Source organism: Trifolium pratense, linkage group LG1, assembly GCF_020283565.1.
Source record: "Trifolium pratense cultivar HEN17-A07 linkage group LG1, ARS_RC_1.1, whole genome shotgun sequence".
In the NCBI taxonomy this organism is placed as follows: Eukaryota; Viridiplantae; Streptophyta; class Magnoliopsida; order Fabales; family Fabaceae; genus Trifolium; species Trifolium pratense.
Window position 1 is genome coordinate 21,814,126 of NC_060059.1, and position 144,179 is coordinate 21,958,304.

Below are 144,179 nucleotides of genomic sequence, written 5' to 3' on the forward strand. Positions count from 1 at the left end.
TGTTCTGGACTCTAGCGGGTACAAGTTCATTTTTTTCATTTTTCACCATAGTGAGTCCAGATTTCTTAGGCACAACCTGTACTGGACTTACCCAATTACTGTCAGAGATCGGATAAATGATACCTGATTGTAACAATTTAGTTACCTCCTTTTTCACAACATCAAGAATCAAAGGGTTGAGTCTCCTTTGGGGTTGTCGCACCACCTTAGCTCCCTCCTCAAGGTGAATCCGATGCATGCACATTATGGGGTTAATGCCTGGTATGTCAGCTAAGGTCCATCCGATTGCCTTCTTATGCTGCCTCAAAACCTCCAAAAGCTTTTCTTCCTGTTCACAATCAAGGTTAGAAGAAATAATCACAGGTAGTTTTTCATTTCCCTCTAAGTAAGCATATTTCAAATTTTCAGGAAGTGGTTTAAGCTCCAAGGATGGTGGTTGTTCTATGGATGGTTTTGTTGGAACAGTCGGGATGTCAAGAGTTTCAACTGCGTAAACAACTTCATTGGCAGCCTCATTGACAACTTCACCTTCACCCTGCAAATTAAACTCAGCACAACCAACACAAAGGTTAGTATCGGTACAAACATCACATGAGTAATCATCAGCTGAACACAAATCAGAATGAAATTCATCAACAATTTCATAAAGTAGTTCTAATTGAAAAACAGAGTGCTCTTCCAAAGGGTATTTCATAGCATCGAAAATATTAAACTTCGCAACAATGTCACCAAATTCCATGGACATGGTCCCATCATCAACGTCGATTTTTGTCCTTGCCGTCTTCATGAATGGTCTGCCCAAGATGATCGGCGATCTGCTTGACTCTGTTTCTCCAGCCATGTCAAGGATGTAAAAATCTGCAGGGAAAATCAAGTCATTAACTTGAACTAGCACATCTTCCACCACTCCAACAGGGCGAGCATTGCTCCTGTTTGCCAGCTGAATAGTAAGACCTGTATGCTGCAAAGGACCAAGATCAAGATTGTTAAAAATAGAAGTAGGCATGACATTAATAGAAGCTCCTAAATCTAACATGCAATTTTCGAATTTTCTATCCCCAATGGTACACGGAATAGAAAAAGTTCCTGGATCCTTGCATTTCTGTGGCATGGCCTGATTGAGGGCTGAAACATTAGCTTTTTCAGGCTCAGGTTCGAGTGCAGTGTAACGACCCAATTTTCATATTATTATTTTTATGTGTTAAAATATTTTATTTAACGTGGCATTTTAATTAAGTTAATAACTTGAGTTATTTATCGAGTACTTTAGTTATTAAGCGAGTAGAGAGAGTTAACGTGTTATTGGGCCAAGCCAATTGGGCTTGAGGCCCAATGGGCCTTGTGTGTGTGAGGGGGCGCCATATGGCCATGAAGGAAGGGAGAAACATTTCATTTCTCATGGTTCTTGTGTTCTTGAGAGGAGAAAGGGAGAGCTTGGGAGCTAGAGCAAGGGGAGAGCTAGGGATTCGAGATCTTCGTCGTGTTTTCTTCGAATCCAGGTAAGAGAGTAGATTTCATATTCGTGGGTGACTCGAGGAAGGGGAGAATGTCGATTTCTCCTTACCCGAACTTCCTCCACCCCATTTTCGTTTTAGCTTAGAACGGATTTTCTTGATGGAAATCGTTCCTAAGGTTCTTGATATGTTTAACATGCTTGTAACATGATTAATGAACGGAAATAATGGTTAAAACGAGCTTTCTAATGGATTAAACTCAAGAACTTTGTGTTCTTGAGAGTTTTGATGAAAAAGTGTCAATCTTTACTTTTTCGATGTTTATGGCGTAGATCTGAGAAATGAACTGTCCTTTTGTGTTTAGATATGCTTGTTGCACTTGAATATGAACTTATTTGGGGTTTATAACATGAAAAATGACTTATGTGAGAGTTTTGAGAGTTTAGAGTTTGAAATGAGAAATGTAGAAAATTGTTATCTATGAGGTCTGAACCTTTACGTGCAATTTTGACCTCTTTTCGTTGCGAACTGGTTTTAGTGGCCAACATAAAAGTTGTAGCCCTGTTTGTTAGCTTTCCAACGAGTATATGTGCGTCTCCATTGGACTTTCGTAGCCCAAGTTATGATCGTTGCAATGAGAGGCTGTCCAGTAATTTCCGCCTGAAACGGAAGAGCAGTGAGCAGCCATCCTTTCTGATGTTTTTCCGCCCCGGGCGTAAATATTTCCGCCCCAGGCGTAAATACTGCAGTTTTCACCAGTTTTTCATCTGCGATCTTCCTTTGCATGTAGTTTTGAATCAGTGTCTTATTCTTACATGATTGTTGATGATTGTTGATGATTGTTGATGCTTGTTGATGATTGTTGATGCATATATTGATTGTTAATCATGTATGAAGTATAAATGAAGAATATTAAGGTGTTAATCAACTTAATAAAGAAGGATATTAGAATTATGTTATTCTAATAAAGACGGATATTAAGGTATTGATTATCTTAATAAAGACGGACGTTGGATAGTGTTCCACGTTATTGTTGACGGGCTATATGCCAAAATTGTTGATGAATATATTCATGAGTTTTGAGTGCATGCATCATGAATATTTAGGGATATTGGCTTGTCCAATAAAGAAGGATATCGAACTATATTGTTTGATAAAGAAGGATATCGGAGGTGAAATACCCTGATAAAGAAGATGGTACCACATGCATTAGAGGTGTCTAGAGGACATAGCATGAATGTGAAGCATTAGATTGCATTAGGGATTATGTGTGCATTTATGATAAATGATGTTTGACACATACTTGGTAAATGTTGATTGTTAATCGGTACGTGAGGAGCAGAGTCCGTCATGACTATAAAATGAACAACGCAGAGTCCGTCATGACTATAAAATGAACAACGCAGAGTCCGTCATGACTATAAAATGAACAACGCAGAGTCCGTCATGACTATAAATTGAACAACGCAGGGTCCGTCATGACCATAATCTGAACAATGTATTTGTTGATGTTTTGGTATTGTCCGAGACGACGTGAAACTATATGTTTGGTATATAATTGTAGATGATTGATTATGTGATAAATGAAGTAATATGCATGATATATGAATATGCATGAATGATGGTGATGTATATGTATAATGTATGATTATGCATGTTTTTATGAAGAAGTGTTTAAGTACAATTTACTTACACTTGTATTATTTTGAGTATGTTATCTAACTCTCTTTTATGTGTTATGTGCTGGACCGTTGGGGGTCCAGATTTTACAGGATTTTGTGGTATTCGATGTTGAGTCGTCGGTGAAGCTCTGCTCTGATTGTGACACGGGAAAGGGTTTTATATTGTATATAAAGTCTATTGACTAGGTTGTTTTTGTATAATCAATAAATACATTAGTTGATTTAACATTTGTATAAACAAGTATTTTTACTAATTAACTACATTAGTATTATTTTGATAGAGGAGTGTAATACTCGAACCGATATTCAATAAATTAAATGTGATTTTCCGTTGCGTATTTTGAAAAAGATTTTACTAAAGGTAGAAATATATATAAATGATGGGTTTGGGTGTTACAATTGGTATCAGAGCAGGTCGTCTTCGGACTGTGTGGGTTATGTGTCGATCAGAGCAGGTCTGTGCAGTCAGACCAAGTGAGTATTGTGTGTCGTGTTTGTCTAACAATTTTGTTGTGTTTGTTTTGTGGAATCACTTATATTGTTCATTTAGGAACTATGAGTGATGTGAATTGAATTAAATTATTCGTTCTTTTTGTGAGTAATGGTGTGAGTGTTATACTTCTATGTTTATAATAGTTGTATATGCTTAGTGTTTAACCTTTGTGTAGTTTAAACTTGGTTGATTGATGCTTATTGCTAATTGTTGATGATCCGGCATGATGTAAAACTGCATGTGACGATCCGGCATGATATAAAACTGCATGTGGTAAAGATTTGAAATAATTTTAAAAACTAATATTATTTCTTGAAGATTTTGATGAAAATATAGAGTTATTTTCTTTTGAGTGAGTGAAAATTAATTTTTCAAAATGGTGAGAAGAGTAGGATATTAATGTGTCCTGGTATGTGTTTGTTATATGTTTGTTTATAACATGTGCTAGATGATTACTAGGCATTTGAATTGCTATGCGTTTTATGAGTAAAAACATGAAGATCTCATAATCCTATGTTGTAATTGTGATGCATGATTCTAATTGTGCTTTCAAGTCTATAATGATGTTATATGCTTGATGTTTTGGATTTTGTGGATTAGTGAGTCGAGAAAACGAGAGTTTAGTGAGCGTAAGTTCAAAACCGTAGCAGAGCACCCAGATTTTTGGGATGTGCTCGCTAGGCGAAGAATGAACCTCGCTGAGTCTCGCTAAGTCTTGCTAAGTCTTGTGAATGTTTTGACTTGTCTCGCCGGGAGCTCGCTAGCTTTTGCTAAGCGAGGGAGCCAGACAAGAAATTTATTTTTTTGTTGACGTCTTGTTCTGAGTTGACTGAATGTGAGTATGAATTATTGCCTTGCAATGTTTATTTTTCTTGTGTTGTTTTGATTTCCTAACTTTGAGAAGTGAGGGAAGTATAGGTTACTTGAATGCTTGCATGAATTTGTGTTAGTGTTTAGGCATCGTGGGTTAGGTTTTGTCCCCTGTATGCGACATGCGTGTAAACGATGTCGATACTAGTTTCTTCTTAGGAAGAATATGTTTAGAGACGATAGAACAGTTAGGTGTGAGCACTGGAAGTTCTAGTGGAAGAGTAGGAGTGAGTTTGAGATAAGTGGGGGAGAAGGTTATATCCCTCCGAGATGTTTCGAACGTGAGAAGATGAGATGAGTAGAGATGTTCTTGAAGCGGAATATTCAGGAATTGGCGACGTTGTTCGAAGTGGAATGAATGGGCGCAACAAGTTGTGAGAAACTATTAGAAGAGGAGTTGTCGGACCAAGTGTTTCGCCGTGAGGCGTTAGTGAGATTGGTTAAGTGAGATGAAGAGTATTCAGAACGGTTGGAGATCGTGTGTTGCACTAAAATTATGGAGGCGTGTTTTGTGGACCAAAGTTGAAGTACATGTTTGATCGAAAGGAGTCGAATATGAGGAAGAGGGAGTGATTAAGATTCTTGAAGAGGTGATGATTTTGAAGTAAGTTGTCATCCAAGTGGATCGGATGTTGTACCGGATTCTTGAGTAAGAAGCTTTATGTGAGTCGTGCATATGGTAGTAGGATGAATTGGTTGAACAAGTCAGAGTTCTAAGTCTAGTGTGCGAGGTGATTTCTAGAAGAGGTTTGAGAAGCTTAGAGAAAGAGATGTGAAGATTAGTGAACCGTTGGTGTTAATTAATCGATGAAGGGAGGTAGGTTTTAAAGTAAATGAGAATGGAATTGAGAAATATCATAATAGGATTGGTATGTTTGTTGAATCGTTGGAAGTGAGGATTGTATGAGTAGTCGAGTTTATTCGAAGATGGAAGTAGGATAACAATTCGAAAGATTTTGTGAGAGGCTTGCCGAAGAAAGGGTAATTGGATTTGGATAATGATAGGGCAATTTGTGTCGAAGTTGAATGAGAACGTAGAGTCTTGGAGGTTGAGATGAAGCTAAGTGAGTAGTAACGTCTTAGAATGATTTGAAATAAGAAAGTTAGCCGTTGGAGAACGTTCAGAGAATAAGTAATATGAGGTCATGTTGGAAGTGACTTGTGTTAGGTGAGAGTTTGCGAAAAGGATTACCGCACATATGAGTAGATGTTGTGTTTGAGCACATATAGTAAGGAGTTGAAGGTGATGCCTAAGGTAAGTTTCAGAGAGCATTTGGTAGTGCCCACAAGATAAGAGTGAGTAAGTATTTGCTAAGGAATTTGGATTCATGGAATGGAAGAGTCGGTATAGACTAGTTTTGTTAGATGTATCGTGGATGTTGATGAGGTATGGTCACAATCGGTGACAATGAAGTAAAGGATTTTAAATTGTTTCATCATGGATGATGAAACGGTAGTGACTTGGTGCATAACTTAAAATGTATTTGGACGAGAATTTTGGAAATTTTCTAGAGATGTCATATTGGGATTAGACAAGGAGTCATGAGTAAGAATACTAAGACAAAGGTTGATTAGAATTTAATGGATGGGATTAGATCGTATGGCGAATATTTGGAGCTTTGTGGATTTAATTCGATGAGTGAATAAACGGAGAAGAGTATGCTTGTTGCAATACAAGATGATGAGGAACATCGATAGATGAATTATGGGCAAATTGAAGATGTCGTTTGGAATCAACGAGATAGAGGTTATGATTGTTTGGAGAACCAATTTTAGGCGGTAGCCTAATTTTGAAGTAGCGAATTGCTAAGGGATTAAGGAGAAGTGGTATTGGAAAATGTTTACGTTAAGGAATGCAAAGGTTGGTTAAGAGATTACTTGGGAATAGAGTAGTCGTATTGGATTCGACTCAATGTGAGAAAAGGAATTTGACGGTTAGAGACGGTAGTTTTTAGCATGTATCAATGAAGTTTGAGAATGTGGTCGTCAAGTGATTGTTGGAATTGAATTATCGAGTGATATGTTTGGAATAAGATTCGAATATGAATAAGTGATGTAACACGGTTAAGTGATTCATGAGGGAATCAGAGAATTATGGAGTTGTGGAAGTATTCCACGGAAGTATCTTTCAGAGAGTTCGATTGGTTATACCTGTTTTGGGGTAGAGTTGTGAGTACCGTAGAATATGAATCTATGGATGTTTCGTGCGGAGTGGATGTTTTAGCGGTTTGATAAGAATGGTTTATGCCGATATCATGATTGTTGAATATTTATCGACAAATTGAGGAACTGGCCGTCCTTGATCTCTTGTTGATAAATGGACAAAAATTGTGTTGGATGGGATAAATTAATTTTGTCAAACTTGGTAATGTGCAGTGTTTTGAACGTTTCATTGGAGGGTCGGATACAGGAGTTATCCAGAGTTGTTTTAGTAGCGTAATTTTCGAGGGCGAAAATCTTTTAAGTGGGGGAGAGTTGTAACGACCCAATTTTCATATTATTATTTTTATGTGTTAAAATATTTTATTTAACGTGGCATTTTAATTAAGTTAATAACTTGAGTTATTTATCGAGTACTTTAGTTATTAAGCGAGTAGAGAGAGTTAACGTGTTATTGGGCCAAGCCAATTGGGCTTGAGGCCCAATGGGCCTTGTGTGTGTGAGGGGGCGCCATATGGCCATGAAGGAAGGGAGAAACATTTCATTTCTCATGGTTCTTGTGTTCTTGAGAGGAGAAAGGGAGAGCTTGGGAGCTAGAGCAAGGGGAGAGCTAGGGATTCGAGATCTTCGTCGTGTTTTCTTCGAATCCAGGTAAGAGAGTAGATTTCATATTCGTGGGTGACTCGAGGAAGGGGAGAATGTCGATTTCTCCTTACCCGAACTTCCTCCACCCCATTTTCGTTTTAGCTTAGAACGGATTTTCTTGATGGAAATCGTTCCTAAGGTTCTTGATATGTTTAACATGCTTGTAACATGATTAATGAACGGAAATAATGGTTAAAACGAGCTTTCTAATGGATTAAACTCAAGAACTTTGTGTTCTTGAGAGTTTTGATGAAAAAGTGTCAATCTTTACTTTTTCGATGTTTATGGCGTAGATCTGAGAAATGAACTGTCCTTTTGTGTTTAGATATGCTTGTTGCACTTGAATATGAACTTATTTGGGGTTTATAACATGAAAAATGACTTATGTGAGAGTTTTGAGAGTTTAGAGTTTGAAATGAGAAATGTAGAAAATTGTTATCTATGAGGTCTGAACCTTTACGTGCAATTTTGACCTCTTTTCGTTGCGAACTGGTTTTAGTGGCCAACATAAAAGTTGTAGCCCTGTTTGTTAGCTTTCCAACGAGTATATGTGCGTCTCCATTGGACTTTCGTAGCCCAAGTTATGATCGTTGCAATGAGAGGCTGTCCAGTAATTTCCGCCTGAAACGGAAGAGCAGTGAGCAGCCATCCTTTCTGATGTTTTTCCGCCCCGGGCGTAAATATTTCCGCCCCAGGCGTAAATACTGCAGTTTTCACCAGTTTTTCATCTGCGATCTTCCTTTGCATGTAGTTTTGAATCAGTGTCTTATTCTTACATGATTGTTGATGATTGTTGATGATTGTTGATGCTTGTTGATGATTGTTGATGCATATATTGATTGTTAATCATGTATGAAGTATAAATGAAGAATATTAAGGTGTTAATCAACTTAATAAAGAAGGATATTAGAATTATGTTATTCTAATAAAGACGGATATTAAGGTATTGATTATCTTAATAAAGACGGACGTTGGATAGTGTTCCACGTTATTGTTGACGGGCTATATGCCAAAATTGTTGATGAATATATTCATGAGTTTTGAGTGCATGCATCATGAATATTTAGGGATATTGGCTTGTCCAATAAAGAAGGATATCGAACTATATTGTTTGATAAAGAAGGATATCGGAGGTGAAATACCCTGATAAAGAAGATGGTACCACATGCATTAGAGGTGTCTAGAGGACATAGCATGAATGTGAAGCATTAGATTGCATTAGGGATTATGTGTGCATTTATGATAAATGATGTTTGACACATACTTGGTAAATGTTGATTGTTAATCGGTACGTGAGGAGCAGAGTCCGTCATGACTATAAAATGAACAACGCAGAGTCCGTCATGACTATAAAATGAACAACGCAGAGTCCGTCATGACTATAAAATGAACAACGCAGAGTCCGTCATGACTATAAATTGAACAACGCAGGGTCCGTCATGACCATAATCTGAACAATGTATTTGTTGATGTTTTGGTATTGTCCGAGACGACGTGAAACTATATGTTTGGTATATAATTGTAGATGATTGATTATGTGATAAATGAAGTAATATGCATGATATATGAATATGCATGAATGATGGTGATGTATATGTATAATGTATGATTATGCATGTTTTTATGAAGAAGTGTTTAAGTACAATTTACTTACACTTGTATTATTTTGAGTATGTTATCTAACTCTATTTTATGTGTTATGTGCTGGACCGTTGGGGGTCCAGATTTTACAGGATTTTGTGGTATTCGATGTTGAGTCGTCGGTGAAGCTCTGCTCTGATTGTGACACGGGAAAGGGTTTTATATTGTATATAAAGTCTATTGACTAGGTTGTTTTTGTATAATCAATAAATACATTAGTTGATTTAACATTTGTATAAACAAGTATTTTTACTAATTAACTACATTAGTATTATTTTGATAGAGGAGTGTAATACTCGAACCGATATTCAATAAATTAAATGTGATTTTCCGTTGCGTATTTTGAAAAAGATTTTACTAAAGGTAGAAATATATATAAATGATGGGTTTGGGTGTTACAATTGGTATCAGAGCAGGTCGTCTTCGGACTGTGTGGGTTATGTGTCGATCAGAGCAGGTCTGTGCAGTCAGACCAAGTGAGTATTGTGTGTCGTGTTTGTCTAACAATTTTGTTGTGTTTGTTTTGTGGAATCACTTATATTGTTCATTTAGGAACTATGAGTGATGTGAATTGAATTAAATTATTCGTTCTTTTTGTGAGTAATGGTGTGAGTGTTATACTTCTATGTTTATAATAGTTGTATATGCTTAGTGTTTAACCTTTGTGTAGTTTAAACTTGGTTGATTGATGCTTATTGCTAATTGTTGATGATCCGGCATGATGTAAAACTGCATGTGACGATCCGGCATGATATAAAACTGCATGTGGTAAAGATTTGAAATAATTTTAAAAACTAATATTATTTCTTGAAGATTTTGATGAAAATATAGAGTTATTTTCTTTTGAGTGAGTGAAAATTAATTTTTCAAAATGGTGAGAAGAGTAGGATATTAATGTGTCCTGGTATGTGTTTGTTATATGTTTGTTTATAACATGTGCTAGATGATTACTAGGCATTTGAATTGCTATGCGTTTTATGAGTAAAAACATGAAGATCTCATAATCCTATGTTGTAATTGTGATGCATGATTCTAATTGTGCTTTCAAGTCTATAATGATGTTATATGCTTGATGTTTTGGATTTTGTGGATTAGTGAGTCGAGAAAACGAGAGTTTAGTGAGCGTAAGTTCAAAACCGTAGCAGAGCACCCAGATTTTTGGGATGTGCTCGCTAGGCGAAGAATGAACCTCGCTGAGTCTCGCTAAGTCTTGCTAAGTCTTGTGAATGTTTTGACTTGTCTCGCCGGGAGCTCGCTAGCTTTTGCTAAGCGAGGGAGCCAGACAAGAAATTTATTTTTTTGTTGACGTCTTGTTCTGAGTTGACTGAATGTGAGTATGAATTATTGCCTTGCAATGTTTATTTTTCTTGTGTTGTTTTGATTTCCTAACTTTGAGAAGTGAGGGAAGTATAGGTTACTTGAATGCTTGCATGAATTTGTGTTAGTGTTTAGGCATCGTGGGTTAGGTTTTGTCCCCTGTATGCGACATGCGTGTAAACGATGTCGATACTAGTTTCTTCTTAGGAAGAATATGTTTAGAGACGATAGAACAGTTAGGTGTGAGCACTGGAAGTTTTTGTATAATCAATAAATACATTAGTTGATTTAACATTTGTATAAACAAGTATTTTTACTAATTAACTACATTAGTATTATTTTGATAGAGGAGTGTAATACTCGAACCGATATTCAATAAATTAAATGTGATTTTCCGTTGCGTATTTTGAAAAAGATTTTACTAAAGGTAGAAATATATATAAATGATGGGTTTGGGTGTTACATGCAGCATTAGACTCAATAAGGGCTGAAACATTTCGGCCCAGATTAACTCTCTCATTTCCCTTTACTTTCCTCTTGTTTGTGCACAAATCCTTCAAGAATTTTGCATATTTCGGAATCTGCTTGATCACATCAAGGAGAGGAATATTGACTGCTACTTTGCTGAATACATCAAGAATCTCTTTGTCTTCCTCAGCCTTGTTCTTTTTATTTTTCTGCACCCTTTGAGGAAAAGGGATTGGTGGCACATATGCTTTTTCAGTCTCAGCGGTCATAGAAGGTTCAGCAGGTTCAGGAGCAGATGATGCTGCAACGGCTTTCTTCTTTTTCTCTGGAGCTGGAGCTGGTTCGGTCACTCTCCCGGATCGCAAAGTAATTGCACTCACATTCACATTTGGGTTCGGAACTGATTGTGCAGGAAGGTTACCGGAGCCTTGAGCTTGTAGTTGGCCTATTGCATTGGCCATTTGTCCCATCTGCGTTGTCAGGTTCTGAATGCTAGCATCTGTTCGTTGTGCCAGTTGCTTGACAAGGTCTTCCAGTGAAGAAGTGGCTGGTGGGGCAGCAGGGGTTGTAGCTTGTGACTGATTCCCATATCGGAGGTTTGGATGATTCCTCCAACTAGGGTGATATTTGTTGGTGGAGAGGTCAGGATTGTTGTACCTATTTTGATTGTAAAGGGCTGCTGCTGCATATGCTTGAGGAAGCTCAGTTATTGTTTCATCTTGTAGAATGGGGCATGTATCAGTCGGGTGCTCAGAAGAAGTACAAATGCCACATACTTTTGCTGGTTGAGCTTTGCTAACTGCCAACTTTTTCACCAAGGTAGTGAGTTCATCAATTCTAGCATCAAACTTGGTTTCGAGCGCCTTGATGGAGGAAGAGGAAGACTGAATCTCATTCACACTTGCAGAATTATTTCTGGTTGTAAATTGTTGCGAGTTGAGTGACATGTTATCGATCAAGGCCTTTGCAGCAGCTGGAGTTTTGTCAACAAGTGCTCCACCACTTGCAGCATCCAAAATGTTCCGATCCATTGGTAGCAACCCTTCATAGAAATATTGGATGTGTAATTGCTCGGTGATCTGGTGTTGGGGACAACTTGAAACTAGATGTTTGAATCTTTCCCAGTACTCTGCCAATGATTCGTTTCCTTGCCTAATGCCGCATATTTCTTTTCTGATTGATGCTGCTCTAGAAGCGGGAAAGTATCTCTCTAGAAAGACCTTCTTCAGATCATTCCAAGTTGAAACAGAATTTGGCTCAAGGTAGTAGAGCCAGTCTTTAGCAGCACCTTGTAACGAGAATGGAAAGGCTCTCAACTTGATGTGGTCTTCCGTGATACCTTCGGGCCTCAATGGTGTGGAGCACACAACCTGAAATTCCTTTAAATGCTTGTGCGGGTCCTCACCTGCAAGACCATTAAACCTTGCCAACAAGTGTATTAAACCAGATTTTAGTTCAAAAGGTACATCAACTTCAGCATATTCAATACACAAACCATTGTAATTAACATCAGGAGCAGCAAGCTGCCTCAATGTTTGTTCAGCAGCCATGTTTTGATGTTCAAGTTCAGAATCAGAATTAAATAAAGTATGGAAATAGTCAGACTCAGAATCAGAGATAGTGTTAGAATCAATGTTACCGGAATGCACGCTATTAGCTCGGTTGAGCCTTTTGCGTGCGTGGAGTGTTCTTTCTATCTCAGGGTCAGGAAGCTCTAATTACTGTCCAGCAGACCTGGTAATGCAAGAGGTGATAAACAACAATTACGGTAATTCCAACTATGTCCCTACAACGAAAATAGGTGAGTAAAATAGAAAACAGGTCAAACTGAATGAGAAAAAATCTAAAAATACCACGAAAATTCTAATTAACTAAAATAAAGATGACACAAATTTTTTTGGATTTTTTCGAAAATACGAAATCAGTAAAAAATTAAAATAAAATAGAAAAACAAGGAATTTGGGGCTGAGAGGGTGGTGTCCCATATTTTGTCCCAATACAATTTTGTCCCAATACAAAATAGGGGATTTTGAACCCTGATTTTTTTCTGTGGGAATGGGATGGTCAAAAAGCAGAACAGACGCAAAATCAGCCCTAAATCGTCTCTTAATTTTTTATACGGCAGACACGCAATAACAAAAGAAACAAGTAATTCTAGCAATTCTAATACTGAATAACACAATTATGAGTCCCCGCAACGGCGCCAATTTGATCACGGTCGTTTCGTGGTCAAATAATAATTTAAATAAAAAGTAATACAAGGCAGTTAACCTTGGTTGTCTCCTAAGACTCACAATCGGCTTATCGATATTAGAAACAATTCAAAAACTGTAAATTATGGGGGGGGTTGGTTTGTTAACAGAACGTAAGAAAAATGTGAAATTTAATTGATTTAAAACGATCAATTCATTGGCTTTAGGTAACTCGTTCTTGATTCTATCATAGGGTTCACAAAGAATAAATTCGTTATATGCTTATGTTCTGGTTGATTCATAAAACCGAATTAAACAAGCGTTACCAATTTTATACGAATTCCATTCAAACAAGCGTCAAATGCGTTCAACTAATCATAGGCAATAGTAAACAAGCGTTACTAATGACAGAATAATATCCTTACTGAATTCGATCAACACTTTTTGCTAAGCGCTCAAAGTTTATGTCAATTCCTATTCAATGTAATCTATGCAAGCGATAAACTAATTGAATAACACGGTGCGAATCGAATTAAAGTGATTAAGCATCATTATAATTCAATTTCATACTGAAAGAAGGAACATGAAATTGACATAACAGAACATAAATATAAAACGGAAATTGCTATTGAAACAGACCTCAAGAATTTAAAACGAGTTCCTTGTACCAACGAATTGAAAGAAAGATTTAGTTCTCCATGTAAGTGGTGGCTGCTCTAGGGTTTTCTAATTTCCGTGAACAGTGAATGAATAACCCTAGCTGCCTTTTTTCGGTTTAAATAATACATGGAACGGGCCTTAAAACAATTGGGCCGAAAAATATAAAGTTGTGCTGAAATTAAATTCGTCTGGAACATAAACGCAATTATTTGACACACGTGCGCTCCGAACTTGGTTTTGGCCTCAACATGAAAGTCGTAGCTCTTGATCTCAGCTTTCCAACGCATCTTCCCGCGTCTCAATCCGATATTTGTAACTCCAGTTATGACCTGCGGACCGGAAGGGTGTCAAAGTGCTATTTATTCATAAATTAAGTGCGAAAATAAAATAGAGTTAGAAATAAACTTAAATATAAAAACACCTTAAAATAGTGAAAATAGTAAATTAAACCATAGGAATACACTAGTACAATAGTAGAAGAATGTGCATTAAAATGCACTGATCAACCATAAAGTGACATTTTTCGAAATTCAAGACAAGGTTAGTTTCAATGCATCTTGACAAAACCAAGTTCAAACTAGTTAAACATGCATCAAAAGAAGCACCATAAATAGTGAAATCATCCGTGAACACTTCCATGCAGTTTTCAATAAAATCAGAAAAAATACTAATCATGCATCGTTGGAATGTGCCAGGTGCATTGCAAAGACCAAAAGGCATCCTCCTGTAAGCAAATGTGCCGAAGGGGCACATAAAGGTGGTCTTTTCTTGATCTTCAGGTGCAATATGAATCTGAAAGTAACCTGAAAAACCATCAAGAAAGCAATAATGTGATTTACCTGCCAACCGTTCAAGCATCTGATCAATGAATGGCAAGGGAAAGTGATCTTTTCTAATTGCCTGGTTCAACCTCCTGTAATCGATACAAACTCTCCAGCTGTTCTGGACTCTAGTGGGTACAAGTTCATTTTTTTCATTTTTCACCACAGTGAGTCCAGATTTCTTAGGCACAACCTGTACTGGACTTACCCAATTACTGTCAGAGATCGGATAAATGATACCTGCTTGTAACAATTTAGTTACCTCCTTTTTCACAACATCAAGAATCAAAGGGTTGAGTCTCCTTTGGGGTTGTCGCACCACCTTAGCTCCCTCCTCAAGGTGAATCCGATGCATGCACATTGTGGGGCTAATGCCTGGTATGTCAGCTAAGGTCCATCCGATTGCCTTCTTATGCTGCCTCAAAACCTGCAAAAGCTTTTCTTCCTGTTCACAATCAAGGTTAGAAGAAATAATCACAGGTAGCTTTTCATTTTCCTCTAAGTAAGCATATTTCAAATTTTCAGGAAGTGGTTTAAGCTCCAAGGATGGTGGTTGTTCTATGGATGGTTTTGTTGGAACAGTCGGGATGTCAAGAGTTTCAACTGCGTAAACAACTTCATTGGCAGCCTCATTGACAACTTCACCTTCGCCCTGCAAATTAAACTCTGCACAACCAACACAAAGGTTAGTATCGGTACAAACATCACATGAGTAATCATCAGCTGAACACAAATCAGAATGAAATTCATCAACAATTTCATAAAGTAGTTCTAATTGAAAAACAGAGTGCTCTTCCAAAGGGTATTTCATAGCATCGAAAATATTAAACTTCGCAACAATGTCACCAAATTCCATGGACATGGTCCCATCATCAACGTCGATTTTTGTCCTTGCCGTCTTCATGAATGGTCTGCCCAAGATGATCGGCGATCTGCTTGACTCTGTTTCTCCAGCCATGTCAAGGATGTAAAAATCTGCAGGGAAAATCAAGTCATTAACTTGAACTAGCACATCTTCCACCACTCCAACAGGGCGAGCATTGCTCCTGTTTGCCAGCTGAATAGTAAGACCTGTATGCTGCAAAGGACCAAGATCAAGATTGTTAAAAATAGAAGTAGGCATGACATTAATAGAAGCTCCTAAATCTAACATGCAATTTTCGAATTTTCTATCCCCAATGGTACACGGAATAGAAAAAGTTCCTGGATCCTTGCATTTCTGTGGCATGGCCTGATTGAGGGCTGAAACATTAGCTTTTTCAGGCTCAGGTTCGAGTGCAGCATTAGACTCAATAAGGGCTGAAACATTTCGGCCCAGATTAACTCTCTCATTTCCCTTTACTTTCCTCTTGTTTGTGCACAAATCCTTCAAGAATTTTGCATATTTCGGAATCTGCTTGATCACATCAAGGAGAGGAATATTGACTGCTACTTTGCTGAATACATCAAGAATCTCTTTGTCTTCCTCAGCCTTGTTCTTTTTATTTTTCTGCACCCTTTGAGGAAAAGGGATTGGTGGCATATATGCTTTTTCAGTCTCAGCGGTCATAGAAGGTTCAGCAGGTTCAGGAGCAGATGATGCTGCAACGGCTTTCTTCTTTTTCTCTGGAGCTGGAGCTGGTTCGGTCACTCTCCCGGATCGCAAAGTAATTGCACTCACATTCACATTTGGGTTCGGAACTGATTGTGCAGGAAGGTTACCGGAGCCTTGAGCTTGTAGTTGGCCTATTGCATTGGCCATTTGTCCCATCTGCGTTGTCAGGTTCTGAATGCTAGCATCTGTTCGTTGTGCCAGTTGCTTGACAAGGTCTTCCAGTGAAGAAGTGGCTGGTGGGGCAGCAGGGGTTGTAGCTTGTGACTGATTCCCATATCGGAGGTTTGGATGATTCCTCCAACTAGGGTGATATTTGTTGGTGGAGAGGTCAGGATTGTTGTACCTATTTTGATTGTAAAGGGCTGCTGCTGCATATGCTTGAGGAAGCTCAGTTATTGTTTCATCTTGTAGAATGGGGCATGTATCAGTCGGGTGCTCAGAAGAAGTACAAATGCCACATACTTTTGCTGGTTGAGCTTTGCTAACTGCCAACTTTTTCACCAAGGTAGTGAGTTCATCAATTCTAGCATCAAACTTGGTTTCGAGTGCCTTGATGGAGGAAGAGGAAGACTGAATCTCATTCACACTTGCAGAATTATTTCTGGTTGTAAATTGTTGCGAGTTGAGTGACATGTTATCGATCAAGGCCTTTGCAGCAGCTGGAGTTTTGTCAACAAGTGCTCCACCACTTGCAGCATCCAAAATGTTCCGATCCATTGGTAGCAACCCTTCATAGAAATATTGGATGTGTAATTGCTCGGTGATCTGGTGTTGGGGACAACTTGAAACTAGATGTTTGAATCTTTCCCAGTACTCTGCCAATGATTCGTTTCCTTGCCTAATGCCGCATATTTCTTTTCTGATTGATGCTGCTCTAGAAGCGGGAAAGTATCTCTCTAGAAAGACCTTCTTCAGATCATTCCAAGTTGAAACAGAATTTGGCTCAAGGTAGTAGAGCCAGTCTTTAGCAGCACCTTGTAACGAGAATGGAAAGGCTCTCAACTTGATGTGGTCTTCCGTGATACCTTCGGGCCTCAATGGTGTGGAGCACACAACCTGAAATTCCTTTAAATGCTTGTGCGGGTCCTCACCTGCAAGACCATTAAACCTTGCCAACAAGTGTATTAAACCAGATTTTAGTTCAAAAGGTACATCAACTTCAGCATATTCAATACACAAACCATTGTAATTAACATCAGGAGCAGCAAGCTGCCTCAATGTTTGTTCAGCAGCCATGTTTTGATGTTCAAGTTCAGAATCAGAATTAAATAAAGTATGGAAATAGTCAGACTCAGAATCAGAGATAGTGTTAGAATCAATGTTACCGGAATGCACGCTATTAGCTCGGTTGAGCCTTTTGCGTGCGTGGAGTGTTCTTTCTATCTCAGGGTCAGGAAGCTCTAATTACTGTCCAGCAGACCTGGTAATGCAAGAGGTGATAAACAACAATTACGGTAATTCCAACTATGTCCCTACAACGAAAATAGGTGAGTAAAATAGAAAACAGGTCAAACTGAATGAGAAAAAATCTAAAAATACCACGAAAATTCTAATTAACTAAAATAAAGATGACACAAATTTTTTTGGATTTTTTCGAAAATACGAAATCAGTAAAAAATTAAAATAAAATAGAAAAACAAGGAATTTGGGGCTGAGAGGGTGGTGTCCCATATTTTGTCCCAATACAATTTTGTCCCAATACAAAATAGGGGATTTTGAACCCTGATTTTTTTCTGTGGGAATGGGATGGTCAAAAAGCAGAACAGACGCAAAATCAGCCCTAAATCGTCTCTTAATTTTTTATACGGCAGACACGCAATAACAAAAGAAACAAGTAATTCTAGCAATTCTAATACTGAATAACACAATTATGAGTCCCCGCAACGGCGCCAATTTGATCACGGTCGTTTCGTGGTCAAATAATAATTTAAATAAAAAGTAATACAAGGCAGTTAACCTTGGTTGTCTCCTAAGACTCACAATCGGCTTATCGATATTAGAAACAATTCAAAAACTGTAAATTATGGGGGGGGGTTGGTTTGTTAACAGAACGTAAGAAAAATGTGAAATTTAATTGATTTAAAACGATCAATTCATTGGCTTTAGGTAACTCGTTCTTGATTCTATCATAGGGTTCACAAAGAATAAATTCGTTATATGCTTATGTTCTGGTTGATTCATAAAACCGAATTAAACAAGCGTTACCAATTTTATACGAATTCCATTCAAACAAGCGTCAAATGCGTTCAACTAATCATAGGCAATAGTAAACAAGCGTTACTAATGACAGAATAATATCCTTACTGAATTCGATCAACACTTTTTGCTAAGCGCTCAAAGTTTATGTCAATTCCTATTCAATGTAATCTATGCAAGCGATAAACTAATTGAATAACACGGTGCGAATCGAATTAAAGTGATTAAGCATCATTATAATTCAATTTCATACTGAAAGAAGGAACATGAAATTGACATAACAGAACATAAATATAAAACGGAAATTGCTATTGAAACAGACCTCAAGAATTTAAAACGAGTTCCTTGTACCAACGAATTGAAAGAAAGATTTAGTTCTCCATGTAAGTGGTGGCTGCTCTAGGGTTTTCTAATTTCCGTGAACAGTGAATGAATAACCCTAGCTGCCTTTTTTCGGTTTAAATAATACATGGAACGGGCCTTAAAACAATTGGGCCGAAAAATATAAAGTTGTGCTGAAATTAAATTCGTCTGGAACATAAACGCAATTATTTGACACACGTGCGCTCCGAACTTGGTTTTGGCCTCAACATGAAAGTCGTAGCTCTTGATCTCAGCTTTCCAACGCATCTTCCCGCGTCTCAATCCGATATTTGTAACTCCAGTTATGACCTGCGGACCGGAAGGGTGTCAAAGTGCTATTTATTCATAAATTAAGTGCGAAAATAAAATAGAGTTAGAAATAAACTTAAATATAAAAACACCTTAAAATAGTGAAAATAGTAAATTAAACCATAGGAATACACTAGTACAATAGTAGAAGAATGTGCATTAAAATGCACTGATCAACCATAAAGTGACATTTTTCGAAATTCAAGACAAGGTTAGTTTCAATGCATCTTGACAAAACCAAGTTCAAACTAGTTAAACATGCATCAAAAGAAGCACCATAAATAGTGAAATCATCCATGAACACTTCCATGCAGTTTTCAATAAAATCAGAAAAAATACTAATCATGCATCGTTGGAATGTGCCAGGTGCATTGCAAAGACCAAAAGGCATCCTCCTGTAAGCAAATGTGCCGAAGGGGCACATAAAGGTGGTCTTTTCTTGATCTTCAGGTGCAATATGAATCTGAAAGTAACCTGAAAAACCATCAAGAAAGCAATAATGTGATTTACCTGCCAACCGTTCAAGCATCTGATCAATGAATGGCAAGGGAAAGTGATCTTTTCTAATTGCCTGGTTCAACCTCCTGTAATCGATACAAACTCTCCAGCTGTTCTGGACTCTAGTGGGTACAAGTTCATTTTTTTCATTTTTCACCACAGTGAGTCCAGATTTCTTAGGCACAACCTGTACTGGACTTACCCAATTACTGTCAGAGATCGGATAAATGATACCTGCTTGTAACAATTTAGTTACCTCCTTTTTCACAACATCAAGAATCAAAGGGTTGAGTCTCCTTTGGGGTTGTCGCACCACCTTAGCTCCCTCCTCAAGGTGAATCCGATGCATGCACATTGTGGGGCTAATGCCTGGTATGTCAGCTAAGGTCCATCCGATTGCCTTCTTATGCTGCCTCAAAACCTGCAAAAGCTTTTCTTCCTGTTCACAATCAAGGTTAGAAGAAATAATCACAGGTAGCTTTTCATTTTCCTCTAAGTAAGCATATTTCAAATTTTCAGGAAGTGGTTTAAGCTCCAAGGATGGTGGTTGTTCTATGGATGGTTTTGTTGGAACAGTCGGGATGTCAAGAGTTTCAACTGCGTAAACAACTTCATTGGCAGCCTCATTGACAACTTCACCTTCGCCCTGCAAATTAAACTCAGCACAACTAACACAAAGGTTAGTATCGGTACAAACATCACATGAGTAATCATCAGCTGAGCACAAATCAGAATGAAATTCATCAACAATTTCAGAAAGTAGTTCTAATTGAAAAACAGAGTGCTCCTCCAAAGGGTATTTCATAGCATCGAAAATATTAAACTTCGCAACAATGTCACCAAATTCCATGGACATGGTCCCATCATCAACGTCAATTGTTGTCTTTGCCGTCTTCATGAATGGTCTGCCCAAGATGATCGGCGATCTGCTTGACTCTGTTTCTCCAGCCATGTCAAGGATGTAAAAATCTGCAGGGAAAATCAAGTCATTAACTTGAACTAGCACATCTTCCACCACTCCAACAGGGCGAGCATTGCTCCTGTTTGCCAGCTGAATAGTAAGACCTGTATGCTGCAAAGGACCAAGATCAAGATTGTTAAAAATAGAAGTAGGCATGACATTAATAGAAGCTCCTAAATCTAACATGCAATTTTCGAATTTTCTATCCCCAATGGTACATGGAATAGAAAAAGTTCCCGGATCCTTGCATTTCTGTGGCATGGCCTGATTGAGGGCTGAAACATTAGCTTTTTCAGGCACATGTTCGAGTGCAGCATTAGACTCAATAAGGGCTGAAACATTTCGGCCCAGATTAACTCTCTCATTTCCCTTTACTTTCCTCTTGTTCGTGCACAAATCCTTCAAGAATTTTACATATTTCGGAATCTGCCTGATCACATCAAGGAGAGGAATGTTGACTGCTACTTTGCTGAATACATCAAGAATCTCCTTTTCTTCCTCAGCCTTGTTCTTTTTATCTTTCTGCACCCTTTGAGGAAAAGGGATTGGTGGCACATATGCTTTTTCAGTCTCAGCGGTCACAGAAGGTTCAGCAGGTTCAGGAGCAGATGATGTTGCAACGACTTTCTTCTTTTTCTCTGGAGCTGGAGCTGGTTCGGTCACTCTCCTGGATCGCAAAGTAATTGCACTCACATTCCCATTTGGGTTCGGAACTGATTGAGCAGGAAGGTTACCGGAGCCTTGAGCTTGTAGTTGGCCTATTGCATTTGCCATTTGTCCCATCTGCGTTGTCAGGTTCTGAATGCTAGCATCTGTTCGTTGTTGATGTTGTGTGCTATTTGCAACCAGTTGCTTGACAAGGTCTTCCAGTGAAGAAGTCGCTGGTGGGGCAGCAGGGGCTGCAGCTTGTGACTGATTCCCATATCAGAGGTTTGGATGATTCCTCCAACTAGGGTGATATTTGTTGGTGGAGAGGTCAGGATTGTTGTACCTGTTTTGATTGTAAAGGGCTGCTGCTGCTGCATATGCTTGAGGAAGCTCAGTTATTGTTTCATCTTGTAGAATGGGGCATGTATCAGTCGGGTGCTCAGAAGAAGTACAAATACCACATACGTTTGTTGGTTGAGCTTTGCTAACTGCCAACTTTTTCACCAAGGTAGTGAGTTCATCAATTCTAGCATCAAACTTGGTTTCGAGCGCCTTGATGGAGGAAGAGGAAGACTGAATCTCATTCACACTTGCAGAATTATTTCTAGTTGTAAACTGTTGCGAGTTGAGTGACATGTTCTCGATCAAGGCCTTTGCAGCAGCTGGAGTTTTATCAACAAGTGCTCCACCACTTGCAGCATCCAAAATGTTTCGATCCATTGGTAGCAACCCCTCATAGAAATATTGGATGAGTAATTGCTCGGTGATCTGGTGTTGGGGACAACTGGAAACTAGATGCTTGAATCTTTCCCAGTACTCTGCCAATGATTCGTTTCCCTGCCTAATGCTGCATATTTCTTTTCTGATTGATGCTGCTCTAGAAGCGGGAAAGTATCTCTCTAGAAAGACCTTCTTCAGATCATTCCAAGTTGAAACAGAATTTGGCTCAAGGTAGTAGAGCCAGTCTTTAGCAGCACCTTGTAACGAGAACGGAAAGGCTCTCAACTTGATGTGGTCTTCCGTGATACCTTCGGGCCTCAATGGTGTGGAGCACACAACCTGAAATTCCTTCAGCATATTCAATACACAAACCATTAAACCTTGGCAACAAGTGTATTAAACCAGATTTTAGTTCAAAAGGTACGTCAACTTCACCATATTCAATACACAAACCATTGTAATTAACATCAGGAGCAGCAAGCTGCCTTAATGTTTGTTCAGCAGCCATGCTTTGATGTTCAAGTTCAGAATCAGAATTAAATAAGTTATGGAAATAGTCAGACTCAGAATCAGATATAGTGTTAGAATCAATGTTACCGGAATGCACGCTATTAGCTCGGTTGAGCCTTTTGCGTGCGTGGAGTGTTCTTTCTATCTCAGGGTCAGGAAGCACTAATTGGAACTGTCCAGCAGACCTGGTCATGAAAGAGGTGATAAACAACAATTACGGTAATCCCAACTATGTCCCTACAACGAAAATAGGTGAGTAAAATAGAAAACAGGTCAAACTGAATGAGAAAAAATCTAAAAATACCACGAAAATTCTAATTAACTAAAATAAAGATGACACAAATTTTTTTGGATTTTTTTGAAAATACGAAATCAGTAAAAAATTAAAATAAAATAGAAAAACAAGGAATTTGGGGCTGAGAGGGTGGTGTCCCGTTATTTTGTTCCCGCCAAAATACGGGACTTTGAACCCTGATTTTTTTCTGAGGGAATGGGATGGTCAAAAAGCAGAACAGTCGCAAAATCAGCCCTAATTCGTCTCTTAATTTTTTGTACGGCAGACACACAATAACAAGCAATTCTAGCAATTCTAATACTGATTAACACAATCATGAGTCCCCGGTAACAGCGCCAATTTGATCACGGTCGTTTCGTGATCAAAATAATTCTAAAATAAAAGTAGTACAAGGCAGTTAATGTAACGACCCGATTTTTTAGTAAATCGATATTTTATATATTTGCATATATTTTGGGTTAGTGTTAAATATTTATTTACGCGACGTATAATTATTTATCGCGAACATAAGTTTGTGAGCGAAACCTTTGCCATGTTAGTGGGCTTGGGCGTGTGATAGAGCTTAGTGGGCTTAGGCAAGTTGGGCTTGAACCGAGAGAATTAGGGAGAGGTATATATAGAAAACCTTAGTGCAAATATTTTTCATTATGTCATTTTCTTCCTAAGAAGAACAAGAGCAAAAACCCTAGGAGAGCAAGAAGAAGAACACGAGCAAGGAGAAGAGATTTAGAGGCCAAGAATCATCATTCAATCCAAGGTGAGAGTGGTTAAGCATAAGCTTAGGTGATCCAAGAGAGGGGAGGTGTCTAGCCTCCATTCCCAAACTCTCTCACCCAATTTGATGTGTTTTGGTGTTTGTGAATGTTAATACATGTATATATGTATGGTATATACATGATTGATCACTTGTTATGCATTTATAACTTGTAAAAATGTATTTTTGATGGTTTTGGGTGTTAAACCGCCATTGAAAAACCTCAAGAACAGCATGATCGCTGTAGCGAGCCTTAGCGAACGTGCATGTTCTTGATGCGTCGCTGTAGCGAGACGTAGCGAGACGTAGCGACCAGTTCGCTGATCTTCGCTATTGTTCGCTAACTCTCGCCAGATGACAATTACATTCTGACTTCGTTCGCTGTTAGTCGCTGATGGTTCGCTGCAGCGAATGAAGGGAATTTCAAATATTTTTGTGGGGTTCTATAATTCAATTGGGCTTTTGGGATATGTTTCCTTAGTATTATAGTGTATTACCATGGTGTGAATTTAATGATTCGCACGCGTATGCAATTAGTTGTAGTGCAAAGTGAGTATATCCATGTATTTGGTTTTGTTTTGGTTTTGAATTATTATATGTTTAATAATTGTGTTGTGTGATGGCATTTATATAAAATGTCAAAGAAGTATATGTATTTTTGTATATCGGGTTGTCCGATAAAGAAGAATATCAGTTTGTCTGATAAAGAAGTTTAATGGATTATGTTATCCATGTAGTGAGCAGTAGCTTCGTGCTAAGTGATTATCATATGTTTGGTAAATGCATGACATTCATAAATTCATGCATTATTTAGGGATATCAGACTTGTCTGATAAAGAAGGATATTGGACTTGTCCAATAAGAAGAATATCAATGGTAAGTTCCTTGATAAAGAAGATGGTACCACATGCATTAGTCGTGTCTAGGTTGGCATGACATTGAATGTTTGGCATTAGTCGCATTTGAGTAAATGTGCAATTATGTGTTATGTGTTATGTGAGTTCTTTGTGTTGTCTGAAACGACGTGAAACTATCTGGTTGTGTATTTGTGAGTATGTGTTATCTGGTGTATTACTTATTGAGGCATGTGTGTGAGTTAGTAATACGTGATAGGTCGAATATAGGTGCGTTTCTATATTCGTATGTATGTGATTATGTTTACTAACTCTCTACCTATTTGTTATGTGCTGGACCTTTGGGGGTTCAGGTCGAGGTCTCGACGAGCTTTAGCTGCAGATCCTTTTGGTGTGGAGCACTTTTTGTGAGGAGCTAGTGTAGGCTACCTTTGTATAGTGTTGTTAAGTTTAGTTTGGTTGTGATGTATATTAGTGCTCTGGTATTTTGTAACATCGAGTCGGGGATCGTTTGTATTCCGTCGTATATCGATGCGAACATCTTAACTTATGTTTTATGTAAATGAATTATCTTTTGAACTATTTTGTTCATTGCTTTGAAAATCCTTTATTTATGTTTTCTGCTGCGACGTTTCGTGTCATGTGCACGATCGTTTTGAAAATGTTTTCCGTAGCGCTCCAGCTACTTATCTTTAAAAAGTTTTTAAGATCACGTTTTTAAGGGTAGTTAGTTCAGGGTGTTACAATAGTGGTATCATAGCAGGTCGGTTCATGTGAGCCATTAGGATTTTCTTTCTCTTGTATGAAGCATGTGTTGGGTACACTGTTAATACATTCTAACGTCGAGTTGTGATTCGTTCAGGAATCATGGCTGCTGCTAGGACCAACGCTCAGATTGCACAAGCTTTGGCTGCTTTGACTACATTGGTGGTAAGGGATAATGACCCGGGAAGGGATAGTGAGAAAAGATTGGAAAGGTTTATGTCGCATAAACCGACTCTGTTTACCGGGGGCTATAACCCGGAGGGGGCTATCAAGTGGTTAGATGAGGTTGAGATCATCTTTGAAGCAATGGGTTGTTCTGAGGAGAATAAGACTACTTTGGGAACTTATGCCCTTAGAGAGGAGGCAATCGTTTGGTGGAGGAATGTGAGACTCAGGATAGGAGTGGACGGTGTTGCCATCGTTTGGGAAACTTTCAAAAGGGAATTTTTAAGGAAGTACTTTCCGGCTGATTTGAAGAACAAGAAAGTGATCGAGTTCATGGAGCTCAAGCAAGGAAATTTATCGGTCGCCGAGTATTCGGCTAAGTTTGAAGCTTTGTGTGTGTTTAGTCCACACTACAACACGGTGGAAGCCGAAGAGGATAAGTGTGTCAAGTTCGAGAGTGGACTTCGTCCGGATATCAAGCTTTTGATTGGATTTTCTGAAATCAGGGATTTTCCGACCCTTATGACCAAGGCAAGGATTTGTGATGAAGATAGCAAAGCCAAGACCAACTACTATAAGGCTCTGAATGATAGGAAAGGAAAAGGTTTGGATCGTGGTAAGCCGTATGAGAACAAGGGCAATGGAAGAGGAAAGAAGAAGCAAGGAAGTGGAAGTTGTTACAAATGTGGAGAGCGGGGTCATATGTCATATGATTGCCCGAGGAAAAGCAACAAGTGTTTCAGTTGTGGACAATTTGGGCACAAGGGCGATGCTTGTCGGGTGAAAGTGTTTTGTTTCAATTGTGGCGAGGAAGGTCACAAGAGTCCGGCATGCAAGAAACCGAAGATGCCGCGTTGAGGGTTCGTTCTCCGCTTTATCTCTTAGGTAATTTCGAGGGCGAAATTCTTTTAAGGGGGGTAGAGTTGTAACGACCCGATTTTTTAGTAAATCGATATTTTATATATTTGCATATATTTTGGGTTAGTGTTAAATATTTATTTACGCGACGTATAATTATTTATCGCGAACATAAGTTTGTGAGCGAAACCTTTGCCATGTTAGTGGGCTTGGGCGTGTGATAGAGCTTAGTGGGCTTAGGCAAGTTGGGCTTGAACCAAGAGAATTAGGGAGAGGTATATATAAAAAACCTTAGTGCAAATATTTTTCATTATGTCATTTTCTTCCTAAGAAGAACAAGAGCAAAAACCCTAGGAGAGCAAGAAGAAGAACACGAGCAAGGAGAAGAGATTTAGAGGCCAAGAATCATCATTCAATCCAAGGTGAGAGTGGTTAAGCATAAGCTTGGGTGATCCAAGAGAGGGGAGGTGTCTAGCCTCCATTCCCAAACTCTCTCACCCAATTTCTTTGCGGTTTGGGTGAAATTTCTTTAACATAAACATGTTCTTTTCATCTTAGTATGCTTAATGAACAACTAGGAGGGAATATGTATATGTTTGATGATTGTTTTGCATGATTATGCAACTTTGCTTATTTTGCAAAATTGATGCATGATTTTTTGCATGTGTGATGTGTTTTGGTGTTTGTGAATGTTAATACATGTATATATGTATGGTATATACATGATTGATCACTTGTTATGCATTTATAACTTGTAAAAATGTATTTTTGATGGTTTTGGGTGTTAAACCGCCATTGAAAAACCTCAAGAACAGCATGATCGTTGTAGCGAGCCTTAGCGAACGTGCATGTTCTTGACGCGTCGCTGTAGCGAGACGTAGCGAGACGTAGCGACCAGTTCGCTGATCTTCGCTATTGTTCGCTAACTCTCGCCAGATGACAATTACATTCTGACTTCGTTCGCTGTTAGTCGCTGATGGTTCGCTGCAGCGAATGAAGGGAATTTCAAATATTTTTGTGGGGTTCTATAATTCAATTGGGCTTTTGGGATATGTTTCCTTAGTATTATAGTGTATTACCATGGTGTGAATTTAATGATTCGCACGCGTATGCAATTAGTTGTAGTGCAAAGTGAGTATATCCATGTATTTGGTTTTGTTTTGGTTTTGAATTATTATATGTTTAATAATTGTGTTGTGTGATGGCATTTATATAAAATTTCAAAGAAGTATATGTATTTTTGTATATCGGGTTGTCCGATAAAGAAGAATATCAGTTTGTCTGATAAAGAAGTTTAATGGATTATGTTATCCATGTAGTGAGCAGTAGCTTCGTGCTAAGTGATTATCATATGTTTGGTAAATGCATGACATTCATAAATTCATGCATTATTTAGGGATATCAGACTTGTCTGATAAAGAAGGATATTGGACTTGTCCAATAAAGAAGAATATCAATGGTAAGTTCCTTGATAAAGAAGATGGTACCACATGCATTAGTCGTGTCTAGGTTGGCATGACATTGAATGTTTGGCATTAGTCGCATTTGAGTAAATGTGCAATTATGTGTTATGTGTTATGTGAGTTCTTTGTGTTGTCCGAAACGACGTGAAACTATCTGGTTGTGTATTTGTGAGTATGTGTTATCTGGTGTATTACTTATTGAGGCATGTGTGTGAGTTAGTAATACGTGATAGGTCGAATATAGGTGCGTTTCTATATTCGTATGTATGTGATTATGTTTACTAACTCTCTACCTATTTGTTATGTGCTGGACCTTTGGGGGTTCAGGTCGAGGTCTCGACGAGCTTTAGCTGCAGATCCTTTTGGTGTGGAGCACTTTTTGTGAGGAGCTAGTGTAGGCTACCTTTGTATAGTGTTGTTAAGTTTAGTTTGGTTGTGATGTATATTAGTGCTCTGGTATTTTGTAACATCGAGTCGGGGATCGTTTGTATTCCGTCGTATATCGATGCGAACATCTTAACTTATGTTTTATGTAAATGAATTATCTTTTGAACTATTTTGTTCATTGCTTTGAAAATCCTTTATTTATGTTTTCCGCTGCGACGTTTCGTGTCATGTGCACGATCGTTTTGAAAATGTTTTCCGTAGCGCTCCAGCTACTTATCTTTAAAAAGTTTTTAAGATCACGTTTTTAAGGGTAGTTAGTTCGGGGTGTTACAGTTAACCTTGGTCGTCTCTTGAAGACTCACAATCAGTTTAATTATATTAGAAACAATTCAAAAGCTGTAAATTATGGGGGGTTTGTTTGTTAACAGAACGTAAGAAAAATGTGAAATTTGATTGATTTAAAACGATCAATTCATTGGCTTTAGGTAACTCGTTCTTGATTCTATCATATGGTTCACAAAGAATAAATTCGTTATATGCTTATGTTCTGATTGATTTATAAAACCGAAATAAACAAGCGTTACCAGTTTTACATGGATTCCATTCAAATAAGCATCAAATGCGTTCAACTAATCATAGGCAATAGTAAACAAGCGTTACTAATGACAGAATAATATCCTTACTGAATTCAATCAACCCTTTTTGCTAAGCGCTTAAAGTTTATGTCAATTCCTATTCAATATAATCTATACAAGCGATAAACTAATTGAATAACACGGCGCGAATCGAATTAGAGTGATTAAGCATCATTATAATTCAACTTCATACTGAAATAAAGAACATGAAATTGACATAACAGAACATGAATATAAAACGGAATTTGCTATTAAAACAGACCTCAAGAATCTAAAACGAGTTCCTTGCACCAACGAATTGAAAGAAGGATTTAGTTCTCCATGTAAATGGTGGCTGCTCTAGGGTTTTCTAATTTCCGTGAACAGTGAATAAATCTCTGACCTAGGTCAGGTTTTCGTTTTAATACAGCAAGCAAAATGGGCCATAAAACAATTGGGCCGAAAAAACATAAAGTTGTGCTGAAATTAAATTCGTCTGGAACAAAGATGCAGTTATTTGACACACTTGCGCTCCGAACTGGGTTTTGGCCTCAACATGAAAGTTGTAGCTCTTGATCTCATCTTTCCAACGCATCTTCCCGCGCCTCAATCCAATATTTTTAACTCCATTTATAACCTGCGGACCGGAAGGGTGTCAAAGTGCTATTTTTTCATAAATTAAGTGCGAAAATAAAATTTAGTCAAAAAAAAAAAAGTGCGAAAATAAAATAGAGTTAGAAATAAACTTAAATATAAAAACACCTTAAAATAGTGAAAATAGTAAATTAAACCATAGGAATACACTAGTACAATAGTAGAAGAATGTGCATTAAAATGCACTGATCATACCTACCGAAGAAGTTTGAGCTTGAGGATTGGACAGCAGCTTCATCATCGCTGCCATTTGGCTCGTCATTAGCTTTTGTTGAGCTAAGAGAGTTGTTTGCGTGTCCAGTTCCAATACTCCTCCTCTCTTCTTTGCACCTCGATCATTGGTGGCACGATACTCATTTTGTGCCATACTCTCTACCAGCTCTCTCGCTTCAGCTTCATCCCTATTTTTCAGAGAACCACCAGCTGATTCGTCGAGTATCATGCGTGTTTGCGCCCTAAGACCTTGCGTAAACATTTGCATCTGATTGTGGCCGTCGAAACCATGATTGGGACACCTCTTGAGACACACCTTGAATCTCTCCCAAGCATCATTAAGTGTTTCTCCATTCGCTTGCTCAAAATTACTAATCTCCGCTCTCCTTTCCAAGAACTTGTGAATGGGAAAGTAGCGGTCCAAAAATTTCCTCTCAAGTTGTCTCCATGTCTCAATGGTTCTAGTGGGTATTGTATCCAACCAATCCTTGGCACGTCCAGTGAGAGAATGTTTGAACAACCTTAGTCTCTTATCCGATTCACTTACCCCCGGTGGGTCGGTATAATCGCAAGCCTTATAGAAATGTGACAGATGCAAGTTAGGACATTGAGATTCCGATCCGGATTAGGGATTCTCTTTTAATGCGGATAGGACTGTATTCTTTATGTCAAAGGAGACCGGGTTTGCCGGTTGAAAACCCTGATTTGCTAGAGCGTCATTATCTCTTCGCCCATAGTCACCAATAGTACGTCTTTGTGGTTAAGGAAGTGGTGGAACGATGACCTGTGGATCCTGCTCTTGTTCCATAGCAGCTAAACTCTGTTCTTGACAGTCCGGTACACCACTTAATGAAGCTTTTTCTCTATAAGCTTGAGCTTCCCTTGCCGCTTTCCGATTTGCACGAGTTGTCTTCTCAATTTCTGGATCAAACTGCAGCTCAATGGGACCTGTCCTCCGCATGCACAAGGAAACACACAAGTAGAACGCTCTCGAAAATATAAACATTATTGCCTTGTCGAACCGATCAACAATCCCCGGCAACGGCGCCAAAAACTTGATGGACTATTCGCAAGTGTACGAATTCGCCACGTAGTAATAAAAAGAGTTGTCGATCCACAGGGATTGCGCGACTAAACAAGTATAATAGTGTCTATAAACATCATGCAATAAGAAAACATAAATTAGGGGTTTGGTTGAGTAATTTGACGGTAAGAAAAACGTGCTAATTCAATAAGTGGAAAAGCGAGGTAGAATCATCGGAATCACCTAGTTTATAGCTTAATCACATGCAATCTACCATACAATAACCGCAATCTCTTGTCAAAATCCACCTTATTCGTTGTCGATACGCATCCGATCTCTCGGATGTAAGCTACCTACAACGAATGATTTGAAAACGCGTTGATCGTTCGCTACACTCTATGTTTCAATCTCTCGACCGGAAACACTCAAGTGCTTAATGCAATTCAGTTCAGAAATTAAATCAATATTCTCATACGTGACTTAAATCTAGATCCATTACAACGCTAATGAAGAATCATAAGGCATTAAATTCAGATTTGCATTAAATGAATACTATTACAAGAGTAAGTTCATACACATACAACAGATTACAATTAATCAATCTACATCCTAAGCTATCCTAGATCCTACCTCCACAAGAAGCTTAGCTCCTCATGTTGCTTCGTTCGCCTCCTAGCTTCAACTTCATGGCTTGAGAATCCATGCTGCTGAGGTGCTCGAAGCTATCCAATGAAGTTCCGGATCCAACGGGCTGAATGCTCCAAAAATCAGAATGTAGATGAACAGTAGCAGAATTTTCGACCCCCTGCAGCAGAAAATGAGATTTCTATATATAATAAACGCAACCACGTCGCGCGCCAGATCTACCACGCCGCGCGTGGTTGCAAATCTCCTGACTACGCTGCGCGTGTAATGGTTTCACGCGGCGCGTGATCGAAACTGAGGTCTCTGGTTGGCAACTCTGCATCTTTTACGCCTCGCATGATAGCTCCACGCCCCCGACGTAGTTAGCTTTCCTTTCATCACGCCGCGCGTGATTGGTGCTACGCCGCGCGTGATACTAGTCAGAGAGCAATCCTATTTTGATCAAAGCTTCACGCCGCGCGTAATCAAAGTGAAAAACTTGGCTCTCTGAGACCTCCATCACGCAGCGCGTGATGGGCTACGCCCCCAGCGTAGTTAAATTGATATTTTCCTGCATCTTTTCCTGCTTTCTTGCAGAACAAGTAATCCTGCTTCCGAGTAGATTTCTCTTGAATTTATTGTTTAAAACCTACTAAAATGCATCTAATGTTACTCAAATAGGCATGGATTAGAGAGTGTGACGATACGTCATCACATATATTGAATTTATCCTTGTTTTCTTTTATTGTAAAGAAAATTATACATAAACTCTTTTATTATCAGTGTCTATTCATAAACATATAAATATTTTGTTTAACAAAATATACTCCTCCATGTCTTCAATTCATCAATGTATTAAAGTGTTAAGATTCAATGAGCTTAATATAAATTGACAATATCTCTCCTAAGAAGTGCAAATTGTAGTTATATAAATATGAAATTTGGTATAATTCATATAAGAATTCAATCAAATGAGAAAGAGAGAGGAATATGGTGTCATGCTGGAGAAAGTAAACTTCAAATATAAACAGTTCTCTGGAAAAAATGGATAATATTACATCCAATATATACTAGTACTATTTATTTTTTAAGACTTAGCATATGCTGAAAAATATCAATAGCTTCTTACAATATTAAATTTGTGCAAATGAATGGTAATTCAATATAATATAAGTAAGTAAGTAACAACTATCTTCTATAGCCTATACACAATACTTGGCAACACAAGTTCCTTTTAGTATATGACTTGTTCAACTTCAATGGTCTTTTAGACAATTGTTCAAATCTCATTGGATTTTCATGATTTTTGATGCAATGCAATCCTCTCTTAGTCTATTACGGCAAGGGGTGGATTGATCTCACTATTGATGGAAGCATTCCCCTGAATTAGAAATAAACCTTGGTAACATCATAAAAAACCCTAGTCATGACCATTGTGGATTTAAAACCAAAATTCTCTCACACCACAAATCCATTCTACAAGCTGAAACACTCGTTAGAAAGCTCACAAAAAACCCTACAAGATACAAAAAATTCTATGCAAATCCATGAACCACAGGTAAATTTATGATTAAAAGAATCTAGCTTAAAAGCACAACTAAAAAAACAAACATCCCCCAAATCTTCATCACAGTAACATTCCTTCTTATTCTCCACCGATCAATCAACACCAACCGTTGATAGTAACTCAATCGAAGGTCTCACGTTCAAACTAGAAAAACTCATCGATCCTTGTCTGGTTCTCTAAACCAATGAGAATTAAGTAACCGAATATTGTTGTTACACACTAACTCAACTATTTAAACCATCAAATTCCATTCCTCTTTTCATACAAAAATTCCAAATCCAACTTCCAATTCCCATTTCTAACCCTTAAGTTTGCGATGGCCACAGAAGAACCCATTGTTGCGGTGGAACCTGTTCCCGAACCAACGATCACCGAACCACCAGCCTCGGAGAAAGAAGAAGCAAAGGTTGAAGCAGAGAAGAAGACGAAGGAATCCAAACCTAAGAAAGCTTCCAAACCACGAAGTCCTGCTTCTCATCCTTCTTACGAAGAGGTTCGGTTCGGTTCGGTTCAATTTCAATTCACTAATTTCTAATTCTTCAAATTAATTGATTATTGTTTGGTGATGAATTTTGTTTTGGAAATTTGAATTGGATCTGATTCTTGATTTGTTTGATTGAATTGCAGATGATTAAGGATGCAATTGTGACTCTGAAAGAGAGAACAGGTTCAAGCCAATACGCAATTGCGAAATTCATTGAAGAGAAACACAAACAACAACTTCCTTCAAATTTCAAGAAGCTATTGCTTCAGAATTTGAAGAAGAATGTTGCTTCTGGTAAACTTGTTAAGGTTAAAGGTTCATTCAAACTTCCTTCCAAGACGACGAAACCATCATCATCGGTGACTACAGCTTCTCAGGCGAACAAAAAGCCTGCAGCATCCAAGCCGAAGACAAAGCCAAGTGCCTCTAAGTCAAAGGCTAAAACTGTTGTTAAGCCAAAGGCTGCTTCCAAGCCCAAAACTGCTGCTGTCAAAACCAAAACTACTGTTGCTAAACCCAAACCTGCTGCTGCCAAGTCCAAAGTTGCTGCAAAGCCCAAGGCTGGTGTGAAAGCGAAGCCCAAGGACAAGTCTGCTAAGGTTGCAAGGACATCGACGAGGACTTCACCAGGGAAGAAAGTACCGAAGAAGGTTGTGGCTGCGAAGAAAGCTCCGGTGAAGAGCGTGAAGCCTAAAATCGTAAAGTCTCCGGCGAAGAAGGTTTCGGTTAAGAGAGGGGGAAGGAAATGAGAGTCTAATAGTATAATTGTAGCTTTAACTTTGTAAAGGAAATGTAATAGTTTGTATTTGTTGTCTTTTAATACAGATATATTTTCTGGTTTTATTTAGATTTAGATTTCTAAGACAAAATTAATACAGCAAAGATCAATTAGAATCAATAAACCTTACAGTCCGAGACGCCCAAAGTGCCACTGTTCATTGCAAAATTTCGGTTTCCCTGCTCCTGTTCACCATTCCAAATCGCCTTCCATGTCGATTCCCTTTTTCTCGTTTGTTTTACTCGACAGTCTTTCTGGTAGGAAGCTTTTTATTTTTGTCAGTCCCAGGCTTTCTATCTGCCATCGCAGATTGCTTTTGGAGTTTGTTTGTCTCGTTTCCAATTTGTTTTGGCTATATACCCGTTTCCTTCTTCCTCCTCTTTCGTTCTATCTCGCTCTCTCGCTCTTCATTATTGTTTCTGTTCTGATTTGTTTTTTTTTTGTTTTCTCTCCATGGCCGATAGGTTTGATTTCTTGTGCGATGCCGTTCCGGGAAGAACTGCTTGGCGATTCAAGGTTAGGGTCGCTGGGATATGGGAAGTAACTGGTTTGATTTCCTTTTCTTCAATTCTGCTTTTTCATTTATAGTTGTTCTGACTTTGTACCTATTGCTTCTTGTTTGGTTGATTGGCTTGGACTGCATCATCAAGGTTTGTATTGTTATTACAAACTTTATCTTTGGTTTATTCTTTTTTGTTTTTCAATAGATTTTGTGTGTTTTTATTTTTTGGTTCTTTAATTGAACTGTTCAATTTTGATTTTTTTTTTCTTTTGCAGGGTTTGATTTTGTTTGTTTGTTTGTTTCATTTCAAGGTTTGAACTTGTTTCTTGTTTTATTTGCATTTAATTTGAGCTTGTTCTTGTTTTTTGTAGATTTGTTTTGATGTTTTGGTTTTTAATTGGGGTTGGCTTGCTTGTTTTATTTTGAGCTTTATCTTGTTTTTCGATTGTTTTTCTACTAATTTTAGCTTATTTTATATCAGTTTATCTTGTTACTCCAAAAGTTGTTGTTGCTTTTGCTGAGAGGAGGGAGTTTGACAAGATTCTGGTCTACTCTAAGCAGGTGCTTGTTTACTGATTAAAGAATATTGATTGACTTTGATGCAGGTGCTATAGGTTGGGTGCACACCTGACTACATCTTCCTCTTGCAAACAATTCTCTGAACAGATCCTCAGGTTTGAGAGAAAGTCTCTACATTTATGCTGTTTAATTGATTTAAGCAAACAATTTTATAGCAATTGAAATAAAATGCACTGTAGGTGTCTGATAAAATGTCCATGAGGAACCTTGTGATAGTTACAATAGAACTATGTGAATCACTATGTAACTTATTGGTTTTTTCCCCTTATATCTCCATTGTTGATAGTTTATAAATACCTCATAACAGCCCAAGTTTTGCACTCCAAAATTAATGCAGCTCAAGCAGCTCTAGTGGATCACTAGAGGTGATGCAATGGCAAAAATGTATATAGGATTTTGGAGGTGTTTGCTTCACTTCTTTATTATTTTTTTATCTTACAGCTGAGATAGGTGTGGAAAGGTATTCATTGTGCTATTGTTCATTTTCGTTTTAGATATTTCTAACCCTTTTTGCACTGGGTTTTTATTTTTCATAAATTGTGTTTCTGCAAAGTTCCTGGCCACTGCATTTTTTCCTTTATTTTCAGGTCCTGTTTTTCCTTGGTTCAATATTCAACATGGTATTTTTTTTTTTTAATCTGATTTGAAGTTGATATAGTCCAGACCAATTTTTTTTTTTGATTGGATAGTCCTGACCAATTTGAAGAAAATGATGTAATGTGGTTTTTTGTATAAAACCTTTTGTTGATTTTTTCCTGATTTGGTTGGTTTGTTTCTTAGGCTGAGTATGTGAACCTTGATACACTGTGGGTTACTCATCCTTAAGTGGATTTTTCACACGATATATTTAATTTTCGTATATGTTTGTGTGCATAATGATCTGTGTTAGTTTTTGTGTAGCTTGGGATTCAAACACACTTTTACATGGATAGGTCGATTTCCTGTTTCTTGTGTAGCTTGTGACCCTTCTAATATTATTTGAGGTAACTACTAACTTCAAAGGTTTTCAAAAGGATTTTATGTTTGTGTCTGCTTTGTAGGTTCTTATGAGTCAACATATTTTCTCATTTTCTTGTGAAGAAAAGTGTTGTTCTTTGCTTGGGTTGATCAAGATCATAGTTGGAAGTTAACCTTAATGTGTTATGCCCACACTATGCCAGTGCAGTGATAAATTTTTGTGTCATTTTTGGAATTTGGGCAAGTGATAGCACGTCTTGTATTTAATATTAACTAGCCATCACTGCCATATGTAGAAAAGTACACTACTGCTATATGCAGTAAAATGTTTGGAACAAAAATGTGGATATATATACACAAATTCATAATTCAATTAATATTAAGAATAATGTCTCTTACAAACTTTGTGTGTTATATTAAGAATAAGAATTCTCTTACAATATGATTGCTTGATTTGGTTGGTTTGTTTCTTAGGCTGAGTATGTGAACCGATACACTATGGGACTGTCTCAATGATGTTGTTAACACCTGAAGTGTATTTATTTGACATTAATGAATTTGTTTTGCTTATTGAAAACATCTATATGTTCATGTTGTACATTGCTTCTGACCCTGTCACTAATTGGGGTGTGCATTTGCATCCATAGCTGAAAACGATGCTCAAACTACCCACATATTACTATGCTCAACAGGAGAAGAACATGATTTCATGCTTGTCTCTTATCAGGGTGATGGGAAGTAAAAACCTGTCCTGCCTGTGTCAAATTTGTATTGTATTGCCAAGTTTCTTTTTTTCAAATGGTTTTAGATCTTATCATTGTTTTATGTTTTTTTAACTATAACTCTAATGATGCTGAACAAATACTTATTTAATATATTAATGTGTTGTAAGTTGTAACAATTTAATTGGTTGTGCCTAATCATTAATTCTTAGGTTCGTATCCATCTAAGAAACTTATATTTGACTTCACCAAATCATATTTAAAATATGAACTAAAAAAGTATTGTTATTTATATCCATATTGATTTCCTTATTGATGGATTGTGAGGATTCCTATTTCTTAGTTTCATTAGTTTTATTTTTTAAGATTGCAATTTTATTGCAGTTTAGAGGTGTTCCCGAGGTTTCTTTGCTTTGCTTCCAAGTTTGGTCCTTTTTATGGAAAGCTGGCTGGTTTGCTTTTCAAGTTGTGTACTTAAAGGTTTTGGTGGCAGAATTTATCTTTTCTTACATTGCATTTAAGTATGCAGACAGCTTTGCTTTGTTATCAAGTAGTGTACCTTAGGCCAATGTAGAGTAGGAAGACATTTGATTCTGGTTGTTGGATATTCTACTGGTTTGTGCACAAATACAGCCAGCGAATGTAGTTTGATTTGGTTACTTTTAATTGATCTTTTTAGCATGATTTTAGCATAATTATTTAGTGCACACAGTGACTCTTGTTTTTAATTGATATTTTAGTATGATTTCTGCCCTAATATATGCCGTAATTGATTGTTACTTTTAATTTCAAGAATTTAGATGCAGTAATTGATTGTTACTTTTTATTTCAAGGAGTTTCTATCATGATTGAAATTGTTAGAAAATGCTTTCTTTAGGGGGTGTGAGGTAATAGTTTTTGGTTAAATCAAAGGGTCATGCTAACCTCATGATATAGTGTCTAATGCACTAATTGAGTTTTTGGTGATGTGATGATATGATTATATATGATTTAATTTGAATTGGTATGCGAAGTGCTAGCATTGAGAAGCATACACGAAAGTTTATTTGATCCAAATGGACATTTGAGCAATTGGAATAGTGATGGAGACCCATGCCTATCTAACTGGACAGGAGTTGTGTCTTCTAATCAAACAATTGAAGAAAACTTTCTACATGTTGTAGAATTGTATGACTTCTATCTTCCCCACTTGTATAAAGTTACACCGATCATGAATCTGCAATTTTAGATTATGCGTTGAGGGGTTACATAATCAGTGTTGTGATGGCAGAGAAATCTGTACCAAGGGCTCCACAATCAAATAACTATGGGTTTGCATTACAGATTGATACTTGCTTATGGTGTAGATTGAGATTGAAAATGTGGGTTATTGTCATTATAATTTAAAAGAGTTCACTAATTGAATTTCTATGCATATCTTTTGTTTTTAATATTTTAAATTAGTTTTATTTATTTTATTTTTCTTTGCTTTGCTTCCAAGTTTGGTCCTTTTTATGGAAAGCTGGCTGGTTTGCTTTTCAGGTTCTGTGCTTAAAGCTTTTGGAGGCAAAATTTGCCTTTTCTTACATTGCATTTAAGTATGCAGACAGCTTTGACTTGTTTACCTGTTCAATTTCTTGTTTTTTTGTCTCTTCACTTTATATGAGCTTTGACAATTTAGTTGACAATCTTTGGTCTTTTGTACAGTGTTTAAAAAGATTGAAGCTTGAACATCAATTCATTTGATTCATGTGATCAATCAATAAAATGTTTTGTTGATGCTGAAATTAAATGTTTAGTTTTACAAAACAATTGAAAACTTTTAATGTGTAAACATAATATTTTTATTTCTAATCAATTATGTCATCTTCCTCCAAGGAATATGTCAGCTTGGTCTGACTGAAGTAATCCAGAGTTGCTTAAAACATTTTTGTAATATGTGTTATCAAATGTGTTTGTAGTGACAGGTTCTAACGGAGCCAAATTGGTGTCGGAATCGGCTTGATTGGGACATATTTTCTGCAAATTTTGTAGAAGGGATTAATCAAGTGATGGATCAGATTTTCCAGAGCTACCAAAATCAAAGAACCTGTTCTACATTCGAAGGGATTACTGCACAGAGATATCAAACCAGATAATTTTCTCATGGGTCTTGGGAAGAAAGCAACTCGGGTAGCTAGCTTAATTAGTATATTTTTTCCTATGTATAATTCGTCTTTATACTTCCAATTTTTAATATATGATAATGTGTGGTGTATTCATATAATTTATTTTATTTTCTTCTGTTGATGTTATACATTGTAATTACATTGTGTGCTGCTGCAGAAATTTGGCGATGATGGAATGGGAGGCCTTGGCGGAATGGAAGGATTGGGAGGAATGGGAGGACTAGGAGGAATGGACTTCTCTGTAAGTGATGTTTTCAATTGATTTGCTGTTCTTCTTTTTATGTTATATGTTGTAATTACTTAATTACTTGTGTGTGCTGCAGAAATTTGCTGGGATGGGTGGTGATGCATTGGATGATGTTGACGAAAGTGACAATGAAGGTATGCATGCACAATTTCATTTTTGTGGTTGATCTCTGTGTTTGTGTGGTGTGTGTGTGTTCCCTGCACATGATACTTGGTTATTAGTAAGTTAATATAATATGCTTGTATGTAGTAGCAAGGTAGCTTACTATTTAAAGCAATAGTAACGTCTTTTTGTTGTAGGATATGTTAAATATCGGTTATTATCATGTATTTTTGTTAACATATGGGTATCTTAAATTGGTTGTTAACATGAGGATTGAGGATTAAGAGTGAAACTAAGTTGGAGTTGATTAAGTAGCACTACAGCTTCTATCATGTTTTACTACTGCATGGAACTTCTGGAAACTAAAAAAAAAAACCTAAAACATATACATTTATGTATTTACACAAATCAGAGATTAAATTCGAAATTTATATGTAATATACTAGCGGCTTGTTAATTTCAATTTGAGGGCATTCTACTCGGATAAGGAAAATAAAGAAAAGAGGATTTTTATTGAAGTCATTTAGTTTTTTATCATCATTTTGTTGCATTTTTTTACCCCTTTAGTTACAGGCATATCCCTTACAGGTATAAGAATTTTCTGTTTCAACTTTTATGTTGCGAGTCTTTTCTCTTGATGAAAATTAAATTCATTTACATAATAACATGTTAATGAATTAAATTCATTTTGAATTTTGGATTCATTTTTAGTGTCTTATGCCTTAATGTTTTGTTTAACTCTGATAAATTCATCCAGAGAGAACAAAAACTTAACAGGAACAGCGCGTTATGCAAGTTGCAATACTCATAAAGGAATTGGTGAGTACTTAAAGAATTTCGCCTTCTTTATATGTAACCAACAATTTTCTCTCTAAATTTTGGTTTTACTTCTTCAGAGCAAAGTCACAGAGATGATTTGGAGTCTCTTGGCTATGTTCTTTTGCATTTCAAATGCTTTGTTTGTAACTTGTTTTTCAATTGCCGAACCTTACCCATGCAATTCTTTTTTTTCCTAGGAATTGATCATGAAGCAGTGGGAGAAGAATTATTACATTACTTCTATTGCTGGAGTTACTAATGGGAGCTCTCTTGTGGTGTTGTCAAAAGGTTTGTTTGCTTTAAGTACTTACAAATGATGAATGAGATTTTCCCCTAATTGATGATGCATTGGATGCAATTCTGAGGCTCTTTAGTTAGGTCATTTGATCATATTTTGGGTCTCTCTTCTGAACTGTTAGACTGTCTGTAGGATCCACAGAAATGGGAGTGAAGATGGTTAGGTCATATGATTGTAGTAGAATATAAGGAGGGTTTAAATGTTGGAGGGCATTTTGGTTGTTGAATAAACTTGGTGAATTTTAAAGAATTATTAAGTTAATCAGTTGCATATTTTGATTTGGAGCAATTTGAAATTCCACTCACATGGAATTATATTTTCACATGATTTGTCTCTTTTATATTCCCTCCTGTTCCAATTTGTTGTATAAGTGTGACGAAGAAGCTCTTGCCAAATTTAGTGCCTGTTTGATTTTCCATTTTTCGGCAGATCTATCTGGATGTTGTTTGATCACATGCTTGAGGGTTTATCTGTTTTCATTCTAGAGAGGGAACAAAAGAGATAAAAACTACATTGTGATTTGAGTTCTGATTTCCACAGGCACACAGTATACACAACAATCATACAAAGTAAGTGAGTCTTTCCCCTTCAAATGGATAAACAAGAAGTGGATAGAAGGTTTTCACGTGACTTCAATGGCAACTGCTGGAAGTCGTTGGGGTGTTGTTATGTCACGGAATGCGGGATTCAGTGATCAGGTTTGCTGTTTATTTGTATTCTAATCTATGATATGATATTGTTGGAATAAAAGCTTTTATGCTTTGTTTGAGTATTTGTTTTCCTTTCCTGCCTTTATTTGGAATGTTTTGTATTTCATTGAAAATCACTATTACTACATGGCCTGGCTTTGGTCTGAGTAATATTCTAAACTGGTGTGCTTGAAATCGTCTTTGGATCAGATCTTAATTTAGTTTTACCACCCTGCCAACAAAGTTTAATAGAATTTAGCCAAAATTCACCCATTTTCTAGAGAGTGGTTATTGTCTTGTTAGCAATTTGGTCCTTTTATTGAACTCATTCTAATTCATGTAAAAAAAGAGTTTGTTAATTGTTCCGGATGAAGATGGTGACATTTTGTTTTCCGAATTGGCTGGAACTAAGTAGTATGGTTGGCACCTAGCTTATGAGTTGGGATTACCAAAACGTGCTTTGCAGGACTGATTCCTTGGATGCAGTTACTACTATCCCGGACAGAGTTCATCACAGGTTCCATTCTTACGCGCAGATATGCTTCAGCAGGTTGTGGACCTGCTGCATCGGGATTCGACAGTTTCTCTGTCTTATGTCCTTTGTGACGCTAAACAGTGGGTGCTTTATGTCATTGGTCATCTCCGATGGGATTAGGCTCCTTGCTCATTTTGGATTCTATAGGAGCTCCGACTTGAGTTTTTTTGCTTTGTTTTTCCTTTCTGTTATTTTGGCGGGCTTCCGCGTTAATGTCACTGAAAAAAAACTGTTCCTCTTAGTAAACACTTTATTAAACACCATAAGCTAAATTTCTTGTTACTTATAATAAAGCGGCAATTTTTCCCTTGTCTTCTCTGCTCTTCTGCTCTGCAGTTAACATCTCTTTTTGTTACTTTCTCATCGTCCACCTTTTACATGTAGGTTGTTGAACCTGATTTTCTCTATCCTAGCGAAGGAATCCATAGACGATGGGATAATGGTTACAGGATCACAGAAACTGCTGCTACATGGGATCAATATGCTCTTATATTAAGCAATTGCATTTTAGCCTTCCTTGGCAGGGTCTGCAAGCTGCCACCAAAATGCAAAAATATGAAAATTTTTGCAATATGAAGTTCTCAACTCGTGCTGAGGTATACGCATCTTGTTTCCCCTTGTTTCCCCTTGTTACATACTCGCTCCGGAATTGAACATAAGTGAAAAAGTCCATCTAAAATAGTTTCGTGACTACAAACTTCTTGTTCTTAGGTACTTTGCAAGTCATATCCCGTGGAGTTTGCGTCTTACTTTCATTATTGCCGCTCCTTGTCATTTGATCAACGACCAGATTATGGATATTTGAAGCGCCTGTTTTGAACCTGATATCTTTTTTACTATTGTGTTCATGGAATATCGTGGTAGAAAAGAATCACGTGGTCCGAAGAGAAATTATCGAAGAAAAACTCACAACGCAGAGAGAAAATGTAACCATTGTGACGAAACTGCCCCTATGTAAAAAATTGAATTGACGAAACTACCCTATGTATGCATAAACGTTCTCAAATACATGTGGGTCAAGTATATGTATATGCGTAGAATTACTGTGTTCCAGTAACATTTCTACAACTTTAGACAATTTATTTGCAACGAAAATTTTACTTCTCAGATCAACTTCCTGGAAAAAAAAATAGAAATTATGGGGAAAAAAGATATAAGATAATGCATTATCTTATATTCAGAAACTTTATTTATTTTTTTTTATTTTGCTTTATACAAATAATGGGCTACATGTGTCCCATATGGGCTAGCCCGTATTTTAAACTGAATTTTATGATCGGGCTAAAAGTCATAAAAAATAATCGGGCTAATATTTTAAGGTTCAAACTCTATATATATTCGGGTTTGGCAAGACAACCAAACAAGTTAGTCCATTTTAACAGCTCTACCTCAAAAGACAAAAATTGTGTATTTTTTTAATAAGAAATTGTGTATTTTCTTTATTATAGTTGCAAAACAAATTATAGGCAATAATTATTAAAAAATATTGTGTATTCTGTTTACTACGTGTCTCTTAAATATGATTAGTCAATAAGGATGAAAATTTGACCCATCCACAGTAGGCACCCGAAAAAAATACCCGCAACGGGTAGAGTAAAACCCACATTTGGATACGAGCATTGGTATGAGTAATTACCCATAAAAATGAGCGGGTATTTATTTTATATCCCACCACATACCCACATAATATATATCTATTTATTTTGTTTATATTATTATATAATAATATATGTATATCAATTTTAAAAAATAAAACTCTATTAAACCTTATACATTTTTAATAAAAATGTTTATTTATAAGATAATGCAAACTCAATGTGAATATATCAACAAATATATGAATTTTAGCATGAGGTTGGTAATGATTTTGTTTATAATTTTCATTAGTCGACATTAAAATCTCTTAATTTTTTTTAATTCTCTTAAAATTATGTGATATTTTATAATTGATCGATGAATTTTTCGTAAAAATGCGGGTAGCGAGTACGATATGGATACTTAGGTACCCATAGGATATGTGCACGGGTACAAAGGTTGTTACCCAAGCAGGTATGAGAATGGATACATGTATTTTTTCAACGTGCGGGTATGGGAATAGGTATCATAGTAATCTTACCATACCTTACCCATTGTCATCCCTAATAATCAAAATATTTATCATAAAATAATTATACAGAAATATTTTCAATGATACATCATAATTTTAGTCTGAGTTTTAATCTCCCAAAATTCTTATCATTGATATTATAAAAATTTAATTTTAAATTTAATCCACCCGTGCGAAGCACGGGTAAAACCCTAGTTTAGAATACAAAAGGATGGCCAAACTAAGGGGCTATGCCCCTTTTTCCCATTAAAAAAAAAAAAAGATGGCCAAATTGACATGAGAATACATTTTTATATGTTTAGGTACAAAGAAAGAAGAAAAGAAGCCACATGGTCTTGTCTATCTACGAGACCAGCACAGAACTGATAGAGAGAATGCGTCCTCATCAGTTATGGTTTGTATTCATCTTTCTTTTCAGAACACGTGCTTTAGGACACACTTTCCTTTAGGCAGTCCACGTTTAGTGATGCATAACATTGATCAATGATCATTGTTGGCGCTAGAAATTGGATAAACATTGATAAGAACATGCTTGAGCTTGATATCCCATCCTAATTGGAGAAATTGTCTTATTATATGAAACCAATTTCCCGCAAATAATACTTACACTTCCCTTTTTTGAAGGATCCGGCGTAAAATTTGAGTAATGTTACACCGCTCAATAACACGCTTTAATGAATACAAATTTTACAAAATTCACCGTTAAATTTAAAGCTTATATCGCGTAGAACATTTATGTTAAATTTTACAAAAATCTAAAATCGTTTGATATGTTATTGAGACTCGTCAAGATTATTATGCGTTTTTATTAAATACTGTTAATCTTGATCGTTCGTAATAACATATCAAATGATTTTAGATTTTTGTAAAATTTAACATGAATGATCTACGCGATATAAACTTTCAATCAAACGGTAAATTTTGTAAAATTTATATTCGTTAAAGCGTTATTGAGCGGTGTAACATTACTCAAAGGTTACACCGGTGTAATTTGATCCCTCCCCTATTTATCATATCGATTTGTATATTATAGGCAAAATTACACTACATGTCCTTTATCTTATTTTTTTGTAACACTTTGGTCCTTTATTTTTTTTTGGTAACAATTTGGTCCTTTATTTTTTTTTGGTAACAATTTGGTCCTTTATCTTTTTTTTTCGTAACACTTTGATCCGTATCTTATTTATTTATAAAAAATAAACGACCAAAGTGTTACAAATAAAACAAGATAAAAGACCAAATTGTTACAAAAAAAAGGGACTAAAATGTTACAAATAAAAAAAATAAATGACTAAACTGTTACAAATAAAAGATAAAGGACCAAAGTGTTACAAAAAAAAGATAAAGGACCAAAGTATTACAAAAAAATAAGATAAAGGACCTGTAGTATAATTTTGCCTATATTATATATATTGGGGCTCACCATAAATATATAAAAAAATATAACCAAGAGTAGAGTGAATACTCCAATCATTGAAATTCTAAAGAATGGATTTGACTTTCTTATTTATTAATATAAAGAAAATAAATCCGGACAAAATTATTGAAATATCCGGGTACAAACAACTTATACACCGTTTGCTAGTATGGTAAGATATTCAAATTGGAAAAAAGGCGCTATTTTTTACATTGAATTTTCTGACATATAAGGCAATGCAAAAAGACATTTGATGAGAATCTCTAAATCTAGTAATTTTCATGGAAACGAAAAGGTGGAATTTTTTAAAAAGATAGCACGGGTTGGTTTCTAAGCCAAATCATGATACGACAATGAGAATACACGCATAAAAATTAGCTATAAAATGACTCCTTCACACTCAATTTTATTGTGTCAATTGAAATTCTAAAATCACAAACACACACACCTAACCTTTTCTTTTTATCTCCACTCCTTTTGTGTTTTAGCTATGTCGAGCGGAAGGAGAGGTCAAGGTCGCCAAAAAATCGAGATGAAAAAGATAAGCAACGAGACCAACCTGCAGGTGACTTTCTCGAAGCGCCGCAGCGGACTCTTTAAGAAAGCTAGTGAGCTTTGCACCCTTTGTGGTGTAGATGTTGCACTTGTTATTTTCCTTTGGTCATCCCAATGTTGATACAGTCATAGATCGCTATTTCTCTCAAGTCCTACCCCAAAACAACGACACTATGCAATTCATTGAGGCTCGTCGTAGTGCAAACGTGAGTGCACTCAATGCTCATCTGACACAAATCAACAACACGTTGGATGACGCGAAGAAGCATGGTGATGAGCTGAGCCATTTTCTCAAGGAGATCAAGGCTTTACTTTGGTGGGCTTGTCCAATTAGTGGGATGAATAGAGTCGAACTTGAATTCCTAAAGAAGGCTTTGGAGGAGCTTAAGAATCTTGTTGCACAACATGTTATTGGGATTTCAATTCAGCACGCTCCTACTCAATTTCTCATCCATACTCTTATTTCAACCTCAAACATTTTTTGTTATTGTTCTACTCACATCTAATTGTTTACATTCTGAAGTATCAACATAAAAAGAAATATTGTTGCCCACGGTGCATGTACTGCTGATCTATAATAGAACATTTTTATTTGCCGAACCCTCTTTTATGCTTGTTTTGTCTAGTAAAGTTGTATACATAATGACAACTTTGTCTCCTCTTTTTGTTTATCAAGAATAATTATGTATATGTTTGAATTGACAATGAATTTCATATAATCATATTGTGCCATTGTGATCTTGTTAAAAGTTCAATTTTTTTTTACGCAAGTTAAAAGTTCAATTTGGTGTTCAATAAATCACAACTTCAATGTGATTTATTCAAACTCGCCTTAAATCTCTATAATGACTTCCATATTGTGATTTAATTTCAATGTGCACAATAATAATCCCAATAACTCAGAGTATGGCTTATTCATCAATAAGGTCCTGTTTGCTAAAAATAAGCTATAAGCTAGCTGATAGCTGATAAGCTAACTTATAGTTGAAAAGCTAGCTTATAGCTGATAGCTGATAGCTGATAGTTATTAGCTTATAGCTGAAAAGCTAGTAGAATGAAATTAAAGTGTTTGACAATTTTAACTGTTGTAAGTACAAAATGACATAAAAGTACATGGTTAGTGGGTAGTTTTTTTTTTTTTTTTGTAAGTGTTAGTGGGTAGTTATTACATAATTTTAAAAAAAATAAATAAATAAAACTAATAAGGGTAAATATGGAATAAAATGAAAAAGCTATAAGCTATAAGCTCAAACACTACTTGAAGGGTCTGTTTGGTAAAAATAAGTTATAAGCTAGCTGATAGCTGAAAAGCTAGCTTATTGAAATTAAAGTGTTTGGTAAAATTAGCTTTTAAAGTGGTTATTAAATATAAAATTACATAATTGATAGTGGGTAGTTTATTTTTTAGAGTGAGTAGTTATTAAATTAAAGGGTAAAAATGGAATAAAGTGTAAAAAGCTATAAGCTATAAGCTCAAATGCTACTTGAAATAGCATCTGAAAAAAGCTATAAGCTAGTACAAAAAGCTTATTACCAAACACCTCTAATTTTTTGAAACAAGCTTATAAGCTCATATAATAAGCTATAAGCTAGCTTATTTGTGTTACCAAACACACCCGAAATAGCATCTCAAAAAAAGCTATAAGCTAGTTAGAGAAGCTTGTTACCAAACACTTCACATTTTTATCAAACAAGATTATAAGCTAATCCAATAAGCTATAAGCAAGTTTATTGGACTTACCAAACAGTGCCTAAGTGTAAGACTTTATTCACAAATTGAAACGATTGTGCAGTTGTCTTTAGTAAGCGGCAAGCAAATGAAAACGCTCATGCTCTTCCAAGGGTAACTCTATCCCAAGCTTCTCGCATTATTTATGATATAATTCCTGATCGTATTACTATTATTATTATTTAGGAAATATATATATAATTCACGCGTTTTCTTCTTTTTTTTGGAAGCAAATTCACGGATTTTCTTGTTAAACTTTTACTCTTTAAAGGAAAAAGTAGAAAAATTTGAATCCGGAAAACAAATATACATATTGCAATATCCCTACAAATCATACATATTTAAAAATTTTAATAGTATGAGAACGTTTGGATTAGCTTATTTTTTAGTTTATGCAAACAACTTATGCAAAATTTTATGTATTATTATAAGTTTGTCAAAATAGTTTATGATAAAATAACTTATAAAAATATAATATTCACTAGTATGAACTTAAAAAATAGTATAAAACCTAATTTATATTGAATAAGCTGTTTGCGTAAACTCAAAAGTAGGAGATGTTCATAGTTCATGAACTGCACTGAACTGAACCATTTATATGGTTCGGTTCAGTAAATGAAACCACATTTTAAAAAATCCAGTTTATTTCCAAAACCAGTTTCAATTCAGTTTAGAATCGGTTTAGAACCAGTTTATATTTTAAACCGGTTTAATTTCGGATAATTGATTTTAAACTGATTTTTTTATTAAAACCGGTTTATTTTTGAAAAAAATGGTTTTAAATCAGTTTTTTCTGTTTTTTTTATAAAGAAGAAAACTGATTTTTATTAGTAAAAGTTTTTTCTTAGTTTAAAAATATTTTAATTTTATTTAAATACATTAATAAATTTTTTTAAAATAAAAAAATAACTGAAAAAACTTAGTATAAAAGAAACAGAAAAAAAATTCTCAAAAAAAAGGAATTTTTTTTTTTAAAAAAATCCAGTTTTTAAATTAATATAAATATTTAAAATATATTATAATTTAATAAAAATATATTAAAATAAAAGGGGGTGGTCAACGCCGGAAAGCACCTAGAGGTGGGAACAGGCTAGCCCGGCCTACCGGGCCTTAAGACCCAGCCTACACAGGCTCAGGTCAGGCCAGCCTATTTCTTTAAATAGAGCAGGCCAAGACTTTTTTATAAGCCTATTTAGCTAAAAAGGCCAGGCCGCAGGCCATTAAAAAAGCCTTTAGGCCTATTAGGCCGGCCTATTTAACTTAATATGAATGATATTTTTACTAAGATTATAATTTATATATTAAAATTTGTACTTTGGTTAAATTATAAATCTATTAACTTTTTAAGTAGTTTAAATTTATTAATCTACATTCGTTTTTAACATATATAAATGTATTATTATAAACTAGAATTAAAATATGATGACATATATAGTCAAAATTTCTAAAATATCATGTTAAATATCAAAAGGAACATTGGTTTATTCGTTCATAAGTATATTTAAAAAAAAATATAATTATTTATTTAAATATGTTCATATGAAATAGGCTTTTAAACAGGCCAATGGGCCACATCAGGCTTTCAAAAGACCAGACTCAGGCCTAAAAATTAGGCCTATGATAGGCCACAGACCAGGCTCAGGCCTTAGATTTTTTGACAGGCCAGGCCCAGGCTTGGCAAAGCCTAGCTCGGCCTAGCCTATTCCCACCTCTAAAAGCACCACCACCACCTTAATTTATTATTAAAATTTTTTAAAAATAAAATCTTAATAAAAAAAACCATTTTTTTTATTACAATAAAAAAAAACATTTGAGTGAAAAAAAATAGTTGGGCTTAAGGATCATTTGGGCCAAACCAAAATTTGAATTGTTTTTACTTTTTACACCATTTCATTGAACAAAAGAAATAAAAATATTTTTAAAATAAGAAAAAATCCATTTAAATAATTAATAAATTGTGTCAAAAAATAAAATAATTAATAAATAAATATGCTATTTACAAATAAAAAAAATTAATAAAAATCAGTTCATAAATTTAAACTGGTTATGAATCAGTTATAAATTGAATTGTAACTGTTTTTAAAAAGTGGTTCGGTTCAAAACTAGATTAAATGGTCCGGTTTAAAATATGGTTCAATGTAGTATGAATTACAATTTGGTTCAGTTAACTATATTTTTGCACACCCCTACTCAAAAGTAATTTTTTTTTGTATATAATTTTTAGGATTATGCTAACTAATGCTCCCGGGACACTAATTAAGAATAAAAAAAACAATTTTTATATTAGAAATGACAATTTTTATTATAATAGTGAACGAAAAGGACTATGTCTGATACCGTTTGGAAATTGGACATCATCGAATGCTCCGTCATTATCCATAATATTGGAGTTATGACTGTTAACATATTCATGGAATGTATCATCATCTGCAGTCACAGAATCTATTATCTATGTGAATGCGCTCTAAGATTTGTAAGAGGAAACCAATCGTGCCTGGCTTTTAATTTTCATCACGAAACTTACGGTACTGTCATTTTTGTTCTTTCTTCAGAAAGATTGTTATTACAGTATTAAGATCATAATAAACCGGAAAGCAAAATAAAACTAGAAAATATGAAATCAACTTATTATAAACTATAAACTGTAACAAACAAACAAAAAATTTACAATGCTAAAGCAATGAAGATTGAAGACTCTAGACTCTGTTCTTCACATAAAAAAAAAAATTCACTAGAAAGACTTTAGCGCTCATTTCCTCCCTCCTCTCTTCGTTGAAACCTTCTTCGCCGGAGACTTTACGATTTTAGGCTTCACGCTCTTCACCGGAGCTTTCTTCGCAGCCACAACCTTCTTCGGTACTTTCTTCCCCGGTGAAGTCCTCGTCGATGTCCTTGCAACCTTAGCAGACTTGTCCTTGGGCTTCGCTTTCACACCAGCCTTGGGCTTTGCAGCAACTTTGGATTTGGCAGCAGCAGGTTTGGGTTTAGCAACAGTAGTTTTGGTTTTGACAGCAGTAGTTTTGGGCTTGGAAGCAGCCTTTGGCTTAACAACAGTTTTAGCCTTTTGCTTAGAAGCTGGCTTAGCCTTCGAAGCAGTTGGCTTTGTCTTCGGCTTGGACGCTGCAGGCTTTTTGTTCGCCTGAGAAGCTGTAGTCACCGATGATGATGGTTTCGTCGTCTTGGAAGGAAGTTTGAATGAACCTTTAACCTTAACAAGTTTACCAGAAGCAACATTCTTCTTCAAATTCTGAAGCAATAGCTTCTTGAAATTTGAAGGAAGTTGTTGTTTGTGTTTCTCTTCAATGAATTTCGCAATCGCGTATTGGCTTGAACCTGTTCTCTCTTTCAGACTCACAATTGCATCCTTAATCATCTGCAATTCAATCAAACAAATCAATAAATAATCAGATCCAATTCAAATTTCCAAAACTAAATTCATCACCAAACAATAATCAATTTGAACAATTAGAAATTAGTCAATTGAAATTGAACCGAACCCAACCGAACCTCTTCGTAAGTAGGATGAGAAGCAGGACTTCGTGGTTTGGAAGCTTTCTTAGGTTTGGATTCCTTCGTCTTCTTCTCTGCTTCAACCTTTGGTTCTTCTTTCTCCGAGGCTGCTGGTTCGGGAACAGGTTCCACAACGACAACGGGTTCTTCTGTGGCCATCGCAAACTTGTAGGTTAGGACTTAGGAATGGGAAACTGAATTATGGGTTGGGATTGGAATAGGAATTTTTGTGTGATAATAAAGATGAACGGAATTTGATGGATTAAATAGTGAAGTGTGTATTGCATAATATTGGATTACTTAATTCTCATTGGTTAAAGGAACCCGACAAGGATCGATATATTTTTCTAGTTTGAACGTGAGCCCTTCGATGGGGCTGCTATCAACGGTTAGTGTTGATTGATTGATCGGTGGAGAATAAGAAGGAATGTTACTGTATGATGATTTGGGAGTTTTGGTTTTTTTTAGTTGTGCTTTTATGCTAGATTCTTTTTATCATAACTTCACCTGTAGCTCATGGATTTGCATGGAATTTTTTTTATCTTGTAGGATTTTTTTGTAAGCTTTCTAACGAGTGTTTCAGCTTCTAGAATGGATTTGTGGTTTGGGAGAATTGTGGTTTTGAATCCACAATGGTCATGACTAGGGTTTTTTATGGTATTATCAAGGGTTTTCCTCTAATTCAAGGGAATGCTTTCTTCAATGATGAAATCAATCCACCCCTTGTGGTAATAGATTAAGAGAGGATTTCATTGCATCAAAAATCATGAAAATCCAATGAGATTTGAGTATAGAACAATCGCCCAAAATGCCATTGAAGTTGAACAAGTCCTATACTAATGAACTTTGTAAAAACCATATAATATATAGTACACAGGTGTGACTCATATATTATGTTGGATTGTCATTCATCTGAATAAACTTAATACTACTATAACAAATTAATGTTGTTTTTCAGCATTGGCCATGTCTTAAAAATAAATAGTAGTATATTGGATGACATTATCCAATTTTTTTGTGCAGAACTATGTGCATTTGAAGTTAATTTTCTCCAACATCTTCCTCTCTTTTTCTCATTTGATTGAGTTCCTATATGAGTATGAATTATACAAAATTCCATATCATGCATAACTGGTGCAGCAGGTACAAATTGCTCTTCTTATTAGGAGAGGTCTTGGTTAATTAGAGGTGTTAGTTTCACAACAATTCGAATCGTTAATACTGTGTAAATATGTGGTTATTGTGTTTAGTTGATGATTAATGAATATTACAAGATGTTGCAACTCGTTAATCATCTATTGAACGTAGTTAACAATGAGCAATGCATTAGTTTATGGATCAAAGAAGTCCCTATTGTCTCATCTTTGTGCTGGTATGTTGCTTATAAATTTGACTGGACCTCTCATTGTAATACAGATTACAACTCAAAGTTGTCACGTAGTATTTGAAAATCTCTGATTATAAGTTCTATTGATATATATAGGTCAAGTGCAATGCATTCAGTTCAACTAATTGAAACACAATAAAAGATAAACCAGAAAAGAGACTAAGCAGAGATGCGGGACGATAGAGCTTTGCTGATTGTCCACTGATAGCAGAAAAGGTGCCTAGCTACTTTCATCTGTCATGATTGATTAATTATGTTTAGTACTTAATCTAATGTTAATAAGTGGCAGCTATATTTGTGTTCCTATATATCTCTTGCTTCAAGAAAATGGCTAATTATTGTGTTCATGATATGTTCATATCAGAAACGTCAATTCGAGTGAGGCATTTTCTAGAAAGAAAAACTTGTCCCTGCAAATAGAAAATTTTCTTTACAAAATTATGATCATTTGTATTCTTTCGCTAAAAAACAAATAAATTTTGAAACCAGATAGTCACACTTGATACTTATTTTGTTCATGTTAGTCATCAATTTAACTGAAACCAAATGCAAAAAATTTCAATTTTTGAAGAGTTTGACTATATGGTGTTTCTTTTGTACATTTTAGTTTATCACATTAATACAACAATTAATGAAAGAATTCTAGTCTTAAAATTTTAATAACCTATGAAAGCTCATAGATGATTTCCATCTTATGAATCTAATCTCAAATGCTAAGGTTGAAAAATAGTGTCACTTGTCCATCAACAAGTTAGGATTTTGCATTGCAAATATCTCAACCTTTTGAATTGCACACTTGAGCTCTTGTTGAATGTTCAACCTTGAAGGGGATAATACAATGTCTTTCCATATAGATCCTGCTTCACAAGTTGGATTAGGGTGCTTGTAAAGTTCATATATGGAGTCAGCATCTTCATTCAACCTAGCAACTCTCTTCAAACAATCAATTTCATCTGGATCAACTAGCAATGTCTTGTCTCTTTCTTTCCATCCTATCAACTTTACAATAGTAGTTTGGTCAGTACTAGGTTATGATGTTAGGCATTGATGAAAATAAACTAGTCCACCATAGAAATGACAATAGTCAATAATTAATAAAAATAAAAACGTTCACAATTAGGTGAGTTGGGTCCCGGGCGCTCGAGAAGGGCTCGAACAGGTCTCAAGGCTCATAGAGCATTGCTAGAGGTACTTACAGATTATCCACCAATGAGGTCCTCACGTCGGCATTATGTGTTGAACCCAAACCCTTGTGGGGTATGAGCTTTCCAACCGGGACAACCTCCGTTGACGTATGAGAAAGAGTAACAATATATTTTATCACAAGAGAAAGAGTAAGAAAGAAGGACAAGGAAAATATGTATACTTTGGGGGGGCCTTCTAAAGCATTTGTGCTGTATAGCCTTGCATTATCTACTAGCTGACAATAAGTCATAAATGCATCTGCAAATCTTCTGTGTGATTTCAATTGTGACTTCACTCTTACTGCTCTTCTGCACATGATAGCTCTCCTGTTGACATTCAACTTTAACTGTTAGTTTAGTAGAGTCCATTTTCACTAAAAGAATTATAACTCAGATTGTTAGAGAGAATCCGAGTTTCAATTGTTACTGAAACAATCGTTGATCAAACTTTACTTACTTTTCAACCGAACTCCAGATTACCAGGGTCACTTTCCCCGGAAACCGGATGGTTAAGTAGAAAAAAAGTTTATCAAATATGAAGGTTAATAATGAACTGAATTTACCTTATGCCTCTGATGACTGCAAGGTAAGCATCACATACTACTCCGACAAGCTCTAACCTATATGGTTTCCTCTTTTTTCCTCCAACTTCTTCAGGTTCTTCATTTTCAATTCGTTCCCAGTAATTCTCTGTTACAGTTCCATCATCATTCACCTTGTAGCCAGCTCCCATTCGGTAACGGCGGCGGTGGACATTCCTAGCCATTGTTATTGTTTGCACAACAAATGGTACCCAAGAAAATGTTCCATCCATAATCACGTCTCGTCCTTCATTTAGTGCCGTTACTAGGAGTGATGAGGCCGCATCTGTTGACGATTGGTGTACCTGTTTGGAACAACGACTTTATGGAAATAAGCTCGTATGTATAAACTATTTTTATAATCAAAGAGAAAGTATAGTTAAATTGTACTCATATAAGTTATAATTTGTTTTCATACGTATCTTGGGGAGTCTATTGATATAAGTTGATTGTAGACATGTTACAAGTTATTTTCAAAAGAATTCTCAAAAAATTGTATTGGGTAGTGAGGCTTCTCCCTCTTCCTTGACTACTAGTCCCATAGAAGCCATGCCAGCGAAGCATGAGACAATTATAGTTAGTCAGTTAGAACTATAGTTAGTCAGTTAGAACTATAGTTAGTTCATTAAACGTTACTTGAGTTGGTTAGTTTACCAGATTGCTTGCGTTGCAAGTTACCGCTGTGTATATATACCAATATGCAGCATCTTTGCATTTTAGATCATTCAATGAAGATGATTCTCTCTCAATTGATATCAGAAGAAATATCACAGCTAAGTGCCCATGTCAAAATGTAAATACTCAAATTCACCGGTCATTCATGCATATAATGTGAGGGATTAGATTGATACAGTGCTACAATTTCAAGTTCCATGTCAAAATGGAAAAGAACAATGAAGAGAAGAGTCTGAATCATCTCACCAATTCAGCCATCTTAATCATGTCATGATGTTGTCCTCTTGAGCTAAGGGCCCTATAGATAACATCTGATTCTTTAAATGCATCTGCCTCAATGACAACAGCATTGCTAGCTGCTCCTACCCAGAAAGGCCTGTTCATAAAGGAAACAACATTAAGCTCTTGCTATTTCTTTTGATTTGATTATTCATTTTTGTTAGAATAAACCATCAATTAGTCTTTAAATTATGGTTTCTCTTCAATTGAGTCTCTAAAGTATATAAAATCCGTCAATTTAGTCCTTGCTATTAACATTTTAGAGACTAACATGATGGATTTTCATGTACTTTAGCTACTACATCGACAGATTTCATATACTTTATCGACAAAATTGGAGGGAGTGATATTTTAAGGATTAAATTGATGGTTTATTCGATAATAATAACTTCTCTTACTCTTTGAGAATGTCTTTAAGCACAGTGCTCTTGCCAGCTCCCATACCACCACCCATGAAAAGGAGCACAGGACTCCTATCACTGTGAGCCACCGGTGCCATAACCTCCGTGCATCGATTGTCATCATTTGATACAAGTCCCATTGCTTTCATCTCTTCTACTAATGTATTGAAAACTCTAGCCACCTTCAAATTCTTTGTTACCCTTTCAACCCTTTGATCCCTGTACAAAGAATTACATCACAACGGGTAATTGAGGTTACAAGGAAAAGATTAAATATAAATCTTATATCCTTATGTTTTATATCTAGTTCAAAGATGGTTTAATTATTATTCGTAGTGAATAATGTACAACTATAAACACACCTAGTTGCTGCCATAACCATGTGCTTGAACTTCTTTTTTGGCTCAGTGTCAGAGCTCAAGACCTGAAAAAAGGAAAAATATTGTTTTACCTAGCATACTATGTTATATAACCATTTCAATTGATGTAAATGGGACAATTAGGGTCTGTAGGATGAGTTTAATTTTCATGCACTGTCGGTGTAAACAAATTTACACAATCAGCACATCTCAACTAATCATGTATGTGATTTTAGTAGTAGTTATGATAAAAGTCAAATGTTTCTACTAATTTGACAGTTATGAATTATGATTGATCGACAATGTAAAAACTTTTTACACCGACGATATTATGAATTAAATCATAGTATCATAGGAGGATATTTAAAGATTTTATCCTCAATACCTGACTTATCAATAAATCGCCAAGACTCCAATGGAAAGCAAAGTAACTAAGAATGCATCTCTCAAACTCCTCCACAAGTTTGACAAAAAGTGAATCTGCATTTTGTTCATGTTCAAAGAAAGCATAGATATCATCTTCACATCCCTCAGATTTTCTTATGTATTCAGAAGCCAATTTACATAAGTTAGGACAGTTCTTTCTATCTTTGAACCCCATTTGCCTAGCTGCAACAAATCATACAAAATCTTAATATTAATAATATACACAAACAGAACACTTGCAACACTATTTTTTACAAGTGCCGATCTAGACCAGATACATCAGTTGTTCAATGAATCTAAAAAATCAACCGTTTCTTGTAAGAGGGAATATATCATATATCCATAATTGAAAGAAATGACACATTGATTAATGATTTATAACAAAAAAAATAGTTACGTTACGTACCTACGTAATGAGAGAATCTCTCAAGCTTTGGAGTTTCGCCAGCCTTTGATAATCTCAAACGTGGGATGATCTTTCCATCTCTCAAACATTTTAGGCGATAATGGATTGCTGCAGCAATTACCAACCCAACGGAAGAGGCCACCACGATCTGTGTGACACTGGGCTTGCCATTGACAAAATACTCTGTAACGATTAATTATGGTACAAACAATAGTGAGAAATTAAATCATATTTCATATAGTTTAATTACTTTGCATGACCAATATATATAACATCATCAAATGTTAATAATAAAAAGAACATGAAAACGATGATTTCATAAGGTACCTCTCTTCATTTCGGCAAGAAATCAAAGACAGTTAGATCATAGAGACCACAGGAGCTATAAGAGAATGTGGTGGATCACTCTGTGTCTCATTGGTTCTTTTGTTTCCGAATAATTTGTTTTCTTGTTGAAGGAAGTTCATAACACGTGGATGCACATAAGGCTTTGTCAAAAAACAACGTAAATAATTTATCTGATTTTTTTTTTCAAGCAATTTGATATGATGATATTAAGAATTTTATTACTTTTTGGATTTAATTCATATATACAAAGTGTCAATAATGGTTTTTACTTCTGTCAAATAAATAAATAAATAATTGATTTTACATTGTCACAACTAGAAGTTTAGTCTGGCGAAAGAGGTCGATTTCCTAGAATGTGACAAACAAATATTTAAATTTCAACTAAAAAAGATATGTATATTTATTATCCGATACACTTTAAATATATGATAACAATTAAGTTGATATCTCATCTATACGAGGAAGGATTAACTTACTCCACAAGTAACTCAACATAGAGTTACTCCATTTATTAATTTGTTATCGTTGAGTTTGTAATGCTCACATTCCTTATAGAGAGGGACAACTATAATGAACCAGCATTGTAGTACATATGAGATGATAAGTGGGTGAAGTAAAATAAATTTATGGGTTTTCAGGTTGAAGAAAAAGTGAGAAGAGTTTTTTAATGGTAGTGGTGGCATGGTAAAAGATGAAGAATTGAAGAATGAGTTTTTCATATTTCTGAATTTTAAATTTGGTCCAATAATTTGAGTAAATTTTAGTTTTTATTCCTATAATTTGTGCGAATGTTGGTTTTCGTCTGTTGTGAATTCGGATTGAATCACACCAATAATCTTGATGTGTGGAGCAAATCGAATAAGCAATCAAAACGTGGAAATAGCAATAATAATCACGAACAAAAGATAAACAATAAAACTATAAAGAACACGAAGCAATTGTTTACCCAGTTCAGTCAAAACCGACCTACTCTGGGGGAGAGAGCCACTCTCCATTCCACTATCAATGAAAAGCTTGATTACAACGAGATTCACTACAAAAGATTTGCAAGAATTAGACTTCAACCCTAATTCTACCCTTTTCCCAAATCTCTTCCCGTGACCAAGAGATTTCAATGATAAGTGATTACAAGATGAAAGAATCAACACCCAAAACCTAGAGATGAACCAAGAGTAACCCTCTTAACCCTAGACGCCGTTTTGGTGAAAGAAACCCTCAAAACTTGTTTACAAAAAATAGAAAACGTGACCCTTTAAATACCCTGCAGCAATTTTCGCCCGAGGCACCATTTTTTTCGCCTGGGGCGACAACTTTCGCCTGAGGCACCAAATCTTTCGCCTGGGGCGACAAGAAAACAGAGAGCCCCCTTTTCCTGCTTCAAATTTTGCCCGGGGCACGGGTTTTTTCGCCCAGGGCGAAAAACAGCAGATTAGTGTTTTTTTTTCACGTTTTCAAGGCAATTTGCAACAATCTCCACCTTGCCTTTAAAATGATGGTGATGTCAACTTCCCATCAACCACCGTGCTGCTCGCTCCACTTGTTTACACCACACCTTCTTCGGCCCCCAGAGTCTACCTCTCCGTACTCCCGAAAAATGCTTGCCTCCAATTGCCCTTGGATTTTTCGGGCAATCCACAAGCTACACCGTACCTCTTCAAACCCCGGATTGTAGCTTTTCGTACTCTTGAAGATATGCTTGCCTCCAACCAACCTTGGAATTTTTAGGTGGTTTCACAAGCTGCAACCTCAAACTCTCCTTGTGTCCAACTACCTCCAGCAGTCTAACAAGTTACCAAGCTTGATCACCATTGCTTCCACACAAGGTCTTCATAGCCATACCACTTTGGTATACCTCCACCTCAAACCGAGATTCCTCCACCAAAACCTTAAACCGGTATATCCACTATGTCTTCCACCTTGTAACTGAGTATTCTTACCACCGCCTCTCTAGGCTGATGTTGAGTATTATTCCACCGCCTCTCCAGGCCGATCGGCAAACTATGGGTGTCAACTAGTGACTATGAGTGCTCCCGCACTCTCATAGCCTTCCTCCTCATCAACGGCAACATGAGCTGACGAACTACCACTGCCCCTTCTCTGAGGACAGTCCTTCTTGAAGTGACCCGGATCCTGACAATAGAAGCATCTGAACCTGCCACCATTATCACCTTTTGGCCTAGACTTGGACCCATATTTCTTCCCCTTTCCTCTACCGTCGTTCTCACTTCTATCCCTCATCACATTTAACCCTTCCGCACTATCATTAACCCTCAAGTCTCTCAACTTTGTCAACTCATTGGTCCTCAAAGTCGATTGAACTTCATCCAATGTGATAGTACCTTCTTTGCCGTAAAGCAACGCATCCTTGATATTTTCAAGTGACTTGGGTAAAGCACACAACAAATGAAAGGCCTTGTCCTCGTCTTCCAAATTCACGTCAATGTTCGTCAAGTCGTCAATGATCTTGTTGAACTCCGAAAGTTGCTCCACCACAGGCTTGTTCTCCACCATTCGAAAGAAAAATAACCGTTCTTTCAAACACTGCTTATGTGCCAAAGACTTCGTCATATACAACGCATCCAGCTTGGTCCACATAGCCGCCGCAGTTTTTTCTTTAGCTACTTCCCTCAACACATTATCCGCGAGGCACAAGATAATGACACTCAAAGCCTTATCATTCATCTCGCTCTTTTCTGCGTTCGAGAGAGTATTTGGCATATTCGATATGCCCAACAATGCTTCAACACACTTTTGTTGTGTTAATATTGCCCGTACCTTCACCTTCCACAAACCGAAGTCATTTTTACCGGTGAACTTCTCAATCTCCCACTTAGAACCCATGATACTTAATTCGTTTGATCCTTTGCCCCACGGTGGGCGCCAATTGTTGTGAATTCGGATTGAATCACACCAATAATCTTGATGTGTGGAGCAAATCGAATAAGCAATCAAAACGTGGAAATAGCAATAATAATCACGAACAAAAGATAAACAATAAAACTATAAAGAACACGAAGCAATTGTTTACCCAAATCAGTCAAAACCGACCTACTCTGGGGGAGAGAGCCACTCTCCGTTCCACTATCAATGAAAAGCTTGATTACAACGAGATTCACTACAAAAGATTTGCAAGAATTAGACTTCAACCCTAATTCTACCCTTTTCCCAAATCTCTTCACGTGACCAAGAGATTTCAATGATAAGTGATTACAAGATGAAAGAATCAACACCCAAAACCTAGAGATGAACCAAGAGTAACCCTCTTAACCCTAGCCGCCGTTTTGGTAAAAGAAACCCTCAAAACTTGTTTACAAAAAACAGAAAACGTGACCCTTTAAATACCCTGCAGCAATTTTCGCCCGAGGCACCATTTTTTTCGCCTGGGGCGACAACTTTCGCCTGAGGCACCAAATCTTTCGCCTGGGGCGACAAGAAAACAGAGAGCCCCCTTTTCCTGCTTCAAATTTCGCCCGGGGCACGGGTTTTTTCGCCCGGGGCAAAAAACAGCAGATTAGTGTTTTTTTTTTCACGTTTTCAAGGCAATTTGCAACATCGTCCCCTGTAATTTGTCAATTCAGCGTCATCTGACCACAGCAGTGGTCCAGTCAGCAGATTCTGGTCATGTCAACGTTTTTGTGTGACATGCCTACAATAAGGACTAAAACTCAAATTCACTAACTTTACGGGGACCAAAAAAACATATTTTACCTCTTCAAATTTATATTTCACCCTTTCAAATTTGCTAACTTTACGGGACCAAAAACATACTTTTTTTCCCCCCAAAGTACAAGGGACCAGCGAAAAATCAGGTCAGTCCAGAATAGTTTGAGTCACAGTACGCAGATCCATCTCATATAGAACAGGTAGCGGTGGAAGCCAACTTCCGGATTGATTGGCACACTCTTAACATCATCAAGAAAGAGATATCAGGCTTGGGAACATAAAATGTCTAAAGATCATAAATACCACAATTAATTTGCTAAACAATTTGCAACTTGATTCGATTTTTCAGGACAAGGTTAAGATAAATAACTGCAACTTTTATTATTGTCGCACTTATAATAACAAAGTCTACTAATTACATTGACAACTTATGATAAACACCATCTGATACTCTTGTTCTTAAGACATATCTTTGTCTAAACCCTTCTATTCTGTCACATAATACACTCCAATTTTTCTCTACCAGCAAAATCATGTTGCCACTTCTTCCTAGGGAAAAAAAGGCACAATCAAGAATTCAGCTAGCTAATATAGGCAATATATGATTGCTATTTGATTTAGTGGTTTAATTTCTTGAGCTTGGTCTAAAAACATTTTATTTCATGTTTATGTACTAACTTGCACAATAGGGTATGGGATGACCAACTTCAGTCATGTTTGGGGAATTGCAATGTTGGTCTTGAAGACGTAGGAAACGAAACGTTAAAGCTCCTGTCACAGCTCCTCCACTTGGGGCTAAGATGTATATCCAAATGTCCTTAAATTTCCATGATATAATTGCTGGACCTAGTGATCTTGCTGGATTCATTGATCCACCTGAAACAGGGCTGCAACAAAAATTAAGTTACTTTGTCATTAAATTGTCATGATAAAGAGTAAGTTATAGATTTTTTTGTTTTTGTTTTGGGTGGGCAGTTATAGAATTAATCAATGTAATATTTCTATTATAAAATAACATATTTAGGTGGCGTCACGCCGATCCAATATAATTAGAGGCTTAAAACCGTTTCTATTGTGAGACCTTGTAAAATGAAAATGTTCGAGGGTTGGGTTGAACTTGTCTTTAAGGGTTTGATGTCTTCAACTTTACCAACTCAACTAAAAAATACTTAATATTTAAATGTTATATTACATATTTATAATTAAATAGAACTTTTCTGAGGTCTTTATTTGTTCAGCCTAAAACTTTGGGGCCTAAAATTCTTACTTGAGTTGTCTGGCCTTGAGTTTGGGGTGTGTTTGCGAAATATGACACCAGAGTCGATTTAATAAAAACATTGGAAATGTTATTTGAAATAAGAAAAAAGTATTGGAGGATGTTCGTACGAGGACGACCCAAAATATAGTGGTGAACAGAAAAACTAATACATCCCAAAAATATAAGAAAAAATTGGTCAAAAAAAATTGATGTATTTGGTTAAAAACTTGGGTCAAATACATCAATTTTTTCTTATATTTTGGGAGGGATGAGTAGCATTGTGGTAGCCGCCGGTAATCATCTATTTGTGTATTGGTACAACTTTTAGTTGTGTACATACTTGACCTAAGAGCATCTTTTGTGCAGGTCTTTTATGCATCCGTTGACCCTTAGCAATTAGCATCCATGTGCTATTTCTTATTTATTTTCACCATTGGAGAGTAATAATATATGATGTTTTCTCTTCGGGCCCCCCGTGTTTCTTTTATACCCCCCAATATTCCAATTTTGCCCTTGTGAAAAATTCGGTTCGCAGAAACCGAATTTTTTCTAGTGCAAATTCAGAGTAAATTTCGGTTTTTAGAAACCGAAATTTGTTTTCAAGGCAAAAAAAAACTTCGGTTTCTACAAACCGAAGTTTTTTCAAGGGCAAAATTGGAAACTCAGGGGGGATAAAAGAAACACGGGGGTGGGGAGAGAAAACATCATAATATATTAGTAGTGGGCTCAGATGTCATACTTTATATATGTGAATCTTACTTTATATATGTAGAGCTCACTCTAAAAACTCATTTAAGGATTTTAAACAAATGCTTGTTCAAAAAAAGGATTTTAAACAAATTAATGTCCAATCCTTCAGAAAGACATAAACAAAAGGCGGCTTGGTTGCGGGAAACGACGATAACGAAGGTTATCGGACTGATGCGGCCGGTTATCGGGAACCACAAGGTTGCAAGGTTATCAGGAAACGATCTTCCCTTTATTTGTAAAGTAGGCATTTCAATAACTAATTAGAGTTGACATGAAATAAATCACAGAAGAAGAAATGTCCCATAAAATTTCAGCATTATACTATATTATTTCCTAAAATAATATCTGCAAAAATATCTATATAATTAAATATGGGAGTGGATACCCTGTGATTAGTACAGCAAGCCCAATTGCAATTCCAGCAACAAACCCAGATAAATGACCCACCTGCACAATATTTTCAAGTTTTAGCTAGTAGAAAAAAAAGTGGAATTAATATTACTGCTAATATATAAAAATGTAATTAACTTTCTTCCTTAATTAGTACTTACTGATTGAGGTTCAGATGTCAAAGCTGTAACCAAAAACATGATGATGAATGTTGCAATAAGCTCCACCCAAAAGGCAGAGTTGGAACCTTGGAGTGGTTGAGTCATCATAATATCTGATTTTATGCCATAGATAAGACTACCAATATATGTTGCCATCAAAGAACCAATTGTTTGTGCTATTATGTAAATTGGAACCTGTTTAAGAAACAATAAGTCGGTATAAATTAGGATTTCATTTGTACACACCGTCAATGCAAATATATATATTTTTTTTGAACAGATCCATGTAAAGATATTATCAATCAATTACAATCGTCAGATCATTAAAAATAATTACCTTTACATACTTTTAAATCCATTCATTTGATTGATTGCGATTTAATAATTAGTGTAAATTTTTTAAAAAGAAAGTAAATAATCAATTATAACAAAAACTTATGATCATGTATTATATAACTCTACCTTGAACCATGGAAATTGACCAATTGTTGCAAAGGCTATTGTAACAGCTGGGTTAACATGTGCACAAGAAATTGGGCCGATAGAGAAGATTATTACAACCACTGTTAATCCTGCTGTAGCTGCATACTCCAGAAGTCCTACTGCACTATTTTGAGTTTGTTTGCTGCTAGCAATGATCCCACATACACAAAACATCAAAATAAACGTTCCCACCACCTCTGCCATTACCTACATACATATCAAAATAACTTCAATTTCAAGATTACTATCAAACATTTTAATGTTCTTCCAAGACAATATAATAAACTTTTTATGATTTTCGCAAAATCACTATCAAAACATTTTTACTCAGTTCAGATATTTACATGGACTTTTTCTTATTAATGTAGGCTTTATGATCTGCAGAGAAATCTATTTTTTTAGTTCCATGATTCTAAAAAACCGCTCTATATACACTTAGCTAGAAGGGTTGAATATACTATTACCATGCGAGCAAAATTGAGGTCAATTTTGATAGGTAATTTGTGAAGGGAAGATATGTTGGGCAAAAGATATGAATGATTTAATGTTGTAGCTCTATAACCAATCTCTTTATCATCTCCAGATAAGCCACTACTTGATGCATAATTTGAAACTTCAGGTGATGATGATGATTGTTTTTCATACATGTCTCTCATGATCAAAACTATAAAATCTTAAACTCAACTTTGTGAAAGATAAAAAATATTGCATTAACTTGGTCTATAATAAGATCTCATATATAAGTAGTAAATGCAACCAACATGGTACTAGAAAGAAAGAAAAAAAGTTGAAGTTATTGGTTACATGGAACAAACATGATGTAACAATTCGGGGGTAAGTTTTACTATGGTTGGAACTTTTTGTTCCCCACACGTATGTGACTTATGAAAGTAATTTGAGAATGGTTTCAACACACGATCTATGTGATGCTTGTATTGAGATAGGGTCATATCATAAGGAAGATCAATTTGTGCTTATTAACTGCTCCAACTTAGAAAGTTAACTAATACTTTGTAACAATTAATTGTCAACTTACTCTACTTTCTAATTATTCTTCTTGACCATGTAGAATCCAAACTACACCCCAACCACTTCCTCACTAATAATTAATATTGCTATGTTCAACCTTATTTTCTCCCACCTTTCAATTTTCCAATTTTGTTTACTTTTATTTTCTTATTAGTAAGAATTGAACTTAGTATCTCAGAGTTTAACACTTACACACATTGTGCATCAATCATTTGTGTTAGACTCGAGTGGCAGAAATATTCAACTATAAGAGCATCCCGACTCTAATACAGGGATAAGAGGAGGAATACTAATTGTTTTGTTCGACTAAAAATGATATTCATTCACGTTGGGAGAATATCTCTAAAACAAAACAAATTAAACGTCACTAAAATTGAAAAAGATAAATCTGCGAACAAACTCACCACATCCAGATTAATGACATTAAACGGAAGATGCCTATAAATATGTAATGTTGACGCTTAAATCATTGATTGAATCTGTAATAAATCAAAACTAAAGACCGGTCCAAAAAATTTCAATATAGCCGGTGAGACCTAAAGCAAGTTTTAGGCTTAACTACACATTTGGTCCTTACATTTATTTTAAGTTTCAAGTTAGTCCTTTCCGTTAGTTTTGTCACTAATGGAAAGGACTAACTTGAAATCTAAAATAAACGTAAGGGACCAAATTGATATTTTTTAAACGTAAATGACCAAATTGAAACTTAAAATAAACGTAAGGTACCAAATGTGTAGTTAAGCCCAATTTTTATTATATGCGCCATTTTTGCTTATATAATTTTTTGTTTGTAGACCAAAAGCAAGGGCTTTGGTAGCATTACTCTTGGGCCGACCTATCAAACTAAACCAAATGAACACCACAACAAAACGAAAAACAAAACAATTTCACACCAAGACGACAAACAAAGCAACATCACACTTAGATCACGAAATCACGAAGAAAAAATACATGAAAGAAAAACGAGACCTATGCGAAAACCAAATGAAAAAATATACAAAAGGGTGGCTCTAGACAAAAAAAATGTTCTAAAATCACTCATCTCTATTACAAAGAAGGAAAAGAACAAAGTAGATGGAAGGTTGAGGAAAACTAATTTTTTGGCATTAGATTTTTGTGTATATAACTAATTGCTTGTTAAAAAATGCATATGTTGCTAAGGTTTCACTCAACTTATAATGACGATATTGTTAAATTAGACATTTTCACTCAAGTTCGATCCTAAAACTTTACAGTTATGTGTCAATTTCAAATGATATACTTTGTAACTTCAACTACAGCGAAAATAAAATAAATGAAGATTAATGATACTATAGATAATACTCAATTGTCATATAATTTCACATATATGAAATTAATAAGATTCTTAATTCATTATTTTTTAAATAATATATATTAACTATTAAATTATAGATACCATTTTTATAATTTTGGTAGGATTAGCTTCCTATCAGCCTTCTGGCTCCTGTATCTATTATGAATGAACTATGCTTTTTAACAAAAATTGCTTATAAATTTGTGGTTTTGGCTTTAAATTTACCAATTTGCATGCCAGCTTTTCAGAAGCCAGAGAAGCAGGTAGTTTGTTACTGTTTGTTCTTTCTGTAGTGTCTCTTTTGCTTGGTGACTTGGGCAAGTGATTTTGGAATCTGATTTTTATGGTACCTAGCTGCGCTCTTAATTAATCTATGAGGGAACAGATCCTCTCCCGTGTTCTTTTCACGGGAAGGAGTAAAGTGTTCATCTCAACCATTCAATACTTTTTTAATAGCATAGTCACTTTGCAATAAAAAAAATCATATGGGTGACATTTAACTGGAGGACACTATACATCGGAGGAGACAATCCGCTCTCAATCTATGGGAAGGGATTCTCTCCCGTTAAAAGTTTATCCGGTGAAACCTTGGCCATTTAAATTTTTTTGTTTTCACATGATACAGTCACAAAAAAAGGAACGGAGGGCTAAGATCAACACTGGACCATCTTCAGTGAGATTGTCACGGGAGACAATCCTCACCCCCAATCTATGACGACCTTTGGAAATTGCATAATAAATCTTATTTTGAAATCAGATTGTTATATTAATTAATCTATAATCACTTGCTCAAGTGATTTTAAACTATATCTGACACTTGTCAAACACCCCACATCATACACATTTTTAATCTGAAATATCAATTAATATTATGTGGTCTAACACATGTCAAATATCATACACATTTTCAATCTATAATGTCTACGGGTTCAAAATCATCTATTTAATCAAGTTTGACAATGATCTCTTAACTCTAAGTTTTCACAAGTTTGATTATAATCTGGATCTATCATTGATGCAGGACAAGGTACAAGAGAGGCTCACTACACTAAGCAACTAATGCTATGTACATTTTTAATCATATTATTTAATCATGTTTTTGTCCATATTATGTAAAACAAAATATGATATAATCTATATTATGTAAATTTCGAATGTGCAAAAGAACATAGTTTTTAGTTGACATTACAAATTTATAAAGCCAAAAATGTGAATGAATATATTTATAGTATCTACATATACTATTTTGCTTTGGGTTTTATTTATTTATTTATTTCCATGATAGGTGAAGCATTTTTCCAAGCAATTATATTGTTCTTTTAGCTCTCTGTACAATATAAGAGGACAAAGACAGAGTAATACTGATACTCAAAAGTCTCCACAGTCTACTGTTTTAGATATTCCTGTCACCTGAAAGTAAACAACTGCAAAATGTCTGCAAATCATGATGTCAACACTCCAAAATATCCCTACACCACACTGACTGAATCATGCAAGATAAGCTACTTGTATCAATATAAATAAATCTCAAAAGTATAGTTTCTCTAGATTTTATGTCCTTTAAGTTGCAGGTAAGCTATTCCTTTTTCTATGTTTGACTATTACTTTTGCCATTTCTCTGTTTGTACTGATGTTAGAGTGCATGCACTTTGTGCAACAGTACTCTCAATCAGAATCAGTCTCTAATGATTAAATAAGTAACAGTGTCACCCAATTATTCAGCTAATAATATAGTATTTAACTACATCAATATTATTCAGTCTCTATTTATGATGGAAATTAAACATCTAGAATAATTGTGAGCCTAACAAAGGGATCTGAATTGACTGCAATGCAAAAAGCACATAGTTTCACACAATTTTGCATCTCAATAAATAGAAATTGGACCGTACAGATTACATATTAATAAAATCATTTGTTTATGATTTCAACATTTACTTTATGATCAGACAGTTGATGTAGTAACTGTTGTGTTAACGCAGTTAGGTTACTGCATTAAATCCTTATCCCTAACAAAGGGTTAATTTGAAGCATAGACACAACATTGACACGTTAGCACCATTAAAACTCTAATGAAAGTAATTAATTGTAACATGTGTTGGTTTCGGATACCGACACATGTCGGATACAAGACCTCCACCTGCAGAAATAGTTTGGTACCAACAGAAGAGATGTTGAAATTCAGAATTGCAGATTATTAAAAACAACAATAAAGCAACACATCTTCTCTCATGAATACACAACATAAGAAACAAGTGATGGAATGTAAGCACTGTCAATTTTGAAACAAAATCACCTGGAATATTATTCAATTACCAACTAGTCCTGCATAACCAATTTTGCAATTTCTGGTCTTGAATTGCCTTAGTACTTCGTTTATATATTAAGGAAATTTCTCAAAGGAAATTAAGGAAGCTTGTCTTGTGAACTTGTCTATATATTAGCGGAATAGAGTAGTTAATAGTGTTTGCTTGGTTTTTGAGGGGAATGAAGTCTGGTCCGAAATCACTCATCATAAGTTATGTCGGAGACTGAGACTATTTATGAATGATCTCGAACCAGACAACATTTCCCTCAACTTTTTATGGCAGATAGGGGAGGGAAGAGAAAAACTAACAACAAAGAATGTGTTTGTGTTAGAGAGAAAAAAAGAGACAAATGGCAAGAGATATTTTTATAGCCATGCATTATTTTTTTCCATGAGGGTCCTTATTATTATATATATACACATAGAAGTTTCAAAGTAGATTCACCTTCTTTCTTTGGTCACATGATTTAAAGTCCACTTTATACACTACTCCTAAGTCCTAACTTGCTTTTCACACGTAGGACTTTTCATTTAAAAATGAAGAGTCGTTTACATCAAGAATTATTAATATATATTGGTATGAGTTGGATCTCAAATGACGATGTTGCTGAGGTGCAAGATGACGGCATAGATCTCTAGCGGGGTGATGTACCTGCAAATACTCAAATGCTCAAGTGAGTGAAAGATTGAGATGAGTGAGAGCGGTTAGACTATCGTGATTAGTGGATCACTCTCAAATTTCCATCACACGATAAGCATCTTTCCCGCAGTCATCACCCTGGATGAATCTTGGTCCCGTTCGAAACACATAAAATCAGTTTTCAACAAGTTACTTCAAATTTTTCCTGCAGGCTGTTATATTACAAATCGTTAACCATTGAATTTGGATTAATTAACTTTGGAAATTGGATTACCAAATACTTAATCAACATTATGTCTGATCTTAAGAAGCCTGAAAATTTGATCAAACTATAGTTAAAACTGAGGACACCTTAGTTAAAGCTGAGTTACAACTTACAAGCTACTTTAGACTAACTACTATAAAGTTTTGTACCGAAATTTGAGGCACATGGTACCCTTAATTGGTACAGTAATCAGAGAGTTTTGAAATTCTCACTGGATTTTATTCTTTTGAAGGTTTTGACTTTGGTCTTATTCTCAATCTCAACTCTCAAGTAAGGATTTTCATTTTGCTTGCCACTAGGGTAAGAGAAGATAGGGATGTACTCCATTTGATTGTGATTCTTCGTTGGTTATAGTATAGAAGATTAATTATGCCAAACTTGACTAAGAAGCCTAACAAAAACAAATTGTACCAAAGAAAAAAGAAATATATAGAGTTGATATGTAATCCCTCCGGTCACTATTATAAACAAAAAATAACTTTTTAAGTTCCTTGAAATAGTAGTTTTTCGCTTATAATAGTGACCAGATGGAGTATTAACTATTGAGATCATGATTGGTTGCAGTTTAAATTTCATGGAATTTAACACAATAATAAATCTAAATTGTTGTTGTGAGATCATACGGTCTAAATCGGTCAAATTAATCACACAATAAAATAATTTCAACCATCAATTTAGATCGGAAGACTGAGAGTTGTAACTGCGTGACACTAACTAATGTAGTAACTACAAAGTTTGTTGCATTGCAGCAGACCCTCAAGCAGGCCCGGTTTTGGGCCAAGGCAACCAGGCCTCCAGCCCAGGGCCCCAAACTTTTAAGGGCCTCTTTTTTTTTTAGGCCCAACATTAAAGATATTGGTAATATATTATTTAGGAGAAAAATAAATATAATAGATTCATTGGCTTGTGGTGTGTGCTTAGTCCAAAAATTATACTGCCTTGTTTTCTGAGTTCGATTCCCCCCATGATAGTTTTATTTTGTTTTCTTTTATTTAAGACTTTTATAATGAATTTACACGATTATTGTTTATATTCTATAAATTAAATACTCTTTGCATAAAAAGAAATAAAAAAAGACTTTATAACTGTCACAAAAAAAAAAACTTTAAAACTTATAAATAACTCGACTACTTTATTTATTTTTTTAAAAAAAAATGCATTTTATTGTTTCTTTGAAAATAAATAATTAATTTCTACTCTATAAAAAAAATTAATTTCTAAACATATTATGTTCTTTTTTTGAAAAAAAGAAAAGAATTTTTATCAAGTATCTGTTTTTATTATTTGTCTCGGGCCTCCAAAATCTCGGCTCCGGCCCTGCCCTCAAGTATTATATTTATCTATGATAAAAATTTAGATGAATTAGGTTTCATTGACTCACAAGAGTTAGAAAAAGTTACAAGCCTCAAAGTACCAATAGAGATAATCACTTACTCCCTCCGGTTTCGTATATACGTTAAATTTGACTTTTTAGGTTTATTGAAAAAATAATGTATTTAGTCACTGATATAGACTATATCAATACTTTTTAAATAATCTAGAAAGTATATATATAAAACTAAAGGGAATATTATCCACCAAGGACATATCTTCACATTGACAACTATGAGATGTGAGTTGAATTCTTACCGACTAGATCGATCATCATGTAAAATAATGTACCAATGATCCAATAAATTTAAAACAGATGATTGTTTAGTGCTTTTTAGTTTTTATGCAGTTGCCTCATAACTTGTTCTACAAAGTAACAGTCACCTCAAATCAATCACAAAGATTTTGTCAATTACAAACTGCCTATTAGAACCATTTGATCAAATCATAAAGAGAATGACCTTATTTATTACGGTACAAAGCAAAAAAAGATAGTTATTAAATTTAAACTTATGTATCTAAATTTATGGTTTAGACATTTATATTATGCTAAAAATGAAATATATATATATATATATATATAGGATAAGAAATTAAGAATAAGATGGAGAATTTGAATTTAGTGGAGCATGTGTGATCCAGCTAAGGAAAGTATATGTACCATCATATTCATGTGGACACAAGTCTTTGTAATGCATTTCCCTCAGTCAAGTTCTTTATCAAAAACCAAAGTTAATGAATATAGATTGAAGACATCTCCTTAAATAAGACCAAAATATTGTATGGCCCAGTAATCTTCACAATGTGACTTGTTAAAAAAAAATCTTCACAATGTGAAAGAAAACACATACAAGAATTAAAGTTTACACATAGATTTTATTATTTAAATCAAAATGAGCTTTTGGGAGGGGCCTGCATTGAAAGAATAAAGTTTCATTGATATATCTTCCAAAAGCTATAGTTAAATCTAACACAAAACTAGCCAAACAAAAAAAAGGTGGATGAAATTATGGTCTCTATCAAAAAATTTAAAAAGTCAAAATGCCTCTTATTATGGCACTTCGTTTCCACATTTTCAAGTTTCGTCGGCCAAATAAAGGGTTATTGATATTTTTAAAGGGTCTTATTAACGAATGTTGTTGAGCTACTCTTTAAGAATTTTATTTAAGAGTGAAATATTTTAATTTTTATTGTATTAACTTCACACGTTTTAATAAAAAATAAGTTTTGTTAGGAAATTTAGTTTTTCTTGTAGTGATATGAAAGGTTGGAAAAATAAGGGAAAAAATGTGGCCGGTGCATATCAAGGGCAAAGTAGTAAATCATTAGTTGTTCTCGATGCTTGTTATGTTATGAATTTGAATCCGTTAACTATAAATTTGGTCCCTTACGTTTATTTTAGGTTTCAATTTGGTCCCTTACGTTTAAAAAGTATCAATTTGGTCCCTTACGTTTATTTTAAGTTTCAAGTTAGTCTTTTCCGTTAGTTTTGTCACTAACACCGTTTGAATAGTACACGTGTCAGCGTGTCCAAGTGCCACGTGTCAGTCCACGTATGCAAATTGACTGCCACATGTGACAAAATTGACGAAAAGGACCAACTTGAAACCTAAAATAAACGTAAGAGACCAAATTGATACTTTTTAAACGTAAGGGACCAAATTGAAACCTAAAATAAACGTAAGGGACCAAATATATAGTTAAGTATTTGAATCCGAAAGAGACTATGTAGATGAAGATAGTAGTGATGAGTCAATTAAAAATGTGCATTTTGATGATAGTGAAGAAGAAAGAGCCCTTGACAATGATGATGAGTTTAACCCCTTAAATTATGAAGTTCATAGGAATGTTATTAATCATGAACTTTATCTTGTACCTGAATCAACAGCTACACACAAATCTAACTTGAAGAAGAAAAATAAAAAGGGAAAGAATAAGGGTAGCAAAAAACTTGTTGAAGATGCATGTGTGGATAGAGCTGTCAAAACAGGCTACCTACCCTAAACGTGCCACGAGCTTTATCGGCCGAGTTAAAATGCCCGATTTTAAATTGGGCTCTAAAATATACCAAGCCCGGCCCTATACGGGTCGCGGGCTACCAGAGTCTAAACGGGTCAAATCTTTATTTTCTTTTAAATATTATAAAATAATTGATAAATACTAAAAAATAGTATAAGTTTTTTAAAAAAATAATAGAAAAATAAAAATGTCAATTTACAAATTTATTTTTCAAAACCGAAGCAAATGCAAATAGAGAGAGAACATACTATAATAATAAATTTGATGCTTGATATACAATTCTGTTCCAGATATATGTCGGTATATTTTTTTGTTCTGTTCCAGGTATGAAAATACAATCAAATATTATTAAAGAAAATAAAATAAATACAATCAATTGCAGGCAACATGTGATGATGAAGTCCGTTTTGTCCTGTGATGTCCGAATGTTCTTCGTTTATAAAAAAAATACAATCAATTGTAACTGATCGACCCACCGTAATAATTGTAAATTATGTTTGAGTTCAAATATTGTGTCATTGTAATCCTTAATAAAGTTATTTTACACATGCATCCAATAATGGATCTGGTTATGGTGCATAAGTTTACTTCCTACGCCCTAGCCCATTTGTTTCCTACACTCAAGTCCCTAACATAATTGCTTCGTACACCACAACTCATTTCGTCATATACCCCCCCCCCCCAACATAATTGCTTCATACACCCCAACTCATTTCGTCATACACCCCCCAACATAATTGTTTCGTACACCCCGGTCCATTTCGTCATACAGCTCCCCCAAGCCCATCTCCAAACTAATTGCAACCAACAATTATCATTTCTAATTCACTTTTTTGTCCAAAACCAAACCAACGCCAACAACAACACGAAATCATCATTCATCACAATTACAGAAATCATCATCATCGGCACCGAAATCATCGTCACCGAAACCATCATTCATCGCCATCACAGAGCTCATCACCATCGCCGGCCACACCACAACATCACGGGAATCATCATTCATCGCCAAGTTCAAGATTAGTTATTGAAAATAGTTTCTTGATAGTATATCAATTCTTAATAATAATTTCATTGTTCTTTTATTTTATTAGAAACCATTACACAATTATTTTGGTTTCAGATACAAAACTATCAAAACCATTAAACCATAATTATTTTGGTTTCAAAGTGATTTTGAAAAAGCTAGACAAAGGCGGAAATTGATTTTACAACGGAAGAAACAAAACCATTAGACAATTATTTTGGTTTCACATAGAAGACTATCAAAACCATTAAACCATATTTATGGTTTCAATAATAATCATTATTTAAAACCATTTAACGATAATAATGATTTCACTGTATAACATCTTGAAATCATTTAACCAATATTAAGGATTTCAAAAATCTATTTTACCCTCATAGTCAATATGAATTAATGGTTTAACAATACTAATGATTATATAAAACCATTTAACAATACTAATGGTTTCAGTGTATGATATCATGAAACCATTTAACATACCAAATAGGATGAGATTCCGAAAATACCAAATAGGATTAATATTAGTTTGTCTAGCTTAGCGTTCGATCATTCGAGGGATGAATGAATGTAAACATGTCGGTCCCCCTTTTTACTCCAATTTTATTTATTAATTTTATTTGCGGAAGACAAACAACCGGAAGACAAAGCGCACGACCATCGTTCGGTCATTCGAGGGATGAGCGGATGTAAACCCGTCGGTCCCCTTTTAAATCCAAATTATTTAATTACAATTTGTTTTTTAGGTTTTAATCATTTTTTTTCCGTTTAAATTAAACAAATTAAACAAATTAGATAATAAAAAAATAACATCACAGGGTGCAGAAAGTAAGTAGGATAGGTGCAGGTAGCAGGAAAGAATACATGCCCGACCCTTAAGAAGGCCTAGGGTGCAACAACAAACAAAACAAACAGGGGGATGATATGGGTTGTTTGATTAATCAGACGGCTCATGCATGATCAGGAGGGTGGAAGCGCTAAGACCACTTGATCAAGGATCAAAGGCTAAAACAGAATGGCGCGTGGAAGTAACGATGCAGGTGCGCATAGGGGATCAGCGCCTATCCTTATGCACCATGCATAACGAAATGCCTTATGCACCATAACTTTTGCCATCCAGGGTAATAATATGTTTAGAATTTAATTTATATGCACCGTCAGTGTAAAGTTATTTTACACATGCATCCAATAATATACTGACACATCATGTATGATATTTAAAAACACATGATGTGTCACATTAATTAAATGATGTGGCAACGCATCATTGAATGTATGTGTAAAGAATCTTTACACCGACAGCGCACAACAATTAAACTCATATGTTTCATATGTTTATGCTAGTTAAATATAAGAATACGAACAAGAAAAAAAAAATCACCAGTAATATGCAAAATTCAAACCTTAAATCATCATACTATGTAGAACTAGGATAAATTATAATGTTTTTTTAATGTTACCGCGGGCTTCGGGCTACTCGTGATCCATACGGGCTAGCCTGTATTTATAACGAGTTTTTTTGGCCCGAGCTAAAAGACCCTAACAAAATTTAGGCTTAAATTATTAAGCCCAAAGCCTATGATCAAGAATTTTAAATTCTCATTAGGTATGAAGTTTTCATCACTAAAACAGTTCAAAGATGTTGTACTATTACACTGTATTAAATAAGAGAGATGTCAAGTTTACAAAGAATGATTCTAACAAACATAGGGTTATGCGCAAGTACAAGTGTAAGTATGTTTTATCACGTAGCAAAGTTGTTTGAACCACAAAATATATACAATAAAGACAAGTAAAAATAATCACATGTGGCGGTGACATGTCACCCACTATTAATCCATTTAACAACAACGACTAAAAATAATAACGATAAATTATTAAGAACCAAAAATACGAAAAAAATCCTTTGGAACGAAAACTGAAATTCTATCAAATTATAAATAACATAAATATTTTTTTTTTAAAAAAATGGTATCTTCATTAGTTAATATTTTTGGAGGGACACTTATTAACATATTAAAATTCAAAATATTCTTATAAAAAAAAAATTCAAAATATATATAAAAAAAAAAAGGCAAAATAATCCAAATAGAAACTATATATAGTTTGTGGTGGCCCTTTTTGTCTTTCTTTATTTCTCCCCCCCCCCCCCCCCCCCCCCCCCCCTCTCTCTCTCTCTCTCTCTCTCTCTCTCTCTCTCTCATCCTTTCCAAAAACCTAAATTCATCACCGCAGCACCGCACACACAACACAACACAACCGCTTCTCCAAATCCAATCGCTCACTCGCTCGCGTTTTCTTTCAATCAGTAAGTTCTCACTCTTCTTCTCCACTCACTACATGCTTCTCTTTTTCATCTTTCTTTTCTCTTTTTTTCAAATTCTTTGAATTTTTGCACCAGTTATTATTATTATTTAGTTCAATATGATTTCAAAGCATTGGTAGTTACTATATGTAACTTTAGGGTTTGTATGTATGAATATTGAATTTAATTACTATCGGTTGTGTTTAATACTCCTCTTAATTGTTGCATTAATCGTTTTAATTTTCATATTATTATTATTATTATTATTATTATTATTATTATTATTATTATTATTATTATAGTTTTTATATATTTTGATTTTAGGTTCTGTTAAGAATAATATTGATGAGTTGTTGTTTTCATATGATGGGTTTTGTAGTAATAAATATGTCTGGGGAACATTTTGGAGTAGAAGATGTTGGTTATGTTCCTGAGAATTTGGAATTTCCGCAAAACCATTCCGATGAACACGATCAAGGGAATGTGATTGATGACTCTGGATTTCCTCAACTGCAGCATGATGATGTTGAGGGCGAGGATGATGAACATGTGGGTAGTTTGGGTGAGGATGTAAATCTTCTTGAAAATCAATTTGATGGTCATGATGTGGAAAATTTTCCTGAAAATCAATTTGATGGTCATGAAGTGGGAAATTTTTCTGAAAATCAATTTGATGGTCATGATGTGGACAATTTTCCTGAAATTGACGATGCTCTTGCTGATGCTATTGCCGATGTTCTTCCACAAGAGGATATTACCGAGGAACAAAATGATGGAGGAGATCATGTGACTGAGAATTTTGGATCGCCGGAGAAGCAGGTACCTGGTGGGGAAGATTCAAAAGGAGTTCAAATAAAGAAGTGGCCTGGGTGGCCTGGAGAGAATGTTTTCAGGATGTTGGTTCCTGCACAAAAGGTTGGCAGTATTATTGGCCGCAAAGGGGAGTTTATTAAGAAAATTACGGAAGAGACCAGAGCTCGAGTTAAAATTCTTGATGGTCCGCAAGGAACCGCAGAAAGAGCAGTGAGTATACTTTTCAATTTGTTATTGTTATTTTTGTAGCTAGGGATAGTCTTTGATATTAAAGTGTGTTATATTTATTCTCCCTTTTTGTTCGAATTAACGGTTCTATTGTTGAATATGTTCAAGGTCCTGTTGCCCTTACCATTAAGTCATAAACTATGGTAAAACTTAATTGCTATTAAAGCTGAAATTTCATCTCTTGGTGGTTTCTGCAATCAATCATTACGAACTAGGTTAATATGTTATTGAAAAAATAATAGAAGGAACATCACTTCATAAAAACTAACTCAACATCATGCTTATTATAAACCCTAGTGCTCTCTATCTTGTGGTAACTATTGAGTGCTTTGATATAGAAAACACATACTGAATTAAGCAAACCTCTTATTTCATCAATTTGAAATTGAAACATAATGCTTCATTCATGATAAAATATGGTAACACAGATGAATACTATTGCTAAGGAGTAAGGAATTGTATATTATAAGAAGGAAACACTTATCGGTAATCAAGGAAGTGAAACTATTAAAATTACATAATACAGGTAAAAAAAAGAAATAATAAGTAATTTAAAAGGTTAATATATATAAAAAGAGATGTCTTTTATCTAGATAACGAAATGAATGTGTGCAGGTTGTCAGCAAATATGAATGAACAAAGTGGCTTCAAATTGAAGAGCCAAAGTTCAAGTTGCGGGAAACAGCAATGAGCATGTACAACTACTGAAACGTTGTTTCTGACTTAAGAATCAGAAATAGTTTGTGCAGACTTTGGTGGCAAGAAGCTTTCACTGTGCCTGGTAACTTCGTAATTTGGTTTGGTTGGTGTCTTGCCACGCTCAAACTCTTTCCTACAGAACACACTTACAGTCACTAAAAAGAAGCTTCTAAAGTTATCAACATATAACAAAGTACACTAAAACTGATGAAGTCAGGATGCCATGTCATTAAAATTATTAAATCTAAAATAGATCTTGATCAATTGAATCACTTCAGGGACATCTATCATTATTGAGTTACTCAAAAGATCTAAAATTATTAATTAAAAAATAAATTATTCATATTCATAGAAAATTAACATAGTGAATATAATTGCTGATTTGTGACCTTAGTAGAGATGCATTGTTCCAAAGAAATAGAAATACAGTTTAAGGAAAATTTAGTTTCACCAGTGAAAATAATTGCTAGTTCAGTGAACAAAATATGCACCAGTCCAAGGAAATGAAATTTAAGTGAACAAAATTGTATTTATTTATTCTTGTGATGCGATAGTTAATTTAGTGATTGAGTGTGTCTTTGGAACATTTGAAATGAATCAAATCAACGAGTCAAACATATAAAGTTAGATTTTCTGAAATTAATCTGTTTTTGGTGTTTTATGAATGCCTGCTGTTTCCTACACGGTGTTTCTGAATTCTAATTCATATATGCTTCTACAAGGTAATGGTTTCTGCAAAAGAAGAGCCAGATCGCCCCATACCACCTGCTGTGGAGGGTTTGTTAAGGGTTCATAAACAAGTTGTCAATGTGGACCGTGATCCTGCAGATAGTGCATCAGGTGCAGGACGCCCAGGTGTTACTAGGCTTCTAGTGGCTGATACTCAAGCAGGAAGCTTGATTGGGAAGCAGGGGTCCACTATAAAAATCTTTCAAGATTCTACAGGTTGCAATATACGCATTCTTGGTTCAGGTGCGTTTATGGACGGTGATGTAGGAGGGTTTCTTTAGTAATTTATTATTTTAGATAGATTTAGTTTTATTATATTTTAAGTAGATTTCTTATTTTTATATTTCACATAGATTAGTTATTTTTATATTTTAGGTAGATTTGTTATTTTTATTTAGTTAGGTTTGTTATTTTCTTTTACAATCTTTTAGGAGATTTGTTATTTTTATTTTTCACTCCTATTTAAGCTAAACTATTGTAGCCTTGAAGGCAACTTTTTGATTTAATAAAATATAGAGTTTTCTCTTAAATTTGGTGGATTCCAAATTATTCCTTCTGGTGGATTCCGGAAGTCTAGTGGATTCTAGATTGGTTACTCTTTCGGTGGACTCCGAAACCCTATTTTGACAAGTTTGTGTTTGCGGCTTGTCTTTATCCATTAGGTTTTAGCGTTTTGCTAACCCTAGCGCTTCCGTACTGCGTCAGTTGGTATCAGAGCAGGTTTCTCCTGTTCTTTTCCTAACGTGATCAGATGGGAGATCAACCGGTGACGAAAACAGAGTTTGATGGTGCCATAGCGGGTTTAACCGGGGCCATCACCGCTCTGACAACACAGATGACGACGTTATCCAACAACGTTAACAACAACAGAATCAATCCGAATAGGGGAGGAGAACGAATTCCGGTTATTAGGGTTCGTAATAACAACCAAACTATTGTTACCTACATAAAATCAGAACATACGCGTGGTGAATCTGATTTGGAATACTATGAGCGTAGATACTACAAAAGGTTGAAGGATGATTACTACACGTTTAAAATCTCTGATTCGACATATCGTTGTCCGTTTTGTTGCAACAAAGATTACTCCTTGTCCGACCTTTTGAGACATGCTTACAGAATGTCAGGTAACTCGCGTAAAACGATTAAAGATATTGCTAAACATTCTGTTTTGATAACTTATGTTAATTGGTATGTTAATGTTAAATTTGAGGAAGCATTTAGCATCTTCAATAATGCCAATAACAACAATCATGCCAATAATTTTCATCTACGCCACATAGCTACCGAAACCCTAGATGATAACCAACCATCTCTTCCCGAGAAACTTGACGATCCTGCTTATAAATCCAAACCGAAAGAAACCGAAGTAGTTGTTGAACAAGATGCTTTGGTTGAAGTTGATGAATCGAAAGATGAGAAGGAAGAGATCGATGAACATGATGATTCAGAGAAAGAGGATCAAACAGATGTGGAGTCTAAAATGGTAGAAACTACAATCGATGAGGAAAGAGTGTTCAATCTAGAATTGGAGGGTAGTTTCAACGAGAACAACAATGGCATGGATTGCGACATCCAAATAGAGGCGACGCCAGTAATTGATGAAGAAACAAAGGAGAAAGAATGCCGTGTAACAAATTTATCGTCATCGGCAGCGCAATATGATGCGACCTTAAGGACAACACAAACAAAGAAACTTGTGAACATTTATCGGTACTCTCATGTTATGCATATAAGTTCTACCGCCCTTGTGGAGTTATTAAACGGATTAACAAGCTATTATCTCAAGTTAGAGAATAAAAATCAAGTTTTTAAAGAAGAAAAGAGTCAGTATGAGGCAAGACTAAAGGAAGAGCAAAAAGTAGTAATCAAGCAAACGAGAAAGAATTTGATAATTAAAGCAGAACCAATACTAAGTTTCTACTATGATAAACGCATGAGTCAGTATCAAGATGAGAACTCGGGGTCGAGTTCTTTTGAGGTAGAGGAGACTGATGTAGGAGGGTTTCTTTAGTAATTTATTATTTTAGATAGATTTAGTTTTATTATATTTTAAGTAGATTTCTTATTTTTATATTTCACATAGATTAGTTATTTTTATATTTTAGGTAGATTTGTTATTTTTATTTAGTTAGGTTTGTTATTTTCTTTTACAATCTTTTAGGAGATTTGTTATTTTTATTTTTCACTCCTATTTAAGCTAAACTATTGTAGCCTTGAAGGCAACTTTTTGATTTAATAAAATATAGAGTTTTCTCTTAAATTTGGTGGATTCCAAATTATTCCTTCTGGTGGATTCCGGAAGTCTAGTGGATTCTAGATTGGTTACTCTTTCGGTGGACTCCGAAACCCTATTTTGACAAGTTTGTGTTTGCGGCTTGTCTTTATCCATTAGGTTTTAGCGTTTTGCTAACCCTAGCGCTTCCGTACTGCGTCAGACGGTATTGAACATGGGGAAATATTGCTTTAATACATTCACCGATGCATATGTTAGCAGGATTGCTAAATATATAGGTGTTTTTTTTTGTGGGCCGAGTATCCCTTGTACTTTTCCCAATTTGGTGGGTTTAGTACTCATTGTACTTCTTCCATTGTGGCATACTTATAAAATTATTGTTTTGCTGTTAAAAAATAAAAGGATTACTAAACCCACCACTCTCAGATGCACTAGTTTTCTTTAGAAATTATTGTTTTGCACTAGTTTGCTGATAAAAATTATTGTTATGCCTTTAGAAACACGATTTATGAATATGCAATGTGTGATTGTGGTACCTGAATAATGTAATATATTCAACAGAACACCTGCCAATTTTTGCCCTGCGGGATGATAGTATTGTTGAGATACAAGGGGAAACTGCTGGAGTTCACAAGGCAGTTGAACTTATTGCACTTCATCTACGCAAGTTCTTGGTTGACCGCAGCATAGTCGGAGTATTTGAAACACAGGTAAGATATTTTTACTTCTGATTTTGTTTCAAACTCTAAAAGGCATGAATGGGCAGATTAAGAATATAATGCAGGCTATTTGTGAATTGATGTTTTCTAAATGAGCATTTGATTGGGATAGGTTAATCATATCCTCATAGGACTAGGGTGGTCTGGAAAGCATTCTAGTCTATCACATGTTATATATATGCCTGACTTAACTCGTTTATTGTTTTTATGTTTTGCATTTTGAGAAGGGATTTCAATGTTACGTGTAGTGGCCTTTTTTCATATGCTCTTGATTGAGGCGAAGCTTTGTATTTTGTTTATTTTGAGGGAGGGTATATGGATAATTTTTACTACCATGATGTTATTTTTTATTAATAATTATTTTTTCTTCTCTGTAAACTTCAGATGCAACGGCCAGATGTTCGAGTTAACCAGAATGTGCCACCACACCAACCTTGGGGGCCTCCACCTCAAGGGTTTCATGCTCCTGGTGGTGGACATTCTTTTCCACCCAATCCTCAATATATGCCACCTCCACACAACTATGACAATTATTACCCACCTGCTGACCTGCCTCCCATGGACAAGCTCATGCATCAGGGTCCACCACCTGCCTATGCAAGGGATGCCGGAATACATTCGTCCAGTGGGCAGACACAACAATCTGGTGGAACTAAGGTGTCTTCTTTTGCCCAACTAGATCATTTGCACATAAAGACTTTGATTTTAAAGTATTATTATTAATTTTTTTATCTTGACTTTTGTAATTTATTAGCTATATTAACTATTGTATAGGTCACACAGCACATGCAAATCCCCCTTTCCTTTGCGGATGCTGTTATTGGGGCATCAGGAGCAAATATTAGCTACATTCGTCGAGCTAGTGGAGCAAGTATTACAATTCAAGAGACAAGAGGTGTGCCAGGGGAGATGACTGTTGAGATAAGTGGTACTGCTTCACAAATACAGGCAGCCCAACAGCTAGTTCAGGTATTTGATTTTGAAGGTTCTTTGGGATTTCTAATCTGCTTGTTATCTGTCTTATCATTAATGATTGATAGACACTGACTGAATTCTCATTCAATTCAAAGTGGTAGATGTTAATGTTATGTTTGCAATTTTTGGTTTATTATTGCATGTGTTCATAGCTTCATATATAGTCCTTCTTCCGTCCCTAATCTTTGGTCATTTTTACCTTTAGTTCATCAAGCATAAATTAAATTCATTTAATGCATGTTTTTTATTTTTGCAAGGATACCAAGGAAAAAAATCATTAATTATAATTTTGGTTTCCTGAAAGAACCAAAGTTTTGGGATAAAAATAAAAAACTTAAAAGGACCAAGTCCTAGCAAGTTAATGATTGTCTTTGGATGATGATCATTTTAAATCATTGTCATGTGACTTCGTGCTGCTTTTTCTTTTTGGATGTTGTAATGAACATAGAAATAAAAGCAAACCTATCTTGAGAGAACAAAGGTGCATGTATTGCTGACATCTCTTTTGTATATTTATCTAAATTGACCACAATCTATCTGATGCAGAATTTCATGGCTGAAGCTGCAAATGCTGCTGCGGCGGCGGCACAAGATCATATGGGAGGATCAGTTAACCAGGGCTATAATTCCTATCCTACTAATGCACCTGTTTATGCATCTCCGCCATCAAGTGCTGCAGGCCATGCGCCTTCTGCAGATTATGGTTCTGTATACGGCACCAACTATGGCTATTGAGAATATTACATTCAATTTTAGTTGAGGAGCCTTACGTTTTTTTGTAAACAATTCGTTCAATTTTAGTTACGATTATTGTATTTTAGTTGTACTGCATTTGGTATAATACTTGGATAGAATTTAGAGAATATGATAATTTGCTAAGATTTTTTAATTTTTTTTTTAATGTTACCTTTTTGGTTTCCTTCGTGTTTCCAGATAGGATTTTTTATGGGTCATGAATGTGCTGTCTTTAAAAAAGATAAATATAATCACTTGTCACGATAAATACTCATTTTTAGATAAATATAATCACATGTCCCTAATTATAAGATTTTTTGTTTTTTTTTTAAAAAATCTTGTCCCTAAATATAACACCGTCAACACATTTTTAGTAGTATCCTTTATATATTAAAACAGAATACTTTGCTAATCAATTTGCCGCCTAAAACTTCCGCCTAATTCTTCTGACCCATTAGTTTCCAATTTTTTTATTTATTTTGTTTTAAGTTTTCAATTTTTGCATTTCCAATGAAAATAAAGCTTTCGATGTTCTTGACTTACTCCTACCTTCCTTCTCCAATTCCAACGTCAGACTCATTTTTTCCTTTCATTCAATTATTATTATTACCAATTCCAACCCGTTTACCAATTCCAGCCCGTTTACTTCACAGAGGTAGCTTTTTTTATTAAAAAATAATTTTTTTTATTTTTTCAAAATGAAAAAACATAAATAATCACCTCTTTGTGAGTGGAAAAGTAAGAAATGCATGTAAGTTTTATCCTTTAACTTAATACTCCCTCTGACATCATTTATAAGTAAAAGTCAACAAAAAATTTTGATCTTAAATATAAACAAAAATAACTAAATTCAACTCTATTTAATGCTATTCTTTCAAAAATACCATGCATTCTACATTTTAAAATAGGATAGTGCTTGCTTCAAAAAAAAAAATAGAATAGTGCTATATACAGCAAACAAACTGTTCGCGAAATTTCACGAAGGTTTTTTTACGTTTCTTTCAAAACAAAAATTAGATGCCCACCCACCGCTTCTCCAAAACATTTTCCTAGGTAGTAGTTCATTCATAATTATCTATTTCCCTATTCAACAAAGGCGGATTCTAGGGTGGGTGAGTGGATTACAAAACAAAAATTATCCATTTCCTTTAGTTTCTCTCACCAACCACCACCGTTCAATGGCTATAATATACTCCGGTCCTTTTTCCAATTTGAAAAAATCACATAAACTAAGGAATCACATTTAATATAATTATTTTCATTTAATACTCTTATAAATTTAAATTTATTCCATATATACTCTTATTTAATTACTCTTTATTCAACTAATTTACTTATTTTTAAATTCTCTCTCATAATAAATAAGATAAATAAGAGCATAAGTGAAATTGAACATTTAAAACATTTGAAAATTGGTCAAAGTTTCTTCTAAAAAGGACCAAATTTTTTGCCCTAAGTGTTCCTTATAAAAAGGACCGGAGGAAGTAATTTCATATACATTTTACGGTTCCTATTCCTAATAACATGTATATGTTACAATATTTGGTGTTTCTTCTGATCCAAACGAACCAGTACATATTAACGAGATCACCTGGAGAAGGTTGCATAAACTGTTTCGGTGTTGTTAGAGAAATTTGTGAAAGAAGAACAGCGGGAGAGAGAAAAAGGAGAAAAGAAACTAGAAAAGAAAGAAAAAAAAACGCAAGTTTACTGTGGACACATCATTCGCTATCACCGAAAAATGCTACATGCAGCGAAAATTAGTTTCACAAAGTGATAGCGAATGACGTGTCCACCGTAAACTTGCGTTTTTTTTTCTTTCTTTTCTAGTTTCTTTTCTCCTTTTTCTCTCTTCCGATGTTCTTCTTTCACAAATTTCTCTAACAACACCGAAAAAGTTTATGCAACCTTCTCCAGGTGATCTCGTTAATATGTACTGGTTCGTTTGGATCAGAAGAAACACCAAATATTGTAACATATACTCCCTCCGTCCCAAATTATAAGGGGAAAAAGCTCATTTTTTTGTCCCAAATTATAAGGGAGAAAGTCATTTTTAAGAATGTTTTTCCGTTATTCTCATAAAATTAAATGTAAATTGCATTTAATTTTCTCTCTCTACCATTTTCTCAATAAACAACAACCAATAAAAATTGTTTTTACATCTTCCTATGCAACTTAATGGCTTCTTTTTTTTTTCCATTTCCAACAAAAAAAAAAGTTACATCAATATTGCGATGTTCTTAATGTAAATAAGAACATATATCTTCTCACCCTTAAGCAATTTTACTTCACCGTTTTTATAGTATTTGTTCTTTGTTAGCTTCTCTTAAGTTTTTTTTTTTTTTTTTTTTTTTTTTTTTTTTTTTTTTTTTTACAAAATTGGTAATTGGTGATATAAGTTTAGTGAATCCTTCATTCTATTTTTTCTCAATTTTGAGTATTAACAAGTTTGATATGGGTTTTTTTTTCTCTCTCAGATGGATTTGAAATAACCTTAACACAATTAAATAATAAGAAATCAGCCTAAAATACTATCAATGATTTTTTTTATTAAGCTAATTTTGTTTAAAGCTTTCTAAGTTGTTTGTGTCCGCAAATCCATTAACCACATAGGCGATTTAAACTAAAAAATTACCAAAATGACCAACTTGAAACTTTTTAAACATAAAAGACCAAATTGAAACCTACAATAAACATAAGCCACCAAATATACAATTAAGCCTTAATTTAGTGACCTAATATACCGGTCCATTAGAAATTATCATATGTACCATATAATTTTCCTTTTTAGTTACGAGCTTTGTGGAAATATTTAAATGTTTTTTTTTGACTAAATGTTATTTTCATATATAATTTAATTTAATCGGCATTTTCTTTTTATGGAAATTTAATCAGCATCTTAATGTCACATGAAAATATAACTCGACTATTTTGAAATAAAAATGTTATTTTTAAATTCATAAATTGTAATTTTTATATAATTTTTTAAAAAATATATATTTGTAATAAAAATACAATATTTATTCATAATTAGCCCCGTGCATCTCACGGGTGGAAATACTAGTTTATTACTCTTTTTTCAAAGGGTCATGCTAACTAGTGCCCCTGGGGCACTAGTTAAGGAACCAAAAATAGAAATTTTTGCTTTGAAAAGATTACTTTTACACTTTTAAAAAGTTGACTACACAAGTTTCAAAACATTTTTACTATTCTTAGCTTCCTTAACTAGTGCCCCAGGGGCACTATTTAGCATTTTCCTTTTTCAAATATACCCCTTATCATACTATTAATATTAATTGTATCTTGGAATATGAAAAGTCAATAATGAATGAATGCATATAAGATAAATGGTATTCTTGTAATAATCTCACACATTTCAAAAAAAATTATTACTCCAATAATTTTTCTTAGTATCTGTGATTCTTTTAAAAGGTTCTTATAATAAGGGACAAATTGGAGTAGTAAAATGCAATACTTGGATTCACAGGAGGCTTGGATAGGTGTATGGAACTAAGACTAGTTGCAATGGTAGTGTTGAAAAAAAAAAATTAAGTAGTTGAAATAGTCCAATGGTATGTTGAAAGCCTAGTTGAAAATGATATAGATTTTTTTTGTGTTGAATTCGTTCAACATGTTGAAAGAGGAGGGGTGGCCAAGTGGTGGGCTACTTTAATACACGTGGCAACATCTTATTGGTTGTTGTGATTTTTAGATTTTTATCTTTTTTTTTATCAAATTTTAGATTTTTATCTTATTCTAATAATTTGGGGTCAATTATTTCATAGTAAATTAATTTTTTATTTTTTCACCAAAATTCATCATTTATTTTTGTCTATAAATAGGGTTCATTTGATTTGGACACAAAAAGAAAAACGACATTTCTCCCTCTAATTTTTCTATTTAGCATCAATTAAACTCTTATTTGTAGCTCTAAACATCTTTTTAGTGAAATGAGTCCCAACAATAACCCTTTTAACACCAAAAATTCTACTAATAACCCTTTCAACTACCAAAATCCCCAGGGACGGATCCAAGAATTTTAGTAAGTGGGGTCAAAATTATAACGTAAAAAAATATAAGTTGTTATTTATATAATTTTAGCATTTTCTTATACAAAATTACTTATTTTGGTTTATTAGTCAATACTCTTAAGATACTCATTAGTATTATAAATTAGTCTTATTAATTTTACATTTGTTATAGTGTAATAAATTGACTATATAAAAATGATAATACCAGATTTATGGTGTCACATTGCATAAATAATACTAGTATTAACTAAAAATATAATAGGCAAGTGAGTTCGGCTGACCCCACTGCCCCCACATTAAATCCGTCCCTGAAAATCCCAACAACTATATTTAAAATGAATCTTTCAACCAACGAGTTCTCCGAAATATACCAAATTATGGATTTCCTCCAAATTTCATCATGCTGTCATCTAATTCAAATTATCGTCCACATTATGGATCAACGATGCCTTATTCATCTCAAACACCTCCTTATTATCCTTCTACTCCAATGCGGAATGAAAATATTTTGAATGTTGGACAGTTCTGAATGTTCTGAATGTTGGCTCTTGGTGGCATGAACGGTGGTCATGAAGCCACTCCAAATGCAAAGGATTCAACTCCTGCTCGCCGAAAAAGCCCCAATTGGACCACTGATCAAAATTTGGTTCTAATTAGTGGGTGGATTAAATATGGAACATACAGTGTTGTTGGGAGAAATAAAAAAAAGTGATTCATATTGGGGTAAAATTGCTGATTATTGTAATGATCATTCCTCATTTGATCCTCTCCGTGATTGAGTTGCGTGCAGAAATCATTACAACTACATGAATAAAATACTTAATAAATGGACTAACGCTTATGATAACGCTGTGCGTATGCAACAAGTGGGTGGTCGGAGAATGATGTATTGGCAAAAACGCATGAATTATATTCAAGTGGTAAAGAGTGGACATTTCAATTTAATGTCGGAATGGCTCACTGTCATGATCAACCACGTTATGATAGTCAAGTAGGAGAAAATACTGGCTCTAGAGGTAGTGCATTTAAGAGAGCCCACGAGAGTGATGCAAGTGATCCCAACTCCATAGGATCTAGTGCTCTCCCAATGGGGAGGGATGCAACTAAAAAAAAGGGTAAAAAGAAAGGCAATGGCGCAGCCTTGGAATCAGTCAATGAAGAGTGGAACGAATTCAAACAATATAAGGAGAAAGAGTTGGAACGATTGGACAAAATAGCCATGAGGCAAGAGGATGCTAACCAATTGTTGAAACAAAGTATTGAGGCTAAGAAGATGATGTTTATGAAGCTAAATTCAAAGGAGCATCTCGATGACCGGAGCAAAGAGCTGTTGGAAAAATTGGGTCGCGATCTGTTTGGAAATTAAATGTTATCAAGTCATTGTTTGTATTATGTCACTTTGTGTCTTATCTACTATTTAACTTCATTTGTTTTAAATGATGTATTGTCAAGTCCTTGTTTGTATTTTGTCAATTTGTGTTTTATCTACTAGTTAACTTCATTGCTTTAAATGATGTATTGTCAAGTCCTTGTTTGTATTTTATCACTTTATATCTTATCTATTATTCAACACATACATTGTAGTATTTGTTTGGAGTCCGTTCATTTCATTCACTCAGTCTGATTTGACTCTCATCATGAGGTCATGTATCACATTGCATAATATGATTGTTGAGGATGAACAAGATACATATGCTCAATGTTGGACAAATTATGATCAATATGAGGCAAGTGGGTCTAGTACACCGGAGCCATTTTCGATCGAGGTGCTACCTGCATTTGCGAATCATGTGCGTGCTAGATCTGTGATGCGTGATTCAAATGTACATCACGAATTACAAGCAGATATAGTCAAACACATATGAGCAAAGTTCAGCATGTTTCATGATTAAATAGATTGTTTGCGAGTTGAGTATATTGTATTAATTAAGTTATGTGTGTTGTGTGCTTAGTGTATTGTATTGCATTTTAAGTTTTTTGTAATTTTATTTGTTTTAATAATGATTATCCCTATATCTCGTCTTTATTACTTGCAAGAAAAAAAATTAAGAATATAAAATAAAAAAATTCAAATACATTATTAAATTAGAAAAAAGTTAATTATTTAACTCTTAATTATTTTAATTTAATTTCAAAAAAATTGAAAAATTGAAAGAAGAGAGAGCAATAAATAGTTAAGGGTATGTTTTCAAAAAAAAATAAAAAATAGTTAAGAGTATAATAAAAAAAATAGCATTAAATACTTCATTGGTAATATAAAGCGACATATATTGTGGTACAAATTCCCCCCGCCCCCCCCCAAATGACATATATTGTGGTATGAGGGAATATTGAGATTTGAATCCTCTCATTTTCCCATCTTTCTATGTATATCTTTTTTATTCATATGAAATTTATTGTAGATACAATCATGGGTAGAGAGGGGGACTGGCAATCCAAGGTGTCATGGTCCCCCTCAAGTTTCATAAATTCTTTTTTTTTTTTTTGTAACTCATTTCATTAATTAAAACAAGCATCAGACCATACAATAGAAGCAGTAGGTTCTGGGATTTCCCCAACCAACTTTTTAACCCAATTCTCTTAACTATGTCTACAAGACTATGAGCAGCAGCATTTTTTGCTCTTGAAATATAAGCTATACTAATATTAGTCGTAGATGACATTAAAACCAAGCAGTCTAAAATAACATGATCTATTTCAACCAAGTTTAGTCTTTCCTGTATACACTTCACAACTACCACAGCATCAAGCTCAATGATCAAATTTTCATACCTCAGCTCCTTTGCTATATTAAGACACGATCTCAGACCTGTTGTTTCAGTCAATGTTGGAGAGATTTGGACATTCTCAGATTTTGTAGCAGCATAAAGAACTAAAGGAGAAGAGAACCACATGAGTTGGGTTATTGGACAATGCATAAATAAGTGCTAGCTCTTGGCTATCTTTATCAGTTTCACATAGCGGACAATGTGGATCTAAACCAATTCCTTTTTGCTCTAGCTTGGCCCTTGTAGGAAGAATGAATTTTGCTAGACGTCACAAAAAGTTGTGTAAAAAATTGGACTTAATCACGATATTCATAATAATAAACAACATATTAATTTATGTAATTAAATAAATATGAATGATAATAAAATAAAATAGAGATTATAGAACTTATCTATGATTGTTGTATATCGTTGTCGGCACTACTGCGAAAGTAAACAACCACCGAGTCTCAAATAGGGAGAATAATAAACCATGAAATAATACCTGAGGCGTGCTGATCGCACTGTCCTTAAGGATTTATCCGCCTCATAAGCGTAAATCCCCAGGATTCAACAAGTCCTTCCCGAATATGAATCATATCCGATGTGACAGAACTAGCATGACATTATTAGACACCGGTGATGTAACCAGGAAGATAACACTCAATTTTCTCATAAAGAGGAAAATAATTTCTCTAATCTAGGTCACATATAAAAACAAAAGAGGAGAGGATAATTATTTGTTAAAACCCGTGAGTATACCTTCCTTCAATTCCACACACTTTTCGTAAGCCACGGTTATATATATATACCATCACTTAAGGTTACCAAAAAAACATTTTTATCAATTAAATAATTAATCCTATTAAGTAGGAATAATCGGGTAAGATAGTAACAGAAAAAACGTGTGTATTGACCAAGTAATTATAGCCACATTTAACAAATCATTATTAATAATAATAATGATAATTATATAATATTAAAATAACTTTAAAATAAATTATTATATCAAAATATCCAACAATCCCCACAATTTATTTTAAATTATAAAAGAATACTCAAAAATCATTTCCTGGATTAACATCATTGATGTAATGCATTAAACTGGTGTAGCAAGCTATATGAACCAGCCCTAGAATGATAGACTTAACACACATAGGGATGGCAGAAAAACCCAAACCCGTGAGACCCACCCGAACTCAAACTCAAGTCAACGGGCAAAACCCGAATTGACTGGGTTTGGGTTTGGGTGACACCCGATAATATGGGTGTGGGTTTGGTATCACTCAAACTCACACCCGAAACATGTTAAAATTACCTAAATACTCCCATATATATATATATATATATATATATATATATATATATATATATATATATATATATAAGTGTAAAAGTAAAATTAATTTAATTTTAGTTTAGTTGTAATTTAATTTCTTGAAAGACTATTTTGTAATTTTAAATTCCCTTGTAATTTTAAACCTATGTTTTTGCTAAGTGATTGACAATATGTTTAAATTCCATTGTTTTTGCTTAAATTTACCTTGTTTTGCTTAAATTTGCAAAGTAGTACAAAATGCGTTGTGGGTTTGGGTTTGGGTGTAAAAAACCCGAACCCAATGGGTGTGGGCGTAGGTGTTGTTTTGCCACCGAACAACATTTGGGTTTAGATTTGGATTTGGGTGTTGATTTCGGGTGTGGGTTTGGTATCACTCAAACCCGCACCCATTGGCGCCCGTTGCCATCCCTAAACACACAGTGAAATTGGTGTAGCAAGCTATATGAACCAAAGTCACTTGGTGTGTGTTAGCGGTCTACCACCCACATTACACCCCACAATTCTTGCTGTTGACGCTGTGGTGCGCGAATAGGCCGTGCGCGTGCCTGGATTCTTTCATGAGTGCTCTAGAGATTTCGCCAAGATCTCATGCAAGCGGCCCCACTTGACACTCAAATAGGTGATTTCATCAAGTGTATGCTGCAAATCATACACCACCCATAAGGGAAATTCATTAAAAGCTTTATAGTAAGCTTAACCTCTCAATAATGCAGTGTCTAACACTTTCTCACTCACACCATAGGAAAAGGACTTAGTCAAAAATTAATTAACTAATTTTTGGTGCTAGCAGATCTAACAAGTAACTTGTTCTTACCCATATGAACCTTATTCATGGGATCTTCAATCACAAAGGTGGGGTTCCTATCACTTGTTGATTTCAAATGGCTAAAGTCCAATTCCCCTCGATGTGTCACAAAATTATTTCTTCCCAGGGGCTTTGTTTAGTAGCTACATTTTACACAAATTATGAAAACATAATTCTTTCACCAATATAATAAGACGTCTCTAAGTCGTTTAATCTCATAAGTTTATCCAAGTATATAATAACTTGTTCTCCGCGATAAAACTTTACATATTTGCTTAGATAATTAAGCAACAACATTCTCACTTAGAACAATTAAATTCACTTATTAATTTATTCTCATCAGCTCTTATCTAATTAACATCATTGTATTAATTTAATACAATGGCTCATCCACTATAAACAGCATATCACATATTGTCGAATCGACATTTATAATATAATTCATCAAGTCTGCTTAGATAAATTCTAAGCGACAACATCTCCACAAAAGGGGAAAATTAAATCTATGATTAGATTTATAAATCAGGTCTACTTGAAAGCTAGTTTTCAAGCGATAACACCCCCACATTTGATAACATAGGTGAATTTTATTCAGGTCTACTTATAAATTGTCCTTATTGAGATATATTTTCTCATAAGCAAATTTCACTAAACATCATTGTAATATATACAATGGATAATCCACAATTTCTCTAAACATCATTGTATTATTTTAATACAATGGATAATCTCAATATACCATATTATAGTTTATGGTATCTCAAAAATATTTCATGATCACAATCATGTTCAAGTTTACTTGGAATATTTCTAAGCGACAATTTTTCTATCACGTAGTATATAGGTATCTCTATAAATTTCTCAATAAAATATCTCCTCAATTTACTTCGAGCACTGCTTTTAATTTTTTCCAGTATACTCATAAAAAACCAATGTCATTTCACATAATCCTCAATGAATATGAGTAAATAATTATAACATGAACTAACCAACTCATTGAGTACGTTTCTCTATGATGCCAACAAAATTAGTATCTTCGTATAGTTCGTACTATGATAATCATTTATCCGATGAAAATTCATCAACAGTGGCACAAATAATCTCAGAAAATCACGAGTCAAAGATCTATATCTCATTACAAATATATGAAAAGCTAGTAGTAGTTAGAGCTGGCAAAGGGGTCGGCCCGGTCCAGCCCGACCCGGCCTGAGGGGGCCCGTTCATATAAAGGGCCTGGCCCGTCCTGGCCCGTTAACTTCGTGGCCCAGCCCGCCTAGCCCGGCCCAATAAGTAAAAGCCTATATGGCCCGATGGACCGGCCCACTAATTTTCAGTTTTTTTTTTGAAAAAAAAAAACAGATTCTAGTACTAAATTTATTTTATATCTAAATATCCCTATATTTTCTCACATAATCTCCCAAACAATAATATCATCCTCTTTATCCTCATCAAACAAACAAACAAATCTCTAACAAATAATCTCATCATAATCCAAAAAGTTTTTTGTCATATTATTATTATTATTATTATTATTAGCGGCCAGTGTCAGTTTGTGTGATCCACATTTTCTATTTTGCCTTATGTTTTGGTGAGTTTGTTAATAAAAGATTTTTACAGCTAAAAAAAAAGACGCGTCTTATGTTATGGTGAGTTTGTTAATAAAAGTTTTTTGCTGCCCAAAAAAAAAATTAAGGGTATTGTTGTTATTATGAAAAGTTCACACCAAATTTTTTTGTATCCTCTTTATACATAGGTATTGATTTCCACCTCGTATCTCAGTATTTTATATCTACTTCTAATATAATCAAATTAATTACTACCAAAGTTACTAATTTATCCTTAGTAGTTTTAACTATATTCCAAGTTTTATATCCTTCATTGTAATTTCACAACAAAAAAATATAGAAAGAATATAAGATAAATACAATAAAAACATGATATGCTTAGAAATATGAATAAAACAGATTATAGATAGGAACAAAACACAAATAATAACAATAAAACGATAATTTGTTTTAAAAAAAATAATAAAACGACAAAACTAATAAAAAAGATTATATATAATTTATGCGTAAAAATAGGATCAAAATATAACAATAAAAAAATTATAGAATTTTTTAAAATATTTTTTAAATTTTTTAAGGGGCCGGCCCAGAAGCCCGTGGGCCGGCCCATGACGGCCCATGAAAAAGCCTGGCCCGATAAGGTCTGGCCCAATAAGGCCCGGCCCGCTAAGGTCTGGCCCGATAGGCCTAATAGGCCGGCCCAATAGCCCGACCCATTTTGACAGCTCTAGTAGTAGTAAACATACCTCACTTGCATGCTCAAACCAGTTAAAGAAAAATTTCACTTTTCAATGCCACAAAATAAACAAGCTAATAAACCTTTATTATAGCATATAAACTTCACATCACAAATTTATATGTCCACTGTTTTGTTAAAATTATTCACTGAAGATAAAACTTACCTCTCATTAACCAAAACCATAGTTCTCAATTTTAATTTCAGGTCTCATATTCATTAAAATTAAAATAAAATTCAGGTCTCATGTCCAAAATTATAGGAATCTGAAAATAGCAAAACTGGATTTGCACTTTATGATATTTAAGTATCTATAAAATAGCAGAAACAGTTGCGGCACAAAAACACATGATTCAAAGGGTATTTCAATACAAAGATATTATATTTAGTTAACATACCCGTAGTGAATGTAAAATTAGAGCAGCCAATGAATTTGACTATGTACCATACAGATTCTCCATAATCCCATGATGCTGTGATGGCTATCGAAGTTGCTCTAAATGCAAATTGCCACCATTAAATTTCTTATGATGGAGTATTCCTTGGTGCAACTTAGGACGAGTGAAATTATTCCTCAAAAGTGAAACACGACACTTGCAATTTTGACAGAAAACTTCGTAGGCACAATTGACGGTCACACTGACACTGTAGGTTAACCAAACCAATTCGCCGAGACTAATTCAAAATCAAGGCACAACATAATTCATTGATAAATCCTTAAGATTGTTGTAAAAAATTGGACTTAATCACAATATTCATAATAATAAACAACATATTAATTTATGTAATTAAACAAATATGAATGATAATAAAATAAAATAGAGATTATAGAACTTATCTATGATTGTTGTATATCGTTGTCGGCACTACCGCGAAAGTAAACAACCACCGAGTCTCAAATAGGGAGAATAGTAAACCATGAAATAATACCTGGGGCGTGCTGATCGCACTGTCTTAAGGATTTATCCGCCTCATAAGCGTAAATCCCTAGGATTCAACAGGTCCTTCCCGAATATGAATCATATCCGAGGTGACAGAACTAGCAAGACATTATTAGACACCGGTGATGTAACCAGGAAGATAACACTCAATTTTCTCATAAAGAGGAAAATAATTTCTCTAATCTAGGTCACATATAAAATCAAAAGAGGAGAGGATAATTATTTGTTAAAACCCGTGAGTATACCTTCCTTCAACTCCACACACTTTTCGTAAGCCACGGTTATATATATATATATATATATATATATATATATTGTTGGCGCGGATGGCTGGTAAACAAATAACCGGAGGCGTGTAATCACTGAACTAAGGAATTATCCGCAAATATTGCGCAACTCCCCCAGAATACAACCGGTTCTTCTCGGTGATAAACTTACCGAGGCTATCAAGACACGAGAATATTAACAAGGTTGGTAACTCAGGAACTTATTAGAAAATACTTTGTTTTGAGGATTAGATATATGAAACACAATGAATTTAGGGATGTATTCATCTCTTAGTACTTTCTTCTCTGTTTTTTTATATAAAGCATACATATATATTGATCAAGTTATAAAGCATTCTTTTCATGTAATTAAAACAAATCAATTCTTTTTTAATTAGTATTTTCAAAACGGTTATCAAAATAAATAGGCTAATTAGTTGCTATAAAATAGGAACATGTGATGTGAATAGGTTTAAGGTTCCACTAAAAAATGGTATTTATTATACATGATGCAACGTACCAAAACTAATAAGATGTATATATATCTCCTATTTAATAGGTTAAATGCCTTATCAAATAAGTAATTAAAATAATTCCCAAGTCAAATTAAATTAATAAATTATAAAAATAAATAACTTTTGAAATATCTCAAATATCCAACAATCCCCCACATATTTCAAAAGTTTTTCAACTAAATAATAACTTAAAATTGTTTCGAAAACATTGCCTGAGTTACTTTTGAGTGTGATGCATCAAACTGGTGTAGCAAGCTATATGAACCAGTGCTAGGATGATAAACTTAACACACAGTGAAATTGGTGTAGCAAGCTATATGAACCAAAGACACTTGACGTGTGTTAGCGGTTTACCACCCGCATCACACCCCCACAATTCTCGTGTTACGCGGTGTTGCGCATTTAGGCCTTGCGCATGTCTGGTTTTCATGAGTGCTCTAGAGACCCGCCACGGTCTCATGCAAGCGGCCCCACTTGACACTCATATAGGTGATTCCATCAAGTGTATGCTACAACCATACACCACCCATAAGGGCTTATGGTGATCATTAAAAGCCTTTAAAGCTTACCCCTCAAATTTATTTTTAATTTAGCACTTCTCATAGCCATTATCATAACACATAGGAAATGGACAAAATTTTAGTGCTAACATAACTAACAAGTAACTTGTTTTTACCCATATGAACCTTCTTCATGGGATCTCCAATCACAAAGGTTGGGTTCCCATTACTTGTCGTTTTCGGGTGGCATATCCATTCCTATCAATTTTCTTCCCAGGGGTTAAGTCAACGGATCCGATCAATTCACTAATATTGACTAAGACGTCTCAAAGTCAATTTATCTCACAATTTCTTGAGTCTATAAAGTAAACTCGATTTTCACAATAAGTTTATACAAGTCTACTTAGATGGCTACTAAGCGACAACTTATTCATCAATAAAATAAATCTACTTATAGATTTATCTCATTGGCCCATATCCAATCATCATAAATTTATTATACAAGTCTACTTAGAATACTTTCTAAGCGACACCCCCACATTAGATAAATGTGACTTCATTTGTGGATTTATTATACAAGCTTACTTGAATAATTTTCAAGTGATAACACTCTCACAATAGAGAAATAAATCTCAAATATATATCTTAACTCAAACAAATCTCATGATACATCATTGTATTGTTCTAATACACATTGTATCTACCAATCTGTTATGGTATATCTCGTATATTTTTACTCAAGTAGCATTAGGACCATAAGGGATACTCAATATTCTAACTCCATGATAATTAAACTTCCTAAAATTTTCTCAACATACTATATTTATGATAGAATTATAAATGTCACACATCCTTGTAAGTTTGCGCTACAATTCATACTTGATCCTCTTATGCTTCACATCAGCTTAGATGTTTCATTTTCCTTTACATAAGTGTTAGTATCATAACATATAGTCAATAAAACTATATCACAAACAAAATGCACAGGTAAAGAAAATTTCAGTGCAACCCGAATCAAATATCATAAACTCAATGCATATACCAAATGATTTTCAAATATAAGTATTCATGTTTTCACAATTTTAATCAATACCGATATGCTTATGCCATCAAAATAAATCCAATATAAAATGGCGTTGGACTATACATGACGATCTTCAAATTACCATGAGTCTCCTAACAACTCAAATTAAATAAACTAATTTGATTCATACCAAAACAATTATTTAGTTCATCTTATCATGCTCAAACAGAGTCTATATTATTGCCCTATGAAGCATATAAATTAACTCATACACGATTAATAAATATCTCTTTATTCTACACATTTAAAATTTATATCACTTCAAATTTATTCGACCAAGACTAGAATCATAAGCATGATAGTCAAAAGTTTCTAAATAATAGTTTATCAAATTATCAAAACACAGAAATACACCAAGCATCAACAATAATTACTACTCAAATTTAGCAACCATAAAAATTAGTTATCAACCATATTTCAAAATAAAATATTTACTGTAATCAAAGTGTAATATACCACTTAATAAACTATACACTTTCTCACGCAAAATATGCATATACCAATGAGATTATAGGTCATTTTCAAATACAAAGAAACCATTTATTTTAAATAATCAAACTCTGCCTAGTATAATTTATAGTCTCATTCTGATTAAACAAAAACTAATTCACAGCACTATACATATGAAAACCATAGTTCCTGAATTTTTTTTTTTTTTTTTTTTTTCCCTCATTCACAACAAAAATTTTCGAGAGAAAATTAACACGTCTTAAAAAAAAAATTAATCATAAGGATAAACATAGTATTCTCATCCCAAAACCGAGTAAAGTTTATCATTTTCAATTGTACCACATAATAATAATCACTATATTTCTAAGGCAAATTCAACACAATCAAAATTCAAAACATTTACTTGCCAGGTTTAAGCTTAGAACATGTACCTGTTCCCTTGTGGTTGATTTCAAGGGGAGTAATAATATTACCTTACAATTGTACATGCTCTGGTTCCTATCGTAGGCAAAGAGGGCAAATCCCCACATTTTGACGTCAACCAAAATAGAGAGAAAATAAAACCAACACCATCGGAGTGAGTTAAATGCAAAACTGGAGGCCATCAACCTCAACCTTATTGTCATTGTCCTAACCATATCCAGCCGTAATTCCTTAGATTGTTGGCGCGGATGGCTGGTAAACAAATAACCGGAGGCGTGTAATCACTGAACTAAGGAATTATCCGCAAATATTGCGCAACTCCCCCAGAATACAACCGGTTCTTCTCGGTGATAAACTTACCGAGGCTATCAAGACACGAGAATATTAACAAGGTTGGTAACTCAGGAACTTATTAGAAAATACTTTGTTTTGAGGATTAGATATATGAAACACAATGAATTTAGGGATGTATTCATCTCTTAGTACTTTCTTCTCTGTTTTTTTATATAAAGCATACATATATATTGATCAAGTTATAAAGCATTCTTTTCATGTAATTAAAACAAATCAATTCTTTTTTAATTAGTATTTTCAAAACGGTTATCAAAATAAATAGGCTAATTAGTTGCTATAAAATAGGAACATGTGATGTGAATAGGTTTAAGGTTCCACTAAAAAATGGTATTTATTATACATGATGCAACGTACCAAAACTAATAAGATGTATATATATCTCCTATTTAATAGGTTAAATGCCTTATCAAATAAGTAATTAAAATAATTCCCAAGTCAAATTAAATTAATAAATTATAAAAATAAATAACTTTTGAAATATCTCAAATATCCAACATATATATATATATATATATATATATATATATATATATATATATATATATATATATATATATATATATATATATATATATATATATACCATCACTTAAGGTTACCAAAAAAACATTTTTATCAATTAAATAATTAATCCTATTAAGTATGAATAATTGGGTAAGATAGTAACAGAAAAAACGTGTGTATTGACCAAGTAATTATAGCCACATTTAACAAATCATTATTATTAATAATAATGATAATTATATAATATTAAAATAACTTTAAAATAAATTATTATATCAAAATATCCAACAAAAAGTTCTTGACACAGTTCGGGATTTGAGTGCACCAAATAGCTTTCCAAATGCCTTGGTTCTGAGAGTTTGAAGGTTCCGGGACAGGCCTGCTCTTTTCTTCCCTCTGGATATGATATGCCGATCTAACAGAATATTGCCCATTTCTCTCCCAATGCCAGACAAGTTTGTCATTCGGTAAGCGCCAAGAAATTGGAATACTCAAGATATGTTGGGCTTCATACCTGTTGAAAATGTTGTTCACTAGTTCTCTTTTCCATGATCTTGTGTTATCATCAATTAATTCACACACTTTAGTATCAGCCGGAACCGGAAGGATATGGACCCGGCTAACAACTTTGAAAATACTAAATAATTTCATTCAAGAGTTACATACTCAATAGTTTTATGGCACTATAATTGGTTAATTACTAAGTAATTTTTGCATGAAAATAATACTAAGTTAGGAGAGGTGTATGATATGCGTGTTGGCTACTACTAACTAGACCGATGTGATAAAATATGAGATTTAAGTAGAAAGAGTGACATGTTGGCAAGGAGCCTAACAGATTGCTAAAGGTAAAGAAAAAACGAGGGAGAATATATAACTGACAAGACCCCAGAGAACTAGGTACTAGTCCTTGTTTATAACTTCGTGTATATGTTTCTGTACTTGAGAACTGTTGTTACTCTCTAATAGGTCCTTCTTTCTGACGATAAATCGTGCAGATAATTTTATTCTATACTTTCTGGGGCAACTCTTGAATATTAATTGTTTTTGTTATAATATTTAGTCTTGTTACATAACGTTTATGTCATTGATTCTTTTATGCTGTAAAAACAACATGCGCAAGCCCAAATATAATAAACTAACTAGTTCAATAATTCCAACCATAAAATACCATAAACTAACTAGTTCTATAATCTCTATTTAAAATATTGAAATTCATACAAACCAATTTTCCCTCTGCCAATTAACTACTAAATGTGTATTATAGAGACTATTACATATCACTGCTTGAGAAGCATTCATGCAAAAATGAAGCCCAAAAAATGGAATCTGGCAGAGGATAAAAGCTATGCGACCTCACCCTTTATGGGAGGAAAAATACCTTTGACATCAAAGGAATATGGTTGAGACTGAAATGAAAGAAATCAGCTAAAATGTTTGATTAGCAGCAACCTCTCATATACTCACTCATAACAATGCCTTTTAAATTAGCTATTGCAATGTAATATTGTTAGAGATAAAACTTTGCTCTCTTCACACGGAGGATGACGGAGCCAAGAAGTAAAGAGAATCCAGAGAAGGGTTAGTTCACATGAGTGGATAAATAGTGGCTGCAATCTATTGTCCACAAAATATCAAGTTGGCACATTCTCCACTGTCCGTGGAAACTCAAACTTGGTCAAGAGCTCAGAGGCAACCTTGTCAAATGGGACAAAGTTGAGATGATTTCTGTTTCCATTCAACACAATATTTGACAGACGTGTTACTTCCTGATCTACCACTTTTTTTTCGAGAATTTCAGTCCAAAACTCATCATCCTCATTGAGGTTAGGTGATTTTAATATATGCAATACTTTTTCCAGTGATGCAACATTCCTACCAGCACCACAGCCCATAGCTGTTGCAGCACCTACTGCATTTGCAATTGCTAATGTATTAACCATTGGCAAATTATGTATAAAACCATATGCAATAGCAGCAACGAAACTGTCTCCACACCCAACAGAGTCAACAATGTTCACCTGATGATATATTTATAAATCCAATTAGTTTGTACTCAAGAGTTATCACAAAAATTTAATGTTTGTCAAAAAAAAAAACTCACATAAATTTAGTAGACATTATTGCGAGAGAGACAAACATAATACTTTGAACACAGAAAAAGCAACACGTTATATATGGAGCATATCAGACTGGCACTTGATAATTCCTTTAATATTAGGATGTTGGAAATGCAAGGTAAACTCATACAAATAAAAAGAAATTTCAGTATGAGAAACCATGTCCAATGTTCAGAAGGCCATTATGTTTTCAAATACAGTCCTTCATAAAATGTGGCTGTAGCTTTAACTGCTTACTTTTCATTAATTTGCCCTAAACTGGAATCTCACCTTTAAGCCAAGAACATATGAAATTCTTAATACAAAGTATGTCAGAGCAAAGTTAAGCAGAGTGGCAGTATAAATTGAAAAAACCACTGTTCCAAAATTGCAAAAATTCGATGGAAGCAATTGAGAGTTGAGAATGAGCAGTTACCTTGAACGCAGGTGCACACACTATACTTGATGCAGTTATTAGAATTGAACCTTTAAGACCCATTTTTACAATCACCCACTTTGTGCGGATCCCTCTTTTAAGCAACTCTTGCCCAGCTAGTATGGGATCTCCTATGCCAGTTAACGATTCAGCCTGTTGTGCAAATCAATAACATCAGAGATGTTATTAAATTGAAAAGTATTATATAAAACCAACTACAAATTATAAATATAAAAAACGGAAGCACTTTTAATTTGTATGACATAACTGTTTTATACAACACTTTCAATTGTATGGCAAGGATTAGATTCAGCATTTTATCAAAAATAATGCAAAGCAGAAACAAATTTTACCAAAACTATGGAGAACAACAATGTATCAAATATGGATTGGAGAACTTTGATATAGCATGAGTTGCGACAGGGATACAAAGTAGAGGAGAGGTAGTTAGGGCAACATTTTTATTATTTTCAACATAAACAAGATAGGACTGTTTATCATTTGTTGAATATGCTGTCAAAAAGTTAGTTGGTCAAAACGCTAATGGCATATTAATACATCCATCATCAGAAACAAGAAAATACAATCTGAATTTTTACATCAGGACTGACTTTAGAAATCCACTGGGTTCCAACATGTGGCACGGGCAAAATAGAACACCTATAACGTGATACACAACCTAGGAGAAAAGGGAGTAGCAACAGAGGATTGGGGATCTGTGTGAGCATGCATAAAGGTGTGTGATCAGCTTGTACAGATTAGCATTGTAAGAAACTGCTTATGAATTTGGCAGACATATTACCATATTATGAATAACGAGTCCATTAGACTTTATGCTGTTGACTGACAATGCATAAGTACATACAACAAACATAATAACTTGGATAAACAAACAAAATATGTTCAATTGTCCATACTTGAGAGGAATGGCAAAAACACGGCATACGGTTAAGTAGATTCTTATAAACAGAGAACATATAAATTTGAAGTCCATAACGGTAGAACATCAAACGAAGACAAATAGACATTGATTACTGGCCATGCATTTAAAGCAAATTGCAAATAGAAATATGTTGTTCAATGAGAGATAGAAAGAAAATTTTCATAGTTTATAAAACAAAGAAAAGAGAACTTAAACAACAGCAAATCACAAATAGAAGAGGACAAGCTTAAAGCAGAAAATTATCAGCAATCACAATCCTATTAAGGATAGAAGCAATATGAGGATAGTTATAAGTGAAAACCTCGTCAGATGTTAGAAGAAGAACATCACTCATCCTCAGAAACTGGTTAAGAGCTCTCTGTTCTTCCGGGGTCCCAGTTGAGAGAGTCTTTCCACGTGGTCCCGGATCAAAGAAGATTGATGTGCCACCTTCAACAGCACAGTCCACTACTGAGAGTAGTAAACCAGGAGAGAAATCATCAAATCCATATCCATTACAAAACAAAACCTTTGAATTTTTAATAGCTAATTTTGCTTCTCTGGACAATTTGTTCAGCCAATTAAATGCAGGGTCCTTGCTAAAATCAGCTCGACTAGTAGGAAAAAAACTGAATTAGGTCATCATATACCAAAAAAATGAGAAGAAAAAAAGGGGCACCATGATAGTGACAAATCAAAATAAAAGAAATGATTTTTACCTACAAAAACCATGTCTTTGTGAAGGATCAACGAGAACCCAGCATAGAAGTGTTTCATAAGAGGCACTGGATCTGCTGACAGTATCATCATTAGTAGACATCTCAACCATACCAATGCCCTCATCACGAAGCACATCTAACAGAAAGTTCCCATAGATTTCACTACCCACATGACCAATTGATACACAGTCAAGCCCTAGCCTAGAAGCTGCTATAGCCATATTGCAGTTCCCACCAGCTTCCCAGTGTTTCTACACCAAAAAACACAAGATACAAGACAATAAAACCATTTGTAGCGTATAAATATGATAGTAAGTAAGAGCACAGAAAAGTGGGATGAATGATAGTCAGCACTGTACTGTTTGGTTTAAGAAAACATTTTCTGCCTTCATCATATATTTTCCCTCTTATGAGTAAATCAACAATTATAGTCCTTGAAATTGTAAGAAACTGTCAATTTAGTCCTTTGAATTGAAAACTTCATTCCATTTAGTCACTTTTCCAAATTTAGCACCATAATTTAAAAAATTTATGCTTGTCTTGAAATAAAAAAAAAGACTATTCAAGTCAATCAATATGTAGGTCCTTCATCGATTTCGATAACTAAAGAAATATTTTGATTGAAAGACCAAGTTGATTAATATTCTTCAACTTAAGGGATTAGTTTGCTATTTCGTAAATTTGAGAACTAAATTGTCCGACCATTACAATTTCAATCCCAGAAACCCTGATTTACTCCCCTTTTAATTACAAAACTGTTACATTTCAATTTATTTTTTTGTGAAAAAAGCAAATAATATTAATGAGAGTAAAAGGAGTATGCAACTAACTAACCAAACGGACAAATAGAGCAATACATTATCAAATCTGAATATTATTGAACCAAGAAAGAACACTACTTGAGGCAAAAATAAACTCCAAGTTAAAACTTTGATTGATTCCATGGAATGAATAGAAAAGATAGAATATAGAAAAGCTTACCTTGGAAGGCGGAGAAGAAGCCAAACGTTCCATGAAAGCTTTACGTTGTTGGAGGGAAGGAGGTGGCAATTGCGGGACATTGAGAACAATATCAACACAGAGATTACCCAAAGTGGCAACATCAACGTGTTTGGATCCAACGCTCCTCAGCTTAGAATCGGGCGGTGATGAAGATGAAACAGCGACACCAAGACCTTTACAGGAGAGACTGAGAGAGAGAATTGGATAGGATTGGGATTGGAATTTGGTTTTGGTTTTGGATTGGAAGGAATAGACATGATGATGGTGGTGATGATTGAGGTAGAAAGGGGATGGAGAATTTAGGGATTTGGTGGATGGAACTGAGAGGAGAGGCATTCGACTACTTTTGAGGCGGAATGTTGCGGTTGCAGTGAGTGAGTGAGTGAATCAACGAGATATTGTTTTCACCAAACAAACAAACAAGCAGAAGGAAGGAAGGAAGGGAAGAGATAACTACAGTAATCAACTAATAATAATCAATCATCAAACCAAATAAGCATGGAATAATGGAGAATAATAAATAAATTAAGGAAATAATGTGTGAATTTAAACGTGTGATAATATTTCAAAAAAAAAAAACAAATGAAGAAATGTTAATCAATGATATAAGTAACAATTGAGGAAAAAAATTGAGAATATTCTTTCTCGGAATTATGTACTGGAAAAGTGGATTGGAATGACATCTCATTTTATTATTTACCAAGTGGATTAGTGAATGTCAAACCCTAAGACATTAAAGATACCTAGAAGACAGCGAAGACGAGATTTCCGTAAACGTAATTTCGAACCATTTTCTTCCTTTTTTTATTTGAATTCTGATTTTTCTCTGTAATTCCCAACTACGAAACTGAATCAAACATAATCAATGAACGAGAGAAGAGATTAACGAAGATTACAAAGAGAAATTTAATATCTGTGGGCGATACAATGAGATAAGTGGTCGTTCTTTCTCTCTTTCTTGAAATCTTTGAACGTAAATTGAAGGGAATTAACCATAGTTTTAAAACCCGGTCCGGTGATCGACCCGGTCGAAGCTCTGGGTCACTGGGTTACTAGTTGGACCGCATGACTGTTTACCCAGTATTTATTTAAAAATAATATAATTATACTAAAATATTTGATCAAATATAAAAATTCATATGCTCAAAAACTTCTCATTCTATTTATATTTTTACTAACATATATATTGGATCATACTTTCTAATATATATATATATATATAGGGTTTAGGGTTTATATATATATATATATATATATATATATATATATATATATATATATATATATATATATATATATATATATATATATATTGTTTTAAATTAACTATTTTTCAAAATGAAATATATAATAAGTATGAAAAAACTTAACAATGTCTTTTTTATTAATTAATAGGTATTTGTAAAAAAAAAAAAAAAACTTAACAATGTCTTTTTTTGGTGATTTTTTATGTTTCCTAAATGATAGTAATTATATATTAATTAGATGTAACATAATCATAATAACTCAACTGGCCAAGTGGTAAGTGTTTCTTTGTTTTATCAAAAGGTCTTGTGTTCAACACCTGCTGGCCACATTTTGAGTTTTTTGAAATAATTATTCAACACCTGCCGTCCGGTCCGGTTCAGTATGGGTTTCTCCGGTTCGCGGTTCAACCAGAGATCCGGCCGGTCACTCCGGTTTTCAGAGGGCCAAATGCAAAACCGGTCCTGCACCTGGATCAGACTGTGTACACTGCCGGTTCCCGGCCGGACCGGTCCGACCGGCCGGTCCGGTCCGGTTTTTAAAACATTGGAATTAACCCTAAACGAAAACACGCGGTGGTTAATGAAGAAGGGGAAAAGTAACCCTAGAGCACACACGACACAAGACGGAGATCAAAGAAGGTAACGAAGTCGTTTTAATCAACAAGTGCAATAGGAAAAAGGAAAGATGAGTTTGGTTAACAATTGGAAAATGAGCGAAGGGAATGGAATGGAATGGAATAAGCTATATGAAGTGGAAGAAATAGTCACAAGAAAGGGGGGTTTGAATTGTGACCCTAAAAAATAATCCTTCCCTAGAAATGATGATGGCCATTCTAATGACCACAGTCAGTTATGTAATCAGTCGGATTTTGGTACGGATTTTAGCATCTATTGGAATCGACGTAGATCATCTCAAGGTATTCATTATTCTTCTGTTTCTATATATTCTATTTATATTATTGTGGATATTATATTGTGTATATAGATAAAACAGAATTCTCGGTCTTTGTTCATAGTCTATGAAATAGCCATATGGCTATTTCATAGACGTAGTTAGGTAAAATTTTATGTTATTTTGTAAAGTAATAAAGAACAGAATGATCTCAGAAGGATCTGGTTAGCAGTAAAACAAATTCAAAGTGAATTGTGTGCTTAGTGTTTGCTCGAAATAAAAGATGAGGGAAGAGAGAATCAACACACAACAATTATACTGGTTCACCCCCTAATAGTATGAGTTACGTCCAGTCCCTCACGCTCCATGAGTATCCACTATAATCTTGAGATACTAGTAATCTCAAATTACAAACCTCCTTGATCTAAACCAAGATCAATAACCTTAAGCCCTACAAGCTTAATATCTACCTCAGTCCTACAAACTAAGGTGTCACTCAATCAATAGTTACATATTGACTTGAGCCAATCTTTCTTTTACAATAAGTTGTTCGAATCACAAGCTTTCAAATGAAGAGAAAATCAAGTTGAGAAGCTAATAGAAGAATACACTCAGTTCACTCAATGATATACTGATCCAAGTATGTGATGTTAGAGAGCTGGAGTGAGAGTGGAAGAGTTTGATGACTTGGTCGAAAAAGACAAGTGTAGATGTTGAAATTTGTAGTTGAAACTCTTGAGATATTTGCTTGTTGAAAAACTCAAAGGTTAATTTGAGAAGCAAATCAAAACACTCAATATACTCAGAAGTACTGATGAGAATGGAGAGCTTGAGTATGAGTGATGAAAGAAGAGCTTGGTACCTTGTACGAAAAAGACAAGTATAGAATGAATGTTGTAGTGTGAGCTCTCAAGTCTTCAAAGCACCCAAGTTTGCTATTTATAGATGTTGTTTGTCCTTTGTTTTGTGGTCTCCAAGTAAGTTTGAGTGGAGCACAAGACTAGTCGTTAGTCCTTTAAAAGCCACATCAAAATATTATTCAAATAATATTTGATGAGAGAGAAGATGCTTCATGAGAATGTTCTTAGAATGATGATGTCATGAGGAGCGTGAGTTTGAGCATCTTTGAGCTGTATAAACTTGTTCTCCAAGAACAAGCACTGTTGAAGCCTTGGAAGATCAATTACAACAGCTGGATACAACTGGAGAGAATCTTTCGATCAAGAGCAAAAAGTCTGCTTGATTCTGGAACGTTCTTAGATCGTTCTCCCACAGTATTTTCTGATTCGTGGCCTAGATCAAATAGAGAGGTATGCTTTGCTTGTTTTGATTTCGCGGGCCTCAAGATATTCATGATGATCATATGATGATAGCCGGTCTTCTTATCCTTTTACTATTCATGTGTACTTGCAAAAGTACAAGTAGCTTTCCATTGTAGATCAAGAACATAGTAGAATATATTTTATGAAGTCCTTTGAGAAGTACCATTTCAAACTTGTTGTCTCCTTTTCATTGGACCAGAAATGTCTTCAAATAATCTATGAATAGAGCATGTGAACTTGAGAAATAAATTGTCAAAGACATGTTCATGTTTATTCCTTAAACATGACCAAATAGGAAGCTTTCTTTTGCTATCATTTAATCCTTGCCTTAAATGACTTATATCCTATAGAGATTCTCTTCAATGAAGTCCTTTGCAAAAGTGTTTATTTGTCTCTTGTTCAGATGATATCAATTAAGTGCTTATTGTTGATGTATAGCTTTGCACGTGAGAAAAAGTGCAGACTGGAGAATGTTCTCTAATCATTCTCATAAACTTGCAGTTTTCAACAATTTCAAGTAGAGTGATATATAATGAATGAGCTTTAGTTCCTGTCTATATTAATCACTCAAGAGCACTTGTTAGATCACAATAAGTACTTGTGTTGAAGTACTAACCTGGAAGAGTTTATTCCTTGAACTGAAGAATGTTCTCGGATCATGCTTGAAACAGTATTCAACACTTTTCTTAAGGAGTGGGACATATAATCTTGTTGCTGCAAAACTTCTCATAATTCCTTTTGATGTTTTCACACAGTTGTATGTTCATTGAGTATCTTTGAGATTCTTCAGTAAAGGTGTGAGTGTACTCATAATGAGAATGATTAAAACCTTTATGCCTTGTGCATAAGCTCCTTTGTAAAACTCATGGAAAATCATTCTCAAACATTGTCATCTTAAGAAGCTTTGGTAGGATGATACTTTGATGTTAATTGCAGTAGTAAATCCTCAAAGCATGTAGTACAAAACTCAATGTGAGTTTTGTCACACAACATCGATCCTTTTGTAGCTTGTAATCCTTTTGTAACATCTATCCATAGTATATTCTTTTGTAGCTTGTGATGCAGGTTTTTCCATTATGATTCTTCAACTGTGATCATCATAATCTTCCTTGAATATTTAATTCTCATTGTAAACCTTGTGATGAAGATGAAGACTATTAATCATGAAGATTACTTTCTTTGCTTGAACCTTAAATCAATCCTCGTATGATTCAAACAACAGTCTTTTAAAAAATCTTCTTGATGCTTGTGATACTACTATTGTGATCATCTGATGATACTCCAAATCTTTCACTGTTTGAGTATATAAATGCACTTGTTGATGTGAGTGGCTTCTAGCTCGTCCACTTTTGCTAATATCTATCTTTCAACAAAAACTCAAGTGCAAACATCAGTAGATCACCATTCATAAAACTAAACATTTATTCCATAAGGTTTGTTGTCATTAAAACACTAAAATGGATTTTGTCTCAACACTATAGAGAGTATATGGAAATTGAAGAGAATAGGGTTTTGTCGTGTGTGGGAGAGGAGAGAATAGAAAAAAGAATGCGTTTTTTGGATGTGTTTGTCTGAACGGGTGGAATGGTTCATTTTATTTAGTAAACAATGCTTCCCTTCTTTTTGTTTAGTAGGCACTAGACAAACACATTACTCATTTCTTCCTTTCTTTTCACTAAAAATAAAAAATAATGTTACTATTTATTTATTTAAATTACACCTAATATTAATATGGTAGTACATAAAATTGCTTCACCAGACCAATCTTTAGTTGATTTATTGTTGGTGATTGATGCTAAACTCGGTAGGAAGGACGGATCACGATTCGATCCCGCACAACTGCCATTGGGAGGAGACTGGAACCACTCTGACCCCTCCAAATTAGATTAATTTGGTGGTAAAAAATTAAATATTGCTTCACCAAACAAAAGAAAAACAAACTAAAATTGAATATCGATAAAAGTGAAAAGAATGGATTTGATAATAAATTTACAACATTTAAGTAATTAGCATAAAATCGTAAGATATTTGTAAATAAAGTGAAAAAATTAAAATGATGGAAATAGTTATGTCTTTTAATTTACAATTGTTGATGATCAAGACGATTGAAAAATAAAAAACATCGCATTGAAACAATTAAATTATTAAAAAATGCAAAAGAAAAATCTAATTTACGTAAAAATCACTTATTTAAATTTGTTTCTATTTAAAGAATGGTTGGGTATTATCACAGTCAAAATATTTTACCAAAAACAAGTAGGTCTAGTTCCTTGGATGCGAGTGCAGAGTTGTAGGTGCTGGAACTTCAAGGATTATTCGATGGTTTCTCTTTACAATATTCTGATCAGGATCATTGGCGATGTATACCGGATACCAATGGGTTATTTTCGATAAAATCCTTCTATTCTAGCTTATTAGCTTCACGGGAATCATAGCAGATTGAGTCTTTGGAAGAAACTAAGTTAGAAGCTGTTAAAAGGTTATGGAAAACGGATGTTCCTTCCAAAATCAATGTTTATGGATGGCGGTTATTGTTAAACAAACTTCCAACAAGGGCGGCTCTTAACCGTAGAGGTATTTTAAAGAATCCTTATGAATTACCGTGTGTTTTTTATTTTCAGCATGTTGAGGATTTCACACATCTTTTCTTTTATGCTCTTTTAGCAATGGGGTGTGGAGCAAGTCAAATGGATAGGAAAGTCACTACCACCGGATGTCGAAGGAATGCATCATTTTTTATGTTTTGGTGATTTGTTTAAAGTTAATGACAAAGGGCGGGTTCGTCAGTTGGCAACTTATTGAAATCTATGGAATTTTCGTAATCATATTATTTTCAAAGGCGGCTTTTCGGAAGCATAGGCGTTATTGGAAAATATCAAGTTTACTTCTTGGTGCAGTTTTGTAATTGTTTTGGTTATGAAGCTTGTAATCCGTTTTCTAGTTGGTGTTTAGATTATGTGTCATGTTTACAAAATACTTGAATTTTGTGTTCTTCATTGTAAGGGATTGAGTACCCCTTGTACTCCCTTATAATATATTTTGCTTATAAAAAAAATAATATAGAGCATTGGCCCTATGAAATAAAAAAGTAAATAGAAACAAATTTTGGAACTCAATTGGTTATTTAAAATGAGTCCCCCACACGCCACAATTTAATACTTCCTCCGTACCACAATATATGTCATTTTGGGGGGAAAATTTGTACCACAATATATGTCGTTTTATATTACCAATGAAACATTTAATGCTATTTTCTCTATTATATCCTTAACTATTTATTACTCTCTCTTCTTTCAATTCTTCAATTTATTTTTTCCATACAATAAATGAAGGATAATTTTGTAAATCAACTCATAATCTCTCTTTTCACAATATTAATTACATTCCTTAATATATGTAAAAGTGTAAAAACAATATATATTGTGGTACGAAGGGAGTACAATACTTGAAGATTTACAATTAAGTTAAATTTAACCATCGCAAGAGGATAAAAAGGGTCAGCATCCTCATCCTAATTGACTTTGTACGAGATTTAAAGAAGTTGTGAATGATTGTGGTTTGCAAAATGTGAAATTAGAGGTCATCCTTTCAGTTATGACCGTGGTTTGTCAAACAATTTAATTTCCTTCTCCCACATTATCTTATTTTCTGTCTTGGTAAAACATCATTAATTATACATCGATTTCTTAAAAGAAACAAAATTTTGAGATAAAGTAAAAAGTTAAAAGAACCAAAGTTTTGGGACGAATAGAGTATCAATTATCAACTATCAACTTACTTATCAGCTATAAACTAACCTATAAATTAATTTTACCAATCAGAACCTTAGAGTGAGGTACATTTAACTTACCGGAGTTTTTTTTTTTCTTTCTTGAGCAACTTGTAATTTTGATAATGGGCAATATTTAGACAAAGTGAGACAACATCTGCAAAAACAAAAGAAATTCTGCATTTTTAAGTCACTAGGTTTGGTCTAGTGGTGAGGGAGTTGGGTAGTATGTTATAGGTCATGAATTCGATCGTCACTCATTGTAAACCAAAAAAAGTGAAAATGAAGTGAAAACTTGAACTGCCGTTGAAAGTTTATATTATATATGATTATCCTCTTGCACAATAAAATGATATAAGTTTTGGTGCTATTTTTATGAGTATAAATTGTTTTGTTTTGATCCAATCTATAATATGTTTTGTTTCTATTTTTAAGCATATCATCGTTTTTTTTAACTATCTTATATTCTTTATATATTTTTTTTTGTATTTATCTTATATTCTTTCTTTCTATATATTTTTTTAATTAAATTACAATGAAGAATATAAAACTAGCAATGTGGTTAAAAACTGTTCTGGACCCCAAAAGCTGGCCCAATTACCCTTCTGCCCGACATTTGGAGCACAACCCAACAAGGGGAGACCTCCCCGACATAACGGATAGGCATCACGTTAAATTAACCACATAAAAGAACCTTATAAATTAAGGAATCGCTTGCTTCAAAAAAAAATAAAATTAAGGAATCGCATCACAAAACACTGATGGAAGCAATAATTCTATGTAACTTCAATGTTGAAGTTAAATTAAACTGCTAAATTGACAGCACCTATGTGAAGTCAATGAACCACTAACTACTTATTAAACAAAATTGAAGACACTTGAATGTACAAATCTAAATCATATGTCAGGTTCAGGCCTGCATCTCATACTACAATTTCAACCAAATTTAGTAGTCAAACCCGGTTTAAACAGCACAAGAGAAGCCAGCTCGGTCCTCTTTTCTTGGTCGCGGACTGGGGAGTTATCACGATAAAGTCAAGCATTTCATAGTATAATCTCTGGTTGAAATTGTTGCTCCTTGAGTTTCTGAACAACTTTTTCAGCTATATTACCATATGCTCTGGAAACTACTGAATCAGGTGCGGTCAACACTATCGGGTGCCCTTTATCACAAGCTTCCCTGATCTCCACTTCCAGTGGTATCTTGAATAATTGTTAAATAAAAAAACTTGTCAGAAATACTTAAAGATGGGAAAAGAGGTGGCTTTGTTTATCAATAATTTAAGTCACATAATATACAGAAATTTAAGAGAATTTCTCTTATCAATTAGTAAAATCAACCCCCCCTAAATAAACTTAACAGTTGACCAAGTCTCCTCTGCCATGCAAGATACAACAGTAGCACAGCACAATCCAAAGAATTGTGTGTATCACCGGCACAATAAAACGAAAAATGGTATAGGGATTTGCTTCTATATCATTTAGAAGAAAAGTATAATGTTTTGATTTTAAACGCCTCACCTCTCAATTTTGTTCTCACAAATTCAATAATAACTTCACATTACTTATGTCTTTTTGCTTTGCACATTAGATATAGTTAAACACGGATATTGGTAATGCTCAAAGACAACTTTTATAGTAACATCAAAGAAAAGAGTAAAAAAGTTATCAGTTACTCCAGAGCCCAATTCTGGATTTGTTCAATTTGCTTGCTTCAACAGAGTCAAGTGATCAGCAAAATTATTATAATTTAGAAAGTACAATCTAGATAGAAATAATCAGCATACCTCGCCCAAAAATTCTAATCTCATGTCAGCGGCTGTGCTATGAGCTCCTCCTTTACCAAATATATATGAGGCTTCGCCACAATGTGGACACTTAAAGCAGCTCATATTCTCTATAACTCCCAAAATCTGTAAGGACGGTTGGAGTTCTCATATTAACAAACATCAAAGGTAGGACGCATCCATATACTTAACAGATGATATGTAAACACCAAATCAGAATAAATGGCTGATATATCAATGTAGGCATCACATATTTTATTCTCAGCAACTTATATTGGATACACAAGTTCTGTGAAAATTGAAATAAATAAAAACACATACCTGAAAACAGATCATAGAGAAGCACATATGAATATGCTTCCACCACATTTGAGACCGGGTATGTTTTTCATATTTATTATTCAAATCAAATTTAGCAACATGGATAATAAACTGAAATAAGTCATTACACTAAATGCATGGAATCAAAGCCAAAACTCTGATTCCAACTAAATGCAATCTCCTGATTCAGCAGAATTAGAATTTCAGAACACCTAATGAAGTAGGAGGGCTATAGTGCCACCAGATAGCTAAAAATCCATGCCAAATGTAGTAATGGAAGAGTGCATTTTTAGCATGAGAAAATAAATATTTTCACTTAAAAAAATAATTGGGATGAATCCCCATGAGGCGATACTCCAACTGAATAACAATCAATCAATAGTCACATGATTGACAAATTGAATGAAACCAGTAGTGGGGTGGTGTTGGTGTATATTAGTATAGCACACCATGCATACTTAATTGCTCAACATTAGCATAAGTTCCAATTAGCAAAAACTCAAAAACAGGTAAAAAGAAAAAAGGTACGCTAAGTGAGTATTATACCGGAATATCAACTTTATTGAACATTTGTACTCCCCTCCTTGCATCCATTAATGCAACATCTTGAGGAGTTGAAACAATCAGTGCACCTACCATACAAAAAGTCATATGGCAAAAAAGAATAGTGTATGGAAATTGCAGACTAGATAAGAAAGGTCATTTCAAAGGACAATTAGTAATTTCGTGATAGCACAAAATATACAAAACAACACTTATTTCAATTTTATCTATGATTGATTTATTTAAACATAAAAACATGTTTTAACTTTTAACGCTCACAACTCAATTAATGTTCTATCGAAAATGTTTTCATTTTGAATTAACAGAGTGTGATATAAACAGATCTAGCACAACCTTCTTTATGTAATTCATTGAACATATCAGACAGATAAGAATCACAAAGACTGAAATGCAATAAAATCCAATGTAAACGTCCAAACAGTTTGCCAAATTTTACTTTAGACATCAACAGACAATCCCCCATAAAAGCCTCCAACTAGAACTATCGTCCTATTCATAAATTGTTAACTACCTGATAATTGCAGATTTTGAGACATAGATATCTGGACATCACCCGTGCCAGGAGGCATATCTATCACTAGAATGTCAAGTTGACCCCAGTCAACTCCCCTTGTCATTTTCTCAAGAGCATTTGATACCTATGATAATCCAGCAATAGAAATTCAATTAAAAAACAGTTGAGATGGCTATTTTGCATGAAGATTTATTCAATAAGAAATCTTCTGCAATATTTTTCAATAAACAAGAACTAAAGTTGTAGTAGGCAGTTAAAGCAACAAATAGTTAATGAAAGTGAAAAGGAGAAGAACCAAGGGGAAAAACAGTTACAGGCATACCATGGGACCTCTCCAGACAATTGGGGCATTCTTCTCCACAAGGAACCCTATTGACATACACTTGATCCCATAACTATCAATGGGAATCATTTTCTTATCTGAAATTACACGAACAAGGCGAAACTGACAAATGTGATTAAATTCGATCACTTAAATTTTCTCAATATTTTCTCAATATCAGTGTGGTGTCCAATGTATGTGTTGTGTTGTGAGTGCTTTATACCATACCAAGACAAGATATTGAAAGATATACCTAGAGTGACTTCTGGCTTTGTGTTGATGTTCATCATAATGGGAATGTTAGGTCCATATACATCGGCATCGAGTAAACCAACCTTCAATTGGAACTTACTCGCAAGAGCAACAGCTAAATTCACTGTAAATTCAAATCAAATCATATCATATTTCAATTCATTCCCAACAAAACCCAAACTAATTCATAAACACAATAGATAGATTGAAGGGTTATTTTGTACCAGCAGTTGTGGACTTGCCGACACCGCCTTTACCGGACGCAATAGCTATGGTATCTTTAACTCCATCAATTCGAAGATGCTTCGCGTAGCTCCTAACACTTCCTAGCCACTAATCACACAATGAAACGATACAATACAATACAATCACGGCGCACATTTTTTCAGATAAATAAAACATTCTATGTTCAGATTTCTCACCCTCGGCTTCATCAATTGCTACTCTCAAATACGATTTCAGTGATGTTTGACCGCTTTCTGAACCCTAACGGCGGTGATTGATTCGTTGGAGTTTTGTTCGTATGCTTCAACCTTCGATTTGAATTTGAGCTTTTCTGGTGCTGGAAGTTTTCCTGTGTTCTCTTCTCTGACTCCGCCTGTGTGTCTGTTCTGTTCTGTTCTGTCTCCTGCAGGCTGCATTTTAGGGATCACGATTGATTGGCTGACTTTTGCGCGCCAAAGGCAGGGTCACTTTGGCTTATGAACACCCGTCGGATGAATCCAACGATATAGATCATGCAATTATTTTATCATTTACATCTATTAAGAGAAGATACTAATAAAAACACCTTTTTACCCTTTCTTGCACAGTTGCACCATATTTATTTGGAAAATGCTAAATAGTGTCCCCGGGACAATGTTTAAGGAAGCAAATATAGTAATATGACATTGAACTTTGTGCAGTCAACACCTCGAAAGTCTAAAAAGTATTATTTTCAATTTAAAAATTTTCTTTTTTGGTTTCCTTAACCAGTGCCCCGGGCACCGGTTAGCCTAACCCTATTTATTTAGCCACAAAGCCACATGGTTCTTTTTTTTTTTATAAAAAATTTCGACTCTCTCAATAGGGTATTATATTTAGGGGCATCATTAATATCGAAATTGTTTTATTAATTTTGATGTACTTCTTTTTCTCTAATGTAATTTGTTAGTTTAATTTACGTTGTAATAAACATAGCTCGTTGTCATTTTTCTTTCTATCGTAATGAAAACAATAAAAATATTTCTATTCAAATTCAATTTGCGATGCCTTTCATGTTTTTTTTTTTTTTTTCCAGTTTTTATGTAACAAACTGCTTCACAGGTTAACGTGTGAAACCCATCAATCTAGTTCGCAAGTTAACATGTGTATCTATGTAGCCAAGTTAATGCATTTTTCATATAGTGTTTTTCCTAAGCTAGTTTGACATTTTTCCACATTTCGTCACATCTCACTTTTTTCCCAAGTTTGTTTTCAACATGAAATTTGTCTCGACGTTCATCAAAATGTGGTACTTACTATCACATTAAAACAATGTATTTGGGGAAAATAGTGTCAACAACCTTCATAAAAGCTTGGTCCCGGTCAGTGACAATGATCTTCAAAATATCTTGACATCGCAATAAATTGTAGACGATCTGTAATGACCAAACAAGGTTGTCTTCCTTCTTCGACGTCATAAAGGCAAATGGTCCAATTTGTGACGTGCATTATAAATAATGTTTGATGTCAGTTGTCGTCTATTCTTCAGTGTCGACATGATATTCATCGAAAGCGCAATATTGGCTGTCATCTCACGGACCATGTCGTTGTCTTCAGGTTGAAGTCGCTCAACACAATTATGACCTTGGATATATGAGTCATCTTGTGAGTGTGTTCCCAGTTGACAACATTAAGACTCCACTATCCTCTGCTCAATAAATAACTTTTCACTTTAAACAAAAAACCACACTTCAATTTTGTCATCTCTTTCCTTTCCTTGTGAACGTACTTACTTCTTTAACATCAAAGTGCGACAAATTCCTTTCTATCATTCCAACATTATTAGACTTTGCAATCGCAACAACAAATCCTAACTTGTATGCTAAATCACTAGGGGTGATCGTATCCGAACCAATCCAAAAGTAAAACCGCAAATCGAACCAAACCAAACCGAAAACCGCAAAAACCGCATTTGGTTTGGATGTATTTGGATGGCTTTCTTACTGAACCGCAAACCGCAAAACCGCAAACCGCAAAAACCGCAAAAACCGCGGATAACCGCAAAAACCGCATTAAGTTACTATTATATATTTATATTCCAATATCGTAAAAGAAAATATATTTATATTCCAATATACATGCCCAATTACCAAGTCAGTCGACCAAATTAATCGAACTTCAAGTTGTTTTTATTTTTTGTACTGAAATTTTATTTTGGTGTTGTAATGTTATTTTAAATAAACAAATTTTATCGGTACCGTGATGTTATTTTGAAAATTCAATTTTTTTATATATTTAAAATTGTAAGTTACTATAATGTTATTTTGGATAAATAATTTTTGTTGGTACTACAATGTTATTTTGGAACTTCAATTTTTTATTTTTTTTTTATGCTTAAAATTGTTCGGTACAATCGTTATGTTTTAAACCGCACCAACCGAACCGATCCAAACCGCATTGGTTTGGTTTGGTTTGGTTTGGATGACTTTTTAAAAATCAACCGAACCAAACCGAACCGCATGCATTTTTATCTCGCGGTTAGGATGACTTTTATGCTCAAAATCGAATCAAACCGCACCGCGATCACCCCTATAAATCACGAACCCATAAATCATCTCTTTGCGTGCATCAAACTTCCTTTCCCTCGTTAATTGGACGCGGAAATCAACCTTGAGATCGTCAACCTTAATTAGGTGGTTCTTTGCCCGCCTTTGCTAGGATGTTTGCTTTAGTTAATATCAACCTTATGTCTATCCTCTTTGCTTACCTTTGAATCATCCATAACAATTCCTAATTTTTTTTTAAAAAAAAAACATAAAAGTTTCAATTCCAGAGTAGTTCGTCAAAAATGGCCTTTTTTTTTAATGTTTGGAGTGAAGAAAAAAATCGGTGAAGGTGTGTAATGTTTATAGCAAACATTGTATGTAGATGTGAAACTGCTGAAATAAGTTCGTATTATACGTAACGAATATTTATTTTCTTTCAAAATTCGCGATGGAAGGTGACTGTATTTTGAGACACGATCACATTTTTGTAACACTCGCTTTCTAGTGTGCGAATAGAGTTCACGCGCTATATTGCGATTTCTTTAACAAGTGTCTTAAACCACTTAGTTTTTTTTTTCTTTTCTTCATGACCAAAAACCGTTAGTTTCAACAGTCCCTCTATCTTCCGCCACAAGAAAGTGACCTACATGAAATCCCGCGCCTTGTTTTTTTTTATGGACTAATCCCGCGCCTTGTTTATTTTTTTGACAATCTGCTTTATAATTTTTCTATTTATTTTATTTTTTTCATTTACTAATTGTTTTTTATTTTTTTTGCGAAACAAATAAGGCAAAAATAGACAAGTTCTTTACCATTTCTCATGAGAAAAATTTGCCTCTGTACTTCATCCTCTCTCTCCCTCATCAAACTACAGAACAGGTAACCGCATTTTCCTGTATTTTCTCATTTAAAATATGAACAAAATTCATGCCTCTTAATTATTCATGATTTTCTATTTATTTGTTATTATTATTATTAACAATTTTTCATTTTAATCAGAATGTAATGACAATTTTTCTTCTTCTCTTTCTCATGAATTAATCATGTTTTGGTTCAATCATCTTTTTATTTATTTTATTTTCTTAACTAAATTTGCTGTTGGTAGTTAATCATGAATTCATGAGTAGATTTTTCATAATTATGTGTAACGGTAGGGTTGGTATAAACTCATTTTTCTGTTGATGTTTATGGTACTCAACAATTTATTGTAAGGTAGTTAGAAAAGGAAGAGTAGATTTTGAGAATTTATGATGTTGTTGTGGTTGCCTATTGAATTGTTGATTATTAACATGGTGGTTAAATTAAATGCAATGCATTTAGCTTTGATTTTGATTTTGATGTAATGGTGATTGGTGACTGTTTAATTACATGTTTGTTGCAGCCTGTAATCATAGGTCATTGAATTTTATAATAGACAGACGGATACCTCATCTATCTATTTTAGAATTTGATTTGGGTGGTTGAGAATTCAATTGATGAATTTTGATGTCATGAAAATCGCTTTGGATTTGTAAACCAATTTTATCGAAGATGGCGACAAGTAGAAGTGGAACAACATTTGCCAAAACAAAGAGAATGGAAGGGTTCACTGACAATCTCACATTTGCAGCTTGTGAGTGGTTTTTGATATTCCTATTGTTAGTGGAATTATTGCTATCATATATACTCAAAAAATTTGCAAGTTATTGCAAGTTGCAATTGCCGTGTTTATTATGTTCTAGGCTTGATCATATCTTAGACGGTGAAAAGCCGGAGTTTTTTCATAACCTATTTTGCAGCAATCACAAATCAGAAATATCGTCTATGATGTTATGTCATATTCACGGTAAGCTTGCAGACGGTCATAAGATGTGTGATGATTGTCTTCTGTCGGTCACTACAAACACCAAGCGCAACACGAAAACTCATAGGTTGTTGGCGGGTAAATTTGGTGTTACCGGTGGTTCTGCTTATCAAAGCTTGCCATTGAGCCGGGATTTGTTTACTAGACCTAAGGGGTCAAGGCCATGTAGTTGTTGTGGTAAGCCTTGGAAGTTAGAACCAAATGGCTTTAGATCTATGCAGTTAAAATCACCTGGGAGAGCTGTTCATAAGCCGTACATTCCTTTGCCACGTCCACCAAGGCAAAGCCGTTTAAATCATCGTGATAACTTGAAGAAAATAAGAGATAAAACTTTGGAATCCGAAGGAGGAAGGCGTTTTCCTCCATCAGCTAATGTTGGATACACTGTGTTGAGACTAACTTCTGATTCTGAGTCAGAGTTTCAATTTTCGGATGATGATTATTATGATGATGATGCTGGTAGTATATTTCATGACAAATTTGAAGCTAGAAATGACACCGTTGCTCAAAATACATCAAAATCACATACAGAACGTGCCACGAGTGATTCGAATCCACCAAAGTCAAAGACTAGTTCTCCCAAACACGTGCCTTTGCCGGAGGTCATTAAGCACCAAGATGGGAATGACAGTTGTGTGGAAGATTTTAAGCGGACGCAAGCTGATCATAGTTCATCAAGTTCTGACCTTCCTGAGCTCATTTCACTAGACGAGCTTTCATCATCACATGTTGTTAATCGAGAACCAAAATCAGAAGACACTAAGATTACTGATCATTCTGAGAATTCTCTTCCTGGTCAGCTATCTGAGCTTATGACATTGGATGGGAATCAAATACTTGCTAGAAAATCGTCAGAAAAATGTAACATTTCTATATCCTTATATTTTGATTTTACTTTTCTTCGAAATAGTCTAACATTTGTTATCCAAAATGTTTCCAGCTGTAAATGTTACACAAGTGCATGATGTTGGACTCGTATCCGAAGAGAATTTGAAAATCTCGAAGAAGATTAATATAATGAAAGATGCATCTACTCAAACTGATTTAATGGTAAGCGACTCTGCGCCTCTAAGTCTGACACAAGAGAATTCAAGTAATGCAAGTAAGTCCTCTATCACCACTGAAGAAAGAGGAGTACCTAGTTTTGTCATAGAACAACCACCCTCCAAAGAAGTCGATAAAGTCGAGGAAGAGCAGGAGCAATCACAACCATCACACAATACTTCTCTCCATGAGTCTAATATATCATTAGTTGCTCCTATAAATCATGTTCACACCCCCGAGATACATGCTGAGGCAACGGAATCTGGTCTTGAATCACTGGCTGAAAGCAATATGACTGAAATTGAAGGCGAATCTATTGTTGATCAATTGAAGCGACAAATTGAGTATGACAAAAAATGCATGGATGATTTGCAGAGAGAATTGGAGGAAGAAAGAAATGCTTCTGCTATTGCCGCAAACGAAGCAATGTCTATGATCACAAGGTTACAGGAGGAGAAGGCGGCATTGCAAATGGAGGCTCATCAATATTTACGAATGATGGAAGAGCAGGCAGAATATGATAACGAAGAAATTGAGAAAATTAATGATCTACTCACGGAAAAGGAAAAAGAAATACAAGATTTGGAAGCTGAGTTAGAATTTTATCAGCTAAACTCAAACCTTACCGATGAGCCTATGGTCGACAATATGCATGAAGAAAGTAGGGATTTAAAGGGGGGAAATGTCACGGCACAAAGTATTTGTCTACATAACGTCACAGATACCGTAAACAATATCCCCGATTCAAAATTGTCCGAAGAATCCAAATCCAGAGATGAAGTTGTGGCTGGTGAAACCTCTACTTTAGGATTTGAAGAGGAAAAGCAATACATTTCACAATGTTTGGATACCTTGGAAAAGAAGCTTCACCAAATTACCACTGAAGAACCTAATGATGGATTTCCATCGAATCCACAAGGAGATTATTATAGTGAAGGGTCTCATTTAGATGGTCACGAGGAGACTGGTTTGTCCATAAAAACGAATAGAACATCGAATGGCAGTCATGATGATAAGGATGACGCAACTGCATCAGATACCGATGATTGTTCAATTAGCATTGAAAACAATGATTCCACACCTGTAGAACCAAAATCATCCAGATCTAGAAGAGAAGATGATTTGGTTTTTCTAGAAAATGAAATAGCAGACCTTCATGACCGGTTAGAGGCACTCGAATTTGATCATGATCTTATTGAGCACATAACAAATTCTCTTCAAAATGGAAGTGATGGAAAAAAATTTATTCAAGACATAGCTCATCAGTTGCGTGAACTGCGAAAAATTGGAATGCGATCAAGATGGTAAGAAGATGATCTTAAGTGCTTTTAGCTTTTCATTCATTTTCATACACAATTAAACTTTTCGTATGCCATGTTATTATACATTGTTTATACTTGTGCCAATGAACATTATGTAAACCCACTCAGAATATTTTCCATTTGCTTGGACAAGTATATAATTTTTCCCTTTCGTCGCAGACATAAAAAGAATGGTGGACATGTCTTTTTTCCTGGAGGAGATTGTTCAATGATTACGAAAATTGATGAACAAACTCAGCAAATTCTGTAAGTTTACATGTTCAGTTATGATTCAAATGTTTTTATTACTTTTATTGGGTATTAGGAGTAGGCATTTTCTTATCGATGCAAAGGACATGTTTTATATGGAACTACGAGTGATTATTCTTCTTATTCGGCATTATTTTTGTCGAAGTTCTGGTTCTAAGGATCAACTTTAACATTTCAAGTCATTTTTTTAACTTCTCTGGAACAAAAAGCTAAATTATTATGAAGGTATGTGATTGTGTACACTTACAATGATAAGAACCATAAGTCCTAGATCAGGGTCGTCTTAAACACTTTAAAGACTCATTGTTTTACAAGTTCCTTAACAATTTTAAGCATTTGGTTTGATTATTTTATTCTCATTTTGGTATTCTTGCTAATTTATTTTCTTGATCTTTTGTTTCAGATGTTATGCAAGATCAAAAGGCATTCCAGGAAACCAAAGAAATCACAGAATCATGTATTATTCTTTTGATTTCTGTATATTGTGGAAAGCCATGAGATAATCTCAAGTGCAAAAAGTATCTCCACATATGCTTTGAACAATTTTTGTTTTTATAGAAGAACAAATTAATGTTTAATTATAGAGTAGTAATAGCTAGGAATAGCAAACTTTAATTTTATTCTCTTGAGTGAGTTTTCCTCTTGTTCTTTGTGTTCTGTAAACTGAATAGACGATGGAGTTTTGTCCTGAGGTATATTGTATTGATAAGATGTTATAAAGGGTCCAAGTTTGTAAAGATGATTTTTAAATAAAGCAATATTGTTATATACTTGTAATATATAGCTGAAAATCATGGCATCAATTTCCCATAAAATGTGTAGTGATAAAACAATGTTCATTTTAATATCTGTACTTGTAATACAGCAATGTTTTCATTTTTCAAACATCCTATACATGACATCAACTTCCCATACCGTGTGGAACGCACATCCCGTACGGTGCGGAAGCACGGGTATATTACTAGTTAGTAGTTGAGTAGTGATAATCTTGGTTCATATACACTTTTTAGTGTCTAATACTAGCTCTAATGGTAGTTTAGAGTAGTTGAGTAGTAGTTGAGTAGTTATTATTAGTTAGTAGTAAGGGTAGTTTAGACGTTTCCATTTCCCTATTTTCCTAGTATATATTCTAGTATATATTCTTATTTTAAGACTATGCAATGCAATTAAGCTTCGTTCATTCTAATGTTATGAAAGCTTGCCGCTATTCTGCTTTTGAGTTCCCAACAAATTGGGAATGTGTGATTTTGGTTTTTTGAAGCTTTGGGGTCTTTTGTGTGCTGTTTCATTTCAATAAGTTGTTGCATTTCGATGTGAATCATATGAATTTGGATTTGGTAATTGGTTTGTGCTTTGAAGTTCGTGGTTGGTTGATGCTTCGGTGTCTCTGTTCACTTTCAACATCAACTTATGTTACGGTTTGTTTGGTCTTATACTTTGTGTTACTTGTTTCCTTTCTCAACCAATTAGTTTGGTGTGAATTTTGATTGGGTTTCTGTCACCATTGATTGATCTTATTTGCACAGATTAGAATTATAGCCTCTGAGAAGTATCGTATTGAAAGCTATTGGGTTTTGTTGTTATGGAATTTTAAGCATCTATTTGTGGATCGATTTGGTAATTTGGCATTTTGTGTTAAAAGACAAAATTGATTTGGCAATTTAGCAAAATTGGCACTTAATCATTTCAACATTGTTGTCAAAGTTTGGATTTGACGTTATGGTCCTTTGGAAACTAAAGTTTGATTTAGCAAGCATGGTGGTATTTAGTTTTTGTGCGAGGGTGATTGTGAGGTTCCGATATGATTATTTGAATTGGTTAATTTGGCGGGTTAAAACATTGCACACAATTTGTTTGTTTGGTAAGATAACACACTCACAATTTGTTGGTTTGGTTTCATTCAATTTTATTCGGTCCAGTTTCATTTGGTTTGTTTTGTTTTGTTTTGTTCATTTGAATTTGTTTGATTTGACTCTGTTTGGTTCCATTTAGATCGGTCTATTTAGTTCGTTTCGTTTGATTTGGTTTGGTTTTGCATCTTTTTTTATGTTCAGTTTCATTTGATTTGATTTGGTTCCATTTGATTTGGTTCAGTTCAGTTTTGTTTGGTTCGGTATGATTGTTTGATTGACTCTCTTGTCAATTTTTCCATTTGATTACTTCTCTCTCATAATTCTTCTATTTGATTGTTTCTCCCTAATGATTTCTTCTATTTGCTTCTCCTTGATGATTATTTTGTCTGAATTCTGTCTGGTTGCTTCTCCTCCTCGATGATTTCTTTTGTCTGATTGCTTCTGTATGTTGATTTCTTATGTCTGATTGCTTATCTCTTTGTTGACTTCTTATGTTTGGTTCTTCTATCCAACGACTTCTCTCTTCTAATGCTACTTATCTAGTTCTTCTGTTTGATTGGTCTTCTCCTCGGTTCTTATGTTTCGTTGCTTCTCCGTGTTGGTTCTTTTATTTGGGTTTGGATTAAAATTGATTAGTTTGGATTTGATTTGGTTCTCTCTTCTTAACGGTTGCATCTCTCTATACTTCTTCTCTTTGACTGATTCTCCTTTCTACAATGGTTACACACTTTAATTGCTTCTCTCAGTTGATTAAGCTACTAGTTGCTTGATTTATTTTCAGGGTTAACTTGTAACAAGTTTAAAAGCTTGGAAAATGCTAACCGGTGCCCCCGAGGCACTGGTTAAGGTAACTAAAGATAGTAATATTATCTTGAAACTTGTGAAATCAGCATCTTAAAAGTTTAAATTTTTGTTTTTTCAATGCAATTTTTTTCTTTTCTTTCCCTTTTTAGTTCCTTAACTAGTGCCCCGAGGGCAGTAGTTAGCATGACACTAAAAGCTTTTATAGTAAGTTGTAACTTGAGGGGTAGTGTTAGAAGTTTATATTATTTAATATGTTTTTCATATTTTGTTTGACAAACTCTCGATGCTTCTTGCTAATTCATTGTGAGTTTGAGTGGGGATGATGTCGGATAATATATTGTTATTATTAGTTAGTACTATGGGTAATTTAGACTTTTTCATTCTTAGAGGAGGGTTATATTGACTCCAAGAGTAACTCAAAAGAGTTACTCCACATCCTAACTCTTTATTTTGTTTTAATCTAATGGACCAATATTAATCATCATTTGTAATCATGTGAACTCATGTTTCTTAACTATTCTCATAATATTTATGGATTCCATTTTATTTTATTTATTTCAATTTATGGTTGTCATTTATTACTATATGTATATTAATTTTTTCTTAAAATATTAATACAAGAATTCATAATTAATTATTGGTAGAAAAAACATAAAGAGAAAAAAAAATCCCTCTGCAAGACTGATTTTTTCTTTTGTATATATTTTTTCTAACAAAAAAAAAAAGCAAATCGGTGCTGTTTTTTCCCACATTTTTTCTTCTTATTATTATTTTTTTTAAAATCGGATATTTTCCTCTTCCAATTTACTTTGATCTCGATCTCTTGCATAAAAAAAAATTACTTTGATCTTACACTAGGACGTATGGCAATCATGAATTTCTTTTGGATTTTTTGGTTGATAAATAAGAATAAATGGTGAATGATTTTATGGTAATCAATGGAAAAGAAAATAATGATTTATTTTTTTCGAAATAAAAAGACTTTTTTTTTGGTTTACGATGACCGGGGATCGAACCCAGGACCTATAACGTACTACCCAAATCCATTATTAATAGACCAAACCTAGTGACTTTAAAAAATAAATAAAAAATACTTTTGATAGAATAAAAGGAAATGTAAATATAGAGTAATTAAAGGAATCAATAAATATTGTGAGAATAGTTAAGAAACATGAGGTCACATAATTAGTAATGATGATTAATATTGGTCCAAAATAAAGGGTTAGGATGTGGAGTAACTCAAAAGAGTTACTCTTGGAGTCAATATAACCTTTCTCTTATTGTAAAACTATGCAATTAAGCTTCGCTCATTCTAATGTTATGAAACCCTTAGGGTCCGTTTGGTATGAAGGAAAGAAAGTGAGAGGAAAGAAAATTACGCAAACCAATGAATGAACCTAGACTAACTTTAGTCCAAATTCGTTCATTGGATTGCGTAATTTACTAATTTTCTTTCCTCCCACTTTCTTTTCTTCATACCAAACGGACCCTAAGCATCTGTTTGGATGTTCAAAGACATAGGAAAGAGAGAAATTGTGAAGAGAGAAATAAAAGAGAGAGAAATAAGAGAGAAGTTGAGTGGAAATTTAATATTGTTTGGATGAATAGAAATATGGATAGAGAGAAATTAATAAAAATGAAAAAGACTAATTTATCCTTCATATATTTAAAAAATAAAAATAAGGAGAAAGACATTGTGGGAAACTACATCTTTCCACTCTTTCACCTCACAAATCTCACCTATCGAGGAGGGATTTCTTTTGGTATGAGACTCACCTAATAAATTTCTCTCTTTCCTTATTTCTCTCTTCATCCAAACTAAAGAAATACTTTATTTCTTTGTTATTTCTCTCTCTCTCTCTCATAAATCTATCAAAACAAACATAGTGTAAGCCTCCATTTCTCTTCTCTATTTGTATTCTCTTTTGTTAACATTAACACCTTCCATATGTTTCAATATTTTAAAATTAACCCCTATAATAATTTTAAAATTGCAAATTGACCCTTTTTCCGAAAAATGCAAATTTGTCCTTAAAAATTTGCAAATTGGTCCTTTAAATTTTTCAAAATTGCAAATTGGTCCTATTTTTTAAAATTTTAAATTTGACCCAAACCTTTTCCAATGTATAAAAGTGACCCAAAATATTCAAAATGAAATCTCCTATTAGTCTATCCAAACACACATTTTAAAATGAAGGTAATTCAAATACAATCATTTAAATTGCTTAGAATTTCAAATCCTCTAAAATTTGTAATTATTCCATCCAAACACACTTAGTGTTTGGTGCGAGAGATTAAATTAAGTTCACATAAAAAAAAAAGAGAGAGAAATGAAATTACCGTAAAAATAAAATAAAATAAAATAGGTGATAAAGATAAAATTTCTATCAAATTTTTATTATATTCTATATATCGAAAACGGTTTCTAATATACCCAAAGTTCCATTGCTCCAAAGGCAACTATGTCTCTTTAGTAAAGCCAATAAGCTAGCTTATAGCTTATGGTCTTATAACTAAATAATAAAAATACATATTTTATCTAAATAAAAAAATTATGATTAATACAATCCGAATAAATATGAATTTCTAAATTTAATTGTAAGAAAATATAAATATAAATGTTTATATAAAAATATCTTAAATATAAAATAGATATAAATTTTATTAATTAAGAATGTCCTTTTATGTCTTTTTACATTTATCAACTAGTTGAACCACTAATTTTACCAAGCACTTAAAAAAAATTATCAAACACTTCAATTAGCTTATCAATCATCCGCTATTTTTACCAAAGAGAGTTTGGACGCTTGCGAGAATCTCTCTCGACAAAACTAACAACAATGTCCACGAATCTCGAAGCTTCGGTCTACATGTCACCGTGTTTTTCACAAACTCATCTACTGAATTAATAACCTCGCCTAATTAATACATGAGGGTCACTCCAAAACATATGAAAACATGCATAAGTCAAATATATACAAATATACATGTTGAAAGCTAATAATTATCAGCAATAAAGCAAGTAAATATGAATCACTTCTCACACAACACCGTAGTTACACATCACTAACAACTCACAAATCCTGGTGATTAGTCTATATGATAATCTAATGCACCCTATATGATCTGGATATCACATCTCCGCAAACCTAAGCTAATTAAAAGTAAGAAAAAATTATTTCATTTAACATAATAACATTAATATATATTATAGTTATTTTGTACTAAACAAAATACATAATAATTGTTTTACAACGCATCAAAAAACTTCTTTTTACTCGAAAATTCATAAGAAGTGTTTTATTCGAACATTTTGATATGCAAAATCATTTATAATCACATCGACATCAATGTTTTCCAACATATTCTTCCCAATTACCAAAATTATCAAACTGTTCAATCTCTCTTTTGATATTAATGATATCAAGTAGGTTTTAATACATTTTTGAAAAATTTCTATTGTTCGTGTTGTTCCATTTTCAAGTTTCGTGCGTATTATTATTTTTTTTGTTAAATATATTTTTAGACCTACAAAATCACGAGCTTTTATAATATAATTATATACTTATTGGGCCCCTCGAATCAAGGGCTTTAGGCGGTGGCACATGTTGGGGATTAACCCAAAAACAAAGAGCACTAAAGGATGAAAGATGAATGAAGAATGAATTTAGAATAAGCAGAAATTGAATAAAGGAAAAGTAAAAATCTTATTCTTCCACAAAGGGCCTTAATTGTTTATATACAATAGGTGGTTACTTCAAATGCAAGTAACTGCATAACTACCTAGGACAAACAAAAACGTAACTGAATTACAACTGTACAAAACTAACAAACTAACTCTAAAAAGCTAAGTAAAACAGAAACGCGTATCAGAACCAAAACAGAGCTTCAGAGCTTCAGAACTTATATCAGCTTCAGAGGTTGTGAGGTTCAGAGGTTACATTGCTTCAGAGGCTGAAGCGCTGGTTCAGAGGTTATAATGCTTCAGAGCTTGAATTACCAATCAAACCAATACTCCTCCTTAAGACAAGCTATCGAAGCATACAATCCCTATTTCCCTCCTGAGCTTGAGGAACTGATCTCTCTTCACAGCCTTAGTCATTATATCAGCTTGTTGATTGTCAGTGGAACAATACTCCAAGCTTAACTTTCCTTTGTTGACTTGGTCCCTAAGGAAGTGAAATCTTGTCTCAATGTGTTTACTTTTACCATGACTAACAAGATTTTTAGCCAAGTTAATTGCTGATTTGTTGTCAATCTTCAGCATTACCGTGATGTTGTCAATGATCTTCATTTCATTGAGAAGTGATTGTAGCCAATTAGCTTGACAAGCAGCCAAGGATCCTGCAACGTATTCTGCTTCACAGCTAGAGAGAGCAATCACTGACTGCTTTTTAGAACACCATGAGACCGGTGCATTTTGGAATTTAAACAAATAACCACTAGTACTCCTCCTGTCTACTTTGTCTCCACACCAATCAGCATCAGAGAATCCATTTAATTCAAGTTTCACACTATCTTTTGAATATGGAAATAACACACCATAGTGTATTGTGCCATTGATGTATCTGAGTATCCTCTTGGCAGCCAGTAGATGAGGCTTCAGTGGTTTGCTCATAAACCTGCTTACATAGCCAACTGCATAGCTAATATCAGGTCTAGTTTGACACAAGTACCTTAGTGAACCAATCAATTGTCTGAATATAGTAGAGTCCACAGTATCACTATTTTCATCTATTTCCAGCTTAAGTCTTGTGTCTGCAGGTGTGACTGATGAATTGCAATCAAGCATTTCAAACTTTCTCAAAATCTCAGTGGCATATTTTGCTTGATGCAGTATCACCCCCTTTGCAGTATATAACAGCTCCATTCCTAAGAAATAGGTGAGCTTTCCCAAATCGGTCATTTCAAATTCACTCTTCATCTGTGATTTGAAATCTTCAATCTCTGCTAGTGAGCTACCAGTCACTAACAAGTCATCAACATACAAACATATGATTAACATATGCTTGTTCTCACTGTGTTTAACATACACACCATATTCCACACTACATTTCACAAATCCTTGTACAACAAAGAATTGGTCAATTCTCTTGTTCCAAGCTCTTGGAGCTTGTTTCAGACCATACAGGGCTTTGTTCAGTTTCAGCACTTTATCTTCTTTACCTTTCAATTCAAAACCAGGTGGTTGCTTGACATATACATCTTCTTCCAATGGTCCATTTAAGAACGCTGACTTTACATCTAAATGGAATAAAGGCCATCTTCTGCTACAAGCTAGTGCAATAACCAGCCTTATAGTTTCATGCCTTGCCACAGGAGAGAATACTTCATCATAGTCTAGGCCTTGCTTTTGCAGAAAACCTTTGGCCACAAGTCTTGCCTTGTACTTGACTACTTGGCCCTCAGGATTTTGCTTCACTTTGTACACCCACTTCACATCAATTGCTCTTTTCTCTGAAGGTAGCTTGCACAGGTCCCATGTCTTATTCTTTTCAATTGACTTCAGCTCATCAATCATTGCTTCTAACCACACTTTACTCTTTAGTGCACTCTTGACATCTAAAGGTTCAGTGTCTGCAAGCATAGCATAATGCACAATGTCACCCTCATTGTCTACAGCATTATCTGGAACCATTTCACAATCTGCTAACCTTCTTGGAATCTGAGTAACTCTGTGAGGTCTTGATGTCAGATGAACTCTATCATCATCACTTGAGGTGTGCATATCTTCTTCATGATTAGTACCTTGATTTGGATTAACAAAAGTAACTGGTTCATCTATGTTGCTTAATCCATCATCTAAGTCCACTTCACAAGTTTTCTTAGATACAGATTTCTGTTTCCAATCCCAGCTTTCATTCTCAAGTACTTTCACATCTCTGCTGATCTCTATCTTGTCTGATGTGGGATTATACAATCTATATGCACCAGTTCTATGATATCCAACAAATATCACAGGTTCACTCTTGTCATCTAGCTTCTTTCTCTTTGCATCTGGCACATGCTTGTAACTCAAGGAACCAAACACCTTCAAGTGTTTCACAGATGGAATTGAACCACTCCATATAGCTTCTGTCACTTTGTCTAAGCATTTGGTAGGACATCTGTTTAGGATATATACTGCAGTAGAAACTGCCTCACCCCAAAATCTACGTGGCAAACCCTTCTGCTTTACCATGCTTCTAGCCATATCCAGGATAGTTCTATTCCTTCTCTCAGCAAGACCATTGTGTTGAGGAGTGTATGGTGCTGTAATTTCATGAATTATGCCTTGCTCTTTGCAATAATTCTCAAACTCCTTTGATGTATATTCTCCTCCACCATCAGTTCTCAACACTTTTATTGACTTGTCACTTTGTTTTTCAACCAGTGTTTTAAATTTCTTAAACACTTCAAATGCATCACTTTTAGCCTTTATATGATATAGCCATATCATCCTTGAATACTCATCAACAAATGTGATAAAATATTTGTTTCCACCAGTTGATAACACATCAATTGGTCCACAAATATCAGAATGCACAACATTTAGCACTTCACTAGATCTCATAGGCAAGTTACTTTTAAAAGATGATCTAGGATGTTTTCCTAACAAACATACAGTGCATGTATCGACTGGAGGTATAACACTAGGCAGTCCTAACACCATGTTCTTTGAATTAAGCATAGACAAGCTTTTGAAATTCAAATGACCATACCTCTTGTGCCATAAGTCACTGTCTTTACTTTCAGCAGTTGCAACTAAGCATTCAGCTTCAATTGCTTTGATTTGACTCTTGAAGGTTCTATTCTTGCTTTGTGCTGTTTTCAGAATTAATCTGTTCTTTGAATCAAAGAGTTTCAGTGCTTCATCTTCTAGCACTACCCTGAACCCTTTCTCAAGTAACTGACCTACACTCATCAGGTTACATTTCATACCAGGCACATATAGAACTTTCTCAATCACTGCTTTCCTTCCATTATTTCTCTGTATCACTACATTTCCAATGCCTTTAGCTGCAATGGAATTGCTATCTGCTAGCCTGATCTTTGTGTTGAAACACTTGTCAAAATCAGTTAAGATGCTTCTATTCCCTGTCATATGATTTGAGCACCCTGTATCAAAGTACCAAACCATGGAATCTGCTGCTTCATCAGTAATTGTCACCATGAAATTCACATCATCTTCTGATGTTGAATCATCCTGTGCCACATTTGCTTCTTCTCCACTGTTTTGACTTTGGTTCTTCTTAGGAGCCTTACATTCTTTATCATAGTGACCATATTTGTCACAATTGTAACACTGAATGGTGCTCTTATCCTTCTTTTGATAATTCTTCTTTTTCCCTCCTCCTTCTTTTGAGGATTCAGGCTTGTCTTCAACACTTTCTTTCCCTTTCTTGAACTCTTTCTTTTTCTGCCATTTCTTTTTGTCATCTTGGTACTTTTTGAACTTTACAAACAAAGCTTGCTCATCTTCTTTGCCATGGTTTCTTCCACCATGCTTCATCTCATGAGCCTCAAGTGTACTCTGCAAGTCTTCAATCTTGATTTCACTTAAGTCTTTTGTTTCTTCAATTGTCACCACAATGTGCTCAAATTTTGAAGTTAAAGTTCTAAGTACCTTTTCCACTGTTTCCTGTTCAGCAAGATTACTTCCACAATTCTTCATCTGATTGGTGAGAGTCACCACTCTTGTGAAGTAATCTGCAATTGTCTCATCATTCTTCATCTCCAGCAGCTCATATTGTCTCTTCAAGGCTTGCAATTTCACTTTCTTGACCTTTGCATCACCACCATAGCTCTTCTGCAAAGTGTCCCAAGCCTCTTTGGACGTTGTGAAATCTGCAATCTTCTCAAATACCTTGGCATCAACACATTGATGAATGAGAAATAGAGCTTTGCTATCTTTCTTCAGTGCTTCTCTGAACGTTGTTCTCTGTTCTGCTGTTGCATTTGCTGGTAATGGATCAAGAACTGTCTTCACTTGTTCATCCACTTCTTGAACAATGAATATCACATTCATCTGTTTGACCCATGTATCCCAGTTCTTTCCATCAAGAATTGGCAAATTCGCATGGAAATTACTCTTCCCAGCCATGATTGAATCACTGCAACCTTTGATTCTCTTTCTTGGTGAAAGATCCGAAATCAAGATCCCTTGGATCGTGAAAGCTCTAGATACCACTTTGTTGGGGATTAACCCAAAAACAAAGAGCACTAAAGGATGAAAGATGAATGAAGAATGAATTTAGAATAAGCAGAAATTGAATAAAGGAAAAGTAAAAATCTTATTCTTCCACAAAGGGCCTTAATTGTTTATATACAATAGGTGGTTACTTCAAATGCAAGTAACTGCATAACTACCTAGGACAAACAAAAACGTAACTGAATTACAACTGTACAAAACTAACTAACTAACTCTAAAAAGCTAAGTAAAACAGAAACGCGTATCAGAACCAAAACAGAGCTTCAGAGCTTCAGAACTTATATCAGCTTCAGAGGTTGTGAGGTTCGGAGGTTACATTGCTTCAGAGGCTGAAGCGCTGGTTCAGAGGTTATAATGCTTCAGAGCTTGAATTACCAATCAAACCAATAGCACATATTGTCCACCCCTCAGGGCCGACCTCACCCCTCCGTAGAGATTATTATGGTATTCATTTTATTTGGATATTTTTCGATATTCATTAATTGAGATGAATAGTTTTGATAAGTCTACAAATAATATTTAATATAAAAAATTAATAAATATTATTCGTAAACCTATCAAAATGTCCAACTCATATATATATGTATATATATATATATATATATATATATATATATATATATATATATATATATATATATATATATATATATATATATAGCTTTGGCTAATATGAACAAGTTGATCAAGTGGTGCATGGTGCATCACTTGTCAATAACCCTATGATGAATACGAATTTTACAAAATTTACCGTTGGATTGAAAGTTTATATCATATAGATCATCCATACAAATTTTTAGAAAAATTGAAAATCATTTGATATGTTATTGAGACACATCAAAATTAACGGTATTTAATAAAAACTCATAAACCGTTAATTTTGATGGTCTCAATAACACATCAAATGATTTTCAATTTTTCTAAAAAATTCTATGGATGATCTATATAATATAAACTTTCAAATCCAACGGTAAATTTTGTAAAATTTATATTCGTCGTAGAGTTATTGAGAAGTGGTGCACCATGCACCAATTGATCAACTTGTTCATGATAGAAGTGGCCTATATATATATATATATATATATATATATATATATATATATATATATATATATATACACCGATCCATTGGCACAGAAAAACCTACATTTGTTTTTGTAATATTATAAACAGACTACTTGCCACTTGGGTTGTCAACTTGTTATTATATATAGCAACTGCGGATTGAAGTAACGAAGAGATAAACCAAGTGATGCAAGTAACCACAACTTTGGCACCAAGTATTCAAGTCCAAGTAACTAACTTTGCTAAAATGGAACTCGAAACATTGATTTCATTGTTACTTTTCTCTTCTACACTCCTTTGGTTCTTATTCTTAGCCACAAAAACACAATCCAAATTCCCCAAAATACCCTCCTCTTCCACCACCACCACCATTCCCAAATCTTATCCCGTCGTTGGTTCCATCTTTTCTATTTCAGCCAACTTCCACCGGCGCGTCCACTGGATCTCCGAAATCCTCCACACCGTCCCGTCCTCCACCTTCATCCTCCACCGCGCCTTCAGCTCCCGCCAAGTCTTCACTGCAAACCCCGCCGTCGTTCAACATATTCTCAAAACCAACTTCCCTTGCTACCACAAAGGTCACACGCTTCACCGTTCCGTCGGTGATTTCCTCGGCAACGGTATCTTCAACGCCGACGGTGAAACCTGGAAGTTCCAACGACAAATCTCCAGTCATGAATTCAGCAGTAAATCACTCCGCAAGTTCGTTGAAACCGTCGTGGACGTTGAACTCACCGATCGTCTCCTTCCTATTCTCTCCGAAGCTTCTAGAAACAAAACGATCCTCTCTGATTTTCAAGACATTCTCCAACGGTTTACCTTCGATAACATCTGCAGAATCGCGTTTGGATTTGATCCAGAGTATCTTCTTCCTTCTCTCCCCGAAACAGCGTTTGCAAAAGCCTTCGACGATGGCACGCGAATCAGCAGCGTTAGATTCAACGCGGCGGTTCCGTTGATATGGAAAGTGAAGAAAATCTTAAACATCGGAACGGAGCGACGGTTGAAAGAAGCAGTTGCAGAAGTAAGAGGACTAGCGAGTAGAATCGTTAGAGAAAAGAAAAAAGAGCTTAAAGAAAAAGCAGTTTTAGAGTCAGTGGATCTTTTATCTCGTTTTTTAAGTTGTGGTCATTCAGATGAAGCTTTTGTTGTTGATATTGTAATAAGCTTTATTCTTGCTGGAAGGGATACAACTTCAGCTGCACTCACGTGGTTCTTTTGGTTACTCTCAAAGCATAGTCACGTGGAGAATGAGATTCTCAAAGAGGTTATGGGAAAATCGGAAACGGTTGGTTATGATGAGGTGAAGAATATGGTTTACACTCACGCGGCCTTATGCGAGAGTATGAGATTGTATCCTCCTGTTCCGGTGGATACTAAGGAAGCAGCTTACGACGACGTTTTGCCAAATGGGACTTTTGTGAAGAAAGGGTGGAGAGTAGCCTATCATGTGTATGCTATGGGACGGTCAGAGAAAATATGGGGGCCTGATTGGGCTGAGTTTCGACCCGAGAGGTGGTTGAGTCAGGAAGAGGCCGGAAAGTGGATATTTGTTGGAGTGGATCCTTACAGTTATCCGGTTTTTCAGGCTGGTCCAAGGGTGTGTCTAGGAAAAGAAATGGCATTCTTGCAAATGAAGAGAGTGGTTGCAGGGATTATGAAGCAATTTAGGGTGATTCCGAATATGGATGAAGGTTTTGAGCCTGAGTTTACCGCGCACCTTACCTCGTTAATGAAAGGTGGTTTTCCTGTAAAGATTGAGGAGCGTAGCCGCACAGTTCAATAAAAATAAGATGCAATCACTTTTTCGCCTCATTCAGGCACTCATATTATTCTCGATCGCCCGTTCAATCTTAATTCAACAATAGATTTATTTTTATTTTATATATATTTCTAAAAATACGAACTTAAACCTACCACCAACATAAACTACATGACTGCTGGGATTTTTGGACTGTTGCATATCTACATCTACAAAGAAAAGTAACCGTTGTACAAATATTTTCTATGTATGTAAACCACATTCATCATATTTTCTTTGGTTCGTTTGAATCATAGTTTATATTTGAGTGTGTTTTAATCTATGAAATACGGACACAGACACAAACATCGAACATGACACAGACACTGACACTTTGACACCGATAAAAATTTGAAAAAATGACATAATTTAGTGTAATAATCATAAGTGTCGGTGTTAGACACGTACACCGACACGTGTCCTACACGGACACGCCTAATCCTAGGGTCAGTGTTTCCTAGGTTTTAATGATATATTTCTAGCTATAGTTGGTCAAAACTTTCATTTTATTTTATGTAACTTTAGTGTATAAACTATATATTTTTATTTACTTTTATGTACAAATTTATGTTTAGCAATAATGTTTATTTATGCGAATTATAGGGATTTTTTTTTTTGCAATAGCAAATTATAGGAATTTAGATTTTAGCTAAACATAAGTGGACATGATTTTTTATTTATCTATATATACTTTTTTTTTTTTGACAAAATTTATATATACTTTTTATATCTACAAAGACAGCATTGCATATCCGTGCTTATCATGCACGTGGGAAGTGGGAACAAATACGAATTGTTTATTTGGGGTACCATAGCCCACATTGATAGTACTATCTACCAAAAACAAAAACAAATGGGTTGTATTCTCAAAAGAGAAACGTGACGAGTCAGTTAGCACCGTTTATGCTCCCTAATCTGCGTGGACCAAATGTTATATAATTCACAAAATCCATAGTGGCGTTAGTTGTACGAATAATATATAAGGGGAAAATAAAATACGTACAAAGATTGTCCACTTAAGAATACTATAATGAATTGCTTAAAAAAAAATTTTGGTGTATAGTAATCACTAATCAATAGCTATCAAGAGTGGCCCTGGTTTAGGATAAATCGGGCGACTTTGTATAAATAATAATGTAAATATATATTAAAAGTTAAAACTAAATTTTATAAAGGGTATCGCCAAACTTCTTTTTGGTCCGAAAACATGCCGACCAATTCACATGGGAGATGCAGTTATTTTGTTTGATAAAGAGTTGTGTAGTGCGGTTGAAGACATTGTGGTTGGTGGAGGTCATTTCTTTAGAGACCTTCAATGGAGGTTAGCTTCCTTACCTATTAATGATGGGGGGTTGAGATTGTACTCAGTTGTAGAGGCAGCCTGCTTTTGTGGCTTCCAGAGCTCGGCCTTGAGTGTTGCAAGGTCATATGTTGAGAGACAGTTAGGCATGACAATGGGGCGGGGCGGGGACGGGTTTTGCCCTCCCCAAACCCAAACTCATCCCAAATTCGAGCGGAGATAAAAATGATAACCCCAAACTCATACCCAACGGGGACCGGGTATCCCCATCGGGTTTCGGGTATCTCCATTATGCCTCTTTCCACATGAATTTAGATTATATTTTAGTATTTTTTATTAAAAAAAAGTTAAATGTCCAAAATTATTTTCTCTCAACAATATATTTTTAAATAAAGAAATTTTTTTAGAAAAAATGGTATGTTTAATACTCAAATTAAAATAAAAAATAAATATATGAACGTAATTTAAAAGATTGTTTAAGCGTTTCTAATTTAAAAGAGGTGAAATCTAATTTTTAGTATAAGCGAGGCGGGTTCGGGGACGGGTTCGGGGTGGGTATCAATGTACCCATTACCCGCCCCAAACCCATATTTTGAAATTGGGGAAAACTCAAACTCAAACTCAGTCAACTCGGGTTTTCCCCGTCAAAGCGGGTATGGTTTGGGTGGGTACCCGCGGGTATGGGTTTTATTGCCATTCCTAGAGACACTGAAGCATGTGGTATGGACTCTAATCTTGACAATGCTTTGGATGGTCTCCGTAATATGATTTCAACTTTTGACTTTAGCAGTTTCACTAGCAAGGACACCGTCCCCACTAAAGCCCAACATGTTTTGGCGAGTGCCTTGTTTAGTAAAATTGTGAAGGATATGGAAGTTAACTTTCAATTGATCGCCAGATAAAAAGCAGTTTTTAGATGTTTGCAGGCCGTTCATGCTCAGGATTTTCTTCTAGCTATCCCTATTGATGGATTAGGTCAACATATGTCCCTGATAGAGTATAAAATGATGATTTAAATATTTCCCATTGATGAGGCGTGCCCTGTTTATCGTAAGGCGTGTCTAGATAGATTTGGGGAGCATGCATTTTATTGTCAAGAGCTTCCAGGCTATAAATACAGACATGAACTTGTTCGAGATGTCTTTTTGACGTTTTCAAGCACGCATGAGTATCTGTGAAGAAATAGGCGCCTGCGAGTTTCTTGACTGACCCACTGGAGGGGAGATCTACATTGAGGCCAACCGATGTTCTGGAGTACGGTTGGGTAGGAGGGAAACATGCATGTGTGGACTTGACTGGAGTTTCTCCACTTGTGGGATTGACGACTGGAGATTTTACTGTAGGACAGATGAACCTCAAAGCTACTTCAAGTAAAGTGGTTAAACATGAGAGAGCGTGCTATGACAATCAACATGTTTTTATACCTTTTGCGTTTGACACTTTCAGTTTTCTAGCACTAGAGGCTGCGACTATTTTGAAAAGAGTTCAAAGAGTTTTTTTTTAAAAGAGTTATGCATAACAATGTGGTGTCTCCTAGGTCTCGGGATGTAGTGTTTAAAAGGGTTGGTTTTGCCATCCAAAAAGGGGTAGTGGCGCAGCTTGTTTCCCGTTTACTTTTCATTCAAGTGTAATTATCTTATGTACATATAAAATTATTAAAATGTACAATGATATTACAACATGAAAGTATGAAACATGAAAATGTGGGAATTTTATATTATTTAAGTTATACACAATAATACAAAATTAATAAAAACATATTATAAAAGAAAATATGCCATTAGGTTGAAGAGTTTGGATAGCACGTATGAAATTATGAATTCTAGAGACCTGTGGGTTATAGGCACACCACGAAGTGAGTGGTATAATTGGAGTAATAAAATTAGAATTTTGATATAGAAAGTTGAAAATTCAGATTTTATCAATTAAGTCTAACACTCAAAAGTCCCAATTGCTCATGTGAATTTCTTTTCATTCTAATCGCTCTATCTCTTATGGTGGAAGGACTTGGTGGGACTTGGTCTGGATAGAGTAGTGGTGGGGGATTGGAGTAGAGGTGTTCATTAAAAAGTTGGGTGATGGAGGGACTACTAGATTTTGTCTCTCGACCATTAGGGTTGGTGATGAATGATTGTTGGTATTGACGCATCAAATGGAGGACGATGTATTTCTTTACTTGGGAGGAGGAACATGATCAGAAGCTTTGGGAGAGTATTGGTGTGGCGGCCTTAATTACTAAAGAACCCGACTTCTTTGAGTTATATATGTAAATGAAGGAGTCTATATAGTTAGTGCCAATTATTTGTTTTTTATATACAAAATTATTTCCGTCTACATCCTTGATTTTTGACCCTGTTGGGGTTATTCAACAAGTTTAGGATAGTTGGGCTCGGTAACAAGTTATTGTTTTTTCTTGGCAATTTCTCATTGGTCGACTTCCTACCGAAGCAAATTTATTATATAGAGGGGTTGTTGAGAATGGTGTGGCTACCTTGTGTCCGTGTTGTGCCGGAGAAATTGAATCGGAAAACCACTTTTGAGTGAGTAGCTTTGTTGGGATTTTTACCTTTTCCTTACTTTGTTTTGTTTGATTTGGATGAGTATATATATATATATATATATATATATATATATATATATATATATATATATATATTATTTATCTTATATTTTTTTCTATAGTTTTTTTAGGCTTAACTACACATTTGGTCCTTTACGTTTATGATTCATCTTCTTACGTTTCAAACGTATCAATTTGGTCCCTTAAATTTTCACCGTTAGCATTAGTTTGTCCTTGCCGTTAGATTTTAAGTTAACTCCCTTTTAAACAAAGGACTAGGTATGATTATCATAGACCACCCAACACTAGATTATGATTCATCTTCTTGTTCATCACCTCCTTCACTCAACACCACCATCACCTTCTTCTCTCTACCAACACCACCAAAATCACTACCACCACACCCAAAACAAAAACAAAACAATTTCAACAACAACACTTAAAATGAAGCCTAAAAACTCAAATATATTGAGGTTGGGTTTCTGCGAATTTCTACCAAAATTAAACATAAAAAATCCAAGTTTCTCCTTTCCAGAACTGCATCTTTTTTTCCAGAAATCCAGATTCTCCTTGTTAATTTCAAAAATCATTAACCCAGTCTCAGAAAAATTACAGATCTAAAAAATAGGTTTTCTACCGAATCGAAAAATTAATCATTGATTGCACTTGATTTGTTCTCCTTTGTTATTTATTTTTCAATTGCTCTTGATTGTTCAATACAGAAAGGGGAATTTCATAGTGAGTAGGTTGAGCAATTATGTGTGTATAGAGTTTGATTTTTTATTGTTGGAGACGGTAGTAATTGCCATAGGGTTGCAGGAAAGGTTTGCAATGGTGAGGGGAAGAGGTACGCTTATTTTTTAGTGTGGGGGAGTCTATGATAATCATATATGGTCTTTTTTATCGACGGTGGATGATGAAGATGATAAGGGACAAATTCAAAACGTTAGCCACGTGGCATTTTTAAACGGAGTTAACTTAAAATCAAACGGAAAAGACTAATTAATGCTAACGTTGAAAACATAAGGGATCAAATCGATACGTTTTAAACGTAATAGACCAAATTGAAACAAAAAATAAACGTAAAAGACTAAATGTGTAGTTAAGCTTTTTTTATTTATTTATCTTATATTCTTTCTATAATTTTTTTTTTAGTAAAACTACAATGAAGATATAAAACTTGCAACGTGGTTAAAAGCAATAAAGATAATTTATGAACTTTGGTGATAATCGATTTTAATATATTAGTAATAGATTAAAATCGATTAGCACCAAAATTACTAATATATCTTTAGTACTTTTAACCTCGTTGCAAGTTTTATATCCTTCATTATAATTTCACTAAAAAAAATACAGAAACAACATAAGATAAATACAAAAAAAAAATACAAAAAATATAGAAAGATTAAGATGAGTACAATATATATATATATATATATATATATATATATATATATATATATATATATATATATATATATATAGGAATCTATGCATAAAAATAGAAAAAAAATAAAAAGATTATAGAGAGTTTAGTCAATAAAAATAAATTATCGAAATAATACAGAAAAATAAGCTGAATACATGAAAATAGGAATATAGAAATACAAACAAAAACAATAACTATATTAAAAAAAAAAAAGAAACAAACAATATAGTTTTCATCACAAATAAAATAAAAAATATTACTACCAAGTTTACTAATTAATAATAATAAAATAAAGTTAATTACTATCAAATTTATTAAATTATCCTAGATATTCCTAATAAAATTTCTAATTTTCAATTAAAAAATATATACGGGACGATTATTTGTCACTGAAACATAAAAATTGGATAAATAAGTTTTACAAAAAATAACACATTAGTTTCACTTATATTTAACAATATTTTATTTTAAATAAATTTTCTACATTACAATAATAAGATAATGATAAATTTAAATATCGAACTAAAATCAATGGACACGTGCAAATGCACGGGTCTTTAAACTAGTTAATCACAAAAGAGTGAAACCGAAATAACTTGAGTAATTTTTGGCAATGGCATGCTCTAAGTTTTTGCATATTTTTACTAGTAAGTTTTTTTTTAGGTTTTTTTTTTACTTTGTCTTCTTTTATTAACCGTCATAATTCATAAAAGTTGTAAATGAAATGGAGATTAAATCTATGTTTATTTATAAAAAAAAAAAAAATCTAAAGAGGATGATATTTAAATAACTTTTAATGTTTTATTAAAAAAATAAAAATTATCGAGGCATCATTCTCTTGATTCATCCCGCACATCCAAATTCAAAGGACCTTAACTAATTCTCCAAAAGTAATGGCTAGTTTTCATTTTTCTTAAAGGCTTAAGTATACATTTGGTCCCTTACGTTTATTTTAGGTTTTAATTTGATCTCTTACGTTTAAAAAGTATCAATTTGATCCGTTACATTTATTTTAGGTTTCAAGTTAGTCCTTTCCGTCAATTTTGTCACATGTGGCAGTCAATTTGCATATGTGGACAGACACGTGGCACTTGTATACGCTGACACGTGTACTGTTCAAACGGTGTTAGTGACAAAACTAACGGAAAAGACTAACTTGAAACCTAAAATAAACGTAAGGGACCAAATTGATACATTTTAAACGTAAGTGACCAAATTAAAACCTAAAATAAACATAAGAGACCAAATGTGTAGTTAAGCCTTTCTTAAAATATTATCAAATTTTGTTGTTGTAAATATAAAAAAAAAAAGTGACAAGACAAAATTTGTATAAGATCTCAAAAAAAAATGACAACACCCTCAAGCCTCAACTATTAATAATTTTCTATCAAAACGAAGAATCTAATTGGAGGATTGTAATACCTCGTGTAAGGAAACCTTTTTTATCATCTTAAGAAATGATGTAAGGAAAAGAGAAATAGAAATAAATAATGTACGGTATTGCGCTCATGATGCTTGTCGAGGATTGAAATATTCATCCCTATGTTTGCACCTTGAGAAATGTGATTGGATCATCTCCTTCACTCTCCTCTCCATCTCTCTCAATCCTCTCTATCTCTCTTTTAATTTCATTCTCTATTTCTCAAATATAACACATCTACTTTAGCTAGGCACAACGAATAAAAACATGACACATCATTATATTGTTATTTAGAAAAAAATGTAAAATATATCATTCAAGTTTTATATCAAGCAGTTGGAAGAAGAAAAAAAGTGGTACATTAAGTCATTAAATTAGTCAAAATTAATAATTAGTTGTTATTGTTAGTATTTTTCACCTTTGTCTATTCGGGCTGGTCTGTTTAGGGTCGGGTAATACATTTTGACAGCTCTAGTACTCAATAGAGTCAATGAACTATAGAAATCTCAAATTACCAAATGTTGACAAAAGAATCAGATACCAAGGTTACGAGAAATGGCACAACTGAACTAAAAGAAGTATTTTTTTCGGACATCCTTACTGAAAAGACAATTTACTGAGACATAATGATATTCTTTGCGTGTTTTCTAGTAAAACTTTCTTAGAAAATTAATGGTATTCTTGGTATTCTTTGAGTGTCTTCCATTTCGTGGTATAACCCATCAACCTTATCTGTTGTGTGTAGTTTCCCTCCAGCGTAGTTGTTGAAATCCTCAACCTATATGATTAATGGCGCTATTAAAATGGAACACGCACAAAACGCCCTATTATGTTTTGACCAAGTCTGATTTAGGTTTTGACGACCATATAATAGACCTTAGTAGACTTAAAAAAGATTTGATTCCCAGCTATGTATATACTCCTCTAGTAAACTAACGACTGAAGGGAATACAATTGATTCTTAATCTTTGTTGTATATATATTTAAAATAATTACACTTAATCGAAAGATAGATAGACAAAATGGAGTTGATTTGTTTTATATAAGCTTAATCGCACTTTTGTTCCCTTATTTTTATTTTAGGTTTTAAGTTGGTCCCTTATCTTTTAAAAGTTTCACGTTGGTCCTTATCTTTTCTGCAGGTTTCATGTTGGTCTCTCCCATCAAATTTTTCACTATTACGTTAAATTTGGATACACGGTAAACAGAAAACACACTTGGAAAGATGACACTTGTCCAAATTTAACGATAATAGTAAAAAATTTAACAGGAAAGACTAACTTAAAACTTAAAATAAAAATAAAAATAAAGGACTAAAAATATAATTAAACCTTTTATATATTAGACCAAAGAACACCGTACGT

At 34.4% G+C, this 144,179-nt stretch overlaps 11 protein-coding genes, 1 non-coding gene and 1 pseudogene across 22 annotated transcripts; 8 read left to right on the plus strand and 5 right to left on the minus strand.

Annotated features, from left to right (window-relative positions):
• Positions 1–29,508: 29,508 nt before the first annotated feature.
• LOC123903375 lies at positions 29,509–29,615 on the plus strand. Its single transcript, XR_006807952.1, has one exon. It is a non-coding gene; the product is annotated as a small nucleolar RNA R71 (small nucleolar RNA).
• A 3,050-nt stretch (positions 29,616–32,665) lies between these two features.
• LOC123918242 (histone H1-like) lies at positions 32,666–33,770 on the plus strand. Its single transcript, XM_045970241.1, has 2 exons — positions 32,666–32,932; positions 33,067–33,770. The coding sequence occupies exons 1-2, from the start codon at positions 32,756–32,758 to the stop codon at positions 33,670–33,672; spliced, it is 783 nt and encodes a 260-aa protein (XP_045826197.1). The 5' UTR covers positions 32,666–32,755; the 3' UTR covers positions 33,673–33,770.
• On the plus strand, positions 33,765–42,411 carry LOC123918255. Of its 10 annotated transcripts, XR_006812750.1 has the most exons (10): positions 35,409–35,765; positions 36,846–38,038; positions 38,402–38,612; positions 38,766–38,849; positions 38,932–38,989; positions 39,715–39,776; positions 39,974–40,064; positions 40,615–40,772; positions 41,683–41,894; positions 42,010–42,411. XR_006812750.1 is itself a non-coding variant. In XM_045970299.1 (6 exons), the coding sequence occupies exons 1-5, from the start codon at positions 33,913–33,915 to the stop codon at positions 35,743–35,745; spliced, it is 327 nt and encodes a 108-aa protein (XP_045826255.1). In that variant the 3' UTR covers positions 35,746–35,765; positions 38,408–38,472. The 10 variants fall into 10 exon arrangements, 8 of the variants coding, with proteins under 8 accessions (XP_045826265.1, XP_045826255.1, XP_045826247.1 ...); XR_006812751.1 differs by lacking the exon at positions 36,846–38,038 and having other exon boundaries at positions 35,415–35,765; positions 38,475–38,612; XM_045970299.1 differs by lacking the exons at positions 36,846–38,038; positions 38,766–38,849; positions 38,932–38,989; ... (3 more) ...; positions 41,683–41,894; positions 42,010–42,411 and adding exons at positions 33,913–34,055; positions 34,166–34,217; positions 34,479–34,514; positions 35,370–35,402 and having other exon boundaries at positions 35,683–35,765; positions 38,408–38,472.
• Positions 42,412–45,312: 2,901 nt separating this feature from the next.
• LOC123890206 lies at positions 45,313–45,883 on the plus strand (annotated as a pseudogene).
• A 3,829-nt stretch (positions 45,884–49,712) lies between these two features.
• Positions 49,713–50,882, minus strand: LOC123918324 (histone H1-like). Its single transcript, XM_045970338.1, has 2 exons — positions 50,614–50,882; positions 49,713–50,479 (listed from the first exon to the last, which is right to left on the minus strand). Exons 1-2 carry the CDS (start codon positions 50,773–50,775, stop codon positions 49,856–49,858), a joined length of 786 nt encoding a protein of 261 aa, XP_045826294.1. The 5' UTR covers positions 50,776–50,882; the 3' UTR covers positions 49,713–49,855.
• A 1,853-nt stretch (positions 50,883–52,735) lies between these two features.
• Positions 52,736–56,651, minus strand: LOC123890212 (calmodulin calcium-dependent NAD kinase-like). The gene is made up of 9 exons (XM_045939781.1): positions 56,642–56,651; positions 56,315–56,497; positions 55,868–56,091; positions 55,486–55,547; positions 55,121–55,342; positions 54,690–54,819; positions 53,751–54,073; positions 53,370–53,514; positions 52,736–53,002 (listed from the first exon to the last, which is right to left on the minus strand). Exons 1-9 carry the CDS (start codon positions 56,649–56,651, stop codon positions 52,736–52,738), a joined length of 1,566 nt encoding a protein of 521 aa, XP_045795737.1.
• Positions 56,652–60,691: 4,040 nt separating this feature from the next.
• LOC123884988 (probable aquaporin NIP7-1) lies at positions 60,692–64,269 on the minus strand. Its single transcript, XM_045934228.1, has 6 exons — positions 63,832–64,269; positions 63,347–63,574; positions 62,885–63,079; positions 62,719–62,780; positions 61,004–61,212; positions 60,692–60,874 (listed from the first exon to the last, which is right to left on the minus strand). The coding sequence occupies exons 1-6, from the start codon at positions 64,021–64,023 to the stop codon at positions 60,741–60,743; spliced, it is 1,020 nt and encodes a 339-aa protein (XP_045790184.1). The 5' UTR covers positions 64,024–64,269; the 3' UTR covers positions 60,692–60,740.
• An 11,230-nt stretch (positions 64,270–75,499) lies between these two features.
• LOC123883857 (flowering locus K homology domain-like) lies at positions 75,500–82,931 on the plus strand. The gene is made up of 7 exons (XM_045932798.1): positions 75,500–75,646; positions 76,023–76,666; positions 78,106–78,355; positions 80,910–81,058; positions 81,452–81,724; positions 81,842–82,036; positions 82,589–82,931. The coding sequence occupies exons 2-7, from the start codon at positions 76,031–76,033 to the stop codon at positions 82,775–82,777; spliced, it is 1,692 nt and encodes a 563-aa protein (XP_045788754.1). The 5' UTR covers positions 75,500–75,646; positions 76,023–76,030; the 3' UTR covers positions 82,778–82,931.
• Positions 82,932–87,377: 4,446 nt separating this feature from the next.
• LOC123894029 lies at positions 87,378–88,174 on the plus strand. Its single transcript, XM_045943936.1, has 3 exons — positions 87,378–87,420; positions 87,786–87,941; positions 88,002–88,174. Exons 1-3 carry the CDS (start codon positions 87,378–87,380, stop codon positions 88,172–88,174), a joined length of 372 nt encoding a protein of 123 aa, XP_045799892.1.
• A 12,031-nt stretch (positions 88,175–100,205) lies between these two features.
• LOC123898262 (fructokinase-1) lies at positions 100,206–104,874 on the minus strand. Its single transcript, XM_045949176.1, has 5 exons — positions 104,195–104,874; positions 103,214–103,464; positions 102,817–103,108; positions 101,573–101,725; positions 100,206–101,058 (listed from the first exon to the last, which is right to left on the minus strand). The coding sequence occupies exons 1-5, from the start codon at positions 104,549–104,551 to the stop codon at positions 100,672–100,674; spliced, it is 1,440 nt and encodes a 479-aa protein (XP_045805132.1). The 5' UTR covers positions 104,552–104,874; the 3' UTR covers positions 100,206–100,671.
• Positions 104,875–112,159: 7,285 nt separating this feature from the next.
• Positions 112,160–115,874, minus strand: LOC123901473 (iron-sulfur protein NUBPL). 2 transcript variants are annotated; one of them, XM_045951635.1, is made up of 8 exons: positions 115,628–115,874; positions 115,430–115,538; positions 115,207–115,329; positions 114,954–115,051; positions 114,629–114,755; positions 114,100–114,185; positions 113,233–113,358; positions 112,160–112,648 (listed from the first exon to the last, which is right to left on the minus strand). In XM_045951635.1, exons 1-8 carry the CDS (start codon positions 115,637–115,639, stop codon positions 112,490–112,492), a joined length of 840 nt encoding a protein of 279 aa, XP_045807591.1. In that variant the 5' UTR covers positions 115,640–115,874; the 3' UTR covers positions 112,160–112,489. The 2 variants fall into 2 exon arrangements, with proteins under 2 accessions (XP_045807591.1, XP_045807596.1); XM_045951640.1 differs by having other exon boundaries at positions 114,100–114,158; positions 115,628–115,856.
• Positions 115,875–118,758: 2,884 nt separating this feature from the next.
• Positions 118,759–123,207, plus strand: LOC123884382 (myosin-binding protein 1-like). Its single transcript, XM_045933468.1, has 5 exons — positions 118,759–118,813; positions 119,316–120,638; positions 120,718–122,125; positions 122,303–122,389; positions 122,796–123,207. Coding segments are annotated over exons 2-4 (2,583 nt in total). The 5' UTR covers positions 118,759–118,813; positions 119,316–119,464; the 3' UTR covers positions 122,304–122,389; positions 122,796–123,207.
• Positions 123,208–134,365: 11,158 nt separating this feature from the next.
• Positions 134,366–136,335, plus strand: LOC123902344 (cytochrome P450 94A2-like). The gene has a single exon (XM_045952038.1). The coding sequence runs from the start codon at positions 134,493–134,495 to the stop codon at positions 136,089–136,091; it is 1,599 nt and encodes a 532-aa protein (XP_045807994.1). The 5' UTR covers positions 134,366–134,492; the 3' UTR covers positions 136,092–136,335.
• The last annotated feature ends 7,844 nt before the right edge of the window (positions 136,336–144,179 follow it).

What these genes read in the sequence shown, in the direction of transcription:
- LOC123918242 (XM_045970241.1), top strand. Translation starts at nt 32,756, where the DNA reads ATGGCCACAGAAGAACCCATTGTTGCGGTGGAACCTGTTCCCGAACCA. An exon ending in CTCATCCTTCTTACGAAGAG is followed by an intron (nt 32,933 to 33,066) that starts GTTCGGTTCGGT and finishes ATTGAATTGCAG; the next exon opens with ATGATTAAGGATGCAATTGT.
- LOC123918255 (XM_045970263.1), top strand. Translation starts at nt 33,913, where the DNA reads ATGTCGATTCCCTTTTTCTCGTTTGTTTTACTCGACAGTCTTTCTGGT. An exon ending in GAACTGCTTGGCGATTCAAG is followed by an intron (nt 34,218 to 34,808) that starts GTTAGGGTCGCT and finishes ACTTTGATGCAG; the next exon opens with GTGCTATAGGTTGGGTGCAC. An exon ending in TTCTCTGAACAGATCCTCAG is followed by an intron (nt 34,878 to 35,682) that starts GTTTGAGAGAAA and finishes GTTTTTGTGTAG; the next exon opens with CTTGGGATTCAAACACACTT.
- LOC123918324 (XM_045970338.1), bottom strand. Translation starts at nt 50,775, where the DNA reads ATGGCCACAGAAGAACCCGTTGTCGTTGTGGAACCTGTTCCCGAACCA. An exon ending in CTCATCCTACTTACGAAGAG is followed by an intron (nt 50,480 to 50,613) that starts GTTCGGTTGGGT and finishes ATTGAATTGCAG; the next exon opens with ATGATTAAGGATGCAATTGT.
- LOC123890212 (XM_045939781.1), bottom strand. An exon ending in GAGATTCTCTCATTACGTAG is followed by an intron (nt 56,092 to 56,314) that starts GTACGTAACGTA and finishes GATTTGTTGCAG; the next exon opens with CTAGGCAAATGGGGTTCAAA. An exon ending in CTTTAGAAGGCCCCCCCAAA is followed by an intron (nt 53,003 to 53,369) that starts GTATACATATTT and finishes ACTATTGTAAAG; the next exon opens with TTGATAGGATGGAAAGAAAG.
- LOC123884988 (XM_045934228.1), bottom strand. Translation starts at nt 64,023, where the DNA reads ATGAGAGACATGTATGAAAAACAATCATCATCATCACCTGAAGTTTCA. An exon ending in GTCAATTTCCATGGTTCAAG is followed by an intron (nt 63,080 to 63,346) that starts GTAGAGTTATAT and finishes TTTCTTAAACAG; the next exon opens with GTTCCAATTTACATAATAGC. An exon ending in TCCCATACCCTATTGTGCAA is followed by an intron (nt 60,875 to 61,003) that starts GTTAGTACATAA and finishes TTTTTTCCCTAG; the next exon opens with GAAGAAGTGGCAACATGATT.
- LOC123883857 (XM_045932798.1), top strand. Translation starts at nt 76,031, where the DNA reads ATGTCTGGGGAACATTTTGGAGTAGAAGATGTTGGTTATGTTCCTGAG. An exon ending in TCGGAGTATTTGAAACACAG is followed by an intron (nt 81,059 to 81,451) that starts GTAAGATATTTT and finishes TGTAAACTTCAG; the next exon opens with ATGCAACGGCCAGATGTTCG. An exon ending in AACAATCTGGTGGAACTAAG is followed by an intron (nt 81,725 to 81,841) that starts GTGTCTTCTTTT and finishes ACTATTGTATAG; the next exon opens with GTCACACAGCACATGCAAAT.
- LOC123894029 (XM_045943936.1), top strand. Translation starts at nt 87,378, where the DNA reads ATGAAGCCACTCCAAATGCAAAGGATTCAACTCCTGCTCGCCG. An exon ending in GATTCAACTCCTGCTCGCCG is followed by an intron (nt 87,421 to 87,785) that starts AAAAAGCCCCAA and finishes ATGATCAACCAC; the next exon opens with GTTATGATAGTCAAGTAGGA. An exon ending in GGGTAAAAAGAAAGGCAATG is followed by an intron (nt 87,942 to 88,001) that starts GCGCAGCCTTGG and finishes ATAAGGAGAAAG; the next exon opens with AGTTGGAACGATTGGACAAA.
- LOC123898262 (XM_045949176.1), bottom strand. Translation starts at nt 104,551, where the DNA reads ATGCCTCTCCTCTCAGTTCCATCCACCAAATCCCTAAATTCTCCATCC. An exon ending in CTTCTTCTCCGCCTTCCAAG is followed by an intron (nt 103,465 to 104,194) that starts GTAAGCTTTTCT and finishes TTTTTGGTGTAG; the next exon opens with AAACACTGGGAAGCTGGTGG. An exon ending in TGTGTGCACCTGCGTTCAAG is followed by an intron (nt 101,059 to 101,572) that starts GTAACTGCTCAT and finishes ATATATCATCAG; the next exon opens with GTGAACATTGTTGACTCTGT.
- LOC123901473 (XM_045951635.1), bottom strand. An exon ending in CGGCAAGTCCACAACTGCTG is followed by an intron (nt 115,330 to 115,429) that starts GTACAAAATAAC and finishes TTGAATTTACAG; the next exon opens with TGAATTTAGCTGTTGCTCTT. An exon ending in GATTAGAATTTTTGGGCGAG is followed by an intron (nt 112,649 to 113,232) that starts GTATGCTGATTA and finishes CAATTATTCAAG; the next exon opens with ATACCACTGGAAGTGGAGAT.
- LOC123884382 (XM_045933468.1), top strand. Translation starts at nt 119,465, where the DNA reads ATGGCGACAAGTAGAAGTGGAACAACATTTGCCAAAACAAAGAGAATG. An exon ending in TAGAAAATCGTCAGAAAAAT is followed by an intron (nt 120,639 to 120,717) that starts GTAACATTTCTA and finishes AAATGTTTCCAG; the next exon opens with CTGTAAATGTTACACAAGTG.
- LOC123902344 (XM_045952038.1), top strand. Translation starts at nt 134,493, where the DNA reads ATGCAAGTAACCACAACTTTGGCACCAAGTATTCAAGTCCAAGTAACT.